General features: G+C 38.1%; 1 protein-coding gene and 2 long non-coding RNA genes across 14 annotated transcripts; 1 reads left to right on the top strand and 2 right to left on the bottom strand.

Moving 5' to 3' along the window:
* Nucleotides 1-50190: 50190 nt before the first annotated feature.
* CDH6 (cadherin 6) lies at nt 50191-143675 on the top strand. Of its 12 annotated transcripts, none has more exons than XR_006221432.1 (14): nt 51302-51494; nt 51579-51694; nt 72472-72828; nt 97199-97493; nt 100697-100816; nt 102803-102970; nt 105078-105265; nt 107340-107593; nt 112782-112918; nt 115428-115549; nt 116600-116717; nt 116849-117100; nt 122230-123070; nt 143432-143675. XR_006221432.1 is itself a non-coding variant. In XM_042997204.1 (13 exons), exons 3-13 carry the CDS (start codon nt 72601-72603, stop codon nt 122718-122720), a joined length of 2373 nt encoding a protein of 790 aa, XP_042853138.1. In that variant the 5' UTR covers nt 50191-50492; nt 51579-51694; nt 72472-72600; the 3' UTR covers nt 122721-123945. The 12 variants fall into 12 exon arrangements, 8 of the variants coding, with proteins under 8 accessions (XP_042853138.1, XP_042853153.1, XP_042853139.1 ...); XR_006221426.1 differs by having other exon boundaries at nt 122230-123630; XR_006221429.1 differs by lacking the exon at nt 143432-143675 and adding an exon at nt 141118-141200 and having other exon boundaries at nt 122230-123630.
* LOC122241359 lies at nt 71514-84388 on the bottom strand. The gene is made up of 3 exons (XR_006221451.1): nt 84318-84388; nt 75439-75473; nt 71514-71589 (listed from the first exon to the last, which is right to left on the bottom strand). It is a non-coding gene; the product is annotated as an uncharacterized LOC122241359 (long non-coding RNA).
* Nucleotides 93583-98964, bottom strand: LOC122241356. Its single transcript, XR_006221444.1, has 3 exons — nt 98904-98964; nt 97450-97558; nt 93583-93717 (listed from the first exon to the last, which is right to left on the bottom strand). It is a non-coding gene; the product is annotated as an uncharacterized LOC122241356 (long non-coding RNA).
* Nucleotides 143676-144179: the final 504 nt, after the last annotated feature.

The following is a 144179-nucleotide window of genomic DNA, read 5'->3' as shown; positions in this document are numbered from 1 at the left end:
AGCCTACATTTTGTTTTTAGAGCACCGTGCAATGGAAATCTCTCTGTGAACTTGCAGCTTACGCAAACAGCTGGTTTGGGATGCTGCTGACCCTGGGTGCAATCACTGTGGTAATTAGATTTAATTTTCCTAACCCAACAGTGTCTGGCTCCATCATGTCTACATCTCCTATGTAGAAAACCATAACTCTCATTTAATAATACTTTGGCATGCTTAAGATCTGTGCAGTTAATATTAAAAATTACTTTTTTGCAACTGTAAATATAGCCATTCCAACTGCAAAGGGTAAAAAAGAGTTTAATTTAGAGGTTATCCCACTTCAGGAACTTTCCTGAAAGATCTTAAACCGTTAAGCAGACCTTGAATATCATTACACACTCTTCTTCTGCAAATCTTTTGTACCCTTGTATTAACTCATTTAGAAAGATGGAATCAGCCATAAGTCATCAGCAAGCCTGAAGGGTTGGGTTTCGAGTGTTTCTGCAAGCCCAGGGATGCACACCTTCGTGCTACATCTTGGGGTTACTCACTCCGACAAAGTACCAGAGATCACAGGACTATGTAAAAAACCTGTCTTCCTGGAAGGAGAGAAGGAAAGACACGTCTGAATCTGTGTCTGCTTCCGTCTGGAGAACGCCTGTTTATGTTGTGTAGAAAAGCCATCGGTATTGTTATCTCAGGAGACCCGGTTTGTTTTATATGTGTGCATGTTATGCATGCTATAACACGAAGCTGGCCAACTGATAGCGATGAGGTACTGTGTCCCTGGGAATTATAATTGCTCGGTCGGTAAAAAAAGAAAAAAAGAACATCCGACCGTAGCTGATAATAGCACAAGGTGCATTTTGGCAGTATAAAGGAGGAAACAGACAGAGTCACACAAGTTCTGAGTATGTTTTAACCCCCAAAAATAAGAAAGGAAAGGAAAGGAAAGCCTGGGGCTGAGGGAGTGTTACCGGGAGCGAATTGCTCAGGACTTCAAACACAGGGAGTCATTCTGTCAAGGGGAGGGGGCGGGCGGGGGCAGGCACTGGGCCTCTCTAACAAAGTCCTCCTCTCTTTGCTCCCTCCCACTTCATTCACTTGCAAATCAGTGTGTGCCCACAAGAGCCAGCTCTCGGGAGCCCGTAACCTTCCCATCCCAAGAGCTGCAGTTTCAGCCGCGGCAGCAAGAAAGGCAGAGCCCGCGACTGCAGAAGCAGCGGAGGCAGGAGCAGCCTGGGCGGGTCGCAGGGTCTCCCCGGGCGCAGGAAGGCAAGCAGAGGTGGGTTCGGTCTCTGTTGGCGGTGGTGGTGGTGGTGCAAGCCTTTTCTTTTTTTTTAATTCTGTAGCGTTGATGGAAGCCAATCAGAGAGAGAGTCCTCTCTGCCCGATGGGTGCCGCACGCCGGAGTTGGGAGGGATGCTCAGCCTGCGAGCCCGGGTCGGGGCAGGCGCGCGGGTCCGGCTGCGCGGGCGGCGCTGCTGCCGCTGCCCAGGACAGGCGCGGGTTTCCGGGGAGTCTGGGCGCCGCTCCTCCGCCTTCTGGTAAGACCGATCCACCCTGGGGCTGGGTGGGAGCGTAAGTAACGGGCCGCCGGGAAGAACTCGCTGCCTTCCTCTCCGCGGGCAGAGGCTGCCAGGAGAGCTCCGGCATTTGCAAAGTTGGCTGGTCAATTACCAAGGGCGCTGGTGCGTGCAGGACCCGCAGAACCGTTGGGGGCTTGATTTATTTCCACCTGCCCACATCACAAGGGTCTGTGCGGGGACTGCTTTGGCTGAGTTACATTTCTTGCCTGGGGGGTAAAGCAGAAAATCAGGTAGCTTGAAAACTCCTGAATGCTCCCAATAAGGAAAACTTAAGCTAAATAGATGGTATGGCTCAGAGAAGGAGCCAAAGAAAACTGTTAGCTTGCACGTTCTGGGAAATGCCTGCCGGCTCACATAGGGAAAGAAATGCTTGGGTTGCAAGGAAAGTCCAACACTGGACTCCGAAAATGGAGCACACTGTCCAGGGAAAAGTCATGTGGACGACGCAGCTCGATGGTGCTCTTCCACGGCTGGCCAGGCACAAATCTGGGGGATAACGCCTCCCCCGGACTGGTTGGAGAGCAGACCAAGTATGCCGGGTTGTAGGTGTCCGATGCAGGAAAAGTGGAGCCCCCAATGCGTTAATCCCCGAATTTAGTAAGAGCGAATGTTGCTGTGTTGTGTTACTGCAGCAGTTGAGAGCCGGGTTTACTTCTGTAGTTAAATATTCTTCTGCCAAGAGTTATCGGAGATCTCGAGATGGAGGCTGCTGGAGAGGTCAGCGTGGTGCTGAGAAGTGTTTTCACTGCTGCAATAAAATCCATATTTTATGGGGAGTTATATGCAGGTCCTTGTTAGTCCAAAGGGCTGTTCACCTGAGTTAACTACTGAGAAAATTCAAGTACCAAGAAGTTTAATCATCTGGAATAGCCCCACATTTCCCTCTCCCTCCATTTTTTTGGTAAAGCTATATTAATTATAATATGTACACTATAGAAGTATGTCAGCCCCTGTCTCCGCCAATCTTCACTTTCACTTACTGAAGCACATAATGTGGGAAAGAAGAGATTTTTTCCTTCAAACATAGCTGGAGTGGCTGGTATGTAGATGTATGGCTGCTCTAGAGGGGTGCACATGCAAAATATGGGCTTTCTGATTGTTTATTATCCAGGGGATAATAAACTCTTCTCTGTATCGGAAAAGGAACACAGAGATATACCTAGAAAATGTACAACTCTTCTAAGAATGAACAACAAATATGCTTATACAAACAGTAGCCAAGGATTGCTTTTCTTTTCTTTTTTTTTTTTTTTCTTTTCTTGCTGATACCTTTACCTGAAAAGAAAGCCTTTACGATTCTACTTTAGGAGGAAAAAAAAAAAAATTTCTTCCAGTTTAGCTTGAGCATCATCCTTTGTGTAATAGCACTCGCATGGCTCTGTGTTTGCTATTTTAGAGATCCGGAAAACAAGTTGTGTGAAGAAAGGGGGGTATGATCAAGCAGATGTCTTCATCATGTCAAAAGGAAGAGGGCAAAGTTTATACCAGAGGCCAGATTTTCAATGCAGAGCTCAGAAACTTAAAAGAAATCCAATATGTACTCGAAAATACAATTGCATAGGACTGTATCTCACCCCCTTTTGTTTTTGGTCTGTTCTAATTAAAAAGGTATTGGGAGGAAATACAAGGCAGCTCTTTTTCTACCTACTTTGATGGTTCATGGCATACTTCTGAAGCAGAGGAAGTAACAAATTTCTTCAGGAAAACATGAGAGGCAGCAGCACAGTTCTGAAGGAAAATGGCAATGGTTTAGTTCTACTGTACTTGTCTAAAATTATCTTTTACTGCCATTATAAGTGACAGACTGGATCCTCTATAGGGACTTTTAGTCCCTTTACTATCTGGCTTTTACATCAATTTATTGCAATTATATTTCTTAATGCTAACTTTGCAAAGATAATGTATAGAAACAAAGTCATTTTCTACCAAGTAGCCTACTCTCAGAAAATGTGTACCTTACCTCCTCCACCCACCACTTCCATCAGCTCTGCAAGTAAAAACTCACTTTAAGGCACTCTTCATTTTTTAAGAAAGAAGTCTCTCTCACAATATTTTGTGAGAAACTTGAAACAGTGAAACAGTGAAACTTGAAACAGTGAAAATTTCTAGAAAGCACAACTACAATTCCAGGACATCAAAAGACACTTCATTCTGGCAAATGTGTCAATAAGTTGGAACAACAAATTCTTGAATATCTAATATATATGGTATATACACACATATGTATAATATACATAGGGATTTTTAAAAATGATAAAATATGACAAATATTTTTAATAAAACCACATATCCTCCTTAGGAAGTGAAATGTGTGGTCCCCCCTTCTGGCCCTTACTTGCTTTGCAGTCATAATGCCAACTTACCAAGGCTGCATCCTTTGAACTATCAAAACTTTTTTTAGTTGGAAGGGACCTCTAGTGGGTCACTCCATGCATTTCTCCCTGTAGTTCAGCTGCATCTGGATTTTGTTATCTAAGGTAATAAGTGCATAACAGCTTTCCAAGTACCACCTTGACATTTATGCCAGGTCAAAATCATTATTATTGCTCTCATGAGTGTGGTTCCTCTAATTTAAGGAACTCAGGAGTATTTGCACAGTGAGCTGGGCATGCAGACTTTCAGTAACTTTTCTATGGTTCCAAATAAAAGCATTAGCCAATTAATAAAGAATTCACTACCATCAATATAAGATTTTCCTTATTTCTGACCTTGCCAAGACTGTACTTCCTTCATTCAAATTTACCCAATAATAATAACGGCATTATAGTTATGACTCAAAACTTCCATGAAAAGCACCCCCACCACTAAAGAAATATTTGCTGAAAAAAATTTAATTAACCTTTTAGAGATCCATAAACATTCACAAGTATATTAAACTAAAGGCTTATAATATAAAGTCCCTATTCAAATAAGCATATATTAAATGTCCAAATGCTGTCTGGATGCATGCATCACCCTAATTTTGTGAGGTGTTTTCATTTTTCTCTTTGATGTATCACAACACATTTTAGGTAACCTGCTCCTTAAAAAAGTCTGCCTGGGACTTAAAGTAAGTTCTCTAGGGGTGAATCAGCTTCTTCTGCTGACAGTCTGCAGGTTGCAACTTCCAATTTAAAAATCTGTTCTAAAGTTTGAAATGTGTTCCAAATGAGATAACATCCGGCAGAAGCCAGTTGCCTTGTGCTGCTTGCTTAGTCACGGCAAACCATTCTTTGGGGTTGATCAGAATTAGGGTCTCGCTTATAAAAATAACGAACAGTGACTCAGTCTGAATTGCATTTTTTAATAGTGTTTCAGCTAGCTAGTGTCTACTGAGCTCACCTTATTTGCTTCACAAAAAGGTGAAAATGTAGATAATCAAACATTCTCTGGTACAAATTTTTTTTTTCTGAATAATGATTCTAAATACAAAGACTCAAGAACATCATGCTAATAGGGAAATTGCTAAAAGAAAAAAAGTAAAACTCTCACACAGAGAGAGAGAGAGCACACCCAGTTGTGACACTGTTCCGATAATATTAGAGAAGAAATATAGAAATGTAGGGCTTGGGTTGGTTTTTTTTTTCCTCCTCAGTCTTTTATTTCTCTTTTTGTTCTCCATTGGGATTTTTATTTTACTTTGAAGACAGATGAGGTTGGGGCACTTCCCTAGATCTAATATTTTTGTTTAAGCTTTCCTCTTATGAAGATTAACTGGCCTACATTTTAAAAGTGCTATTCCTAAGGAATGCTCCCTTTTTCAAAGCAGTCATATGAGAAACTGCAGGTTATCCCTAATTAGATGTAGAGCCAAGTGTATACAGTCTTTGTAACGCCATCACTTACAAAGTAGGAAGAGAAGAGGGGGAAATTCATACAAATAACTATTCAAAAAGGTGGTGCACCTTCATTTACTACAAAAGTAAAATGGACTAAAAGCTCTTTGAGCCAAAATGGCTGGGTCAGAGGGGACCAGATACAACCAGTATCTAGTTGTTTAAGACTGTACTACCTAGGAAATTTTTAACTCTTCCAACAAAGATAACTCACTGAAGAAAGAAGGCTCTGAGCACACACGCATAAATGTAAACTAGACACATATGCAGAGGGCGCTGTGTCCCTCATCCCCACAGATTAGAGGTTATTTTACCTTGTTTCATCTGTTTAATACCTTTATACTAACACTGTTAGGTGCTTATTTCCTCTATTAATCAGATCATCTTGCTGAGATTTATGAGAGGAAGAGTTTAATTAAAGCCAGAATGGTACTATTAAACTTGATGTGCAGTATAAATGGGCAGCATGGGTCCCAAGCTTCTCCTACCATATGCAGTGCTATCTTGTGGAAGACAGTATCTTATGAATATGAGAAATATAAAGCTAGCCACCACCGGGAATAATCTGTCTTCATATTTCATCACTTGAAATCACTGTGCTTTTTCTTTCTATAATTTCCTAAATTGGTACATCTGCCCAAAAGATGTTTAGGAGACTCAATAAGTTATAGGAATGGAAAGCAACAAGAGAAAAATAAATTGAGGAGGTGTATAAGCAAAGGAAAAGAAATGAAGAGATGAATTTTTACATAAAAGGGAAACATAAGAATAGAAATAGAATCAAAATTGCTGTTTTTACATAATGTGCATTTTCTACTTTATAAATATTGCTACTATTAAATACAATCTTATAAACACAACATCATTAACATGTTTATAAACACTACACTTCTCTACAATGGAATGTAAATTTGAAGATGATCCTTTAAAAAAATCACTATCTAAAGGAAATGATCCTGCATGGATCATAAAATAACCAAAGAAATACGTTTTTTAAAAAGTGGTCTAAAATCTCAGGAGAATCAAAGAAAGAGGTTTTCTTACTGCTTTGAAGAATAGTGACTCTTCTACATCTATTATCTTTATTGTTCTGCAAACTAAATAGATCTACTGTGTGATCTTCTAGCACATGCAAACCAAAATATGTAATAGTGAGACACCTCAAATATAAGTCACCCATTTCAATTCTATATGTGGGAAAGCATGATGAAAGACTGAACTAGCAAGACAGTCCTCTCCACCCCTACGCATGCCTGTTAGTGTGTGTGTGTGTGTGTGTGTGTGTGTGTGTATACACACACACACACATATACATGTATATATTTATATACATATATATGTATATATGACAGCCAAGATTAAAAAAAAAAACACTAACCATTAGGCTCAGATTTTTTATACATTAAAAAATTAATGATAAAGTAAATGATAATAAAACTTTACTGAACTTTTCTACATGTTACATGCTGTTCTAAGCATTTTACATGTATTCTGTATAGTAATGATAATACACCAAGTAAAAAGGAAAATGCTATACTTATATCCTTTTTATTTGGCCCTTTTTTGGTTCGAATTTCCAGGGAATTTCTGCTTGAGCTAAGCACCTAATGAATGTGCTGTTTACTAACACTTGTGCTATCTTAGAATTTAAAGTCTGACTCTCTGAGAAATACATAGCAGCAGAGGGCATGGGAATGATTTGATTATTTTGACCAAAGCAATGCAGATTTTAAGGCTGGGAAAAATTCTTGCAGGTTACTCATTTTTGAAAAACTACTTGCAAGCATGCATTACAGCTTATAATTGTAGTAAAAAGTGTCGTGTGAGCCATTTGAGTGTAATGGTACTTTTTATAAGAGAATAAATGATCTCTTACCTTCAGAGATAGCCTCATGTTGGAGGAGTATTTGAGGAAGGAAGCTAAAAATGACAACTATTCATTTCCTTGACAGGGGCATCCCACCTGTGCAGCACCTTTGAAAGCATGAGTCCTTTCTCAGTGCATTGGATATTCTCACACTGTACATAGTATTTAGGACTATGGGTAGAGTTGAGTGAGGTCATAGTATTTCCCCTCCTTATATGATGAGTAAAAATAATGTTTTTCTTCTTTGATGACCACAATTTTGTTATTTAATTACCATCATAGTTCAATATTTGTTTTGAATGATTTCTCTCCCCAGTAAAATTTCACACCAAAAAAAAAAAAAAAAGTTGGGGGTGGGGAAGGAAGACATCCTATTAGCTATATAGTAATATTATATATGGTTGATATTGATGAGCCATTTTCATTAAACCTTATTCTTTCTATTGCCAGTATTCAAAAAGTCATGTAGTTAATCCAGCTTTCATGGACAATGTGATAATTACAAGTAAAATCAGAGAATGTGAGATACTGGAGCTTAGAAATGACTTTACCCAATATCCATCATTTACATTTGAGATACTTGATGACCAGGGAGGTTAGTGAGTTTTCTCTATCTCTCCTTTCTGTAACTTCTAGCTGTTGGGCAGTGTTGCTTTTTATCATCTCCACTTAATTATGGCATTAAAAACTGAAGAGGAACTTTAAATCTATAAATTGTTACTTATAAATATGCTGTGAAGGAGCAGACATGGAAACTTACAGATAAAATGAGGATTTAGGCTTTAGAAATTTCATGTGTTTGTACCATTTTGTAAAGTTCCCAATGTAAAGAAGAATTAAAACTTTCCTTCGAACTTTTGACCACTATTTGGGGGACACATTATAAAATTTAGGTTTTTATTTTATTGTAATGGCCTGATGGTTGTTTTGAGTGAGCTTTATCTAAGTCAGTGATTCCCCAGGCTATCCAAAGTGTCCATCTTTGGAAAAAAAAAATTATTGGTCAGTGATTGGATATAAAAAATTATGACAACCTATTGGGTTTTTCATAAATCTCAATTTATTTAAGTACCCAGTGACCTTCCTCCTTCTTTAGAGTTAACATGTCAATTCTTTCACAAAAGTGTATGGATAGATTATGTTGTTTTTTACCCTTATCAAAATTAAAATCTGGCAAGCAACCCAAAGTCAACCCTACCTCCTTAAAAAAAAAGAAACCGTTAATGTTCCATAAAATCCAAAAGTCTGAGGAGACTGGGTTAGATAATGAATAACATCATGTTGAAAAATGATTGACCTACTTCTCTTCCTTATTTGGATGAATAAAAAGTAAAGGGGAATTATAATGATATTTAAGAGTCAAATAGCCAAAAAGACAAACTAAACAAAAGTCATTCAATCAAAAGGTATCCTTGGATCCCTTAATTAAACCTTATAGAGATTAATACAAATGTTTGGAATACTAATACAGTCTTTATATTAACAAGTCCTCCAAAGGCATGCTTTGCCAAGCTCTCTGCCAGAATGTGTCATCAACAATGAATTTGCCCACTTGATTACATAGTGGATTCTTCAGCGGAAAACAAAGTTTTAAATTTACATCTAACTTGATGACTTAATGAAAACCCAGCTCAACTGAACCATTCACATTATAAAAGAGGTATCTTTTTTTTCCATAAAAGTGAACTTTACATAATTGTGGACAAATACAAATTTTCTAAGATGCTGCATTGTATTTTAAGGTTTGCATTTTTATTTCGAAAAGCAATTGCCTTCTAGCTTATAGTGTAGATTTCAGTCATGAAAATGAGCTTATCATATTTTTAGCTGCAAAGCTTAAACCTCTTTTGCAGGATTAAAAAAAGAGAGTTTCATTAATCTACTATCATCCATTTTACAAAATGTTTGAAACTGCTCAATTTCACATTCAGCTAAAATATTCTAAGCTCTCCTTAGCAACAGGTTCTAATTTAACACAGATCAAAATGGTGTGGTCAGACTAAGTAATCACCAATGTAAAATGATAAAATCCACCAAGACTGGAATATTACTACTGAATCCTAATTGGAACCAAGTCAAGCTACTATATCTCCCAACAATTATTCTCATATTAAACTACTTGTTTAAAAAGTATCTAGTTGAGATTTTTGTCAGTGTTTCATAAATTAATTCCATGTTGGAGGCCTTGTGATAAATATCAGTGCCACAATTTCACTCTCTTCCTGACTCCTATCTGTCTTTTTACCAAAAAGAAAATATTTGGGGCAAGTCCTAACTAAGACAGCAGAATCAAGGGGTCACTTACTGATTGGTATCATCAAGAGGAGTGGTCCCAAACCTCCAGGTCCAGAAAGTACTAACTCTGCAATAAGTTCTGAATTCAGAGAAAGTATATTTACCTGCAGGTAAATTGCCTTTGAAATAAGTGCAGGCATGCCAAATACAGATCTCATATTTAAAAATTTTGTCTCATGATACTTCCTTTTCTTCCTCAAGTTTGCTTTTAATTCTCAGATGCCACACTCCAAAATATCTTTCCAAATAGCACCATGGTTTGTTTTTCTTAAAAACGTTCCCATTGAATTTAAATGTGTGTATATTTTGTGTTCTAAAAAACACTGGAATCAAATTAAAGAAATGACCACAATAGAGGGAGGGACACTGCAAGATGTCTGGTGATCAGGTGAATAACCACTTTCTCACCAAACAGAATGCTAAATAAGACAGTAACTTTATTGAAAATATGAAGGCAAAAGCTACATAGAGCAAAATGCTCTAAAGTGACTGAGTTTAATGTAATGTAGTCAAAGATTTTTATACAGTGGACAGAGAGAGGAGAAATATTTGAAACCCTATGCTGGATTAATTGGGCTCTTAAGAACAAGAAGTTTGCTTTGCACCCTGAATGTTCTGAACATTTATAGAGCATGTTTGCTTCCCAATTTGTCACTAAATTAAAATGGATTTTTAAAAGGCTTATTTTTTTTCTTTTTTTATCTATATGACAATCTTTTCATCATGTCTGGTTAGAGAAACTAATCACAGAAAACAAGAGCCAAACTTTGCCTTGCTTTGTAACTGAGAAATATACACTAATATCCATAATGTTATTAAGAAAGACTTTAAAGCAAGGAGAGCAATTTAGGCTGAGTGTTAAACTCAGCAATCCAAAGAAACAGCCATGAGGCTCCAACTGCTCAAAAGATGCCCTGCTTGTCAAATACTTTCCAATTTAGTTTTTACCTGAATGACAAGTACTCCTAAAAACAATGCCAAGACTTTTAGAAAACTCCTTACTTGATTCCCTGCATGGCAAAAGCACACCTGATCCACATATAAGATGGCTTATGGAATAAATAAATCCAGGTTGAGGAGAAAGGAGAAACAATTTTAAAATATCACTTCTCCATCTCCAGATCACAGTTTTAAGGTGAAAGCATCACTAGCAAATATAAGCACATAGTGAGGGCTCAATAAATGCTTACTAGGTAAAATTCTCATACAAGCTACAAGATTCTCTTCAATAAATATTTTCCCAATTTATTTCCTTTTCAAGTCCATTCACAGCAGTGAAAAAATCTAACTTTTCTATCCCACGCTAATCATTTTTAATAATTCTGACTCCTTTAAAAGGAGCTGATTTCAAAGGAAACCCTATCCATGGTGTCCTGAGAGCTAGAGGGACTAAGCATGAAAATAGAGCTGCCCAGCTTCAAAATCGGGCCACCAGACCTCTTCTTCCTTCAGGCAGACTTTTTATTAAACTTGGTATGAAACAATGTTGCCTGGAGCCTGATTAACAATTTATGCCTTCCTAAGCAGATTAGCAAGAAGTCTGTCATTTTGATTTTTTAATTCTTAATTTATGTTTGGAAACAGGAAGTACCTCTGAGTTTACATTTTCAATGTATTTTCTTTTTAAGAATCCAAGCATAAAGTAAACATTGTTCTGAGATTTTTTCTTTTACAGTTTTAATATCCATGTATATTACTATACATGTTCTATGATAAATAAAGCAATTGCTTTTTTGCTGAGTGACTTTTTTCACCTCCCATTCAAATAACCCTACATATTCTTTTAAAAATATCATGAAATACAAAAATAAGAAAGATGACTGGGAAAACTGAGTAGGATAACAATAAAAACTAACACTTAGAGAACACTTACAATACTCAAGGCACTGTTCTAAATGTCTTATAGGAATGTAATGTTCATAACAATGCTCTGAAGTAAATTCTGTCAATCCTCCTGATTTTAAGACTAGAAAACAGAGCAGTTAAGCAATTTGCCCAACGTCACACAGCTAGTAGAGTTGACCCTTAAATAACACAAAAGTTAAGGGCACCATCCTCCATATAGCTGAAAATCTGTGTATAGCTTTCAAGTCCCCCAAAACTTAACTAATAGTCTACTGTTGACCTAATAACATAAACAGTCAATAACACATATTTTGTATGTTGTATGTATTACGTACTGTATTCTTGCAATAAAGTAAGCTAGAGAAAAGAAAATGTTATTAAGAAAATTATAAAGAAAATACAATTACAGTGCTGTACAGTATCAAAAAAATCCACATATAAGTGGACCCGCACAATTCAAACCCATGTTGTTCAACAGTCAACTGTACCTGTCAGAGATAAGTTTGATGGCCCATACTCTTGACTGCTGAACTCTTATGCCTTTTATGCTTAATATGTATGCACTCAAAAAGATAATGGACAGATATAGATTCAAATGTATGTATCTCAAATCCAAAAATAATGTCAAAAGTGTAAGTATATACAATATATACAGTATATGTAACGTACACATTTCTCAGGATTCAGAAATACTACTAGAAAGAAAATAAGAAAACACATCTTTCCTTTTCATCCCTCAATGAATGTATCAGTATATTTGCATAACAATTAATGATCAATTAACATTGGCCCAAAGCAGCAGATACCAGCCTCACGAAAGCCTTTTAGTTTTAGGCCTGGCTATTCATGTTGAGTCAATCTTGCAATCACTTAATGCTTGTCCCAAAGGGCCTAGCAAGAGTATTGGGAGGTTCAGATTCATCTTTCATTTATTTATTCCTTCTGTAATATTTACTGAAGGCCTCCCGTGTCCAGTGCAGGAAAGAGAGACAGTGGATGACCAGACAAACATGCACTGGCAATTTGGGGGAAATTGATTTATTTCTTCATACTCTAAAGCACATAAATCTTATATGGACTAAAGATTCAGGAGTACAAAATAAAACTGTAACTTTACTAACCAACAATTAGGTAAATCTCTATTTACAATGTTGAGATAGTAATAGAACCCCTGAGCATGAAGCCAGAACTTAAAAACAAAGTAAAGGAAGACAGCATCATTTGATGCATGGTCTATTAATGGTAGGCCAATAATACCAGCTTTGTAGATAATGAATAGGACATCCAGAGTTGACTATGTTTTGTCTTCTCTCCATAGTTGCATCTTACATGAATATAGAAATTATCCTTTAATTTCAGGTTACATTATGATTTGTAGAGTCTCTATTTATTTTTTAGGCTTGGCTTTTGACTTTCCACCCCAGCTCAGAAACAACCACACATCCAAAACCGTTCACTACCAAAAGCTTATTAGTTTTATTCTTGATAATACAACTCTGAATACATTCACAGTAGCAACCCTTACAATATTACCAAAGAGTTTGCTGTACAGCATAAAGCCTTATATATATTGACCAGTAGAAATACATTCAGCAAGAAGTCACTTTACCCCCAAGAAGACAGCTGAAATTAAGGTTTAGGTGAGGGGATTTCAAATCAATTGAAGCATTTAATGAACACTTTTGTACAAGGCATTGTGTCGGGTGCCATAGATAACACCATGGTTTGATGTCAGGTCAGTTCCAATATGTATTTAATATTAAATAGGACTGCTCGAAACTACCATTTTAGAAACGTATTTAATGAACAGATAGGTGTTCTGTCAGGATTGAGTCTTCAGTCATGGAACAGATTAGGATCTACCTTTGCTAAATGGCTGACACCCGAACTCAGTACTAATATTGAGCTGGTGTGCACCGGAAGAGCTATTCTGGTTGCTTACCTCTGGTATCCCCATCCATCTTCACCTGGCCAAACCAAATCTCACTGGATCTTTAGGGAAAAGTCTATTTCTCCAAGAAGCTTCCTCTGACCTTCACTCACCTGTCCTGCTTTTGGCTTAGATTTCTCACTACATGACTGTATAACAGACCTTAATCTCAGTGCAACTGTAAACACATCTGTCCAAAAGTCTCTGCATGATAATCTAGGCCTCACCAATAAAATCACATGTAAGCACCTGGAAAACAAAGTCTCTGGGACTTATTTTACCACTAAGGCCTAGCACTGTTTTTGACATACAGCAAGAACACATTATTCCAGACTACCTTTATATGTTTTTACATTATTCATGTTGGATGTTTGTTTTCGTTACTTATAATCAGATTTCCTTTGTTCACAACACAAGAAAGTCAGTGCAAGCCTTCCAGACTGTCCAGGCCAAAGGGATACATCCAACAGAAGAGTGATATCCCTAGGACAACCTTGGTGACTTTGGCCAAATATCTGAAATAGAGTTACAAACCCTGTAACTGGCAGGTCTCCTAATACAATACTTGAGGGTTTTATTGTTATTATTATTATTATTTAGGATGTCTTCTTATCTAAAAGTTGACTTTTGCCTGGTTACTCTACACCAAGAAAGACATAGAATTGTTTACAGTTTTTATTTATGTGTTCAGGCTGAAAACTGTGGCTGTATATTTTCTCTCTTTTGTGTAGACTAGTATGATAAACCTTGATTATCTTTTGGTTTATAATCCACCCACAGTAGTACATCACACTGAATCTACAAAACAGTCTGTGGAACATTCTTGTGTAATTTTCAGTGAGGAAAATAATTTTTCCCTTAAATTCTCACCCTGGCAATGTTTCTTAAGGTTCTATAGGAAGTTTAATACCAGATTCTACATACCTTGTTATAACCTTGAACATAGCTGTACAAAATAGACTGAATTTAATTCAACTGATTATGTAGTCCTGTTTCATTCCTTAAGTGGCAGTCAATGCATGGAATAGAATCTTCATGAATATTGCCTGGCAATGAAATATGCAGTTCAACCCAGCTCTATCTGAGCATGCCAAATGTTTTGTAAGGTTGTGAGATGAAGTGGAAGAGGTTTGGATGATGTTCTTTATACTTCCCCTTTTAATGTGATATCCATCAGCCTGAAGTCTAAGGTACATGGAGAATTTTAAACTTACTAATCAATACTATACAGTAGTTTGTTTCATATAAGTGATTTTCTAGACTAGAATAAGTATGGTGATATAGGCTATCGAATTTTTCTTTTTTTAATGTTTATTTATTTATTTTTGAGAGAGAGAGTGCAAGCAGAGGGAGGGGCAGAGAAAAACGGAGAGAGAGAATCCCAAGCAGGCTCCACACTGTCAGCACAGAGCCTGACTTGGGACTCGAACTCATGAACCATGAGATGATGACCTGAGCCGAAATCAAGAGTCGGAACTTAAGCCACTGAGCCACCCAGATGCCCCTCTTGTCAATTTTTTCTATTACACCTCACTACTGTGGAATATTGTAACTTCCAAGGAAAAGTAGTAGAAACTCAGGATTTACCAAAACTAAAACAGTGAGTCCCAAGATTCTTCTCTGCCTCTTGACTATTCTCTTGATTAATACTTTCTTATCAGTAACATCACTCATCAACACAAGTAATCTAAACTGCCTAGGGTCAGTCCTCTCTCATACTTCACATCTTCAACTTCAGAATGGTAAGTAGAGAATTAAAGGATTTTCAGGAGTGATTAGCTAGTGGGGGTGGAGGGGAAGCCAATAACTAAGCCTATTAACAGAGGAAAGGTGATCAGAAAAGCAAGCTATAGTAATTCACGTTCAGCATCCTAAAGATCTGATTACTCTTTCTCACTAAGTGTTTTCAGCCTGTGTATTAGGATGCTTTGGGCTACGGGTAAGAGTAAATCCCATTTCAAACTGCATTAAGAAATAAATAAAATTACATTTTACATGAGAGACAGTCCATAGGAAGGCAGGTTTAAGTAGTGTCAAAAATTCAGGATCTTTCTGTCCCTCCATCCTCCCATCTTCGGCATCAAAATCACTCAACCAGGGATTTCTCTCAGACTTTAAGGTTGCCAGTGGCAAGGGGGGCCACATACTTCCTTATTCTTGTCTGGCAGAAGAGAGAGAAACCTCTCTCACAGTCAAGAAGTAAGAGCAATGCCCTTCAGTCGGATAGTCCTATTAAGCCAGTTTGGGTCATACAACCACTCTTACTACATTATTAATTGCTTAGAAATCCTATTTGCTAATTGGCTCTTTAGACTTAAGATCCATTCTTGAGATCAGCTTCCTTGATTCCTGTACTGTATTATACAAGTAAGGGCTTCAATGGAATTGAGTTTCATAAATGATAGAGGTAATAAAGAACAAGACCAAAATCCACCTAGTCCACCAAGTGAGGGTTACCTGCAAAATGGCAATTAGAGTGATACTTACAGCATTTGAATGACCTCTATTCCTATTTCATTTTACTCTGTGCACAAAGCAGGGTTTTGGTGTATTTGTTTTGGGAATAGACTGACTAGAAAGTCATCACTGTCCAAAAAGAAAACATTTTTTTCATCTAGCCATTGGAGGCTTAACTAGCTGGAAAGAAAATATAATTTCATTTTGTTCCCATAGTCTCATTTAGAAAATAATCTTAAGAGATTCAAAGGACACCATACCATGTGAGCACTTTTCTTGCTCTCAGGGGGGTTTGGCTTGGGCTTTAACTTTCCTAACATGTTCTGAAGTGTTTTCTTAAGCAACATTTTTGCCTTTAGCACTGTCCTAACCACTGGAGCTTTAAGAAAACTTTTGAAAATGTTGTTTAAAAATAGAATCACAAAACATTTTCTCCTTTATTGCTAAAAATAACCTGAATCTTTCCTTAAGAACCCCCCTTTTTTTTATTTTAGGTTTTATCTGAAAGGCAAATAAGCTGAAATGCAGATGTTTATCTAAATCCAACTTAAAACAGTAAGAAATAATTGTAAAACATAAAATGAAAACCCAACAGAGTTCTGCCCCTGTTGTCTGGGTAATTTTAGGCCAAAGTAGGGTTCTGAGATTTTTTTTTTTTAAATGCATTAATGTGGATGCGATGTATGCCACACAACAGGATGTTCCTAAAACATCCTGTAATAAAGTCTAAGGTCTAAAAGCTTATATATTTTTCCCTAATCTTATTTGTATTCCCTTAGAGCTGACCTTGCCACAGTGTGAGTTCACCTCTCTGCAAATATTTAACTATAACAAAAATCTCTTTTATTCATTTATTTTTTTCTGGCCTAACAATTTGGGGGCAGAATTAAGGAACGAAGACCATACAAGCTTAATATTTAATCAAGAGATGAGTAATTGGTGACATTTTGAGGAAAGAGAGCATCTTGATCATTAAACTCCTAAACTGTCCTACTTTTGCATGACAAAGGGAGTCCCAGGTTGACTGTTTTGACGCAACAGGCAGGAGACCCTGTCGGACATTTCGTTTAGTGCAGTTTCCTCCAATAAAATGAGGATAATGGTAGTTTCAATTTCATAAGGGTGTTATGAGGAGTTACCAAGATAATGCCGCAAAGAACTTAAGCAGAGTACAGAGCTTGTGGGAAACAGCCCCCAAATGCTAAGTGTTTCTTTTGCTGTTACTATTGTTATCATTATTTCTTCAAATTTTCAGTCAAGTTGAGGTTTTGGGGGTATCTTTAACATGCTGCTGGCTTTTTTTTTTTTTTTTTTTTTCTAATTTCACTAACTGAAATGAAGCACATTTTTTTATGTCACAAATGTAACGTGCCACTGAGGGCAATATGCCCATAATTCTTCTCACTGAACCCTGTTTTGGCTGACACAGTGAATGTGCCAAATATGGCTTAACTTCAGAATTTCCTCAGAGCCTCTTCAGCACCGTTCCCCAGAAAATCTGCAACCTGAGCGGGGCTCATCTGGGCTTGCAAAGGTGTGAACTGACTGTGGTCAAGATGAAGTAAAAATGATCAATGCGAATTCTCTGGAGCACTCTGTTGTCCTGGCCTGTGGATGGCCCTTTAACCTGTTTGCCAGCCTCCCCTCATCCACGTGGTAGTGACCGGAGAAATACAAGGGCCTGAGCAACACAAGGCGCTCACGTGAGTGCACACACACATACACCCAGTTCCACTACCAAAAACGCCGCAAATAAAATGGGGTAAAGAGGTTCCAGTGCAGGATGGCAAGATGGAGAAAAGCAAGGGCCTGAGCAACACACGGTGCTCACGTGAGAATACAGACACATCAGCTCCGCTACCAAAAACCTCAAATAAAATGGGGCAAGGAGGTTCCAGTTCAAGATGGCGGCGGTGACTGGAGAAAAGCGAAAAGCAAGGGCCGCAGCAACACACGCAAATAAAATGGGGTAAGGAGGTTCCAGTGCAAGATGGCGGCCTACGAGGGTGCTAAGCCCGCCTCCTCCCACAAATACACCCAATCTACGGCAGCAAACGGAACAGCTTCCGGTGGAAGACACTCAAACACCGGCTGCGTGACTCCTAGGGGAGCAGGCGCCCTGGGAGCAGGCAAGACAGGCCCGGCACACCCTCGCGAAAAGGCCATCCCCGGCGCAGGCCCGGCGGCAGGTCAGGAGGGCACTCAAAACCCGGCGCCTCTCCCTGCGGAGCAAGAGGTGTGAACCCCACGCGGCTCCTCCGCGCTCTGAAGCCCCGCATCTGAGAAAGGAGCCCCAGGCCATCCAGCGTGAAGGCCGGCGGGGCCCCCGACCCGAGGCTGAACCGACGTGAGAAGCCACCCCCCCCCCCCCTTGAAGGACTCCCGCGCACAGACTCACCAGCCCCAGGGTCCAGCGGGGAAGCAGCCGGGCAGGGGCGCGGGGTCTGCGACGGTGCGGGAGAAGCCCCTCTGCTCGTCCCGCAGCTGCAGCGGGAGGACCGGCTTCGGCTCCGACGGACACGTGGGGGCTGAGGAATCCTCCACAGACGGTGACTGGCGGCCGCCCTCCCCGAGCTCCCTCTGTGGCGCTCCCCGGTGGGCGCCACCATCACGCCTTCCTCCTGCCAGGCTCCAGAGCCCCGACGTGCCCGCGAAGGGAGCTTTTACGCACAGCTGACCCTGGTGGCCAGAGGGGTCGCATTCCTGGGTCCCACACCGGGGAGAGAGACTTCTTAGCGGGCCGCGTCGCTAGGCGCTGCACACACCTCAGCGTGAAGCACACCTCCACCTTGGCGTGGAAAAAGTCCTAGGTGTTGGCCTGGGGGCAGGCTAAGGTCTGGGACACATCCAGGCGCCTAGGACGCGCCGTCAGGGAGCGGAGGCGGGGCGCGCCATCTTTGCTCGCTCCGCCCTCTGCCTGGGCGCCGCGAGCCCCCGCCGGAGCTTGTACGCTCATCCCCAGCAGTGTTTGCACCTGGCGCTGGCGGCGGCCAGGCCTTAGGCTTGCGGGCTCGGGACCATATATATATATATATATATATATATATATATATATATATATATATACATACATATGCGCATATATATATATGCGTGTGTGTATATATATACAGTATATATGTATACATGTGTATATATGTATATATATATACAGTATGTATATATATATGCATGAACCTTTTTCATGCAAAGTTACTTTTATGTGTAGAAATATGATTATATAACCACAAAAGTTCGCCGAGTTGACTTGTGTCGTAATGATAAAGTTAAATCTGTTCAGAACAAAATTATTAGACTTTCAGAAAAAAATATTAATTTCCATTTTTAATTCATATACATAATTTTTGCAAAGCATATGTGATCAATATAAGACGTTCCAGCATGAAAAACACATTACATTAAAATATGTGGGGGAGGTTAAATGGAAATGAGTTCAAAAGAGGAATGGTATAAAATTTCTGACTATTAAAATGATCTTACATATTTTTTAATGAGACTATCGAATTGTTACTGTATTAAGATTCCATTGAAAAATATTTTTAAGTGATTTCAGTTTGTTTTAATGTTAATATTTACAATTGGCCAGGAATTGCATTATTTTTAACAACTTAGAGTAAAATATTTTAGTTGTTAATGGAAGAAATACATAGATTTTTCAGTATTACTTTCATTGACATGCAACCAAAAAGTCTGAGGTACCCTATGGTAGACCATGGAAGACTAGATTGTACATACTCCACCACTTGTTCATACCAACTTAGCTGACATGCTTTTGCTCTGAGGCTCTGGTTCTTCCCTAAATTCATCAGTTGGCTCACCTCCATAGCCGACTTTAGACTTCCCAGAAACATAGTCCAGGTAACTCTGCACCAAGCCCAGGCTAATTCCTTTGCAGTCCTTCCCCTAACACAAGTGCAGAAAACATCAGATCACAGGTCCCTCCTGGCAGGTTTCCAATTTTAAGGTCTCCTGAAAATGTATTGATCAAAACTAAGAACAGACGAAGACACAAAGAGAGCCAGATGAGTCAAATTCTCTATTTCTCTAACTCTATAATGATACGGTTTCACTAATAGTACATTCAATTTACATTACTAAACACAATACTTAAAATTGTAGTTTTCAACTTAATGAATTCAAATGTAAGTGATTTTACACTTTTTCTTCCTAAAAATGAGAGGCTCCATGCAGGATCTTAGTATTGGAGACTGTATCAGATACCACTCAGATCTCCTCAGCTTCGCCTGTCTCTCCTTCCAGCCACTGCCATGACAACCAGTTCTTCACAGGTTCTGACCCACTTCTTGCAGGTGCAACCTGACGGTGCTTTGTGTCAGTCCTGTGCCATGCACACCCCTCCGTCCCACTCTGGGGCTTCTATGTTGATGGCACAGAGTGAGACACCACAGGAACCTGTTTTACGCTAAAACCATATACAACCCAGAAGTGCTGGCAATTTGTCCGATGAGGTGAAACTTTAACAAATGGGAGGTGCGGACCTGTGGAGAAGTATTTCTCCCTTTCTTCCCCAGGAGAGATGGTCTTGAGATGCATTTCGTAGGGTTTCTAGGATGATTTCATGAAGTGGTAGCCAACTTGATAACAATTTCTTGTACTGATTCTCCTCCTTTCTGGCTTTGCTGTCCCAAAATTCTGCTCTCTGGGAAACATTTCCCAATATGGTATCTGCGTATGAAAAATAGGGAGATGAGTTACAATTTTAAAAATCAATGCTACCAGTTGATTGAATCTGTTTTTCTAGCCCAACTAGGCACCCCTGAAAGCCCCCCCTTTGCTATTCCTACCTCGTATTCTTTCGATATTCATTCATATCCACTCATTCATGTATTCATTCATATTTTCAGCAAGTATTGACTGCTTGCTTACTGTATGCTAATTACAGCAGACACAATGATGAACATAATTCCTGTTACCTTCACTGAGAACCTTATGTCTCCAGGAAAATTCTCAAACAGGGCTGGTAGGGGACACTTTGAATGCATCTTCCTTAAATCTAAAACCACAGATGTAAGCTACTTCACTGGCTGGACAATGGATGGTAGGAAAGGTCACTAGAACGCAAACAGTGAAAGCACAGAACAAAGATTGCAATATACCATTGGGAAATCTCCCAAACAGTGCATGTCTCAGACATTAGGAGGTGGGACAGTATACATTTTACTGCAAGAATGAAAGAGTAAAATTTGAGACCACATCTCCAGACCACACACAAGAGAACAGCTGTTGGTGTACCCACCCTGTGTGGAGCTTAGGCAGAAAACAGAGGGGCTGCTTAGTTCTTGGGTGAAGGGCTCTGGAGAGAGGGTGGCGGGTTGGGGGGTAAAGGGAAACAGCAGGCTGTGAAGTGAAAGAAGCCCAGCCTGAGCAGTAAGCTGCTGCTTAAACAGGCTTACGCAGAATGTGATTGTATGTCTTTTTAACAGCCTCTAAAAGTCTCTTTTTAAAGCCTTTTCGGAAGTAGTTTCCTCTTTTCCTGTTGTACTGTCAGTTGGCAGATGCCTCTGGGAAAGGGGGATCTGCTTTCCAAAAGGCTCTTAAAGAATGTTGGTTAAAAATTACTTTTAAAGCTATCTGCTGGAGAGCGTCTTGCCCTCTTCCTCTTGCCTGCCCTAGCACCTTTCATTTTCCCCAGCCCTAACTGATGTGCCAGCTACTCCCTCAGAAACCTCTCTCGTTCTCTGACACTCGTGCTGACATGACATCCCTTCCTGGCAGACAACTGCCAATTCTCATTGGAAAATGATTGCTAAACATTTCTGGGCTCTGGAACAGCACGAGGGGGTAGGGCCCATCTTCAAAGTACCATGGCTGACCAGAGGGGGTGCCTTGAGGACCAGAAAGGTGCACAGAAGGAATCTGTGCCTTAACAAACAAACAAAAAAAAAAAAAAAAAAAAAAAAACTGAACAAGAGGCATGGAAAAAAGCCAAATGCACTGGGCAGTGCTGATGATTTGAGAAAGAGGTGATGGGGCATGTCAAACAACTAAACCATTCTTGTTTTTAACGTTTTTCAGGATAAATTCCACAGGCCATTTTCATACATCCTAAGGGGAACAAAATATCATCCATATATTTTTAAAAGGCATTAATTAAGTTTAGCTCTGACACCCAAGAGTAATGGTCCCTGACCTGAGCCCTGACCTCCAACTAGGGAATTTCAGATGAGGCTAATGGTTGTTGCACAATCAGATCTGTGTCATGTATTGAATATAGGTCAAAGGATGACTACTCCCTGCAGAAAACAAAAATAACCTTTCTAAGACACCATTTCATATTAGCATAGGCCCATATGCTCAGGATCAGAAAGAAATTGTGTTGTATCTAAAAGAAATCACACTGGAAGAAAATCACATTTGAAGCTAATGCATTTGGCAATGGAACTATATTCTGTAAGCCTTTATTTACTGATTGCAGATAAATCTTGACCTGAAATTAATGAAAGATGTGAGCATGTCCTAGTGAAGTTTTGGGAACTCATATGAACTGCCAACTTGAAATGATTTTATACTATGACTTTACTCTTGCTAGCTTCAAAATGTCTAGCTCCAAAAATTTGAAATTTTGATGTAAAAAGCATTACAGTTCATATTAACTCATTCATGAAATCTAGTAGAAATGAATCAAGTCACACACATGAATTATTAGCTTTAACTGTTTTTTATCTAGCTGCTACAATTGAAATTATAGTCCCACTGCCAAGGAGAGATCTTACCCAATTTGGGATAAATTGGCTAAAAGGAGAACTGTAAACTCCTTTTGACTATAATTCTCTCTTAATACTCTTTTGAATGATGTATATGATTAATATATTTTAACTATAATTAAAAGAAAAATTCTTTAGTAAGCACCAATTAGTGATGCTTTCTTTATATAATACTTTACTTTTTTACAGAAAATAATGAATTTTTAAATCCTGTAAATACAGTATCTCATAGAATTAGATACTACAGTTATTGAATTATAATAAACTTCTGTGGGTGTGAACATCATTCAACCCATGCTTCAATATAATTCCTACACTGGATCCCTGAAATCATGTAAAACATTTTGTTAGTAAAAACATGTCTTTAAGAAGGTGGTGAAATGATAGGTTTGGGGGAACCATCAATATTTAGGTAATAGAAAAATGTGAAACTAAATAGCTTGGGGCCAATTCATTTCTACCATGTAAAATAATGCTGATTGGAGCAAATCAATGCTTTGACGACATAGTCTAATATAACTCTAATAAAGTTAGGTAAATTGAGAATTCTATATATGGTGTGCAGAAGACACATTACTCATTCCAAAACAGTGATTTTAATGTTTCATGTCTAACCTAAAGAGTGTTGCCATAATTAAGCAGATTCAGGGTGGTGACCAAGTCAGCATCTTATCTGGATTCTCACCAGCCATGTGACCTTGACTAAATCAATCACTATCATTTTCCATCTATATCCTACCTCTTTATATTGTAAGGATTGAATGAGAAGTATTATAAAACCATCACACAATTCTTGGCTCACAGTAGGTACTCAATAAATCTTGGCCATTTTGATTAGTATTATTATTTGATTATTATTTTTATTATTATTGAATATTATTCTATGCAAGTAAAAAAATGTGATTTCTGAATCCTCCAAGTCTCACACACACATAAACACACACACACAAAGAAATCACTCAGTGACCTTTATAAAATCAAACCGTGGTCATCCAATCTGATAGAGGAGGGAGACGCTTCACATGAGAACCAGAAGACAGATGACCTAAAACCAGTTTTCCCTGATAAGGACTACCAGATAGTCTACTATATTATTTAAATCACTTATTTATGCAGACATTCAGTACATTTTTAGAAGTTACAATATATCATCTGACTTTTTTTTTAAACTTTAGGTTTTTCGTTTTTGTTTTTTTTAAATAAATGAGACAGTTTCTGGGCTTAAGACAAGTTTCTAGTGCTGGGATGCCTGGGTGGCTCAGTCGGTTTAGCCGGTCATTGATCTCATGGTTTGTGAGTTCCAGCCCCTGCACTGTAGTGCAGAGCCTGCTTGGGATTCTCTCTCTCTCTTTCTCTCTCTCTCTCTCTCTTTCTCAAAGAAAAAAAAAAGGCAGTTTCTAGTGCTTTATTTTGTTGATTCAGTTACACAAAACCCTTACAGTAAATCTCCTGGGAAAAAAATATGTTGTTGCTCTAATACAGGGTTGACAATGTGTAGTTCAGTTCAAATCCAGCCACTGCCAGTTTTTGCATGGCCTGCAAGCTAAGAATGTTTTTCACATTTTTAAATGGTTGAAAACAAATCTATAGAATAGTAGTTCATAACAAATATATAAAATTCAAATTATAGTGCCCATAAGTAAAATTTTATTGGAACAAATCATTTGCATATTATCTATGGCTGCTTTCACACTACAATAGTCAGAGTTGAGTAGTTACAGTAGAGACCATGTATGGCCCACAAAGCCTAAAATCTTTACTATCTGGCCCTTTAGAGAAAAAGTCTGCCAACTCCTCTCGAGCATAGCAAGCCCTGCTACCAAAAAAAAAAAAAAAAAAAAAAAAAAAAAATTGTTGAAGCAACATCCAACTTAGGAACAGGTTTTAGACCAAAAATTCACTTGGAAGTCAGTTGGCCATCAGAATTAAATAATAAATGGCAATTTGATTACTGGACTAGCCGACAAATGCTAATTAACTTATAATTTATTTTTACTGTAGTACTAAGATCTTGAGCTATGAAATTTGGAAATAGGTGGCCATAAGTTGCAAAGAAGAAGAGGATCTTTTCCTGATTGAAAGGCTGTAGCTAGGGGCGCCTGGGTGGCTCAGTCGGTTGAGCAGCCGACTTTGGCTCAGGTCATGATCTCGCGGTCCGTGAGTTCGAGCCCTGCATCGGGCTCTGTGCTGACAGCTCAGAGCCTGGAGCCTGTTTCAGATTCTGTGTCTCCTTCTCTCTGACCCTCTCCCGTTCATGCTCTGTCTCTCTCTGTCTCAAAAATAAATAAACTTAAAAAAAAAAAAAGAAAGTCTGTAGCTAGAGACCTAAAGCTCTTCCCACTGAGTGCTGTCACCCTCTTTGAGAAGAAGGACCTTATATTAGGTATTTTTATATTCCTCACAGTATTTAGTGAAGAGCATTTTTTTAATGTTTATATATTTGTTTTGAGAAAGAGAGAGGGTGTACGTGTGGGGAACGGGCAGAGAGAGAAGGAGAGAGAGAGTCCCAAGCAGGCTCCACGCTGTCAGGGCAGAGCCTGACTCAGGGCTCCATCTCACTAACCAAGAGATCATGACCTGAGCTGAAATCAAGAGTCACTTAACTGACTGACCCACACAGACACCTAGCCAAGAGCATGTATAAGTGCACACCATATACTTGGTAAATGAGATGAGATCCATTAATTCTATGTTAATGTAGGTAATTAGTAAGGCCTCAGTTTTTCCATATAGTCCCTCTTTGTCTCATTATTAGGCACAATTTTCATAAATTTGGATCTTTTTTTAAAAACATGGTCATTTTAACTTTAAAACCTAGACCAATTTTTCAATGTTTTTATTTCAAACCACTGTGAGAAATGCAGTTTATAATGCAACCTAATGCACATATTCATATATTTTTATAATTTAAAGAAGAGTTTCACCAAAAAAAGAGAAGCTTTCTGCTTGCAAAGCTGTCTGTTCTATTATATTCTACTCCACTTAATTATTTTTAAATTCTCATCAGACTTACTAAAATTGGTTTCATGACTGACTAATGGGTCAGAATCCACAGTTTGAAAAGCTGAGTCTACAGTATTTCAAAATAAATAGCTGAATATTCTCAAATGAATTGAATGAATCAGTTCTTTCAGGACTGTTCATTGAGCACCTTAATAAATGCCTGGCCCAGACACATGCCACACACTGGGATGTTATGATCAATAAGACCTCCTTCTTCACCTCAAAGGGCTGAATGTTTGGGTTAGGAAAGTAACCGGTAAAGAGTAAATGATTTGAAGGTTGAACATTGCTCAGCTCAGCCAGGATATATACAGATTACAGTATCAAGTTCCCGGCAGCAAGTAGAGAAATCCACATCCCAGGCCCAGCTTTGCTTCTATTTAGCTAATATTTCAATTAACTGGATTTAGGACATGGTTTCCTGTTCTGCTATTTAGGTAGATCTAATCACTCCCCCAAAATTTAAACCAGCTTTTGAGAGCAGAAAAACTTTAAGATATGTTTGGCTTAAATATAGACATAATTTGAGTGTAAGTATAGATGATACTGGAATAGGCATTTAGAAGTGTGTTTGCATCAGTAGAGAAGGCATTTGTTTTTCCCACTGCCATTAAAGTCTTTTAAGTTCATTTTCATAACAGAATTACTAAAAATAATAATATTATTATAATACATTTGAAATTGCAGAGCATTTATAATTGTGGAAATACCAACTTGAAATATACCTGCAATATCTTTTGTAACCATTACTATCTTAAGTTTAATTGTAATATATTATCCAATGATGCAATTAGGATTTTATAAGCAGAGAAACCCACAAAAACAACAAAAAAGGTACACAATACCCAATTGTTGCATTTGAAATTACAGCTAAAAGAAAACTATGTGCGAAAGAGGTTTATCTCACGTGTCTTAAAGATTTATAGTTAATTAAAGAAAAACATGGGTAGGCAATTCCAAATGTACTGAAGTTTCATCCATTTAACAAAGAACCTATTTCACTGATATAAATTGTAGATATGAGAAGACACAGAAGTGGGTTTTTTGTTTGTTTTAAAGACATTATACCCACTACCTTTTATTTGCTAGAAAATCCCTAAGCATGTGCTTCCCATTCTTCCCCATCTTACTTAAGTCCCAGGAGTAAGCAAGGGGCCCCTTTACATTAGCCCCACATTCAGTCTGAGTTCAGTCATATCTGTGTCCCAGATATACCCAGAATCCTTCTCCTTTCCTCTCTCTCCACTATCAGACCCAAATCCAAACCACCATTTCCTTTTGCCCAAACTACCACAAGAACCACCAAACTTGTCTAGCTGAATCCTCTCTTCTGCTTCTGTGAAATCAGGCTCTCCGTAAAGAAAGAGTCTGTAAAATGTAAACCAGAACATTTTATTCATGCTTCAAAAGCCCCAGTGGTTCCCACTGCACTTACCTGCCCTCGTTTTCTTTTTGTTTTCTTATCTGCCCTCATTTTCTATCACCCCTTTTCTTGCACCATACTTCAGTCACATTTAATTTCTTTTTCTTTCCCAAATGTGATGGTTAATTTTATGTGTCAACTTGGCTGAGCCAAATATTACTCTGGATGTTGTATGAAACTGTTGTTTAGATGAGCTTAACTTTTAAATTGGTGGACTTTGAGTAAAGCAGATTACTTCCACCAGGTGAGTGGGCCTCATCCAATCAACCGAAGGCCTTAAGAGAGCAAAAATTAATATTTTTATTAATAAAATAATATTGTTTTATTATAATAAATAATTGTTTATTTAATATAAATATTTATATATTATAAATATATATTATATATTTATTTAATATATTAAATATATATATAAATATATATATATAAATATATAAACCTACTCCCAGCTGATGACCTTTGGACATGAACTGCAACTATTTCCAGAGTCTCCAGCCTGCCAGCCATACCCCATCCGATTTTGGATTCACTAGTCCCCCACAATTGCATGATCCAAGTCCTTAAAATCAATAAATCAATCTAGAGATGATGATTGATAGATACATAGATAGATAATAGATAGATAGATAGATAACAGAAAGAGAGAGAGAGAGAGATCCTGTTGGCTCTTTTCTTCTGGAGAATCCTGACTAATACACCAAACACCAAATTTTTTCTCATTATAACACCTTCAACACCTATAATACTAGAGCACCCTTTCTCACTAGAACACCTTTGTTCTTGCTATTCTGTCTCTGGAACTCCCTTCCCAGGCTCAACACATAACTGCCTCCTTCATATCATTCGTATCTCAGCTTAAAGTAGATCTCCGAGATATTCCATTTTATCACCTCGTTTTATTTCCTTGTTGGAACTCAACCTGAAATAATCCTTATGCACTTGTTTGCTTGTGTAGTGTCTATTTCCCCCCGACTGATTCTAAGTTCCATGAAGCAAAACACCTGTTATATCTTGTTCCCTGTTGGGTCGCCAGCACCTAGAACAATGCCTGGGACACAGTAAGTATTTATTGAATAAATGAGTGAACAAATTAATAAAGAAAGCATGTTTGCTAGAGTTCAAATTGTTTTCTAGGCACTGTACATGAAGCATCGGGATCTTTTAGTTCAGGAGGTCATTCTGCATCTAGAATCCACATCATGAAGTAGAAAGCTACTTAAATATCTCATGAAAAAGTTGTAGTTCCTCTGTTAATTTCCACACATAATTGCAATACTTAAATCTTAAATGGGAAAACTCAAATATATGCCAAAATTCTCCTAAATCTCTCTCTCTTTTTTGGCATAGTTTAGTCTAATAAATTTAATTAAGTCAAGGCAACATGATTCTTCCTTTGTAAACTTCCACAATTAAAAACGGTTCTTTATATTTCTTATGGCAAACCATCCCTATTGAAGAACAAAAGGGTCTTGTCAGAGTGTGCACCTAGTACCAAAGGTTGAAACTACTAACCAGTTTCTTTTTTTTTCTTTTTTGAATTAATGAAATAGTATTGCCTATATTGTCAAAATCAAAGCAAATACTGATTTTTTCCTAACATGAGAACTCAGGAAGCAGGACCAACTCCAACAGATATGCTAAGTCATTTTAAAAGTGTTTAGAATATTTTAACTTTATAAACATACTCCACTATACTCCTTGGATCTCATATTTTGTAGTTAATGCAGTTGACTAATGCGAGAGTGGCCAAATTCTCTATTCATTCATCTACTCATTCATCTGTTCATTCATTTCATTATAAAGCATTACTAAGCACCAGGTATGGAGCTAGGTGACAAGTATACATTGGTGAATAAAATAGACATAGTCCCTGACCTTAAGAAACTTACACTGTAATAGAGAAAGGAAGGAAGAAAGTGTAAGCAAATAAATAACCCAAAAATACACGTTATTTACAAACTCTAATATGTGCTATGAAGGAGACAGACTTGGATGGGAAGATAGAGCATAACTGGGGAACATACACTCTGATGGGCAAATCATGAAAGTTGTCTTTGAAAGTCCCTTTGATATTTCATTACCCAGCCTGAAGGATGAAGAGAAGGGATGCCAAGAGAAAATAGGGTGGGCAGATGAAGATGGAGAGAGGATACCAGGAAGAGGGGGTAGTATGCGTAAGGACTCAAGGGAGCAACATGTTTCATCCAGTTTAAGAACTGAAGGGATCTTTTTCCATGGGACATCATCCTTAAAATCTTCAAGATTTTTTTCTTTCCTTTAGTCTTTTGCTAAGATCTTATGCTGCTTTGCCTATCTCACCCTATCCTGCACATAAGGTGTGCATGGTTGGTGGGGAGGGGGGACATTTAAATGAAAACCACGTAGTTCGTCATGCAAATTGAATCTCTTCAACAAAATTCAATTTACTAGGTGTCTTCGTTGTTCATTACGCAAGCACAGCCTGGTGTGCTTTGACGAAGCGCTTTGTCAATGGCAACAATTCAGTTTGTCCCCAGCCACTCTTCACTCACTAGTCAAGCACTCCAGCTCACTGCCAGAACTCTTTAGAAAGTAAACACTTCTAACTGGATGGATTGAATCAATAGTTCTCTTCCTTACATACCAATAGTGTTGATTGTGAAAAGTAAAGTCAGAACCCTATTATTGGTCTTGCACTCAGACCACATACGTTTCAGAATGTCTGAAATCAACTTTAATTCTATTCTGAAAGAATTAGGTATAACAGCTCCAAGTGGTAGAATCTTAGAATTAAGTGAGAATAGTCCTCCAGTTTTTTAAAGATTTTTTTAATGTTTATTTATTTTTGAGAGGGAGAGAGAAAGAAAGGGAGAGAGTGAGAGAGAGTCAGAGCATTAGCGGGGGAGGGGCAGAGAGAGGGAGACACAGAATCCCAAGCAGGCTCCAGGCTCTGAGCTGTCAGCACAGAGCCCGACGGGTCACTCCAACTCATGAGCCATGAGATCATGACCTGAGCCATAGTCGGACACTTAACTGACTGAGCCACCCAGGAGCCCCAGTCCTCAAGTTTTTTAGAAAATTCATTTCACTGATTAATACTGTAACTTTTTAAATATATTTTGAATATATTTTATTGACCTTTATCAAACATTTTATTACACACACTTGAAAGAAGGCTGTCATCAAAGATTGATGACTCATGGAAAGAATTGGAGGAAATCAGAAAACTCAGTCTAGTATAGTAACAGAACTTGATAACTGTGTACCACCTTGCACTCGATTTCTTTTAGTCCTCATTTTTTCATCTGTAAAACAGAATGAATGCAATATCTCTTATGAAAAGTATAAGTTAACAGATTCAGGCATGTTAGTCAACAGGAATATTTTTGAGATGTTTGGGGGAGGGTTGTTAAGGAAAAGCAGTGTGATGTAGTAGGAAAAGCTTGAGTTGTAGAGGATTAAACAATAAACAGTTAAATTTCCAATGTGGCCATTACTAGTTTGAGTATTTGAGACAAATATTTCCCCAAGTTCCTTTAACTTCATTTTTTTCACGTGTAAAAATAGGGACAGAAACTACTAGATCTGTTGTGTGGATTATATAAGAAACTATATGCAAAACCATCAGGGATGCTTGCTCTCAAAATGTAAGCTCTCAGTATGTTACTGTGTCTTTCTTTTTACCTATTAACATTTTCAATAAAACTATGAAATACCTTTCTCATTGTATTTTTAGGAATAGGAAAGACTTCCCAAATCAGATTTCCTGTAAACTCCTTACAGGAGAAATAGTCTTTAAATGACCCAAATAACTTTTTTGGGGGGATAGAAATAGCCACTACAACTTTTTTTTGAATAGAATATCCAAAACATTTAGAGATGTTTTAATAGTTGAAATACACAGTTTCTATGTGTTTCATAATGAAATACATAGCTTCTAACATATGATATACATTGATATACATACATAACAATGATATACATTGACCAAACTCTGACACCAAGTGAATATTCTTTAAAACCAGTTTTCCTTACTCTGAGAATGTAATCCCGCCATCTTGTAAAAGTGATTGATATGGATATAAAAGTTAGCCCTGTACATAAATAAAACAGAAAAAATTAGATATAAGTATGTTAAGTCCCTTATTTTCTTTTTGTCATACATATCAAAGCTTACGCATTTTTATTTTGCCTGGGATAATATTACAGAAAGTTTTTTAATTAATTTTTTTTCCAAAAGAGTACATTCAGTTGAGCTTAACATGAAAGTGTTTTCTTCTGAGGACTCAGACATGAGTACAATAAGACTCATTTCTTGGGTGCCAAGTTCAATGCTAAGACTTTAGTACACTTTGTCTTACTTACTCCTGTCAATATTTATAAGATAGAAATATTTAGATTCATTGTATAGATGAGAAAATTGAGATGCAAAGAAGTTAAGAAACTCACTTAAGGTGGGACAATTAGTGATGGTGTTATAACCTAAACCAAAGTCTACTTAATTCCACATAGCCTCTATTCATTAATCGCATATGGCAAAAATAAAATTAAGCCATTCTAAATTGACATCATGTTCTGTTTTTAGTATTGTGTGCATTATCTTGATTAATGCCATGATCATTACATATCTGAGAGACTATATCGTCTTGCAAAGTCTTCATTTTTTGAGATAAAATCCTTTGTTCTTCTGCAACACCTTCCACTCACTCTCTCATAAACACACACACACACACACTTTCTTTTTCCCAATCTCTTCACTCCTTCAATCTATACAGTGTCTTTCAGTACCTGAAAAAAATATCCCCCATTTTCTCTCCCAGTTGACTTTCCTGCAGGCTCATTGATACCATCTTTATCTTTTGAGTAGCGGAGATTTGTTTAGAAGCCCTTTTGAAAATGAACCAGATTTTTAAGGACATAGTTTCATAGTACGGGATAAAAATTGCTCTTAAGGCTTCCTTGATGTATTTTCATCTCCCTTTCTTTAACTGCTTTGTTCACATTGCTCTGACTTAGTATTTATTTCTCCTTGAAGAATTTGTTGTCACAAAAATTAATTACTTTGCTGCTAATAAAATTAGGATTTCAGAAAAACGGAAGCTTTGTAACATTATCCCTCCTTCTGGGAAACATACTTGTGCTCTCTAATGTGGAACTTAGGAGTTTTATAAATCCAGCACTTTGTTTAAATAGTTTAATGAGATTCTTATTTTATTCTTTTTTGTAATTATTTGTAGAATGTGCAGCTCTCAGTGATTTAATTCTTAAAAAACTAATTAGTGTGCTATGGAATGATTTGTCTTTCGTTAATTTCCATTAACATTACATTTTGGTTTTGGTGGTGTATGTTGCGTTGGGTTCCCTGTGGGCACCACTGGATGAAATGCATATTTAACTGTGTCCAATATAATGATTACTAATGACTGATGAGTCAAAAGAAAAAAAGGAGAGATATTTTGATGATCCTTTCATTTAGAAGGCTGAAATTTGAAATCCTATAAAGGAGTTAAAAATGCTTTTTTCTGAAACAATTGTGTTTTAAAGTTATAGTCTATTGTTAAGAAATACTTAAGTGCTGCAATTAGAGGGATCTACCCATAATGGTGGTAGCAGTAGTAGTGATGAAAAATAATGAAAGAACAAATGCCAACACTTATCAATTGCTTCTGTGGGCCAGACATCACCAGATTATCTCATTTAATCTTCTCAATGACCTGTTCGACATGTATGATTATTATCTTCATTTCACAAATAAGACAACTTAAACTTTGAGAGGTTCAGTAAATTATCTAAAGTCACATAGATAAACTAGAGGTTGAGTGAAAGTTTCCAGACACAAACTTTTAACCACTTTCACTGGTATTTTTATTTTTTAATTTTATTTAAATCCAAGTTAGTTAGCATGTAGCATAATAATGGTTTCAGGAGTAGAATTTAGTGACTCATCACCTACATATAACACCCAGTGCTCATTCACTCGTAGTTTTCAATATTTATGAATATAAAAAGTAATCTCATGATATTTATACTTCAGTGTAGTCCTCTGTATTGTATAGCTCATAATTTTAAGGCAGTGGTTCTCAGTGGGGGTGAAGATGGTGGGTTTTGCCTCCAGGGAATGGTCGACAATGTCTGGAGGCATCGGGGCTGTGACAACTGGGAGGTACTGCTGGCATCTAGTGAATAGAAGCCAGAGATACTGCTAAGCATCCTACCTTTCACAGGACAGCCCCACAACAAAGGATTACCTGCCCCAAAAGTCGACAGTCCTGAGGTCGTGAAACCCTGTTTTAAGGAACTGTCCAGTGAAGGGTTTTCTGGTAATCATGTCTTTATATGGCTTGATTTCTGTCCTAACTGCTCTGTTTTAATGCATAAATGACTCTGGACCTTGTATTTATAGGAGAGACTGATAAAACAAAAGCAGAAGGCTCATATTATCCCTTAGAGCCATGGGGAGTGGAAGTAATGCATCCTTTGAGCCTGATGATACCGTTATTGCTATTGACACAACATGAGAGCCCATTCTAGACATATACTGTCCCAACCATGTTATATATTCAGATGCTCATGACGATATTGCATGGTAGGTATGATTTTCTCCATATTGTGCATAAGGAACTGTACAGAGGTTAACTTTCCAGGATTCACATCTCAGATACTGACACTGTTCACCATATCCCAGTATATTAGCAAGAGAAATGTTAACTTGTGAGTTGTGCTGTAATCCTTTATTTTACTAAGGTGGTGTTTTCCATCAAATAAAGTTTAACATTTTTCAGCTTAGAGACAATCGAGTAGCCCTCCAGATACGAGAGTTTGAGAAGAAATATTCTCATTTCACAAAAAAATACAGTCTGCTATCTCAAAAACAGCATCTAAAAATAGAGTATCAGGGTGCCTAGGTGGCTCAGTCAATTAAGCATAGGACTCTTGACTTCAGCTCAGGTCATGATCTCACAGTTCATGGGTTTTGAGCCCCACAGCTGGCTCCACCCTTACAGTGTGAAGCCCTCTTAGGATTCTCTCTCTCCTCTCTCTCTGCCCTTCCCCCACTCATGTTCGTGCGCTTGCACTCTCTCTCTCTCTCTCTCTCTCAAAATAAGTAAAGAAACTTAAAAAAAATAAAAAGTATTTATTTAGAATGGAGTATGAGCAATCATCTCTTCTAATCAGATACTTCCCTTCTTGGAAAAAGAAACCAAGGCAACAGAGAGGTTGTGCAACTTGATTGTGTTAACACAGCAAGCTAGGGGAGTCTGTGACCAGAGCCCAGTTCTGGTCCCTACTCTAGTCCCTTTTTGCTTTTTCCTGCACTATGTCCACCTCCTTTGACCTGCTTCCCATGCAGCGGGGCTGGTGGTACGAAAGCTGTTGGTGTGTCCTCCTCTTGAACTGGTGAAATGCTTTTACAAACTAGGGACATGAACTCATTATCTTCATTATTTTCATAAATTGTTTAGGACCGCAAATATGTTGTGGAAAATTAGTCTCTTTGAAGAAGAAAGACGAGAACGGTGAAATCCCACAATCCTCATTATTATGCAGTCAGATCACTCTGCAAAACTAATTAAGGATTTTGCAGTATTTTATGATCCTCAGAATCAAATGTGAAGAAATATGATCTCATGACTTTCCTAAGAAAACAATGAGTCTGTTCAAACCACATAATCTCAAAGTCTGAGAAGTCCTCGTCCCTGGAAACCATGCCCCTTCTCCCAACAGAATGTGTTACCTGCAGACACAGCTCCCTTAAAGCAGGACTCCCCAGACTTCAGAATTTGCAATCTGTCTCTGTAGGTGGTGTGCCAGCTCAGACAAGAGTGGAGGTTTCTTTGTGCCCTTTCCATCCTCCACCCCTTTCTTAAACTAAATTTAGCAGGAGATGAGGAAAAAGAAATATGAAGGGGGACACCCACCACCCATCAAATCACATTTCCCAAACCTCCCTCATTCTCTACATCACTCCATGGTGACTGTGGAAGATAATCTATTGGGGTTTGGGCAGAAGACATTTGAACTACTCTATTAATTATTTTTGTCACGTATACTTTCAATTTATATTTTTGTTTGCTCAATACCATATATAGTATATTAGTACAGAAGTATATGTATATACGTTTCGAGGTTACATGCTTTACAATTTTTTGGAAGTCACTGTTCTACATGTTCTGAAACAGGAGCATTTTCTGACGCTTTCCCAAGGTTCTCGAATGTAGGCCTCCTCCCTGTCCTGATAGAGCATCAGAAACCAACACCCTTGTTCCTTCACCTTCTGCTAAACCTCTCAGACCAAGGCTTCCTCCAGAATTTACATCTCTGTGGCCACCAACCCCAATTTTATTTTTCTAAAAGAGCAAGTATAGATTCCTATCCCAGCCACAACATGTGGACTTCTCAGACACTCCCTGCCTATCAACTGTCCTACCTCCATGATCCATCCACCTCCTAGTTAAGGGACTAAAGCTGAGCCACTCTCCATCTGGACAAGCAAAGCTTGAGACCCCTGGAAAAGATAAGAACCCTGTATTAGTTGCCTATTGCTGCAGTAACAAATATTACCACAACTCAGTGGCTTAAAACAATACAAGTTTATTATGTCACAGTTTCATAGGTCAGGAGTCACTGGACTAAAATCGTTTCCGTAAGACTGGATTTCTTTTGAAGACTCTAGGGGAGGATTTGTTTCCTTGCCTCTTCTAACTTCCAGAGGTCACCGGCACTCCTTGGCTCAGAGCCCCTTCCTCCAGCTTGAAAGCCCTCAGTGTAACATCCTCACAACTCTCTTTCTCTCTGACTTGTGCCTTACTGGCACATCTCCTCTAACCCTCTTGCCTCCCTCTTCTAAGGACACTTGTGATTACACTAGACCCACCCAGATAATCTATCTCATGATCCTTAATCACATCTGTAAACTCTCTTTGCCATATAAGGAATATATTTACAGGTTCTTAGGATTGGAGAGTGAAATCTTTGGGGGCCATTATTCTGCCAACCACAGATAGGCAGGATCCTCTGGCAGGATTCGTGAGTTAAATCAGCTGAAGAAGGAAGCTGCATTCACCTTAATTCCAAACTTGGAAGAATGGAAAAAAAGTATAATCCCAGAGTTAAAGAAGATTCTCATCCCAGTTTTCCCAATAACAAAGCTTTATGATGTTAGGCATGTTATTTAATCTCCTTGTAATTGCTTTTTTGCCTGTAACATGGAGAAAATATACCTTGAATGGAACATAGAAATGCAAAACTACCTAATGATAGACCTCTAGCAGGTGTTAAGGTTAGTTGACCCATTCTGATGCACAACTCCAATCTCATGTAATACTAAGTAGCAATTGTATGGTATTTCCAAACCATCTTTCTTAATGTACACAACAACCCATGAGTTCTACCCCATCTCCAAACTGGAGTCCAATGAAGGTTCAGGGACTTACTCAGTGAAAAAGGTAGCAGCAGCAAAGCAGGGACTGCAAACCAACCATTTTGACTCCAAGTCCTGCGTTTTTCTATTCTATATAGCATCCTTCTTATTTTCTACTTCTGGTCACCATACTGGTTAAAAATTAAATATTTGGCCAAAATAGATTGGTGTCTGGGAAGTGAGGCATATTGCCCACTATCTTTGTGAAGTTTGCGGAAAAGCAAAACAGATGAGAAACTGTAGGCTCAGGAAAATATTTTCTCTCTGGAGCTGTTAGGCATTTGTAACAAGTTGTTAAGGCAGCTTGGCTCTTGTGAGTGTATGGCTGGTGCCAATTTGGAAGCTTTTATAGGTCTCTCGTTCCCCTGATATTATTGGCTAAACCAGTAAGTGTGGTTAATTTTCAATGTAAAAAAGAATCATAACTCTGAAAATACTTGTGAGAATTAAAGAAACTCCAGAGTTTCACCTGAGGATTTCTTAGTAAAAGAATCAACTATAAGAAAGAAATCTAATTGCCTGCCATCTTAGTAACTGCATAATTATTTCCCGATACTTAATGCTACAGAAAATAAAGAGAAGTTTCTATTTGTTTTTGTTCCTACTTGGGATTATTAAGGTGCAACGTAACCATGGCCTGATGCTTTTTGCCCTTGGTGATGTAAGATGCTGTGCTATCCATTCTCCCGGCCTGGTGATTAACAGGCCCTTGACTTGGATCCTGTTATGACAATTAGGATTGAGTGGTGTCATCTGTTTCATAATTAAATTCTATCTTCCATATCCTTTGAACACTGTATTGGAGTTTAATTGGCTGATGCTATCTCTGCTGCCACTGTGGCTTGTCTGCACAACAAAGTCAAGATAACAATGATCCTACTCATTGCAGGATACCCCAGTTGAAAAGAAATTGCTTTCTCTTTCACACGTAAATGACGTCCCAATTTAGAAGCTGTAGTTAAGAAGGCTAGGGCCTCTGTATCCTTCCAAGTATTCATTCATTTAGGATCTCCATTACAAATTAAAAGATCAACTCAGTATACATAGGGAGCAAGTCCTGTCTGACCATTTGATAACTTCTCCAAGAAGACCCAGAGAATGCACAAAGGGATGATGGATATTGTGCACAAGACTGTGCACAGGCTTGTCTGTGTAGCCATCACAGACAGAAAAAAATCTCCCCAAAGCCTGGCTCATTCCCGCTCACTTGCCAAGGAAACATTTTCTCTGAGTATTAAACTCTTTACATTAAACACCATCAGAATACACTTCCAAGTTATTTTTTAAGACTACAGAAGCATTAGGCTTCCTCAACAGGCATGTCTCTTGTTTCATTTTCAAGAAAGCAACAGAAGGTGTTTAAGACCATGAGGTAATGTACTTATGAAAAACAAGAGAAGAAACTTATAGGCAAATCAAAAAGAAACACATGCTCCATGAGAAATGGAAACTATGTTATAAAATAAAAGGTTTTAAAAACCATCTGCAGGGTAATCCTGACTATGTTCCCAAGTAGCACAACAAATCCATTCAGTCAGGTCAAAATCAAGATCATGCTGATGGTATATTTGAGATGCATACAAAAGTGCCTTAACAATATAGTTAGCATACCATTCAGGTAAAAAAAGTTATATTTTAATTAATAAAACTGTGGGGGATTTCACAAACTGTGAATGAAAAGATTGCTGTGAATATTGGTACAAAATACTTAAAGCCACGTTAAGACTAACAAACTTCAAAATTTAAGATCTACGCGTATACAGAATATGCTGGAAGCATGATATGCTCTTTGTAATCTACTTCTAATCACATGATTATATTTTAATTATAGTTTTCATTTGTTGAAAGTATATTCTATTGCAATATGTTCCTTTTCTTCTGGGTAACAGTCTCTATTGCCTTATTTTCATCTGTAGATGACTCAGCCTATAGTGATTTAAGGGCCAACTGTTCAAAATTTTTCAACAGTTTACTCATGGTGCAATTAAAATTAACATACATGCATAAAATTGATACTTTAAGCAAATCTTTGTGTATCTATACAGTGGTTTAGAAATAAGGAGAGAGAGGGGCACCTGGGTGGCTCACTCAGTGGAACATCCAACTTCAGCTTAGGTCATGATCTCACAGTTCATGGGTTCAAGCCCCACATTGGGCTTTGTGCTGACAGCACGGAGTCTGCTTCAGATTCTCTGTCTCCCTCTCACTCTGCTCCTCTGCCACTCATGTGCACATGAACTTCTCTCTCAAAAATAAACATGAAAAAAATTTTTTTAAAGAAGGAGAGAGAGTTGCCTCTTTCTCTGGAGGCTGCTGGATTGCATCTTCTTGGGTTTTGGGAACTTCTTTTCTTTTCAATATCTTTAGTAGTTGGCTATTCCTTTGGACCAGAATTCCCATGAATCATATTTTAAAAGATCCCCAGTTCATTTTGAATATTACACGTGTGCTTCCTTTGTAGCTGAACTACTGACATAGAGAGACAAAGGGGCATTATCATGTCCAGTTGTAGAACTCTGCCTTAAAAGGAAAAAATATTCATCCAGGAAGGAGTGGTAGTAAGCCTTCTATAATTATATATATTTTTTAATCACCCTGATTTGTTTCTCTTGTGCTACAGGAATTCTTTTGTATCTTCCCATTCTTGACCTCTATGTCAAATGACTTTTTCACACTTCACAACTTAGACATTACCATTTAACTTCTACTTCTGGTCTCATACTACTTTGTTTCCAACTCTTTAATTAGAAATGGTTAATTTGACTTCTTGTCTTAAGGCAAGGAGAAAATGAGTCTTAAACAGTACTAAGCTCCCATAAATATTTCACTTTATGCTAATTCCTGTGCTTCCAGCTGAACTGTTTGAAGTTCTCAAAAAAGTGTTTCTGTTCCCCTCAATTAAATACATAACTGGAAAACAGTAAAATAATTATCAGTTCTATTACCTGGCACTTCTTTTCCAAACCTTAACTATGGTCATTTAAATTTTTCCTTCCACCATGAATGTAACCCAAGCCCAGCATGTTGGACACCGAGTGCCCCGGCTGAAAAACTAAGACCAGGGCTTTGGAGAAATCTTGGAGCTCCCTCAAGTGGACACATGTTTAATGCACCCTTATCCTCAGGAAAACATTTTTGGCTGCACCTTCTATCCAGGACAGAAACATTTAACTATCCCAGATTAGAAGCAGAAGAGGTGTCCTCTTTAAGGTTGAAATATTCCAAAAATAAACAAAAGTTTGAACTAGTTTGCCAAGTAAATGAACATGAGTGGCCAATAAAGAAATATCAAGTCAGGCTTTTTGACTGTTGATTTTGCTGATGGGAGTGTCAGTTGGAATGAATAAATACATTCTACTCACTCAGATAAAATGCCAGCTGTTGAGGAAATTATAAAAGTAACATTTATATAGCATTTATACTATTTGCCAGGCACTAAGAGCTTGACATATATTAGTGCATTTAATTCTCACAGCATCCCTCTGAAGTAAGTACTTTAATAATCTCCATTGTACAGATGAGGAAACAGAGGCACAAAGAGGTTAAAGAACCTTTCATAGGTCACAGACAGCATGCAAATTAGGCAATCCAAAGTCCACTATGCCATACTCTTAACATGAAATGAACGGATGAATATACACCTACATATACATGCACGTGTAATGTTTATATACATACACATGCACACATATATACATACACACATATTACACATCCACACATACATATGCATGCTGCACACACATATTGATATATACATGTACACAAACATACAGAGAGACTATATATTTTGAGGAGTATATTTTATACCAGAAAAGTTATCTTATAAAGTATAAAAGCTCAGAAAGGAGAAATGTGTTATAAAACTACCAAACTTATCCTATTTCCTTGTTATTACTTATTGTTACTCATTACAGTTTCTGGTCATCTCACCTCCTAGTGGCCTTTCTCTATTAAGACTGTTGGGAGTTTGCTTCCTCCTATGGCCATGGCACTTGCTGTTTCCTCTGTAAGAAAGTTCCACCAGTTTTTCCCATGAGTGGCTCATCATGATTCCAGTTTCTTCACAAAGAGACCCTCCTTGACCCTACATGAAACAGACCCCCCACCCCCGTAACTCAGTATCCTTTTACCCAGTCCATTTTGTCTCTAACGGTCTTATCAATGATCCAAAATATATTACTTACCTATCATTCATTTGTTTATAGTCTGTCTCCTCCGCCAGAATGTAAACCCCACAAGGCAGGACTTTGTGTCTGGGGCATAAAAGGAACTCAAAAATAATTCTCAATAAATGATTGGGTTATTAAATTTTCAATTCTGATGACTTTTAAGTAAATGGAAAGTTATGGTGATAGTCAATATCTCAAAATTTCTTTTTCGTAACGCTATTCCTTTTACAGTGTGTGCTTAATAAGTATTTTGATATAATATTAGATTTTAAAGTCTAGAAATTTATAAGACTCTATCCTAATAATAATTGCAATTAAGGGTATATTTTTATTCTTTATTAATATCTTACCTTGTCTGATGTTGTAACAAAAACTTATGACACATTATTTCTAAATATATGCAAAGATTATACTAAAATAATACCAGAAAAGGAAATATGTGACTTTGTACATTTCTATACACTGGGATAAAATTCAAAGGCTGTGTCTGTATTTTTTAATGGATTATGAGTCTTATCACGTATATTGAATGTATATGTGTCTGCTAATTAAGTCACATCTTTAAATTTAGCAAAACTATTACAGGTTGAGAATGGGAATGTGTCCATAGAACAAAGACAACAAATGAAAGTTACTAGGAGCTAAGATGCTATTTTCCTAATGTCTGCCATTCAGAATCTTATCTAGAAGGAAAGGGAAAGTGAATGGGGAATCACATTCCAATCCACCACTATTTTCCATGTCTACTTGGGGATCCCACTGTAAATCACTTAACAATGGCATTGCTTCGTTTCTACTTCTTTGTTTCACTTCTTCTGTGACAACCCTTCCCAAAAACCGGCCATGTATTTGGTCAGAGTTTAGAGAGATAAACGTGTCTTCTTTTCTAGGCTCCAGGCCTACTTTCTTAATATAATGACAATTACCCCAAATTTATACACATACATGCACATATCTATAATACATACATATACGCATACATATACATAATGCATATAGAATCACACATATGTGTATAGATCTGCACACATACATATTCTCTTTATACTTATAACTTATATATAGTTATATATATAAGTATATATAGTATACTTATAACTATATATAGTTACAGTTACATATACTCTATAGTTTTGAAGTTACATAACAATTATTTTCTTGCCCTATTAGAAAGTTAGAAAACTTCCACTTTTTCAGCCAATACATTATATCAGAGACAACAACAACAAAAGAATAATTTTGTGATTTGAGTTGCTTCTTTGCGCCCATATATTTATAAAGAAATATTGTCCTGAGGTTTCATTTCAGAGCCGACAGTTTTATTGCTATCTGCCATCATGGTACATTTAGAGTTTTCCTCTATTTGATTTCTACTATTCTCCCTTATTCTTCTGTCTCTGGTTTGCTGTAATGACAGTGAAAACTAACTGCTCATACAATTTCTCTGCAAACAGCTACTGGACTAAGTGAAGGAAAATAACACATTTTATGCATGACTGATTGCATAAACCCTTCATTTTGGAGAAACAAGCCTCAAATGAGTAATTTATTTATAGAAATGAAAACCAAACAAATAATTTCTTGTTTTCAAGGAACAAATGAAAGACAATCTCATTGCCAAATATATTTTCTTTTTTTTAATCCAAAACAAAATGCCAATAACTGAAGATCCTATAACACAAGCAAGAAGTTATAGTGAGCTTCTAAAAAAATTAAGAAAATTGTATAATTTAAATTTAATATAAATACCTGTTTTTCAATTTTGTATTCCTTTGATCAGAAGAAGGGATCTGTGGACCTTCTGGGACATTAGTTCACCTTATTTGTATTAATTTATGCCTATTGTTTGTACTACAGGATAGATATTTGCAGTTTTATTTGCTTTTAATTGCTAAGAATTTTTTTTTCCATTCATGTTTTGAACAAAAGAAAACATTTGCCAGGCTCTTGCATAAGAAGCACATGTCTAAAAATACATAAGAATTTATCATGAAGTATAAATTTTATTAATGGTTCAAATATAAATAGCAAGTTTGTGCTTTGGCAAATGATTTTTCTTTTCTATTTTCAATTGGCCAAATGTAAGTAATTTTCTTTAATCACAGGAAAATTAATGGGAAAAATTGAGACATCACTAAATAATGATAGTGCTCACACCAATTACCCTCAATGTATTTTATAGTTTACTAATAACCACCTCAATCAAGGTGTCTTTCACTGAAACAAATCACTCAACTTTATTTCAGTTATAGTTTATAATGACCCATTGAAGTATAATATACTCCCCTAATTAAGAAGTGATGTGAACGCAATGTGAATGAGGCTGATGTGAAGCAGGGGGGAAAGAGGCCTATTTCTATCTGATCTACTTAGTATTCAGGGGTACACAGCCTTTCCCGAGCTCAGCCGTGTGGTGAACTCATTGCCACATATTCTGTCCTACCGCAAACATCATTATATCCTCTCCCAATTTTTTCAGCTAGCCTTGTTGTTTTTCATGTATGCCTTTTGGGGATAAAGAGGAAGGCTCTGCTTGGAAGGAACCCCCCCTCCCTTCTCCCCCTGTCTCCTAGTGTCATTTTGTCCTCTATACTTGAATGTGCTGGCTATAAACCTGTTTTGATAAGCAGAATTTGAAAATCTGGCCTCTTGTGCTGGGATTTCACGTCAATATTTGTGCCCAATATCTGAACGGAGAAGAGGGTCCCAATGCACCGTTCTCTCCCCTAACTGTCTTTCATCATAGTTAGTACCTTATTCAATGTGATTTCAGATGCATGAGGAGTACTGTGGAATCATGCTGATAAGATGATAAAGAGCAAAATTTATCTCATTTCAGAAGGAAATCCACTTAGATTTGTATGTTTAAGAATACATTGCCATTTAGCTATCTTATATTTTTAAACACGCAGAAAAATGACTGTTTGGCAAGGTAGCATGTTTAAGAACAAATGAACCCAGTTTGTTTATTTAAATCTTGTCTTGTTCCAGAGAGGATTTAAGACAGCTGAACAAAGTAGGTAAGCATATCGAATAACGTTTAATAAGTGGTTAGCAATCAGAAACATGTTGGAAAGGAATGAATCAGGCACAGGGTTTAGGGTCTATGTTATCACAAGGCAAAAAAGATCCCTGGGTAGGCTCCCAAGAATGTTATCTGACCTGAGCAAATCCGTGCCCCCAAAAAGGATGGTGTCAGCAGATGGTGATAGCCACATGATTTCCCACACTTGATCATCACCCCAGAATATAATGGCATTAACATTGAATCATGTTCTCCACTCACTATTCATTTATTGTCCCGAGAGATCATACTTCAAACTGTTCACCTCAGGGTCAAGGGCAGGCTGGAGGCAGAGAGATCCCAGTCTCTTTCTTACATGTGGATGTTTATTTCTTCCAAACAGTAATAAATTGAACCTCTTTTTTATATTTAATCTCCAACCCTGAACTCGGCATTTTTGATACGTTGGTCCTGGTCAACCTTACCCATATAATTAAAAATTGACTTCTCATTCCAGAGACAGAGGTAAGAGAATGGATTCAACCGTTTTTTCCCCAGTATTTCTTTGCATGTGAAATATGTTCCACACCTGCATCCTTCTCTTCCATGCAATGTTCTTCCTCTCACATTTTCTCTGGGAGACAAAGCAGAGGAAGCCACAAGATTAAATGGGCGCTTAAGTCACAAGATACCAAGTCCATTTCTGACCCTCGTACTGCTCGCTGTGCAAACATGAGCAGCTTAGGCAACTTCTTGGAAACCCCCGAGTCTTAGTTTCCTCATCAGTCAATGCAGATGGTCATGTCTACCCCACAGGATGGTTGCAAGAGTTAAAAATTCCAAAGATTTTTCCATTTCCTCTCGCAATGCCTGGTGCAGAGAAGGTGCTAATTCTTTCCTTTTCTCGAGGTTCTTCCTCTCCCTGAACACTTGAAGGGGGAAAAAAGAGATACTCTGAAATTAGGACCACCTAAATATTTACTCAAATATTCCTGTCTTTGATTTTTTAAATAAGTAATAAATTGATTTTTTAATGGAGGCTTCATTACATAGGCATAATTGATTGAGTCATTGGCCATTGGAGATTTTTCAAATTATCTTAAACTTTAAGTTTAGAGATTTTTCAGTCTAGGATGTAGCTGTCAGGTAGTAGTCGCTGGGTTTAAGATAGTCAAGTTCTATTGTGGATTAATAATTCAAAAAGAAACAATCAAAAGGGAAAATTATCTTGCTATTGTAGAACACTGTGCTTTCAGGCTGAGAACTGAAATGAACTCCTTGCAAAGTACTATTTTAAAGAAAGGCCATACAGAGGAGTGGCCTTCAATCCCTCTCTGTTCCCATACTCTCCAACCCCAACACGGTTTGGCTTGCACCCAAATTCAGAGCAAGCTATCTCGGTTCAGTTGTCCTTCTGAAAGCAGAAAGAACTCTTTCTAAATTCTGCTTCTATTTCTCTTTTGTTTTTACCGTCACATATCAAAACAATTCCTGTAATTGTTTCTTGGCAATAAGTAACAACGAAGTGAAAGAATTATACGTCTTGGGGCTCCTGGGTGGCTCAGTTGGTTAAGCATCCTACTCTGGCTTAGGTCTTTATTTGGCTGTCCATAGGTTCGAGCTCCTGGTCACCACCCGTGTGGGGCTCTGTGCAGACAGCTCAGAGCCTAGAGCCTGCTTCAGATTCTTTGTCTCCCTCTCTCTCTCTCTCTGCCGCTCCCCTGCTAGAACTCTGTCTCTCTCTTTCTCTCTCAAAAATAAATAATCATAAAAAAGAGAAAGAAAGAAAGAAAGAAAGAAAGAAAGAAAGAAAGAAAGAGAAAGAAAGAATTACAGTGAAACAGTGACTTCTGAAGTAATGACAGACACAAGATTTAAATCTTTGAAAGTGCCTCACAGTCCTCTGAAGGAGCTCACTGAGGTTTTCTATCATCTTATATTTCTCTTTTGGTTGAACAGAATTGACTCAAGCATAAATAACCAAAACAAACAAAAAGATTTCTTGTTTTATTCATTTATTTAATTACCATCCTAATATTTCGATTGCTAATATGTAATATCTTAGCTGCACTAAAGGTAAAATAAACTATAGAAGGATCTAGGAAACTATCCAATCTTTCATAATACTGTTTCAATGTAAAAAAAATCATTCTAATTGAGAGAAAAGTGACATAAAAATTTGAAACAGAGCCTACTTCAAAGTTTGGAGCTACTTATATTGGTTCATGTTTCTACAGGGATAAAGTAGAATTCAGCGTTGGTATGTAAAGCATCTTTACTTTCATTAGCATGACAGAATCCCTTAGAACAGCACTGTCCACTAGAAATATAATAAAAGCCACATATGTAATTTTACATTTTCTAATAGCCATATTTTAAAAAGTAAAAAGAAACAGTAAGATTAATTTTAATAATATATTTTATTTAACCCAACAGATCCAAAGTATTATCATTTCAGCATTCAATCAATATTTTTTAAATTACTAGCGATGTATTTTACCCTTTTATTTTCCCTGCCAAGTCTTCAAAATCTGGCATGTATTTTATCCACATCTCAATTCAGACTAGCGACATCTCAGGTGCTCGATGGAACCATGTAACAAGTGGCTACTATATGGGTCATCACAGCTCTAGAAATGTTTGCCTGTTCTCTGTGCTATGACTATATCAGTTTTTCCCTAAAAAGTTAAAAGTTAGTCTGGGGCGCCTGGGTGGCTCAGTCGGTTGAGCATCTGACCCTTGATTTGGGTTCAGGTCATGCTCCCAGGGTTGTGGGATCAAGCCCTACATTGGGTTCCATGCTGAGTGTGCACCCTGCTTGGGATTCTCTCTCTCTCTCTCTCTCTCTCTCTCTCTCTGCCTCTCTCTCTGCCCCTCCCTGCTCATGCTCTCTCTCTCAAAAAAAAAAAAAAAAAGATTTGAATTTCGAGTCATAAATTTATTTCTCTATCTACATTTAGGAAAAAAATTGACACACTTAAGTAGCCAAATGCCCAAATGCAATTTTGACTGATGGTTAGAAGATCCATGCTGGTTCTATCCTTTATAAAATAATGGGGTATGATATTTCCAGTTAGGTCATCTATTTCAACATTCCATAGATGTGTGGTTCTAGAAACCATAACTGTTCCTCTTTGGGGCATCACAATGACAGATACCTAATGAAATCTGCTAAATGTGGAAATTTGGGGAAAACAAATAGAATCAGAATTTTATAGCTTCAAAGATCCCTAGAGGATATCATCTCCAGCCCTCTTATTTTACAGTTGAAGAAACTGAGGCCTAGAAAAATGAAGAAACTTGCCAATGGCCACAGAACTTATTAGAAACACAAAAGAAATAGAAACTAGATTTCTTGACTGGAAGTTTAGATTTATTTCTTTGAATAATGAGAATTGACTTACTCATTGCTCCCATACTTTAGGTGATTACCAAATCCATATTTCTTTTTCTTAATTTTTTCTAAATTCATTTTTGAGAGTCAGAGAGTGAGTGAGGGAGGGGCACAGAGAGAAGGAGACACAGAATCCAAAGCAGGCTCCAGGCTCTGAGCTGTCAGCACAGAGCCTGACACAGGACTCGAACTCACTAACTGCAAGATCATGACCTGAGCTGAAGTCAGATGCTTAACCAACTGAGACACCCAGGTGCCCCCCAAATCCATATTTCTAATCTCTATTTCGGAAGAAGATTATTTCTCCATTTATATTCAGAATTTTTGTATAAAATTTAGCTCATCAGAAATCATTGATATAAAGATGTGCAGTGGTATAAAAAAGCATTTCCTAGAAGTATATGGAAACAAATATTTATAAATAAATGGCTAATAAACTCGCCTTTGGAAGCAAGGTGAACTTAGGGTCTGCTCTGATTGTAACAAAATGTGGGACTTGCAGGTGCTGCTTCTCTTATCCACATGGGCAGTTTAAAGGTGGCGCCTGTGATGAAAAGTGAAAAATCTGACAAGGCAAATGCATAGTATTCATTTTAAAACTCACTTGCATAAAAGATACATATTAGAAGAGTCACAGAGGAATCTATAGCTCTTTGGCGTTGGGATGAAACATGCATTCCTGTTTCACTGGAAATTCACTTTATCAAGGGACGATCTGCCCTCTCTCTAGTCCAGGGGAAAAAAAAGCACATGATTTTCACACAGACAATTCTTCAAATGGTCTTTTAGATAAATGAATAGAATTTCACTTTCTCTTTTTATTCACATCAATTCATTACTTGTGATTTTTTTCTGCAAAAGGGGAACTGAATTGGAGCAGCAGGTCTCAAAGTATGGGCTGATGAACACTCAGTCCTCTGGGGTAAAAAAAAAAGCGGGGGGCAGATGTAGAAGTTTGGGAAATTTGTGCTCTTGGTATTTCTGTCCTGAGCTCCAGCACATACTTTAGCATCATAGAGTTTAAGAAAAGTTCTGTTAAAAAGAAAGAAAGAAAAAAAACTCTTCTTTGTTTAATCCAGATTTACCCAAGTGATTTGATCATAGAGAATTTTTTTCTTCCTCTGTAGCATCACTAAACATCCCATGGAACTAGATTCCTGTGGAACACACTTGGAGGAAATTTCCTGTAGGAAATGCTAGCTTTGTGTATTCTTCCTTCCAGCTGGGGAAAGAGGGAGAAGCAAACACAGTGTGCCAGACCACAAACATTGGCTCATGGAGGGCAAGTGAGGGAATATTTTCACCAACATCAGCGCCTGAGGCATCTTGACCTTCACTTAGAGACAAAGTGCGGTAGGGCACAGCCAGATCATTTAGGTCACTTTTAGAGCAGAAAATACAATGCTAAATAAATGAGACCTCCACCTTATATCCCACGAAACTCCAGCAAGAATTCCTCTTTCCCCCCTCCCTCATGAAAACCTCCATCTTCTCAGACAGCCCACCAATTGCCAAGAAGAAAACACAGCAATTTTTGTTTACTAATATGAAACTATTTCTCCCACAATTATAAGTCATAATGCTAGGATTCGTTCTCATCATTCTCCATGCTCATCTGGCAACATAGAGGGAAACGTAGAGAGCCTGTGACGATAGTGTCACTCTAACCTCTGTTTAACAGAGTCGAACAGTATGAAATGGTTTTCCATTCCTCCAGTTGCTACATTCTCACATGCTCTGTTGAATCTCTTTTCCCCACCCTATTTATCTTGGGCAAATTCCATAACTTTCTGGTTGCCTTGCTGTTTTATAGGCCAGGCTAGTTCTGTCCAGTTGAATGTTCCAATGGCAGGTCTGAGCTCAACCTCTCTCGCTGCCTCCATCGCATTTAGGCTGCAGTGCCCAGAACATGGAGGGGAGACAACCTATTTCCCTCCTCCTCATTACCACCAATCTTCTGGTTCTCGATCCTCATCATCAAGTGCAGAGATGAAAGAGATGGACAAAGCAAGAGTCTCTTATCTTTCTGGCCATGGTGTCCCTTGACCATCAACACTGGCTGTGTGGCAGACATTTGAGATAAAGCTCTCCCATGAGAAAGAAACAAGTGTGAGTGTTTCAGGCATCCAACAAGGGCCCCCCAACTGCAGTTTCCTAGGGTGAGAGATCCTCTCTGGCTCAAACTTTTCCAACCTTTGTGTTTAGATTTCTTTGTGGTCTCTTGCTGTTTGGATCTCCTCATCCAGAGAGCATTCTTATTGAATAGAATAGAGGCATAAAGTCCTGTGGTCAGACTTTCTTTTTAAGTGTGCCATTGACTCGTGGGACAATCATGCTTTAAAGGGGTTTATAATTAGTTGAGGTAATGCCAGCTGCTGTAACGGATAAATCGGAAATTGTCAGTGGTTTTACCCAAAGGACATTTATTCCTTTTTGAAATAAAGCCCAAAGAGAGTGTCCTTGGACTGACGATGATGTCTTCTGATAGCCTGGCTCCTTCTATCTTATAGCTCTGCCCTGCTATAAAGCCCTGGAATTCTCAACGTTCAGCCTCAAAGGAAAGAGGACACAGAAGATTGCACAAGAGGTTTTCACAGGCTAGGGCTGCAAGTAGTATATAATGCTTTCTTCACAATCCACTGAAAGATCCCAGTCACATGCTCACTACTAGATGCAAGGCAGGCTGGAAACTACAATATAGCCCTGTACCTAGGAGGAAAAAGGAAATGTGTTTTGGCGATATCACAGTCTCTGCTATAGGGCTGTTCCACTCTCCTTTTACTTCTTTTACCACCTTCCATGGCAAGACTGTCACTTAAGAAAATACCTGGGATCCTCTTACCCCCTATTATAGAGCACCAACTCCCCCCCGCCCAAATAATCAGACAGAATCCCACAACACAGTGACATCTTATTTCCCTGTTGGCCCAGTGGCATGCAAAGCCCAATAACCAGGTGGCAGTCCCAACATTCAATTAAATGGACCTATTGTTATGTCCCTTAGTGGAGGCGATTTTTTTTTTTTTTTTTTTGCATCATGAGATCTTTAAACCAGCAAAGCCCAAGTCTGTGAGATTGAGAAATAAAATATTTATAAGTGAAATTTAGATGTAATAATGAGAGCTGCCATTCTACTCCAGGAATTCTATTTATGGAGAAACTGCACCATATGCTATTCACTAGATTAGAGCATAATGGAGGACAGTGATGCGGTCTCACAATGATGTCTCCCAATTGCATCTGTAACTGAGTTTTCAGTTGGCCAACTCACTCTTCTTTAAGGCCAGCTGATTCAGGATAATTGGGTAAATGGTAACATCAGAAAATCCCATGGGCATTCACCCATTGCTTGACTTTTTTTTAGGAATTCCTTTTATAGGAATAAAAGAAGTTTCTTATTCAGAGCAATATTGGGTGGCTTATTATGATGACAGCAAATGTGGCAATGTTAAGTCCATGGATGGCAGTAGCAGCAGAATCATGGCATGCAGGGGAAGCAAATCTATACCCAGTGTAAGTGCCTACTCCAGGAGGGAAGAGATCTGATAGAATTGACCTGCAGCCAAGTTGTTTCCAAGTCCTCCTTACAGAGCGGTAAGAACTGTTTTGGATTTTATACCATGCTCGTGCTCAAACCTGGAGCTCTGCTACATCACTTTAAAACAAACCAATATTTTATCCACTCTCTGTTCACCATAATCAAGTATAAAATACATTCCACTTTCCTCTTGACTTCCATTAAACCCCCATCGTGACCAGTATACCACAGTGGCATCTGGGCCCCAGGATTAACTTCATCTCAAAGCCAGTGTCCACATGCCCACTACAATTCAGTTACTGAGTATATAGTTGGAACAGTAGTTGGAACAGATAAACTCAAGAACTAAATCTCTACATTAGCTCCCTGATTCCTGGAATGGGAGCATTGTAATAGAAGGAGTCAAGTGGAAGTCAAAGGAGATCCCTCTGTCTAACAGAGTAAACCAAAAGCAATACCATCCCAGTGGAATTTCAGAGAGAGGCCACCGCTAACAGTGTGAAGACTTTGGGATCTCTCTCTTTCCTTGTACACAGTAACTCTGGTAAATAGTTACAAGACCCTTAGGGAAGGCTGGGTTCTATAAAAAGTCTGATCTCAAAGATTTCAAGCTTCTTCTTCATTCACAGTTACTAGGTCTAGGAATTGCCTCAAGTCTTAGAATTTTGTTAAAGGCTTGGTCTCTATATGGGGTGAGTCTGCTTGCCAAATCTGGAGTCTATCAGCTCTACAGATCAAGGAAGACCTTAGCAGACTATTTTAGTCCTAAGATCTCTACGATCCAGTAGCTGCCACCAAAGATTTCCACAGGTCACCACTCTGGCCGAAGTGTGTATTATGATGCCATGCCCACCTTGTCTCTTGAAGCCATATACTGCACCTTGCCTCTACCATCCTGGCAGCATACAATCACCACGGCAACTAAGAAGTCCATTTCAATAGTGGCATCACCACATTCATCACCAGCCTACAGAGAACAACCCCATGGCCCCTTGCAAGAATGCTGGTATATTTTCTCAGTAAATGAAGGAAAGGAGTATTCTCTGGGACACGTAGAGGTAGCTTGAAGGCTGTCTAGTTAAGGTGGGTGAATAGTAACAAAGTATATCCACTTCAACTTCCTATCTCCCTAAATCTTTCAGTTCCTTCTATTATATTATACCAATGAATCTCTGGCCTCTGAACTTCTTTCAACACTGGCAATGGCTGAAGCCACTTTTGAGTTAACCAACCAAACACACAGAACCAAGAATACCTGGTAAGTGCACACATGCTCAATCTAAACTTGTGTTCCTCCTTACCTGCTATAAAACCCTTAGAATCCATTCAAGCACATATTCCTCAAAATCTTACAGTTCTTTTCTGTGAGAGACTTCTTCTCTTGGATCTGGTTTTGTAATTGGCCCCATGGAGGCCCAATGAGGTCCACTGCTGGATACAGGTCTAGAGGCAGTGATGCCTGGTAAGGTGGGGACATGAGGAGAGCTGTCATCCCCTTGCAGGGTAACTATCCAGATTTGGGGTTACTAGGCTGTCTTTAAGCAAGATTATATCAGTCTAACAGACAGAGGAGGTGCTGCTTTTTCTAGTCAGGAAGGCACAGGGATCAACTGGGGTTTTGGAATATTCAGGTCATCTGAATCTTCAGTGTCTCAGAAGATTTTAGTGAAAATAGCTCTTTCAGTTTCTTTGCAGCCCCCTCCTCCGTAAGATCCAGGCCTGAGTCCCTAAGGGGACAAATCCAAATGGCAGCATCATGCTGTGCTCAGAATTGTCCTTCCCATGTGATGGCTGAGGCTTCATTACAGGTTCAAGCTTGTCTACTTGACACTTCCCTCCCTGAGGACAATTTCTCTCCCGGGAGGCATCATGGTGCCTCATGCTCACAGACTCTGGGCAGACTGACCCCCAAGAGTCTGCCAGGCACATCTAGACCAGTTGCAATCCCAGAGGTAACTACAGCTCATGCTCAAACCTGGAACTCTGCTATACAACTTTAAAACAAACCAGTATCTTATCCACTCTCTGTTCAACATAATCAAAGGCATCTCATGAAAATGTGCAAAGGAAATGTTTGCTTCAGATTGCATTTACAGGGTTGGCACCAAGCCTATAAATATCGCTTTTCGAGGAAAAAGCTCACAATGTGAATTTGATACAGTCTTAAAGTTCATTTCTTTTTATGACAGTTTCAGACTGATTTTGTGCAGACTTGTTTTTATGGTCAAATCAAACTCTAAGTGCCCAATTACCTGCCAGAGAAGTTAAATGTGTTGCAGTGACTTAATTTTGATGACATGCTTCTATATTTTTAAATTTAGTTATCATGGGGAGTTTGCTTATTTTACCTAATTGAATTAAGCCAGATTTGTGTATAGTAAGGAAGAAGACTCTCCTTAACCCAGTTAAAACTCAGTTACCAAGATAGCATGGGCAACAAGGATGTGGGTTCAACTCCCATCAGGTGCTGAATTCATAAATGGCACGAAGGCCAGCCTCACCAGGCGGAGAAAATAAAAGGGGATCAGAGTGAGGATTTCAAGGGGAGATTACTGGCAGGCTCTGTCATAACCGAATCGCCACCCTCCTTTGTAGGAGGGTCTGCTACCTTCCCATTCTAAACCTAATCAAGAGAGACTTCAGTATTAAGAGAGACATCCACGGGACCACCCAGATTGTTGTGAGAGGTGCCCCTGCAGCTGGGCGACACAAAGGGGGCCAGTTCCTGGCTCACGCTGGACACAGGGAGAGCAGGCTGTCAACTGGGGTCTGAGAGAGGGACTACCTCACTATTTGGGCAAGAGACCTGGGGCATTCCAAGGAGTGTGTAGGGATATGTATGTGAGTGTTTCCTGGGAACACATGTAGGCCAAAGGGAAAAGAACCAGTGGAGGAGGGGTGGTCATCAGGCTCTATACAATAGAGCCTCCTGGGGGAGCAAGGTGACCTCAGCATGAAGAATATAAAAGTGTCCAGATGCCGTGAATAGTCCTCTTAGGCCATCCTGAGTAGACCATATAAGCCTGGAGCAAGGGGGCTGTAGAAGAGGGGCCAGAAGTAAGAAATCTCTTAGTAGCCCATCAAAGTGCCCCAAGGTAGGAAAGTCCATTTTAATAATATACTTGAGCCACACGGAAACATCAGCTTGAACAATTTGACAGGCCTAGAAAGCATAAAGTACTGTCCCATTACCTTACCCTTCCTCCCTGCTAACAACTTCAATGTTGACAGGAGGCAGGCACTGAAGCTAATGAATTGGGGCCTCAGGACTGGGAGAGTGGGAACAGCAAAACCCTGTCCCTTTCTCCACCACATACTTCTAGCAGGAAGCAAGCCCCAGCTGAGAAGGGAAGATTTACAGTAAGACAAGTTTGTTTTGATCATCACACATGTATGACACAGAATTGAGACAATAAATAGCCCATCTATGAAGTAATAAAGGCCAAATATGTCATGGGCCCCAACAAGTATATATTACTTTCATTGCATAAAATGTAAACAAACAGTGGGAGATAAGTTTAGATTTGATTTCCATCCTTTCCCCAATTATTAGGGGACCATCGCAGAGTTTGCTCTTAATCTCCCTCTTTTTCCCTCTCTCTCTTCTTCCCTCTATCTACCTTATGGGCCTTTGACCAGGATGAAATGTTAACAAGTACCACAATTATCTCTTTAATTTCTTCAACCTATGTTTCCCAGCACAAAGGGTTGCAAAGGCTGATGGTGAACAGAGGACAGACTCTATGGGGTTTTATTTTTAAGTTGGATAATTGTTTTCAACATTGGGGCATATGTATCCCTTTGAATTAATATTTTTGTATCCTTTGGGTAAATACCTAGTAGTGCAATTGCTGGATAGTAAGGTAGTTCTATTTTTAACCTTTTGAGGAACCTCCATACTATTTTCCAGAGGGGCTGCACCAGTTTGCATTCCCATCAACAATGCAAGAGGGTTCCCCTTTCTCCATATCCTCACCAACACCTGTTTTTTCTTGTGTTGTCAATTTTAGACATTTTGACAGGTATGAGGTGATATCTCATTGTACTTTTGACTTGTACTTCCCTGATGCCCAGTGATGTTGAGCATCTTTTAATATATCTGTTGGCCATCTGTATGTCTTCTTTGTAAAAATGTCTTTTCATGTTTTCTGCCCATTTTTTAACTGGATTATTTGTTCTTTGGATGTTCAGTTTTATAAGTTCTTTATATATTTTGGATACTAACCCTTTGTCAGATATGTCATGTGCAAATATCCTCTCCCACTCCATAGGTGGCCTTTTAGTTTTGTTGACAACAGCCAATTTACGGAATGAGCCCAAATGTCCATTAACAGATGAATGGATAAAGAAGATGTGATACACACACACACACACACACACACACACACACACACACACACAGAGGAATATTACTCAGCCATAAAAAAGAATGAAATCTTGCCATTTGCAACAACATGGATGGAGCTAGAGAATATAACGCTAAGTGGTCAGAGAAAGACAAATACCATATGATTTCACTCACATGTGGAATTTAAGAAACAAAACAGATGAACATGGGGGGGAAAGGAAAGGCAAACCAAGAAACAGACTCACTCACATGTGGGCCAAACGGGTGATGGGCATTAAGGAGGGCACTTGTGATGAGTACTGGGTGTTGTATGTAAGTGATGAATCACTAAATTCTACACCTGAAACTAATATTACACTGTATGATAACTAACTGGAATTTAAATAAAAACTTGAAAAAGAGAAAAAAGACTTAGATAGTTGTTTAACCTATCAGAGTGACAGAAGGCTGAGAACTAATACAACTATTTTATTATTTATATCATGAAATTATTTATTTATGCAACATTATTGTTATTTATTTGTTTATTTATTGTATTGATTTATTATTATCTTGAATTTTTACTTACAAGAAATGTTATTTAGCCTCAGCTGAGACCCAGTTGTCTACATAGCAAGTCACCCAAAGCATGTTATTATCTTCCTCCCCACTTAATCTGCAAAATTACCCGCAAGTTTTCCCAAGACTTATAGAATGAAATTCAACCCCTACTGAGCATATACCATAATCTTTAAGCAACCCTCCTGATTCTAAGGCTATCTTAACATTTTCTTAAAGGACACCAACATAGGGATGGGGAAGGGCCAACATAAAGTGGCATATGTTTTACCATTTAATACATTTTACTTAATTTTTTTCACTAAGAAATAAATTTTTTTTCTCTCAATCCCCTTCCCCTTCCCCATTGCACCCTATTTCTCAGCCAAATCAGCCAACATTTTTAATTAAAATGGCAAGGATAATCCATAAGAGAATACCTACCCTGACTATGTTTCATTTTGGAATGAGATGGAGTGGTCAGAGAAAGAAAGCTCTGCCTACCATCAGCACAAGGGCACTAGGAAGCAGAGTTAATGGAAATCTGAATTGTCTGGTTTTTCTGCAGTGGGCCCCAAGCTGGCCATTCTTATGCCCCACAGGTACCAGAGGCCAGGCAAAGCCACAGTGTGAAGGTAACACCAGAGCATCAGATTTACAAGATTTGAGGGGCAAAAATGAGTAATAAAACAATTTAGATCTATTATTGAGTAGAATACAAAATATGCTGAAATGTTTAAAATTGAAGGCTTTAATAAATTTCACCCATTCGGTCCTGCTCTCATACCTCTGAGGGATCTTTATTCAGTACATTTCCGCAGAAAAGTTTGAGGGGCAGTGAGCCACCATATCTGAAAGTTATGATGGAAAAGAAAAACATCTCCAAAGCTTTCACTCCCTCAGACCTTCACCAAAATATGACCTAGTAATAGCTATCATGTATCTACTCCCTCTGTACACCCTGTCATTCAATCTCCACATTAATACCCCGGGACCTAAGTATGACCATCCTCAGTTTAAAAGTGAAAAGGCTAAAACGTTAAAAGGCTACCTAACAGGTCCAAAGTCATATAAGTAAATAAAAATTTCAACTTATACCTGGCTGATTCCAAAGCCCAATCTCTTAGCTGGAATGCTGTGGCTACTTCTATCCGGTGACATATTGGTTTTCTATTCCCACACCAACTGGAGAGGATTGCCTCAGACAGCCAGGGATGCTGTGGCAGGTGGCTTGGTGTCTCACAGGGCAATAGCAATAACAGTCTTTCATCAAACAGATAAAGTGCCAAAGTCATTTCTCTTTAGTTATAAGCAGTAGGAAATGTCGTGCATGCAGACAGCAATCTGTTGAGCTATGAAAAGTGGCGATTCATTCTATTTTTTAGAAAGTTTTCACAAAAACAAATATTCTTCAGTTGGTGGGAGCATTTCAAGACATGGAAAATTTCAAAGCACTTGTTTGTAGAATTTATGACCTAAGTTTCATGATACCTCCTATCTTGTTCTTAGGAGGTTTTCAGATTTATACAGCGTGGCTTACTCTAATTGTATTAGAAAATTTAAAGATCCTATAAAACTGACCTGCAGCCTAAACAGATATAACCAGGGAAGACAGATACAACCGGAGAAAGAGCTGTGAAAGAGTATTTTGCTAAAATCTTATTCTAGAGATTTTTCCATATGGTACTATGTAGTTTAGTTTTTTAAAAAACTAAAAGGCTGTCTTACATAAACAAAGGTGCCAAGTCAACATAAGGAAATTGTTTTAAAGGTTTGAATTAAATATGCATGTTATATATTTCTTCTTTTAAGCAATTACACTATTCACTCTGGCCTGGGAGGCTTTCTTCTTAATGATATTAAAACGAGGAAAAAGATTCATTGGCATGAATATGATATTTAACTGTTCAAATTAAAAGCAGACCTCAAAGCAGTCTTTCAAAGAAAGTATTTGAAATAACTTTTCTGTGAACTAAGCTGGTAATGACTTGGGGGGAAAAAGCCACCTCTCTGTCCTTTTTCCACTCCTATCCAACTACTCTGGGCCAAGGTATTCCCTGCTAATCATACATATTTTATTTTCATCCAACTTACCTGGCACCTTAATTTAAAAAAGAATCCCATAGTAAAGTACTTACTCAACACGATGAAAGTTCCCTTGCTTGTGCAATTTCTATTTCATGACAGCCTTCGCTTTATACAGTTCTTTTCATCTCCTTACTTTAAGGACTTGGTTTAGACTATAATTATTCTTGAGACTCCGGGTTAACACAACCATTAAATCTTGGATAGGTGGATGATAAATTGGAGGCTAACAAGTTGTACTGATCTTTTTCTGAGAATTCTTCTTGTTTGAACTCAACTACCATAAAGCAACATGAAGAAATATCTACATTCTGGAAAGCAACACACACACACACACACACACAAACACACACACCCCACACAGGCACGCACACATGGGCATGCACACCATTATACTGCCCTTCAAAATTTAGATACTATGAAAGATTGTGGATTGTCTCTTGAAAATAATTTCTATTGGCCTTTTGGGGGGTTATTTGGGGGAAAATTTTCTAAATCAGTACATCATAGTTTACAAATTTCACATTTGGTGGCTTTAACCATTTTTAAAAAGATCTTCATCTTCCCCTCCATCTCTCCAATGGAAAATCATTGAATCGGTGTTCCTTTAGAATAAAGATAACATGGGGATGCCTAGGTGGCTCAGTCAGTTAAGTGCCTGACTCTTGATTTTGGCTCGGGTCATGATCTCATGGTTGGTGAGACTGAGCCCTGTATAGGGCTCTGTGCTGACAGCACGGAGACTGCTTGGGATTCTCTCTCTCCTCACTCTCTGCCCCTCCTCCTGCTGGTGCTCACATGCAGAGTGTGCTCATGCTCTCTCTCTCTCTCAAAATAAAGATTTAAACAAATAAATATAACATGGAATTTAAAGGGCTTTTCTAGTCTATAAATAAAAATCCTTAAGTAAGATTATTTTCATCTTCATTTTCAAAAATGACACTTCAGAACTTTATCAAAAATTCCAGAGCAAGCAAAATAGAGTGTACCCAATTCTCTCTTTTCTCATATAGCTGAAAGTGCATTTTATAGATATTTCAGTCCATACCCATCAAAAAAAAAATTCTGGGACAAAAATCCGGTATTGGGGGCCTTTAGTGCTGATCCTTTGCATCTTAATTAATGGTTGCCCATGACCTGGTACACCAAGTATTGCACTTCTGGCATTATTTGTAGTTGGCTGAGATTCAATTAATTGAAATTTTTTGCTGTTGCTAAAGAAAATGTGAAACAGAGTATTTATAACTACGGATACCTGATTTTTATTTACAGTCATCTGAAGTATCAGTGACAGAGTTGCAACATCTTCTAAGGTTAGGATGTCAGAAACACTTGACTCTCAAAGATGCCTTTGCAGTGTTTAAATATATATCTATACATATATATTAGGTACATATAATATTTTCTTCATAGGAAAAAATACTCATTTTACAAAGAAATTCTGTGTTTTGGAAAAAATAATCAGTCACATTAAAGCCCATTAATCAATTGCTAATCAAATAATTCCTGATCCTTCAAATGTAACTACAGCTGAGTTTGACAGTAGTTTATAGGACTAAATTATATTTTGGCTTAGTTTTAATATCCTGGGAAACTCACTTCATAATTGGTAGGTGTGCAAACATGCTGGCACTTCAGGTTCTTATTTTATTAGGAAAAATTCATTAGGAAATTCTATTTCCCCTGCCAGCTGAAATTACAGAGCAAGTCAGTGGCATGCTTAAGTATCAAACATGCTTTTTTCTAGATATAAAGTTTTCTTCTTTAAAAGAGGGATGTCGGAGGGCGCCTGGGTGGCTCAGTCAGTTAAGCATCCGACTTTGGCTTAGGTCATGATGTTGCTGTTCATGGTTTTGAGCCCTGCACTGGGCTCTGTGCTGACAGCTCAGAGCCTGGAGCCTGCTTCAGATTCTGTGTCTCCCTCTCTGCCCATTTCTCTCTCTCTCTCTCTCTCTCTCTCTCTCTCTCTCTCAAAAATAAACATTAAAAAAATTTTTTAAAGAGGGTTATCTGGGTGGCTCAGTCAGTTGAGCATCGGACTTCAATTCAAGTCATGATCTTGTGGTTCCTGGGTTTGAGCCCCGCATCGGGGTCTGTGCTGACAGCTCATAACCTGCAGCCCACCTGGATTCTGTATCTCCCTCTCTCTCTCTCTTCCCCTCCCCTGCTCATGCTCTGTCTGTCTCTCTCAAAAATAAATAAATATTTTTAAAATTTTTTAAAGAAAAATAATATATAGAAGAAAACACTTTTTGTTTTGTTTTTTAAGTAGGCTGCCTTTTATGATATTTTGACTTCATGTTTTTTACTAATACTAAGTGGCCCAAAGACTGCAGATTGTTCATATGTACTATTCTTGCACTGCATAAGATCAGTTCTTTGTAAGCAATGAATGAGCTTACCAAAAAGGATACTACTCATATTCAGTGCCTGTTTACACGGCAACATGGTGAGTGTTCTACATACTGTATCATATGTAATTTTTATAACAATCCCGTTGAGGCTTAATTTAACTGTCTTGATGGGCCTGGCCATGCCCATCAGTGGAACCTCAAGTAGGACACCCAAGGGAGACCTGCTCCTAAGTCACTGTCGCTTCCCAAACCAGCACAGGTTGTGGCTTCTTACAGGATTTGAGAAATTTGGTGATCAGTTTCAACACTAGTGGAGTAAACTACAATAGGACTGTGTGGGTTATGCTATGTAAGAGAATAGGCTTCTTAATTATGGTAGAGATCATTAATGGGATATGTGCATTTTCTTTCTCCAGAAGATTTCTAAGTTAATTTGGGTACTTTTTCTTCCAATTTTTCATAAAGCTACTGAGATAGGGTATATCCAAGAAACATTGATTTCATTTTGCTTTTCTAGTAAATTATCAAATGTTTACCAATATCAATCTTTACTAACATAGCCAATCATGGTTTATATTCATACATGAGAAAAATTAGGATTCTAAAAAAAAAAATAAAGTCAAAAAGTTGGTGGCATATTAAAATGAGAACTAAAAATTCAACATCATCAAATTTTTTTTTGTCTACACATTATGCTTTTTCTATTAAAAAGCATTTTTCTGTAGCTTTAAACAATTAAAAGTCCATATTAGATGCCAACTGAACATTCCAATCTTCTACCATGGAATAAATAAATAGATGAATGAGCACTACAAAGTGCTTGATTTGATGACTGCAGAACATCAAGTAACAACGCACAATTATTTTGAACAACAACTTCCAGTGGGAATTAGCTTTCCGCTGGCCGTCATTGTGTTCCGGTGCCCCATTGTTTATAATTACACATGTACACTGTAACAGCACAGTCCTTAAATTAGAAATTGAACTTCTTTGACAACTGCAGTAAAACTTGACAAAAGATGAACGTGATTTTTTTTTGTTTCCCTTCCTTTTCTTTCACTTATTTAAACATGTATTAATTAACTTGTTCTGGCAAGTGTTTAGTAAACATTGAACAAGGGCATTTCTTTAGTGGTATAATTAAAATTCCCTCTTAAAATGTTTTGCATGATATTTTATGCACAATTTGACTCAAGTAAACAGAGGTTCTAATTAAAGTTTTTAAATGAAGGCAATCAAAATTGATAAAACATCCAGCAACCCATTGAAGCACATTGTCTTCCTGTCTGTGAAGGTTTAATTTGATGGTCAGTTAACATTAGCCTGGATTAGTTAAGATGCCACTACCTGCACAGACCTCCTTCAACTTTAGTACGTTTCAGGGAATAAATCTTTAAATGTTGCAGTACCCCTTTACGTTGTTATACAGTATTTATTCAATTAAATGTCTTCTAAGTTATTACACCAGGATATTATGAGAAGCATCTAATTTAGGTTATGAATCCTCTGCAGATAAAATGTTACATAAAACACATTGAATGAATGAAGCTATCCAAACATCAAGTGGGGGTTCGATTATTTTTTCCCATTAAAACTTGGTATAAAGAGCTACACAGCTATAAATAGTGCTACCCTTTTGGGTGAGAATAGCATGTAGTTTTCAGTGCTAACCGGCAAATGTCCAAAGCACATAAAAACATCTAGATCATTATCCCTTTTGCTTGCTCACTCGCTCTCTCTCGCCCCCCACCTTGTGTGTGTGTGTGTGTGTGTAGTCGGAAAGATGAAGAAAGATGGAAAAGAACTCATTTTGCCTAGAACGCATTGATTGACCTGAAGTGAAAGATATTTTAAGGGAAGCTTCAAACTCCCCATCTGTAAATTATTCATACATTTTCCTTTTAGTGATGCTGTAAACAACTCCAAAAAGCAAAGTTATGAATACAAGAATTGTTGGTAATTAATACATGACTTAGTGGCTCTCAAGATCACAGATGTCTCTAATGATCTTTTTTAATTTTTTTAACATTTATTCATCTTTGAGAGAGAGAGACAGACAGACAGACAAAGCATGAGTGGGGGAGGGGCAGAGAGAGAGGGAGACACAGAATCCAAAGCAGGCTCCAGGCTCTGAGCTGTCAGCACAGAGCTTGACGTGGGGGCTCCAACCAATGAACGGTGAGATCATGACCTGAACTGAAAGTCTGGTACTCAACCGACTGAACCACCCGGGCGCCCCATCTGATGATCTTTTTAAATTATTGAGTATGAAAACAGATTCCTTGGGATCATTTCTTCAGACATCCAGGTTCTGTACCTTAGCTGTCCAGAAGTGGGAGCAGGAAGTCATTCTCTCTGGCGCTGCATGTAGAATCAGAGCCTGCTCCGTGGCTTTTGTAAAAGACAAAGCGAAATGCAACCCTGACTCCAGGGGGCCTCTGACTAATGCTGGGGTTTACTTAGCAAGCCTGCTCGGCTGTCACACTAAGCTACCTTTCCAATCTGCCTTTTATTATTTTAGTAATAAATGTGATAGCTTAGTCTCCTTCTAACACTTCTTTGTTTCAAGGTTCATTTATTTTGAGAGCGACTGCAGGCAGGGGAAGGGCAGAGAGAGAGGGAGAGAGAGAATCCAAAGCAGGCTCCATGCTGGGGGGGCAGAAGAGAACCCAACAAGGGGCTCCATCTCATGAAACATAAAGTCATGGCCTTAGGGGAAACTAAGAGTCTGATGCTTAGGGGCGCCTGGGTGGCTCAGTTTGTTAAGCAAACTCTTGATTTTGGCTCAGGTCATGATCTCATAGTTTGTGAGTTCAAGATTTGCATCAGACTGCGCTGACAGTGTAGAGCCTGCTTGGGATCCTTTCTCTCTGCCCCTTCCCTCCCCGCCGACCCCCTCCCACACACATGCACTCTCTGTCTCTGTCTCTCTCAAAAATAAATAAATAAATAATTTTTTTAAAGAGTCTGAGTCCGACGCTTAACTGACTGAGCCACCCAGCTGCCCCACACTTCTTCATTTTATTTCTTAATTTCTTTGGAAATTTCTTTGAAAGAGAAACCAGGTTTTATTTATCAAGTCCCTCCACCAAGACCCCAAAGTTTACTATTCCCAATCTGAAGATGAGAAAACTGAAGCACATCATGTCAAGCCACTTGACAACTCCTCAAGACTAATGAGTATTGATGCTGGGATACAAATGGGTGAACTGGCTGGATTGTGCTTCCAACCACGATGCTATGCTCTCCCTGGTAATAGCACTCCAGCCCTAATTTCATACATAAGCTCAGAGAGATAGAGAAGCTTGTCTGAGATGAAATGGGAAGAGAAAGACAGAAACAAAGTGGGACCTAAAACCCAGCTCTCCTAAACACCACCACAACAACTTTTGATAGTCGTCGTACTTAGATTTATTGTACATATCCATGACTTCTCCAGCATTCAAGAGACTTGGACCTTTTCTTAATGATTCCAGGTCATCGTTATGAATATTCATTGCTAGATTTGCAACATCGTAGTACCCTCAAGTGCTGCTAAGAATTCATATGTTCATCCTCACGCCCATGAGTCATCCTGTCATTAATTCAGGCACTGAGTCATTCTTACACTCAGTCGCCTGTGCATTCATCCATACACACACTTATTTTACAAATGCTTATCCGCTGTCACTCTGCACAGGCACTGTTCTTGGCATAGGAACACAGAGCATCACTACTTCCCCAGACCGGCCCCTGACTCCATCCTTTGTCTTTAGTTCTTCTGCTGGCCATTTGTAGCCATTCTCTCTGCCCCCCTCAGCCATCGCCTCCTACTAAAATTGGTACTCCAGCCTCCAGCGCTCCTTAGACCAATCTCTTTAATTTGCTGGGGATTTAGAAACCTGGTGATAAATTTGTTCAAATTTTGTCTGAAATGAGGGTAAGTAAAACCTAGATGCTGTCTCCATGAGCAAACTACAAATGAGACAATGAATGTTATAGTTAAGAAGGAGCCTCTAGATTAGCTGGGTTTTAGCCAGCTTCTGCCAACCACTGGCTGTGCATCCTTGGGCAAAGGATCCAGTCCCTCGAAACCTGTGTTTCTCATCTCTGAAGCAGAGGGTAAGGATGATAGTCTCCATCTCAAAGGATTCTTGTTTAAGAATTACATCTTGGGGCGCCTGGGTGGCTCAGTCGGTTGGGCGTCCGACTTCAGCTCAGGTCACGATCTCGCGGTCCGTGAGTTCGAGCCCCGCGTCGGGCTCTGGGCTGATGGCTCGGAGCCTGGAGCCTGCTTCCAATTCTGTGTCTCCCTCTCTCTCTGCCCCTCCCCCATTCATGCTCTGTCTCTCTCTGTCTCAAAAATAAATAAACGTTAAAAAAAAATTTAAAAAAAAATGTTTTTAAAGAATTACATCTTTAGGGGCACCTGGGTGGCTCAGTCGGTTGAGCATCCAACTCTGGCCCAGGTCATGATCTTGCAGTCCGTGAGTTTGATCCCTGTGTCAGGCTCTGCGCTGACAGCTCAGAGCCTGGAGCCTGCTTCAGATTCTGTGTCTGTCTCTGTCTCTGCACCTCCCCCGCTCACACTCCATCTCTCTCTCTCTCTCTGTGTCTCTCTCTCTCAAAAATAAATAAACATTAAAAAAAAGACTTACATGTTTATAGAGCATTTATTCCATTACCTGGCACAGAGCAAACCTTTGCTGTTCTTATTTAGCTTATGTACTTAGTGATGACTATTTTTACCTCTAGGAACCTGTATGGCTGTTACAATTTTAGGGAAGTCATGAAGACTCCATTCTAAAGTCACAACCATACTGAGCACTTATCATGAGCTGTGACTCCTCAAGGTGTGTTCAGAGCAAGGACTCTGGTGCCAAGGTCAGGATCTGGCTTTATTACACACCCATGGCATCACTTTGGACAAGTTACTCAACTTCTCCAAGCTTTAGTTTCTCATCAGCAGAAATTATAAGATTATCCACCTCACAGAATGGGCATGAGGGCTAAATTAAAACATGTCTATGGTAGCATAGTACCTTCACATAATAAGGTCAGGGATGGAACACAGCAGATTTAACTAGTATTACTACTTATTAGACTTCATGTAATTGATGAAAGGCTTAGATATAATATCAGGAAAAATTAAATACAACATCTCCACTCCTCATGACACTTTGCAGCAGTATGAGCCTTTAGAATCATCTGTGATGTGGCAAGTTTCGTAACTACTTAATGATAAACCCAACCATGTGACTCCTGCTTTTACAATTCAATAAATTTAAATCTGCCCTGAACTCCTTACACCTACTAAGAAACCCTTGTCTCCAGCCGGCCCCAGCTCCCAGCCAATACTCTCAGCCTGCCCTCTCATTGAGCTATTGAAAAAGAAGAGCAAACTCATTGAAATCATTCACACTAATGTACAAGTGGGTTTTGACATCTTGCAGTCTTATTCAAGCTTCATTGTCTTAAATGGCTATGCATCCAGAAGAATTAATGTAGCTCCCAAAGAGCCTAACTTACAAGCAAGGAGTAATATGAAATCAAGTCTTTCATACATTTCTGCAACCTAGACATATAGTTTGCTACAGAAGTTGTTTAAAATTCATGCTATGAATATCTAATTAAAGGTGTAAAATGCTTTCTCTTTTCCTTTGTTTGCCTGAGTAAATCTTTTGGGAAAAGACAACATCTACAAGCCCAGACACCCTCAGGAGCCAGGCAACATGCATAAAGGAATGAAACAAGCAATTGAACAGCGTCATTAAGGATTGGTGGGAAAGCACCTGCCATGCTTGGGAAGGGAGCTCCGTCCACTCCAGAAATAAAAATGTCACCAGAACTCCTGATATCAACTTAATCCAGAAATGAGCATGCACTGATCTTTAAAGATTGGTGGCTGATTTTGGTTTAACTGTTCAATTGCAAACAAGAAATACACAAGAGGCAAAACTCTGCTCCTGGTATAGCCTATGTGTGTCCTCTGCTGAGATTTTTTTTTTCACAGCTTAGGTAATTATGGCCATCTTACTGTTAACACCTCACATGAATTCATTCATTTTATCCTCACAGGCATCCTATGGGGTAGGTACTGTTAAAATTGTCCCATGTTATAGTTAAAGAAATTGAGACACGTGTTGATCCCCAGCCAGTGTTGAGTAGGGCTGAGCTTCTAATCCAGATGTGTGGTGTGCCAGAGTCCGTTCCTAACCATACCCTGATAACTTTCTCTCATGATAAAATAGGTTGGAATTCTTTCCCCATGTGGAAAAAGAACTTCGTCTTTATCCTCTGATTCGTGCTTTTGGGGGTTTCTTGTCCCAAATGAGTATTTCACATCAACAAATATTCCTTGAGCCTCAACTACACATGAAACACCATTTTATGTGCTGTAACACATTCGATTTTATCTTCATTAATGCAATGTGTGGAATGTGATTTTAGAACGAGGGTAATACTGTTAAAATAGCTTCATCTGGAAATACATCAGTTTGCAAACAGATTGGCATATTATCCACAAATATAAACATTTACAAAAAAAAAAAACAGGCATCATTTGATGGCTGTTGCCATGATGATTCATTGGCACAAGAGAAATGCTACGTGATGAGAGGTGCCAAAGCTGTTTGACACATTTCAGTGGAGTTCATTACACACATGAAACAGAACCAATTTTACTCAACAGTGACTTTGACATTTACAGAAAAATGAAATGGAAGTTTAGAAATGAAGACCTCATGTGAAATCTCTACCAAAAATTTTAAATTGGTTCTATCCTTATGCCACCACTTCTAGAGGATCAGCCATGTACTGTAGACTTTTTATGCACAGCAGGAGGCAACTTATTCAAAACAAAGTTTCTTGGGAGAGCGGATAATTGATCTTGAAAAAACTTAATTGGTTGTAAAGCTCCTCTCTCAGAATAAAGAACATGGATGTTTTTAAAGATTTACTTGAAGAAAGGCACGGGTACCTTTGGCTGCCCTCTGTTTGGTTTATCCTGATATCACAGTTCTGTTTCTTAAATTTGCTAGGTTTTAATGGAGTAAATACCATCTTCACCCCCACTGCACCCAAAGGCTTTGTGGGACTAGAGCAATTTCAGGCTCAGAGTTGGAATACAATAGAGTCAGGAGAAATGTTAAGTAGTTGTAAATAACCAGTTGTTTTCTACTTCATTAATGATCTAAGGTGAGAAAATGTACCAGAACTTAGTGAGGGATTTATAATACATATGCCAAAGCATTGCTAATGGGTTCTGCCAATGGGTTAGGATGACTCATGTATAGACAATATTTTCAGAAGTGTTTTTTGTAAGCAGCATCAATGCAAAATACCATGCTACAGCATTTATATGCAACACTATTTATTCAAAGAAACGGTTTCCGGGGCGCCTGGGTGGCTCAGTCGGTTAAGCTCCGACTTCAGCTCAGGTCACGATCTCACGGTCAGTGAGTTCGAGCCCCGCGTCGGGCTCTGGGCTGATGGCTCAGAGCCTGGAGCCTGCTTCCGATTCTGTGTCTCCCTCTCTCTCTGCCCCTCCCCCGTTCATGCTCTGTCTCTCTCTGTCTCAAAAATAAATAAAAAAACGTTAAAAAAAAATTAAAAAAAAAAAACAAAGAAACGGTTTCCTACCAGATTTTAAAATATTCTCTCACTATGGTAAATGGTTAAAGTATATTAAGAATGTTGTTTTATTGAATGCTTCCTATGTTTTTAGTGCCCAGGTTAAGGCTCTGCATACCAAAGAATGAACGTGCTTGGTTTAATTTGTAAGCCTAGGTAGCATTATAGTAATATTGCACTGATTAGAATTAATCAACAATAATAGAACAAATGTATGCTGAGTCTGAATTCTAAAACTTTAAAGTAATTATACTGCTTTTAAACCTGTTTAATATTTACTTATTTGTTTGTAAATAGCATAATAAAATCAGTATCTCAAAACCAGATAACACAGTTGAGACATTCAGACTGTTATCAAACATAAGTCACCAGAGAAGCAATTCAATCAATAGAGAAGTTTTTAATTAGCATATTAATGATTTGCAAATAGAAGGTGATTCCAAAGGACTCTAGGGAACTTGAAGACACTGTAGTTTATCTTCTCATTCTATATATCCCTATGAAATATTTTTACATTATTAATTTCCAATAATCTAGGGAAAAAGGTTTTGTAAATCAAAGGAAAACTTTAGCCGAGCTTGTGCATTAATTATCACATATTCTAAACTGGTAGCTCGTGAATTAATGAGTTCCAGGCTCCTCCTAAATGGCTTTCATTAAATAAAAGCTGGACTTGGCTACGTACTCGCGTGAAGATTGAATGTATATGCATACTGGCTGCCAGGCAAATTAAGTTACAACATATGCAATTATCAATGCTGTGTGGGCCTTGCCCCACTATCCATAAACATCTTTTTTTAATTTTTTTTTATCTTTGAGAGAGAAAGCAGGGAGAGGGACAGAGGGAGGGAGAGAGAGAGATGGAGGGAGGGAGGGAGGGAGGGAGGGAGGAAGGGAGGGAGGTTGAGAGAGAGAGAGAGAGAGAGAGAGAGAATCTTAAGCAGGTTCCATGCTCAGCATGGAGCCAGACGTGAAGCTCGATCGCACAACCCTGGGATCATGACTTGAGCTGAAATCAAGAGTCAGACAGGCCACTGACTGAGCCACCCAGGTGCCCCTATCCATAAACATCTTAATTACCTTCGACACATCGCTAAGAAAGGGCTTCTGCAATGACTCAAACTATTTTTCCGGATCAACCACTTTCACATATCACATTTCAGAGCGTACAAATGATGGCCTATAAGAAACAGAAAATCCCCCCAAAAAACCCAGATCCCAGCAAAAAGAAAATAAAAAGTAGAGACGCAGTCTATCAAGTAATCTTTTAAGTCCATTGCTAAGCTGCCATTAAGCTGCAATTAGGCAGCTCAAGTCTTGTTTTTATAGAGTTTTTGATATTTCTAACTGATTTGCTCTTAGTGCCATGAGGGGATGGGGGCAAAAAGGTACAACCTCTACGTTGTTTTGCATTGTTTGCTCTCTCGCGCTCTAACCTTCTGATTCTTTCCTGACTGAATACCATGCCTGCCTCCTATTTTAAAATTCAGTGTCTATGCATGCCCTAACTCTTTATCTTTTTGGTTTACTTCTTGACATCTACAAAACGAGCCTGCATAGCTGATTACTACTTGCCATGTGGTACTCCTGTATTTTGACTGCTTACAAGTCAGCAACTTTCCCATATTTCTCAAAGTTGTGCTACACTGGGCTTTTCCCTCCTTGACCTATGGCAATTCCGCATCCTAAGAATCCTGTTTTTTGAATCTAAGAGTATGCTTGGAATATGTTTTTATTTCATATTTTTTAATTAAGTAAAATCTAAAATATATACATATCACTCATTTAAACTTTATCATATTCTTATCCAGTATAACGTTAGAATAAAAATAGCACATAAATTACACAAAGACATGTTTGTCCGGTATCATTTTTACAAGGGCAAAATTACTACGTTGAAACTGGGTTCTGATTTTTTCCACCTGAATAAAGATGACTTTCAAAACCTTAACACAACAAAATGGAAAGGAAGGGCACCTGGATGGCTCAGTCGGTTGAGCGTCAGACTTAGGTGCTCTCTCTGTCTCTCTCAAAAATGAACATTAAAAAAAATTTTAATGGAAAGTGGGAAAAAAAGCACAGATTCCATGAATGAGTCCATCCTCCAGTGAACTTTCCTTTTTGCCCACATTCTTCATGCAGTCAGTGGGCATAAAGCTCCCACCCTCTCTGTTTTTATACTATTACTATGAAATCCTGAATTGAAGTCTACACAGAGGAAAATGATTAGCAAATGGTGTGCTTTTGATTTTTAAAGACGTTCTATTTTTTTAATTTTAAAATAATTTGACTAAAAAAAAGAATTTGACTTGCTCGGAAGTGCTTCTAGAAAAATTAAAAAATATTCAAGCATAAGAGGGAACCATGCTATCTTTTGCAGACTTTTGCAGTGTGCTATAGATGGATTCTTAATATGCAATGCATCATGGTAACAATAACAATAGTAATAACAACAGTAATAATAATAATAGCAGTTGATACTTATTAAGACCTTATTAAGCGCCACGCACTGTTAGAAGTGCTTTGCATGGAATGACTTAATCCTTACAACACACTATGAGGTAGTTACTGTAATTATCCCCATTTACAAAGAAGAAACTAAGGTACAGATGAGATTAAGCATTTTCCCAAGTTCACAGCAACTAATGGACAGGGTCTGGATTTAAACCCAGGCAATCTGGCTCCAGCATTGATAATCTTAACCACCATGCAATCTTGCCTATTACAAAGTATTAAATGAGAATGCTAAGTTATATATTCAACAGTTCAGTTCGTTGGAGTTTTTTTAAACTATGAATTTCACACAGAAGTCTATCCCTCTAAAAAGCTAACACTAAATATGAGCGGATCATAGTAATTTTAGTAATTTTGCATATTGAGTTTTTAACAAGGGCACACCCTGCCAAGTTGATACCAAAAGAGCTGGGTTATAGCAAAACTAGATGTTCTAGCATACTTGCAAACACTGCTTAAATTTGCATCACTTTAAAAGCTCATTACCAACTAAGCAAAAAAAAAAAAAAAGAAAGAAAGAAAAATACTTGACATTTTGGTATCTGTGATATTAAAAAGAACTAATATTTAATATTCAAGTGGCAACAGCTTGTAGAGTTTCCACACAACACCCACAGGGATCGATTTTTCTTTAAAATGGCCTTTAGGAGTCTGCCTTTTAAACAGCTGACACCTCCATTCTCTGTATCCCTCTTTCCTGCCAGCACCATGGGGCACACACTTGAGTGCAGCAACAGACGTGTAATTCTTCACTGCAGGATTTGTCTATGCAAATAATGGAGAATATGAGAAATTAAGAAAAATGCAATTTCCACTGAATCAACCTCAGTGTAATCTCTCCTGCTAAAAATGAATAGATGTCTTTAGAGGGCTTTTCTCCATATGCTCCCTCAATCCCCTTTATATACTATCCGCGAGAAGAACAGAATCGTCATTACCTAACCGAGCATCAGTTATTCCACACCTGTACCAAGGCCACATAATGACAAGTATACGATTGCCTGGCATTTTTCCAGCATGACTAATTGTCACAGTATTAATTCACTCACCTGTGGAATTTTCAACTTCCCCAGCCTGCTGTCAAGAAGATGCATAGTAATGGAATAAAGGTTTAAAAATGCTGAACACTATAAAATATCTCACTTATATTCCAATAGAAAGCTTTCCACTAAACCATGTGTTTGGTGGCTATAATTACTCATTGCTGGGGTAAAAAAAAAAAAATCAAAACACTGGTCATCTATAAATTTACCTGTTACAATAATAGGAGACACAGAGAAAATTCTGTTCTTATTACCTAAAACGTGTTTCTTTATCTGTATTTCTTTCGTGAATGAACCAGTTTAATTACTGTTATGTTCTACATTACAAAGCGCTGCATATGTTTGGTTAGTATAATTTAAGAAATTTTCCCATCTCAAACAGTACAGTGAAAGAGTCATTTGTTAGATTCTTTTTCGAGAAATATGGAAAAGTTTAGGATGGAGATATGGGCATGTATTATTTTAATTACATGAAATATAAACCACTTTGTAACATCTTTGCCAGGCAATCTGGCCCAAGGATTTTTTTTAATGTGAGGTTACGTTCTTGAAAGTTAATATTTGTCCTGGAAAATTATTACTCACAAGTATAATAGCTGACTTTTCTGGAGATCCTGTAGCCGACAACTCTCACTGTGATATTGAGATATACCTGATGCATCTGTTAAAATTACATAGGCATTGTGACCAATTTATATATATAGGCTTGATTGCTTATGATATATGTAAAATTTAGAGATGAAAACCCAGGATTTCCTAAAGAAATTTAAATAGAATTGCTCATTTAATTCCTACATTCTATTATATACAAATTCTGAAACATTATCCTATAATGTTATTAGGTCGTATGAGGAAAAACAGCTTCCTGGTCAAGTCTGAGAAATCCTTTATTAAATGTAGGCTGGCATCGCTGTTGCAAAATTTCACTCCAGAAACTTCAATGTGCTAGTATGCATTTTGAAAAGAAGATGTGTGGTCTTTTCCAACCTTCCTTGACCCAGGCCAGTCTACCACAACCCATGGCTGGAGCCAAGAGTCTGAAGAGCAGACTCTGCCTTGACTTATGCAGACACATCACAGGTACTCAGTACATTTTAGTGAAAATTCAACAGTATCCACTTTCAGCTGAATTGAAACTGTCTGTGATATTCTTTGCCTCAGACTTGTTCATGAGGATATATATGCAAATGGAATCAGAAACACAAACTCGTTTCTCCTAACCAGATCTCAGCCCACATACTAGCGAGGAAAAGAGAGTAGTGAAATAATCCACTCTGGCATGTTGACCTACAGCAATGCTATTACTTAAAATAGGATTTTTAAGCGCTAGAAAAGGAGAAAGGAAAACAGCAGCTTCCTACTCGGCACATGCCTTCCATTTAGCATATCTGAAAGAACATTTTCCTCATTTCAAAATTGATAGCCAACTTATTTTTGTTGTTTTGCTATTGAAATTTCCGCCCTCTCTCTCCAGAGCTTATTTGCTCTAACACTGAATTTTAAGCATCTCTAAAAATGTTTGATATGTTATTATTCTTTCCAGACATCCTCTGAGAGCCAAGCAAAGAACATTAAGGAAGAAAGGAGGGATGACACTGGACAGAGTGCAGTGAACAAAGACACTTGAAGGAGCAGGGCACCCACTGCCCAGAGACTGGACTGTGTCATCAGAATGAGAACTTACCGGTACTTCTTGCTACTCTTTTGGGTTGGTCAGCCCTACCCAACTTTCTCAACTCCGTTATCTAAGAGGACTAGTGGTTTCCCAGCAAAGAAAAGGGCCCTGGAGCTCTCTGGAAACAGCAAAAATGAGCTGAACCGTTCGAAAAGAAGCTGGATGTGGAATCAGTTCTTTCTCCTGGAGGAATACACGGGATCCGATTATCAGTATGTGGGCAAGGTAGGATTCCATTGGGCACTTTGACATTCTGGTTTTAAAGCCTGAAGAAGTTACTCCTAATAAATAGACGGGGAGGATGTGAACCATTCCCCCAATACAGTAAGAATTGTTGCTTATCTGGTGAGACTTTTTTTTTTCACTTGAGTAGTTTCGGGAAGAAGACTGTAGCAAGAAGCTGAGAAATGTTAGCAGTGCAACAAAGAAAGAAATGCTTCTGCTGAAAACGAAACGCCCACAACCATCCACATAGGATTATCATAAATCCTTTAATTTTTACTTTAGCTTGAAAAATGTGGTCCAGCTATTCTATAAAGTAGGATGTATTAAAAACAGGAATAGAGCGATTAAGCTGTAAGGGAAGGAAGGTTCCTTTTTCTGATTCTGAAAGCAAACATTCTGAGCGTTAGTCCTTTGGCCAGGTTCAAATTAACTACTTCTTAACACTGCACCCGACAGTGCCATCCATTCTCTGACCAGATGGAGCCCTTTGTCCGCAAAATCCACCATATTGCCTTAGATTTGGTCGCTGTTATTGTTGCTGCTATGGCTGGTTTTGTCTTGTTTCAACTGGCCAGAGTCAGGCATTTCAAAAGATAGTGCTTTAATTGTGGCAAGGTTCACAAAAAAGAAACATGGTTATGTAAAGGTGCTATTTCCAAATATCATCTGACCATTTTATTGACTCTAGAAAGTAGAGTGAGGAGGGCATCACTTATTATAGCCCTTGGAGGTTACTGGAGCTGAGTCAGGGAAACAGCTCAGTTATACTGTCATCGTGAGTTTCACTGAAATGTTATCATCAGCTACATTCTTGTTGCAGAATATCTGCATGCGGCAGAGATGGGGGGACAAATAGACACATATTTGTATTTTGTAGCTTCTGCGTTTCATAATATGGTACTGATAAGAAAAATAATTGTCACATATCCTTTATATGAACAGAGAATGAACATAACAGAAATGATAAAATGTCTTTGTTTATGATTACAGCTATGATTTTGAAACAATCATATTAGGATATCATGCAAACAGCATAAATTTTGCAGATTCCAAGGGCTCCGCATTCACATTTCAATCTGTTATCAAATATCCCCTAAATAACAGTGTGCAAATATTCTCTTTAAGTATTTACCATTATAAATGAAGGAAAGCCATCCATGGCTTGGTCTGAGGTAACCAGGCATTGTTCCAATGAATGAATTATTAATGTGGAATAAAGTAGGAGAGGAAGTATTCAGTGGAGGGGTGAACATCAACACAGATCCCCAAGGGTTTAGCCTTGAATTTGATGTGAAACTCACACGCTGTGTGACTGCTGAAAAAAGACAGTCCACTTATTTGTACTTCTCTCCATTTCCTTGTGAAATTTGACTAGCACTATATTAACAGAGTAATGGTTGTAAATAATAATAATAATCTTACCACCTTTAAAGCACTTTCTGCAATACAAATAACATTATTGTCATAGAAGATTAAAATTTCTTAATAACTGATCCCCCCTTTTTCCTTTATGCTTTTTTCTTCTAAAATTGTGAGGCCATTTTATATCAAAAATACCTCGTGTTCTTAAAGAAAGGCTGGGATATTTCAGGATCCTGGAAACAGAAATGGATAAAACCATGTAGGAATCAATTTTACCATGAGAATTCTGAGAGGTAATATTGCCACGGGGAAAAGTTTCGAGCTGTGGACTCCAAGTGGATCTGAGGCTGCATGGCTGCACTGCCACATGTGTGGCCAAGGCAGGTTATTAACCTTCCCGGGCTTTAGTTTCTTCATCTGGAAAATGCAGGCAGTGAAGCCTGCCGCATGGACTTACATGAGACAGGAACTAGTGGCTGGCACATAGTAGGTGCATAAAGACAGTATTATTACTGGCAAGCAGATCAGTTATAAACACTCTACTAAATCTATCTGTAATGCACAAATATTGATTTTTATATCATTGCAGAAGTAAAATGAGGTAATTAAGGGATCTCCCAATGGATGGAAAAGGTAGAAGATGGAGGCAAAATCCCTTCCCAATCATAGCTTCAACTTAACGAGTTGGATGTAGGTATTTTATTGGCAGCTAGACCTATTTCCCTACCTTACCATCATCCCTACCCCACCCCCACCTCCTTGAAGTTATAACATATAAGAAGATGTCTACTGGGGGGTGGGGGGAAGCAAGGGCAATAATTGAAGTTGTCATGATTCCCAGCATTGCTGCATCAGATGTGTTTAAGACTGTAAATAGGGCATTTCCCCAAATCTATCTTTGGGGTTATGCTTCATCAACAGGCAAAAGGATTTGAGTATAATGTGTTTTATCACAATTATATTCTTATAGGCCAAAATAATTTTTTAAGGGAAAAAAATGTTTGTTCCTTCTGTGGCAACAAGTTGGTACACATTTTTTTTTTTTTTGAGAGAGAGACAGAGTGGGGAGGGGCAGAGGGAGAAGAGAGAATCTTAAGCAGGCTCCACACTCAGCGTGGAGCCTGACAGTGTGGATCCCACAACCCTGGGATCATGACCTGAGCTGAAATCAAGAGTCAGATGCCCAACTGAGGAGCCACCCAGGAGCCCCTGGTCCACTTTTAAATAGATATGGAACAAAACACATACCTGATGTGATGATCTGGATCCACAAGGTCAAGAAACTTTTGGAAAAAGAAAAAAAAAAAAGATTAAACTATAGCAGAGGTTCCAAAACATTCTTGGTTTGCAGTGCCCTTGATATTTCGATAATTGTTTTTACAGTGCCCTTAGGACACAAGAAATAGAGCCAAACAACTTAACAGGTATTTATGTTCTAACAAATAAGTAGTTATTTGAAAAAAATACACAGCAATCGGCAGAAAAACCAATATTTTAATTTTATTCATAAATAACCAGTTACTTACAGCATGTGGGCATCTCCCAGGCACTGTGCAACTTCTAAGATCAGACGCTGCCCCTCAGTTCCTTTTCCACATTGATTTTGCATTGTACTCTCTTATTATCACAAGTTCGATGGGAAAATATAAATATATGACATCATCGAAAGGAATGGAGCACCACCTACTGTTGAAACTGTTAACTTCTCTGGCCTAGTAATTCACAAGGAGACTCACAGAGCCCAAGTGTTGCTAGTATTTCCCTCGAAATGTTAAAATACTTCCTGGCACCACAGTGGGTTCCCTGCTACACCCCAGGATGCCTCAGCATGCACTGTGGACAGCACTGGACTGTAGGTAGGCTGGCACTTACAGGTGTACAAAGGCCAATAGAACCTTAAATCTTGCTATTAGCCTAATGAAATAACATTACTTAGAGTCCATCCTCTGGGCCTGAAATGAAAAAGATTGGTCTGTACTTGTAAAGGACAGAAGTGTTAACGAAGAAAAAGTAATGCAGCTGAGCAAGTAGCACTTAAAGTAGAAGAGTTTTTTACTCTACAAGCATCTGTTTATATTTGTATTCATGTTCGTTGTTTCCATTACTTTGTGGTAAGTCTGTAGGGACAACGGTGAGGACGGTGAGGACGGTGAGTGAGGGAAATGCGAGAATGGGCGGGAGCAGAGGGCTGTCCGGTGTGGAAGGAGAAAAGAGGGCGAGTCACATGAGCACAAGAGAAGACAGAATCCTGAGGCTCTGGTAACAATGAGGTGAATAGATAAGATCACATTCAAAACTTGGACCTCTCTCCTCTAAGCTGTCTGAATGCTCCCCAGCATTTCACTGTGTCCTGTGGCCAGTAAGATTAATGCAGAAGCATGGACACGGCAGGGCTAGGGAGAGAGGCACTTACTGGGAATAAAAGTGGGGAAGGCCAATTAGAGCTGAAATATTGACAATCTGGATTCTGATTTATGAGAAAAGTCTCCACACCTCTACTCACCTAAAAATGGTGGTGGAAGGTGTGGGCAACAGGGAGGGAAGATGTTGTCTGTATTGGGTAAGAGTTTGTGAGCTCAAGATACAGATATACATACAGATACAGATAAAGAACACGATTTCTTTTCTAAAATACATGACCATCTGGGGGCAGCTTGTAGCAGAGTTAGCATAAACACCATCAGTGTCACCTGGGAGCTTGTTAGAAATGCAGACTCTTGGGGCCCCACCTGAGATCTATTGAATCGTAATCTACATTTCAACAAGATCCCCGGTGAATTGTATGCATATTAACATTTGAAAAGTGCTGCTTTTAAAAATGCCTTGGCCAGGGTCTCACCTACCCCGAAATTCTGACTGAGTTGGTTTTTAATTGTTTATGATTCTAATATGTGGCGGAATTTGACAACCACTGCTTCAGTTCGCAGCATTATCACTGGCAATGACTATAACAAAACGTGGCAAGTTCAGTGATAAAATGGGCCTCTAGAAAGTACTATGGAACTATGAAGGAGAGGGGTCAACTGGGCGTGGGGCTCAGTAGAGCTTTCTAAAGGAGGTGATAATATTGGAAGCACTCTTAAAGGAACAGCAGGTGTGAGCTCATACCTCAGAGGGAGAATTAGCAGGACTTCCCAATTAATTAGATGCAGAAGCCAAAAGAGAGAAAGGCAGAAGTTCAGACAGAGATTTCAAGACTGGACAGTCAGGAGAGTGAAAATGTCACCAATGCTGGCAAAATGGAAAGTGATACATGTTTTCATGTCAAGGGGGAACAGGAAGAGTATTTGCTTTTATATGATATCCATCTGGGTTATCTTTGGCTTATGTAAACTTAATAGAAAAATAAGGGGGAAACATTGTAATTCCACATTTTCAGAAAACCCCACACCCCTCCTGCCAGCTTTATATAATGTAGCAATTCCTTGGTGATGATTCACATATAGTCTAAGATTAGGTTCAATAAGAAAAGAAGAACATAGTAGAGATAGATTCGATTTTGAAGATGCGGCCAATCATTAATACAAAGATGAATATATTTCAAGCTCAGACCTTTGCACAGTTTTAGGCAAAAGATTTGCACCTGATCATTAAACAGTCCACAACAATGTTTCATTCCCTGTCTCCTCCATTTTGTTCCTCACAGTGTTCTCTATCCTCTCCTTCCACATAGTGTATACATAAGATGAAGCTCCATTAGAAGCTTCTATTTTTAGTAGCATACCAGGAGATCTCTTTTTATGAAACTTGACAAGCTGTGTATTTTCATAGATATTTTCTGATGTTACCTTTTTGGAAGTTGATGATGGTTTTCTCTTGTGGAGTTTCCCCCCACCAAAAATAGATATGCTGTGCTTTTTTAAACACCATGAAAATTTGGGTTCTATTTGAGGTTCTAATGTACAGGTCTTCCTAACATGCCTTTCTCTTGAGTCCTTAAAATTAATGTCTACCCAATTCAGCAAAGCCACTAGTCTCAGGATAATTAGACAGTAATGTTTTAACAGCCCATAAAAATAAAAGTGTCAGCCATATACACCTTTAAAATTAGGAATGAACAATTATTTATTCCTCTAATTACATGATCCAAATTCAGTAAACATGAAGCAATATTATACTCATTCTGAAAGACCATTTAAAAGATGCTATCATTAAAATATTGCTTTCTTGTATTCCAATTTTTTTCTGAAAAGATCATAAATTGAAGAGCAGAAACCTCCTCGCGCTAATTTGACAGGTGATTCAGAGAAGCCATTTAACGACTGCCGCTTGAAACAGCAGCATCAGATTAAAGCATCGTCACAGCTAACATTTACTGAGCCTTACTTTGTTCCAGACACTCTGCTCACTGCTTCAGATGTATTAACTCCTTGGAAGCTCACAACAACCCTACAGACTAGATGCGATTTAGATCCCTGTCTTACAGATGAGTAAACCAAGGCTCAGAGCACTCAAGTATTTGCCTGCTAGGCTTGGCGGTCAGCGTCTGTCTGACCTCGTAACAGCTCAGTTATTTTCCTTCCCCTGTACATCCACTACTTCACAGAGCCATTGCAAGGCGCAAATGAGAAAACATTCCCAGAACACGCTTTGGCATTCGGTGATTGCGTCTGGCTCAATACCACAAATATCTGCTGAGAACCTGCTGTGTGAAACCCAAGGGTAGAGAGGGAAAAAAAATGTTAAGACTAGTTTCAAAGAGCTACACAAATATGTTTGCATTATTATAATGCACAATGCTTTTACTTTTCCTTGATTTTAATTTTCAGAATACATCAGTGATATTCAAAATAGTTACGTGTGAGCATTTTAAAATTAGATATGCAATTAGCAGTCTTTTTGGTCATTGTGATGAAAATGTGTCTTTTCTTTTTATTTCCCTTGATAACCTTCTCTAAACTTCTATTCTGGTTCAATGACCTGCAATAATCTTTTCTCCCTGAGTCAGGACAAGTGCCTTGGGCACATCTTTCTTCTTCATCATTTAAATTTAATGTTCAGCCATTTAACATTTTTATATTTCAATTGGTTAGTGTATTTAAGAGACCGTGCACTCGCTGGTTGAATGTACTTTTTAAAAATGTTTCAAAAGTAACTTCCCAACTGCCAATATTGGCAGTAATCCTCATTGTGTTTCCCTGTCACCAACTGATTTCCCTTTCTTAATGACAAAAGCTTCAGTTTGCTATTTGATGCTAAGATGTCCTGTGTAACAGCAGTTCTCTTTCTGAATCTTAAACTCTCCACACAGTCCCTCGTGTGGAGAACAGCACAGTTAGAATGTCTGACCTTGGTCATAAACCCAAAGGCAACTGTTCAATTGCCTGGCTCACGCAAGCAGAGTAAAATATAGAAAGGCAAAGAAGGACCCAATCCCAAATCCTCCAACTTCCACGTCATTATGTCTGTGGAATCCTGTGTCCTCCTGCTGGCAATTCAATTTGTTGAACGAAATGGAGGGATCAAGGTGAATACAAGAGAGTTAAGGATTCAGGTCCTTTTTGTTCCCACTGAGCTATTTTACCTCCACACTCCACAAGTCGAACAGATCCTGAGGTTGTTAGAAGGTTATAGAGATGCTACATGTTCATTATAACAAATCCCCTCCAATCTATATTATAGACATGGCTAAGTATTTGTTTACTCATTACCTTACTTGTTTGTACTATTATTAAACAATATAAACACTTGATTTGCAGCAGAATTCTTTGTTTTTTGTCATATTATGGGTCCACCATAGCAGATGGAAATATGAATATGCAAAACGCCAACACCGCAGTTTACATTTCTTTTCAAATCAAAATCCTTAATTATCATTTTGACTGAATTTTATTCCAAAAATCAGATCAATATTCTTGACTTATTGGTAATCAACAGTAAAAAGATACTTAAACCACTGATTTTTTTTCATTTCCATTGATTTGAATGACAGAACTGGCACATTCATTTAAATATGAGAAGCCAAGGACATATATATTGTAAGCAGAATTATAAGTTTAACTTTTAGAAGGCCTTCCATCTCTTGTCAAAATTAAAAGATGCCTTCCTTATGTTGTCTCTTTTATCAAAAATAAACAAGTTTTTGACAGGGGTTCTGCCTTTGATAACCTTCATGAAATTTAGAGATTATGTATGGATGTTAATGTGTCATTGGAATCTCAAGAAGTCATCTCTTTGTGTATAGATTTGGCCACTACTAGCAAATTCCACTTTCCTATAAGCTTTTACGTTGTCAATTATTAAAATGACAACATAATACAATCCTCATAAGTAGGCTAAAATATATCAATATTCTTTGCAAACCTAGCTTTCTGTCTGGAATTAAAGAGGAGGTTGAAAGAAAGTACAGAATTCCCCGTAAGACAAAGAGGTTTTTTTCTTATTGCTATTACTGATAAATAAATAGAAGGAATAGATACTCTCAAAGGTCAATGTGAGGAATCAAATTTGAAATTATGTGATGTGAAATAAAAAGAAAAGCAGCATGCCAAAATATTTCACCAGGAATATAGTTATAATTGCTTCCAGCTTTCCATTCACAAAGAATACACACACACACACACACACACACACACACACACAAAGAGGCATTTTAGAAGATTAAAATGTATACATGTGTGAAATATATGAATAAATATTTTAGGTGAATTAGTATGTTTTAGAAGACCTGAGGGCAGTGATGGGGGCATAACAAAAAGCCTGAAATATCACTCTGCATGTGGGATTTAATGCTGACTAGAGGGAACAGAGATTGGAGTTAAGAAGGCAATTGAAGAAGTTATCTCGGCTTTGACATTTTTGAATAGATTTGGAGAGAAATGCTTTTCATTCATTCAACAATTATGCACTAGAGAGTGTAAAGTTAATAGCAAAGGAGGCTGCCTGTGTCTGAGCCCCAGCTCCACGGTGACCACCTGGGTAATACAGGGCAAGTTATTTAACCTCCCTGTCCCCCATTTCTTCAACTGTTACATGAAGGAGTAAGAAAGTTATTGAGGTGAGGATTAAATAAATTAATACACAGAAAGGGCTTAGAACGGGGTCTGGCACATCCTACTCACAAAGGGAAGACCATGGAAGAAGGAAAGGCACGCTGCAATCCAGTGAGCCTTCAAAGAACAGGAACAGTGAAGAAAAGGAAGAACCAAAGGTGCCCAGGGGATTATCCCGCTAATGTGCAGTCTCCTTCTGTGAAGTCAAGTATTATGGGCCAGGAGATGGTGCCAAGCAGCTAAGGCAGCTGCAGAAATGACTCATCACCAACAGTTCAGAGAACTACGCATACATAAAAATACGAAGTCTTCTTTATTATCCCAACCTAACTAAAAATAAAATGTGCACTACAAGTCCCGTTATTTGACGATCCTGGTAACTTCTGTAGACCCTCCTATTAAGGCGATTTATTATTTCATTTGAAAACATCATCACTTTACACCACAATTTGGAGTTAATATTATTTAAATTGCTGCGAAATGTTAAGACTCTGATCGGGTGTCGTTATTTTTTCCAATACAAACTTTAATGCATCCAGCAATGCAAAAAATGACTACTGCACTTAAAGAATGCTCAAGTTTTAAGTTGGTAGTCATAATTAAGTTGTTAGGTTGGAGTTAATATCATAATCTCCTTATAGTATTGAACCAAAGTTTTACTGAGGGAAACATCACTCTTGATTTAATTTCTTACCCTGAATGCTTCACCTTTTTAAGAGCAAAATAATTAATTCTTTGTTTAAAGTTCAACTTTGACCTTCAGTATATTGAGTAGTGTTTTATATTGAGTCCCAGGACTCCTCTTTCAATTAGTACTTTAGATATTTAATTTAAATCTTCACATACTTGTATCTTGGTAAAATCTTCAAGACCCTAGCCTACATGTTTTATTCATCTTTGTGTCCTTAAAAGTGCCTGGGACAGATTTGCACCATAGAAACAGACAAATATTACTTGAATTAAGCTGCAATGACGGAAGAGATAAAAACCTGCCATGTAATTTAAAAGTGTTTCCCAGTTTATAGGTGTGCATGGTTTGATATGGATATCACTGATAGTGCTTTCTGTCATTGGGTTGACAACTGAAAATCTAAAGTCTTTAAAGTTCAAGGATATATTAGGTAGTAAACATATAAACCAAATTTAGTATGTCTTTCCATGGAAGCTACCTCTGGAAATTTCACATCAAAATGACACAAATATTTTATGATATAATAGGAAAAAAGTTCAAGGTACCTTAGTGCAAGCCAGAGAAACTGAAGACAACACAGTTGTATGTGCATAAACAAGAAAGATAAAAAGGGAAGATACAGCAAATAATAATATAGCATAAAAGTTGGTTCTTTTAAGACCTTTACAAATGAAAACCAGACATCATTCAGGGTCTCAGTAGAAGAAAGTTTGAAACAGAATGGGGAAAAGCAAGAGTTGACCAATAGAAAGCACATTTTTCTTAAAATTCCTAGGAAACTACATTGTGCAGACAATTCAAGTGCCTGGTAAAAAAGAAGTCATTTAAGACCTGAAAATGTTGATTGCAACAATTCACATAAAAATCAACTATGGAGAAAAATGTGAAAATACAGGGAGAGAAAAATTCTATATAATGACTAATTTTTTTTTTTTTTTTACCAACTATACATTCTCCTAATCAACATATTTTGAGTTCTTGGAGGAAAAACAATCATTTCTGGAAAGTAATCTCATCTTAACTCTTTCTACTATTTATATGAGTATCATTCAGAAGAGAAACAGGAAAGAGAAGATGCAAAAAAAAAGTCTGCTTTTACATAGAGTTATGCAAAATTTTAGCATGTTTTATTATTTTCTTTCCACAAATTGTGAAGCGTAAGATTCTGGCTCATTTCCTTACTTAATCTATAGCCTAAGGCTTCTTGCCTCTTTCTCCCCCCCACTTAGGGTAAATACCCTCTGGAAAGCAAACTTTCCCTTTAGAAATCAAGTAAAGCAGAATGGACTATAAAAAATTACCTCCCTAGGGGCGCCTGGGTGGCTCAGTCAGTTAGGCGTCTGACTTCGGCTCAGGTCATGATCTCACAGTTTGCGAGTTTGAGCCCCATGTCAGGTTCTGTGCGGACAGCTTGGAGCCTGGAGCCTGTTTCGGATTCTGTGTCTCCCTCTTTCTTTGTCCCTCCCCCGCTCGCTCTCACACTCCCTCTCTCTCTCAAAAATAAATAAACATTAAAAAAAATTACCTTCCTACCCTAGTGTATCTTTTTTTCTCCACTTCTACTGAAATAATTGACGTACATCACTAAGTTTCAGGTGTAAGGCATGATGGTTTGATTTACATATACTGTGAAATGATTAGGTTCAGCATCCACCTTCTTATATGGATACAGTAAAAAGAAAAGAAAAAAATTCTCCTTGTAACGAGTTGATTTGTATCTTGAGTGTTCTGTCCAGCTTCCCAACCATGCGTATTATGTAAAAAGAATAAAAAGGGAGGAGCTATTTAACTTGTGCAAAGGCTATGATTTTGGTGATCACCTATCCACCCGCTTCTTAAAGGAAAACAGTTTTAAAACCAAATCAAGAAAATTAAGTGACTTGGCCAATTTGAGTGGTAGTATTATATTGCATTTTATCTCCCTTTCAACAGTCTACACGTCACTTTCTTGAGTTTTAAAATGATAATGCAGTAGTTGGAACCTTACTATGATGGCAAACCATCAAGTAATTTCTAAAGAAAGGGGAAAGACAGAATAGAAGACACAACACAAAGAAATCACTCCTTGGCAGGCAGAAAATTTGTAATGAGAGAAAGAGCAATGATAATGTTTTCTTATTTTTTTAGCAGGTGCTATGGTTTATGAAGTGCTTCAGCATACGAGCACCCTTTGAATGACCGCATAAGCACATTTCCAGTTAGGCAGGATTAAATCCTTTTGGGTATGACAAAACAGTCCCAGAGGGTTTAAGAGACCAGTGTCACTATCAGCAGAGTGCCAAAGCTGGGGCTGGAGTCCAGCCTTTTTGATGTGATTGAGACTAATACTCTTCCCTTATACATTATGAAGATACTGGGGTAGCAGAAAGTATTTCAGACATGTAGGCAAATAAAACAATCACATAAATGCTTAGGAGTTGGAGCTCTATGAGCACAGCACTAACCGTGAAACAGTTTCCCCAGTGTGGCCATCCAGACAGTACACATTTCTCTTTCTTGATTGCTTCATTGTTCCCTTAAAGCAAGAAGAAGAAAGAAAGAAAGAAAGAAAGAAAGAAAGAAAGAAAGAAAGAAAGAAAGAAAGAAAGAAAGAAAGAAAGAAAAAGAAAAAGAGTTCAAATCATAACTTATAAGCTTGTTCCCATCCAAGAAAAATAATAAACAAATGAGCTCATAATTTCCTCTCCTAGAATCACTCACCTGAGTTATATGAGCAGGTTATGGAATTCAGTTTAGTCTTTTGTTTATTGAGTACATACAGGATTCTTGAGAGTTAAGAATTTGAACAGAAAAATAGTCCCTCTCTCAAGCAAACTATCTGTTTTATAAAGATATAACTTTAACTTTTTAGATCCTAGGAGTCAATATAAGAATATTATATCCAACATATTTTTTACCTTTGAAGAAAAACACATTTTGGGAAAAGTCCATTAGCTACTGAGAAACATAATTTTAAAAATTTCTGCCATTTGAGTCATCATGTCTCAAATGCCTGCATTTATGTATTAATATTTTCCTCCAAAGTGTATGTGTTGGAGTGAGAGGGAAAATAAGAGAGGGGCACTAGGAACGTGTGTGTGTGTGTGTGTGTGTGTGTGTGCGTGCATGCGCATGTGTCCTTAGATTTGGCAATTACTAAAGAGATTGCACCGTAAGGCAAAAAGGTAGGATTGTAACTGGTGAGTTGCGGTGCCTTACTAAATCAATTTTTGACTGGGTATCTGGCTCTCAGCTTGATTTACCACTGGCTTTTTGAAAATGAAAATGTTAGACTAAGCAGGAGCTGAGACTAATGTCCCAGTCTGCCAAAGACCTTGGACACCCAGAGCCAAGCCAAAGGCAGTAAACAATGCCTTTTTGGGGAAATAACTTCATGCAGTGAATAAACCAAAAGGCATTTGTTTAATTGATAAATCCCAAATGAACAATAACACATATTACAGTTTGTATCATTTGTGCCAATAGAATTTACAAATAACTTAGCCTGGGGTCTAATATAATAAATACAATGAATCCAGAAACATTTGTAATCATCATGGGGAGTGCCGTTTGGCAGCACGCTCTGGTGTGAATTAGCACAGACACTGGAGTCAGGCAGATCTTGGTATCCTTCCTTGCCATGTCCTTAACTTTGGGTAAGTTCCTTAACCTCTCTGACCTCAGTTTCTCTGAAAAATAAATTGAGAAAATAAAGGTTAGCTCCTGGAGTTGTTATGAGAAGTAATTGTTGAGCATTCTTGCGGTACCTGACACATATTAAGTGCTCACCAAAAGTGAGTGTTCTCCACTCTTGGCTGGGATTCTTGAGGGACCGCATTCAGGTTCAACTCACCTTGAATTCTAAGGGTAAGGAACTACCGCCTTAGTTTCCTATGGCTGCAGAAACAAATTACCACATGCTTAGTGGCTTAACAGAACAAACTTATTATCTTACAATTCTGGAGGTCAGAAGCCTGAAATGGGTTTTACTGGGCTAAAATCAAGGTGTCTGCTAGGTGTCCTTCTGGGGACTCTTAGAAAAGGGTCCATTTCCCTGCCTTTTTGAGCTTGTAGAGGCTGCCTGTGTCCCTTGGTTCATAGTCTCCTCCTCCATCTTCAAAGTCAGCAGCCTATCATTTTCAAATCTCTCTCTCTATTCTCTCTGTCTCTGTCTTTCTCTGTCTCTCTGTCTCTGTCTCTCTGTCTCTCTGTCTCTCTCTCTCTCACACACACACACACACACACCACACACTGACCTGTGCTCCACCTTTCCATCTCTGACTCCAACTCTCCCCCACCTCTTTCCCTGATAAGGACCCTGGTGATTACATTAGTCTCACCTGGACAATCTAAGGTAATCTCCCTATCTAAAAATCTCTATCTTCATCACGTCTGTAAACTCCTTTTTGCCAGATAAGGTAACATAGTCACTAGTTCCAGGAATTAGGACATACACATCTTTGGGAGAGCTATTATTCTGCCTACCACAACTATTATAGCACTCAAGTTTTATTCATTTTATAGTTGCTCTGGTACTTTTGACATTAAATTCAAGGTATTGAGTGTAAAAGATAAATGTCAAGGGAATTAATAAATTTCTCCTGAGTTTAAATTTAAAATTCTTTTGCTTTTAGCACTTTGTCAGAAATTCTCCTCCATGTAACACAAGGTCTGTTTCAATGGTTATTAAACCTAACAAAAGATAAAAGATTGAATTGAGTGGGGTCGTGTGGCATCTCTGCAAATGCAGAATCTTTATGGTATTATTTGAATGTATTTTAAGCATAACAATGTACACAATGAGAAAAAATGGAAGGACAGAAAGATGATAGATGATAGATGGACGAACAAATAGGTAGAATTCAATCAGTGGTTCTCGTTCCAATTTTAGTATATGTGCTGCCGAAGCGAGCACACAATCAGTGGTTCTCAATGGAGGCAATTTGTCCCCCAGTGGACACTTGACAACATCTGGAGACATCTTTGGTTGTTGTAACTTGAAACGTCCTATAGGCATCTGGTGGGTAGGAGCCAGGAGTGCTGCTAAATACCCTATAATGCATAGTCTACGTCCCACTACAGAGAGTTACTCAACAAAAATGTCAATAGTGCAGAGGTTAAAAATCCTGAATTAGATCTTTGTTACTCAGCACTTAAAATACAGTTTGGTACAGAGTAATCCTTTAATGAATGGTTCATAGATCTGAATGTAAACATCTAGAGATAATATTTTTGTTGTGGTTAACATAAGACACTGTGGTATCAGATCATCTGGACTCGTGTTGGTTGTATGATGCCAAGAAATTACCTAACTCTTATCTTGCCTTGGTTTCCTCATCAGTTAGGAGGAAATATGAAGAGTGTCATGATATACATCTATATAATCTATGTAATGATTTCAGCACATATCCTGGCCCACAGAATGGGCTTAATAAATGGCTATTATTATTTTCCCAAATCGCAGCCAGACCAGTTGCCAAATGATGAATTATATAAGAGGATGCTTTAAAGATAAAATATGTCCACCGCTATAAAAATCAATCAAGTTATTTATATTTTATAGAGTATAATTTTTAAGGTCGTTATAAGAGAAAACATAGTATACTTGAAAAAGAACATGGGATATGGAGGCAGCTTGATCCTAGGTTTTGTCAGAGGAAAAGAGATTTTCTAGATTCCTTTGGAGCCCATTTAATGTATCAAGAGAGGGGCCTAACCAACTAGAATAAAACTCATGAATTCCATTTATAAATATAGTCACCAAAAATTATTGGTGCCAGGCTCTGTACTGCATATCACGCTTCCACTCCCATTGTCTTCTTGATTTAAGAGTGGGAATTGGCTCTTCCTCCCACCAAAACTGTTTTGGTGGGGGTATTCCTAAAGCCAAGGGAGGAATTTCACAGTCCTGGCTATTAAACATACAAACACACAGTCCTATATGTATCTGAAGTCCTTTCTTTTTTTTCCTTTTTTTTAAATTTTTTTTAAATGTTTATTTTTGAGAGACAGAGACAAAGCACAAGTGGGGGAGGGGCAGAGAGAGAGAGAGGGAGACACAGAATCCAAAGCAGGCTCCAGGCTCAGAGCTGTCAGCACAGAGCCCAATGCAGGGCTCAAACCCATGAACTGTGAGATCATGACCTGACCGAAGTCAGTGCTCAACCAACTGAGCCACCCAGGCACCCCTGAAGTCCTTTCTATGGCCTTGACATTATATCTGAAGTTCCCAGGCAGCAGTGGCAAGTTTGTGAGTTAAAGGTAAAAGCAGAGTGGTTTTTGTCCATTCCCATTTGGGGCAATCATGTGGTGAAGGAGAAGCCCCCTTTTAGCTCTCAGGAGACTTCCTGGGTTTCTCCAGGGCAAGAAAGAAGTGGATGATACCATAGATGGTACCTATCAAAGACAAAGCAACCCTGTAAGCTAGGACCACAGAGCCAAGGGCAATGGAAGAGTCACAGTCAGACATCAGGGGGGTTTCTGATGGCAATGAGGCAGGCAGGATTGAGCTCCTCACCTTTGATCTTGGAGAACTGAGATCATGTTTCTACCTGCCAAAACACACACATGCCACTGAAGAAAGTAATGGATGAGATATTGTCTAGAAATCAGTGGGCCAGAGGGCAGTACAAGGACTGCCCTTGGCTCCAAAAGCCCCCAAATTTCCCTCTGACGCAGACCATGTGAGTCTCTCTCCTTTATACACCCAGGAGGTATCCTGGACTGGATCAGGGGCAAAGAGAGAAAGCAGAAGCCAGAAAGACTGAGATTTATCTAAAAGAGTTATCTAAAGAGACTCTATTATTGAATCAGGTAGACGTTATTGGATTGCACTAAATTATTGACTCGATGTTCAACCTAATATTGAGTTCCTAATACTCAATGGGATTAGAGCTTAAGGGATAAACTATAAAAAAAAAAAATAAATAAGGAAGCTGCATCTTCCCTTGCACATCTGAGTGCAGTGTGCGAAAATATGTGACCCAGCAACTCAAGGGAAGGAGTGTTTCTATTTTAGCTGACTTTATTGCTTTTATTACCCCAGGCACATTCTCAAAGCCTCCTCTGATTTTCTCCTACACTGAGCCTTGAAACCATGCCACGTGCTCATACTGGATGCTAAGTCGTTTGTCTCCCATCAGTAATGCTACCTTCTCCAAGAAGTTTTCATAAACCATCAAAGAGCTAACATGTTCCCTGACTCCACCTTGTCCAATTTACAAGTGCCTTCTATGCTATCCTCCGGCTTTTTACTCACCTTATTATTCCTAATACTTAATGACAGTGCTCAAGTGTCTAATCTCTGCTTTTATTCTGTATCTTTTACATGAGTCAGTTTTTCCAAGCCTAAACTGCAAGTTTGCATAAGGCAAGTGTGATTTTTTTTTTATGCGCCATCTCATACAGTCCTTCAGGCCCATATGTGTTTTTAAGTGGCCTTGGTTCATAAAGTTAAATTATTTTTATTATGGAACAATGTTTCTGTGAAATGGAGCATTTTCCTTTCATTATCCATTAGTTTCTGCAACAGGATGATATTTGAAATATAGCGGAATGAATCTTGAAGCTTCTTCACCCTTGACAGGTGACTTCTGTCCCAGCACTCAGTATACTTATAATGGGCAGTGTCCTCGATGTATTTATAACTTGTCTAGTTTTTTCAACAAACCCAATACAAGTTGGTTTTATTATTGTATTAAGATTTAATTGGTTATAAAATAAATATTTTTAGATACAGGGGAACAACTTGAATTCCTCCCTCCGATCACTCATATTACATCACGTGCCTAGTGTTGGTAGTAACTGCTAAGTGGTCTGACAGCTTCAGGAATGGATAATCTTGGTGCATAGAGTTACACTAAAATGAAGCAAAACAGTAGATGGAGGACACTAAGATTTATTGATTGTCTTCCATGTGTCAGAAACCTTCGATGATTATTGATATTTTGTCCAATTTTATCTTTACAACATTCATTCATTAATTCCTTAAAATCATTAATTATTGAGGAACTACAATGTGCCAGTAATGTTGGGTGCTGAGAATACAGAAATTAACCAGACAGTTTTGGTGCCTTCTTTCATGAAACTTGCAATCTAGCTGTTTGCTGATTGAAACATGAAAATAGCTGTGAAACAAGTCATCAGAAAAATAGAATTCTTTAATGGCTAAATGGGGAATACATTGAGCACGTATAGCAGAGGAATCTCAGACTAGCAGCTTAGGGAAGGCTTTCCTGAGGAAATGAAGATTATGCAGACCTGATATATGGGTGAGATCAACCAGGTGAAGTTGTTCAAAAGGACTTTATGCCAAGGGGACCATATGCAGGAGGCCTAGATATGCGAGAGACTAACACATCTTTTAGAAACTACAATAAGAAGAGTACACTGAAACAAGGAGTGTCAGGGAGAGAATGGTGACTGAGGAGACTAGGGAGGCAGAGACCATGGTGGACTTTGGAGGCCACGTTAAGGAGTGAGGATGAGCACTTTTATCCTGAGAGGAAAGAGAAAACACCAGAGGATTTAATTAGAGGAGAATGGCATCTTCAGAATTAGTGGTGCTATTGTTTAAGTTGGGCTAGTCACAGAAAGGAAAATAGATTGAGAGGAAGTAAGACTGAGTGTGTTAGGAGGGCGTCATTACAACAGACTGAGGAGAAAGGGCAGTGACCTGGACCATGGTGGTGGAAATGAAGGCAAGTAGGTGAGTCAAGGTATATGTAAGAGTTAGAACTTACAGGGGTTTGGTAGCTAATGAATGTGGATGATTGAGGCAGAGGTGAAGGTCTAGGATGACTCTCTGATGGCCTTTACAGAGATGGGACATACAGAGGAGGAGTAGATTTGGAGAGAGGGTGATAAAGTCAGTTGGGAAGTACTGAGCATAAGTTGTCCAAGAGACTTGCACCTTTGTCTCTCTATCTCAAGAAACTGGCCCCGGGGTATAGATAATCTCAAATAGATTTGGGCATCAAGGCCACAGAGGTAATAGTTGAACACAGAAAAATAGAGAGATGATCTCATCTGGAGAGAATATGTGAAATGGAATGACAAGGACCTGAGACACAGGCCTGAGGGTTACCAACTTTTAAAGGGCAAGTAGAGGAGGAATAACTGGCAAAGTTAATTGTTCTGAGTTCTATCTTATAGATGACAGAATGAAATTAAGAAAATTTAATTAATTTAGTTAATTAACAGGAAAGTCAGAATTCAGACCCAAATCTTTCCACCTTCTGAATACTCAGGTTTATGATGTGAGAATAATTTATTGAAGCATTTCTGAGTTAGGCCTCCGGCGAAGCATTTTACATACATTATTTCATTAATTTTCAGGGCAACATTCCTATAAACTAAGTATCATGATTCCTATCATAGAGGTGAGGTAACTGAGACTTGCAGAGATTAACTAAATTCTCCCAAGTTACACAACTAGTACACAGCATGCATTTCCACCCGTTTCTTTTATTTTTTTTAATTAAGATTTTTTGTTTTTTTATGTAATCTCTACACCCGACATGGGGCTTGAACTCACAACCCCAAGATCCAGAGTTCCATGCTCCACCGACGGAGCCAGCTGGGCATCCCTACGCCCATGTGTTTCCCTTGCCCAAGTCCATGCTGTTAACTATTACAATTATACTAGTTAAGGCAATGGTAATCAACGTTCATCACTCATCGGAATTACCTGGAGGTCTTCTTTTTTTTTTACATTTATTCATCTTTGAGAGGCAGAGAAAGAGCGTGAGTGGGGGAGGAGCAGAGAGAGGGAGACACAGAATCAGAAGTAGGCTCCAGGCTCTGAGCTGTCAGCACAGAGCACAATGCGGGACTCGAACTCACTGACTGTAAGATCATGACCTGAGCCGAAGTCAGATGCTTACCTGACTGAGCCACCCAGGCACCCCCGCCCCTGGAAGGCTTCTTAAAACACAAATTGTGGGGGGCACCCGGGTGGCTCAGTCAGTTGAGCACCTGACTTCAATTCAGGTCATGATCTCACAATTTGTGAGTTGGAGCCCCGCATCAGGCTCAGAGCCTGCCTAGGATTCTCATTCTCTCTCTCTCTCATTCTCTCTCTCATTCTCTCTCTCTCTCTCTCTCTCTCTCTCTCTCAGAATAAACAAATAAACTTTAAAATAAAATTTGAAAGATATTGTTTACCTAACCCTATAATCTCTAAAACAGAATCTACTTCTAATCCCTTCTATGTACTTCAAGCAAGGTTGAATTTCTTCCTGGTATGAACTCTACTCAACAACCTCTTCACAGCCTTCACAATATCAAGATATTCATTAGCATTATGTATAATGCATTATGTAGAGAGATGTATGCATATATACATATATACACACACACACATATATATACATATATATATACACATATATATGTATATATATATATTGAATTCAGTTCAGCCTCAGTTTGTCCTAACTTGATCATAGACTTATTTTCCTAATCTAAAATAATATTCAATCTATTTAGTAAAAGGTTGTTCTCTCTCTCTCCACCATAACTCCAGTTTCTCCACCTCAGTCCCCTTCAGACACCTTTTCACAACTGTTCTGATTGCCCTGTGACATCTCCAGTTGTCAACCTTTACATTTCTCAAATGGCCACATCACATTTGCACTACACTCTAGATATTAGCCATAATCTAATTTTTTATTTCAGAAAAAAAAATCACATAATTCCTTTTCTAGACCCCTTTCAGGCTGTTGCAGATACTCAGTGACTCAGTGACAGACTGAAAATCTGAAACTGAAATCTGCACAATTAGTGTTATACTTTTGAATTGGAGTCAAGGGGCACCTGGGTGGCTCAGTCAGTTAAGCATCCGACTTCAGCTCAGGTCATGATCTCACAGTTTGTGAGCTCGAGCCCTGCTTTGGGCTCTCTGCTGTCAGCACAGAGCCTGCTTGGGATCCTCTGTCCCCCCTTCTCTCTGCCCCTCCCCTGCTAGTTCTCTCTCTCTAAATAAATAAATAAACTTAAAAAAAATGAATTGGAGTCAAAATCAAGTTCAGAGCTGGCACGTGTAGCAGGTAAAAAGAGGCCGGCACTGCTTTGGTGTTACCCTCTGTGGACCTGTGTCTGCAACCCCAAATCCCTGTATTTATTTGTCAAGGTGCTGCACTTTAATAATAAATCAATGGAAAAACAAAGGCCCTGAGCTCCTTCTGGAACAAAATGCTACAGGTACAGTAGTAAAAAGTCCTGCCAGCCCCAGATGAGATGTGACTTTCTGGGGAAAGTGGATAATTTTTACTTGATGGTGAATCGTTAAAAGTGAGCCAGATGATTAAACTTAATGGAACAGCCACATTAAACTGAAATTAGTAAAAACATGCCTCGGGCAGCCTACAACCTTTTATTTGTTGTTGTTTAACTTCTGCCTTTTACAGTGGCCATGATGAATGACATCACAAAAGAAAAAATCCAATTAAAATCTAAGTGCTCAATAAACCCCTAATGTCTGGTTGCCACCATCACTTTCACTAGCACTGATGTCTCATGTTTCCTCTTTTCCCCAAGAAGAGAGAAAAGAACTGGCCCCGGGGGAGGTGCGTGGAAGGAGGGGCAAGCGGGGAAAGAGCACACAAAGGCTTCCGGAGGTTTCTGCTCCGTGTACTGTATCAGACACAGGCACTGCACCTCGAGGGGGATGAGGCTAAATTGTTTTATTATCAGACAAGGCCTGAGTAAAGAGATGCATTTTCCCACCAGTTTTCAAATGTTGATAAATCAGAATCGGGATCTGCAGAGCAATCCTGTTCATACTCTTCGTTGGCGTCTCTGCTGCCCTTTTATATCGTCTCGGGTGTTTGTTCCATAAGTCATCGGAATGGTCTCTCCTGACAGCTAAAAATAAGTTTCTGATTACTTTTACCTGAATAAATCTTGTGACCAGATGTGGTCTTCACCTACTAAGTGTGCAACAATTACATATCGAGAGTGATGAAAGAACCAGCCGAGGGGCGTCTACAATCTAGTGGGATGCAGAATACAATGTATCACATGGGAAGACAGCGACTGCCACCGGTAGAAGAATACTAGCTTTTGATGACAGATTTTACCTTAGAGATACTATGGGTTTATAAAATTGGGTTTTCAAAGTCCTCACAGCAAAGTTCTCAAAGTCAAAATAAGAGCCAAAACATGCTTATTTTGAATGAGGAGCTTAGGAATGGTATCTTAAAATGTGCTCTTACTCCATGTCCCCATAGGAATTAACGTAGTATTTGTACGTAGTCTCTAATCAGATCTTCATGATAGCCTGGTCCTGTGGTTCTATTATCCTCATTTTATTGATAAGGATCTTGGCCCAGCGAGGTTAATTGATGCTGCCATGATCTTACACTTGGTGAGCGAGAGAGAATGAGCACAACTCCTATTTGGAATTCTGGTGCGGTCCCCCCCCCCCCCCCCCCCCCAGTGCCGGGTTTGCTAACCATGGCTGCCCAGAAGCCAGATCCAATGGGCGGTGATGTTGGTTTCATTACTCATGAGTTAATGAAATAGCCTTTTAAAAGCTCTCTTCAGTCATTAGGATTTGACGATGGAGAGTTAAACTTTCCCCAGTGGCTCTTTCTGTGTAATCACGGTTTCAACGTTTCCTTAGCATATCACATTACACAAATCATGGAGTCCTCTTTTGTTTTACATTTCTTATTGCGTTTGTCTCACTTCTAAGCAATTTCCTCCCCGTTCCCATTCATCTTCCATTATTTCTGCCAAATTGCTTTCAAGGCTACTAATTGTATGAATAATATTCTCTTCCTCAAACTCTGCTGTTAACTAGCATTAGCTGTGTGGCTTTGGACAGTTTCCCTATCTCTAAAAACAAGGAGGTTGCACTGAATAACCTGTAGGGCCTCTTCTTGTGTTCAAGTTCTAATCTTCCGACTCTTTCACACAAGGTGTATGATTTTGGAAACACTACATAAACCGGAGTGTTAATTTTCTTGATTCTGCTATGATGGATTCAATTAGTTCATGCTTCCCAAAGTGTGTCTCTTAGAAAATTGTTCTCGGGAATGCCAACACCCACAAAGGATTCTTTGCACAAGAACGTTCGGGAAAGCTAGTTTTTTTTTTTTTTTTTTTTTTTTTTTAGTGATTATTTATTTATTTTGAGAGAGACATAGAAAGTCAACAGAGGAGGGGCAGAGAGAGAAGGGAGACAGACCCTGATGCAGGTTCAAGCCCACGAACCATGAGATCATGACCTAAGCCGAAATCAAAAGTCAGATGCTCACCTGACTGAGCCACCCAGGAGCCCCCGGGAAAGCTAGATTAAATACAGTCAAGTACAGTTTTAAACTGGAGGCAGTGACAGCCTTTAATACATTAATGTACACTGGGTGACTCCTAAGAAAAAGGCAGAAAAACGAAGTAATCCCCAAACATATGGGGCCGCAGAACCCCTTCTCAGCATTTTAGATAATTGATATTCCATGGGATATCATTTTTTAGAAAGGCTGGGTTCGCTTATTTTAAAAGTCCCTTTTGCCTTGAGAGTTTGTTTTCAAATGTGGTTATAGACACTATTCTGAGCATTTTGTATAGTATTCATCAACAGGACACAGAGTTGGCTTACCTGTTGCTGTTGTTGCCATAACTGTTGTAACATAGCCTATACTATGTTTAGACAGAGTTGAAATAAGGTAGAGCTTAGCTACCTTACCAATAAACTATCTTGTCTGTATGCAGCTAATACTTATAACTGGTCTTTTCAAATAGATCTCCTCAATTTTAATTTTTGAAAATTTATGAATAGAGTTAGCTTATCTGAAGACCTAGGAAAAATACCTTCTGAACTTTTACTAAGGTGGGAAAAAGGGACCCAAAGACACAACAGAAACTCAAAGCTCTGGAAATCATCTCTGGGATAGGCAACACAGGCGAGTTCTCCAAGTTAGAATGATTATCTTTCACTTCAATGGTATATTAGCGCTCATTTAATTCAACCTTTTACCTGACCCATTTCACTGACAGTTAATCTTTTTTTAATGTTTATTTATTTATTTTGAGAGAGACAGAGAGAGTGTGAGTGGGGGAGGGGCAGAGAGTGAGGGAGAGAGAATCCCAAGCAGGCTCCTCACTGCCAGGGCAGAGTCCGATCAATCTCACAAGCCATGAGATCATGACCTGAACTGAAATCAGGAGTCAGATGCTTAATCGACTGAGCCACCCAGGTGCCCCTCACTGATGGTTAATCTTATCAGAGCCTCTGCCTGATTACCTTCAGGAGAAGGGAACCCACTATTTTATAAAGCAGATTATTCCATTTTAGTCTGGCTCCACTTTTTAGAAGATCCTCTCCTATATTAAATGAAAATCTGACTATTAAATGTTCTTGTTCTAAGTGCCCTTGTAAATTATCTAGTAAAGGGATTTTCAAGGCATTGTTCATGGCAACACTTAAGATGTTTCTCAAATGCTTTGAGTTGAATTTCATAAGTAATTAAATAAATATCACATCTTCCCAGAAAAGTGATTATAAACTCCATCATATGAAACTCAGTGAGATTGAGTAGCTTCCCTAAATTCACCAAGATAGCAAAGTATAGAGTCAGAATGTACCCCGGTCTCTCTGTTTCAAAAACCAAAATCCTTAGGGCTCCTGGGTGGCTCAGTGGATTAAGCGTCCAACTCTTGCTTTCAGCTCAGGTCATGATCTCACAGTTCATGAGACTGAGGCCCAAGCTGGGCTGTGCGCTGACAGTGGGGAGCCTGTTCGGAATTCTCTCTCTCCTTCTCTCTTTGCTCCTCCCCCACTCACACTTTCTCTGTCGCTCTCAAAATAAATAAACTTAAAAAAAAAAAAGATTCTCTCTCTCTCTCCCTCCCCCTCTGCCCCTCTCCCCTGCGCACATGCTCTTTCTCTCTCTAAAAAAAAACAAAAACAAAATTATTTTCTCCATAGCATGTCACTTCTCTAGTATGTCCAGATACATAAAAGTGAACAGTAGAGTGTATTTGTAGAATCTGAATGCTATGGTGAAAATAGGAAAGTAGTGAAAAGAGTTTCATTCCAACCAGGTTAATACGTCCTTAGGCATTTTGCTATTACTCTGGACTTCAGTGTTCCCTTCTTCAAAACAAGGATTACTACATTTTCTACAAGCTCTGTTCCAGTTCTAGAAATTTCTATGATTATAAGGAAACATATTCATTAATGAATGGCATTACTATTGAGGATTTAAGTAAACAATAAGAAAAAAAAAAAAACCCTCAAACCTGCCTCCCTCAGAAAGGAATGAATAAAAGTTAACAAGACAAACAGTTTAGAATCACATGCTTGACTTTTACTTTCTTTAATTTTTTTTTTCTACACTAGTTACATTCAGACCAGGATAGAGGAGATGGATCACTTAAATATATCCTTTCAGGAGATGGAGCAGGAGATCTCTTCATTATCAATGAAAACACAGGAGACATACAGGCCACCAAGAGGCTGGACAGGGAAGAAAAACCTGTTTACATCCTTCGAGCTCAAGCTATAAACAGAAGGACAGGGAGACCCGTGGAGCCCGAATCTGAATTCATCATCAAGATCCATGACATCAACGACAATGAACCAATATTTACCAAGGATGTTTACACGGCCACTGTTCCCGAAATGTCTGATGTTGGTGAGTGAGATGTGATTTCAACCACATGATGTCTCTCCTCTAGTACGTCAACTGAATAAAGAATCCTAGGAGTGAAATTTACTGAGGTGAATGAATGTAGATGCTAAATTCTAAAACTATCATATTTCAAACAATCCCTTTATGTTTCCAAATATTACTCTAGTCTCATTTTATTATAAGAAAACAGCATTTCCTCTAATGATGAAGGGATGAAAAAATGTCAGGCAAGAACAGGAGGAAGAAAGAGATATCATCTCATCTACTTCCTGCCTCCCCAGGTGCCCACCCTGGTCCTCAGGCTGAGAGACAGCAGCCCTCTCCACCTCTCTTAGCACATATTGGTACTTGGCTTGAGGTTAGGATCTCTCCAGTGTGAAACAAAAGCCTGAGTTTACATTCCAGACTGGAGAGTATGACAGTTGCTTTAAGTAAATATGTGTTTGGGAAAGAGACTCAAAGAAAATTAAAAAAAAAAAATCCATAATTATGCAGGGGTTGTTTAGGGGATGTATCCTTTACTAAGTGATGGAAATTAAGAGATTTTCATGACATTAATATGATGAATTAATATTTTGTGCACAATTCTACTACCAATTTTAAAGTTAATATGTATGCTTCTAATTTGCTTAAATTGGGAGGTCAACACAATTTAAATTTTAAAAAATCCTACTGACATCACTCTTAGCCGTATTAAAATACTTAATGGGAAACAGTGACAAATTTTAAGCTACCTGAATAAAGGGTTATTTTTATTTTCATTCGGTGTCAAATTCAAAAGGGCTAAATTACTTAATAATAACTCTTCTATAATTCTATGAGTCAGATATCAGAGGCATTTTAGGTCACAGTTCCAAGACTTAGAAAAACCTAATCCATGGAAATGATTGTAAACCATCTAAATCTTTCTCATCAAGAAGCTGCTCGTCTCATTACTTAAAACCACTTTGTTTCATCAGAAAAATCACAAACCATCAGCCAAGCAAAAGAGAGGGATTAAAACTCTTTTAAGAGGAAGATTTGTTAGGAAAAAAATATTTTTCCTCTATGTGGTAAAAGTAAGGAAAAATTAATAAGCAATAGTCTCAACATCAGCACCACCCAGCAAAACAGTTTCCAGAAAACAAAATTTGATGTGCAAGGTGTCACCCCCACAACTATAGAGGGTGCCATTCACTTTTGAACTATGTTAGAATTAACTATGTATTATAAATATCTGGGGGCAGCTGGACATAACATGTCTTAAGAAAGGGAAGTCTCTTTCTAATTTGCACACAGGTACAGTTATATTCATATTAACCATTATCATAAATGAACACGTCATTATTATCATATAAAAAGGCATCTTAATCCTACATTACAAAGTGGGATAGCAGCATGGTGGTATAAATGGGCTTTGGGTGTCAAACAGACCTGAATTTGAAACTCTACTAATAAGCAGCATCTTGATGTCTCTGATCCTTCAGTTTCATATCTACAAAAAATAAATAATAAATGTCAACAGCTAAGGATTACCATGAGGATGAAATGAGAAAACAAGGGCAGAGCCCCCAGTACGATATCTGACAACTAACAGGTGCTCAAAACATCTAGATAATCATATTATAAAAGCATTCAAATTTTATATTGATGTCAAGTAAGAATGTGGGTGTTAGTTAACTACTATTAGCTCTTGCTCCGAGGTCATATAATGCTTTGTCCCCACCTTCATTCCCAAATTACAAGGATGGGTGTTCGATCTCATGCACCAACATGTTACATCCAGAGCATCCACCACAGTACAATATATTTGTTCAACAAACGGGATTGGTTAGATATTACAAAAGCAATGTAAAACTTCTAATACTCCCTGAATGTAACTTCCCTGTCCTTCCCATGGACAGGAGAACTCCAACAGTATGCTTACTGTTTATCTGATATGAATATCAAAAGTCAGCCATAAGATGATCTTCATCAGAGTAAGGTCTTACCCTTTTTTGGAAGTCACAGATCTCTTTGAGAATCCAATAAAATCTATGGATCTTCTCTTCAGTGAAATAAACATGTAAGCATACACATAAAAATCTGTGTGGAATTTCACGGGGGTCAGGAATATTTTGAAGGTTATTCGGTGACTGCAGTCCTTAAAACAAGAATGCTGATCTAAAACATCATTGCCTTCTCTGTGCATGTAATTATAATAATTTTTTTGGAGTTACAGGTTCCAGATGTGAATTTTCTAGTATTCTAATAATTCTTTAATCCAACACTACCTCTTTTAAGTTTCAAGATCTTTCAAACTCTTAGAATTATCAGATAGATTTATCATTTAGGATGCTTTTATTGAACAGAAAACCCAACTCAAATTAGTTTAAACAAATAAAAGTATTTAGTGACTTAAGTCATACTTAGGTCAAAAATAAAATGGGCTTTTGAGATGGTTTGATTTGGGTTCAATTATTTCTCTGAAATTTTCTGTCATATTCAGCGTTGTCCTCAGGCTGGCATCTCTGAGGTCACAAAATAGCTGCTGCATTGACAGGCCCTACATCAGCACATTACAGTCCAGGAGAAAGAGCACTCATGACACAGAATCCCCAAGAAAATCTCAAGTGGCCTCATGATTGGACAACCCCGAAACTAATCACTGTAGATAAAGCAATGCAAGATGCTGATTGACTTAGGTCTGGATAACTTCAAAGAATGACTATAACAAGAGTCCAATCAAATCTCATCTTTGGACATTAGTTGAAATTGGTTCCACCCAAGGTCATGGTTATCCTATGCTTCTCTTTAACCTAACCCTTACAACATTTATAAATGTTGATCACACTCTTTCAGAATGAGAAGCCAAAGGCTTTTAAAGAAATTTTTAATGTTTATTTATATTGGAGAGAGAGAGAAAGAAACTGAGTGCAAGCAGAGGAGGGGCAGAGAGAGAGGGAGACAGAACCTGAAGCAGACTCCAAGCTGTCAGCACAGAGCCTGATGTGGGGATTTGAACTCACCAGCGGTGAGATCCTGACCTGAACCAGTCGGACGCCTAACCCACTGAACCACCCAGGCGTCCCGATAAATCCAAGGCTTTTTAACCCTAGTATCATCCTGAAATTCTCAACTCCTTTGTCAAGATACTTTTGTACAGAAGATCACGCTTTCTCTGTGTGTGCGTCAAGGATCCACATGGGTCCTTGATTTCTTTTCAATTCATGTTTCTGTCATTACAGGCACATTTGTTGTCCAAGTCACCGCAACTGATGCTGATGATCCAACTTATGGCAACAGTGCTAAAGTTGTGTATAGTATCCTACAGGGGCAGCCCTATTTTTCAGTTGAATCAGAAACAGGTAAGAATTCCTTTTTGATCTTCTTTTTACAATCCATAATTTTAATTGATTTAATAAAAACAATTTATTAAAAAAACAATCAGTGTAATTGAATATTCTTAGATTCATCTGCCAAATTTTACCAGCAATATGTTTGTAAACATGATATCCAGATCATTTTAATTCAGAAATCTGACAATGGATGTTTCATCCATTTTACTTATATAGGGTAAATTCAGAAAACTTATACAATGTTAGTTTTTTCTTCCAGTTTGGAGTGAACCTAAAAACAAATACCTCCTGATAGCCATTAGGGCTATTTACAAATATTCCAATTCTTCTTTTACTAGTTCTTTGGCATCTCTCTACCCTGCTCTAAAGGTAGATATAGCCATGAGATTTGTTTGGGCCGGTATATGTGGCAATGATTCAAGTCACTTCCAAGCCGAACTTTTGGACCTGGTGCACAATCCACATTCCTTTCCTCCTGCCACAGTGATCATGGATGGAAACAAATGTTGGCCTTGGTCTCCAGCCTGGATGTCTGTTACTATCAGTAGAGCTTCTTGCTGGCCTCCTCAGAGCATGAGCAAAAAATTAACGTTAGCTGTGTTAAGCCAGTAAGATTTTATTATGACAATGTCTAGCTCGTGCTGATAGCATCCTAATAAACAAAGTGGATTCCTTAATGGAATTCTTTTTTTAACACCTCATTTTTCTGCATTTTATCCACAAAGTAGCATACTATCTTCTGATGAATTGTTTCTTAGGAAATATTGTCTGTGCTGTACGGTAAATTCTACACATATTTTTGCTATCATAATAGGAGTTGAATTCCTTTTCTACATTTCCCAAGCATCCATTATTGTTAGTAGAAATCAAAACTTTTCTAGGTTACCACATCCAGTTGGAAATTGATGTGTTAAGAGGTGCAACGAACTTGGAAAGAATCCCAAGGAGAAAGAAAGTGTTGAGTTGAAAAACAATGAGGGTAAAAAATTAGAAATATTCAACGTAAAGGACAAAGGCTAAGGTGATCTCCTCTATTTAAATAGAGAAGTCCTGTTATTGGAGAACAGACACAGCTGCACTTTCACTGAAGCCAGGACTATAGGAATAAAACTGACCTGTTGTCTGAGGTGTTCGTGTTAAAAATAAAAGAAAAAAAAGATATTTTCAGCTTCATTAGTTGTTAAGCACTGGAATGTGCTACGAGAGAAGGCTATAAAGCCTTTAAAGCCTTGAAAGCCTTTAAAGCCTATAAAGATTTTTGAAAGAATGTTGTTAATTTAAGCATAAAGCCTACACAGAGATTAGGCAAACTTTTAGAAGTTCTTTCAACTACTTATTTTATAACTACTGAACAACAGAGATAAAATTAACCTAACATAAGAATGAATGTTGGTCGCTGCTGGGACCAGTTGAACTAATGCTCACATCAGCTTTAGGAAAACTTAAGTTCTCTAGGATCATACAGGATGATAATTATGGGAGAACTGAGCTGTGTTTTCTTCAGACCATAGTTTGTGGCTTAGAAAATCCTCTGAACGTTCATTATGGGAGGTATATTTGATGAGCAATTAGCTGATTCAGTAAAGTAAAGCTCAAGAGTCAGTTCAAGGAAATGATTTCCTTAGCAATTTCCTCATAGTACACTTAAATGTCTTTTATCAAGCAGCTATGGTAGTGTAACACTGTACCACATGCCAAGTTATATTTTGCTATGTTATCTTATAACACATGATATTTATACTACCTACAATCTATACTATTACAGATATGACTTGTACTTATTCTTGTATCATAGGTGTTTTTAAAATATATCTATCTCCCCTATGTGGTTATAATTTCCTTCAGGATAAAGGCTATCTATAATCATCTTTATGTCACCTATTACATCCGTATAGTGTTTGAGTATTGTGGATGACATCTACGTTTGCATAAATAAATGATTTGATAAAGTATTTTTAATACATCCCTTTCCACTTCTGAATTTCGCATCCATAGGTATCATCAAGACAGCTTTGCTCAACATGGATCGAGAAAACAGAGAGCAGTACCAAGTGGTGATTCAAGCCAAGGATATGGGTGGCCAGATGGGGGGATTATCTGGGACCACCACGGTGAACATCACGCTAACTGATGTCAACGACAACCCTCCCCGGTTTCCCCAGAGTAGGAACATTTGATTGAATGAATTTCTTCAGTGCACTTTTATAAAACTCTAACTTTAAGAATGATATTTATTTTCCATTGTTATTATCAATATTAATGAACTTATGAATAACCATACTTTTAGTAGTTGAATGATTTATAATATGGTGATAGTTGTAAAGGTAACACCATTGTTTTATTTTTCCTTATTAAAAAGACTACCACAGACATAAATTTGCTTGCGCAGAACATATGTATACAAGAATGCTCCTATTTGTAAGAAAAAAAATTAACTTTATGTTTTGTGAATTTAATCAGTCATTTAATCTCTTTTAAATCCCCACAAAGCTTTATAAGGGAGGATTTATCATTTAACTGTTTCTAAAAATACAACTGGGGAAATAACCATGTACTTAATCCATTTGTAATCATAAATAGTTTTCTATATTATGGTTAATTGAGATACCAAAAAAATCATCACTATAATCATTAACTCTCATGGCTAGATAGGAAAAAAAGAAGGAAAAACAACATTCTTAAATGCCTACTTTGTATCAAGCAATATACTAGAGCCCTTCATACAGAGCTCTTGAAAGAGGGTACTGGTTTTAATGTAATTTTTCTTCCAAGAACAAAATTCTTTTCTGACCACGATCTAAGAAAACTACCTAAATCCTGTCTTCCAGGAGAAAATAGCTGCCCACCATTAAAAAGAAAGCCCACCTTACCCAATCATGGCATATCTTTCCCAATGCTGGTCACCTCACATGGGCTTCTTTTATAATAGAGATACACATGGATCAACCAGAACTGTTACATTTTCTTTAATTTTTTTCAAGTATTTACTCATAGCTAAATGCAAAAAAAAAAAAAAAAAAAAAAAAAAACTAATTTCTGATGTAACGGGTAGAAGATAGGTTTTACTGGCCCTAGATTTTTTTCCCACAGACGCCTGAAATGACAATATCAGAATTAGCAATACTTCGCCCCAAAACCTCCTTTTCAATATGGGAATTCCCCGGGGAAGGATAACAAAAGGATTCGTCAGCACTTAAATACCACAGGGACACTACCTCACTTTGCTTTCTCCGTGGATAGCTTGGGATCATTACTGAATACTATACCAAAGCACAGGAGAGAAGAATAACTCTAGAGGAAAAACTTGGCTTGTTTATCATTTTGCCAAGGATGAGCCCAACACTTAATGGGCTATGATTGAATATGACTGAATGGCTATATTTTAGTGATATTTAGTGATATTTAGTCATAGTCTGTTTTTTTCCAAAATAATTTGCACAGATGGTTGGCAAAATGTAATGGGTGAGAGTAAAATGAGTTTTGTTCTGACACTTTTTTGTCGTTATTGTCCTAAGTACATGCTAGTCTGGCGGATCTAAATTGAAAGCCACATGCAGTCTCCTTAAACTAATTTTGCAACATGAGGACATCGGAAAAGTGTACATTTATGAAATATAGGTTTTAAATCAACAACACAAATACAAGAATGGGAGAAACCTACGCATAGAAAAAGTACTGTAATGAAATTTAAAAGAAAGATTACTTAAAGAAACAATTAGGAGCTTTCTCTCTCAATGTGTCCATCTGTATCCCTAACCGCAGCCAGACCAGCTCCATGTATGGGTGAGAGTGTCTACTTGGATACATTCTCCAGATCGCTGTCATTTATTTTCACCTTCAGTTATTATTAGCAAAGACACAAAGAACCCTTTTAAGAAATACCTCATAATTGGCTTAAAGTCATAGTTCAGGTTAAATTCTTTTCCGTTCTTTCTGCTAGATTAGTTAACAGGGGCTTGAAACCTTCTGCACCCTTCTCTAGCAGCTTAGTCTTTCTCGCCATCATACCATGAACCTGGAGACCTATTTACAGGACAAGAAAAGTGTTCTCCATTTGCAAAGAGACGGGTCATGACAGAAGAAATATTCTTAGCAATCATGAAAGTAAGGATTAAGGAGAATAGAGCGCCATTAATTATTGCAAGGAAAGTACAAACCTGCCTGCATCCCTAGTAATGTCTGAAAGAACTGTTAGAAAATGCGGTTTGTCTTTATTGTGATAGAGTATCCTTCATCTGTGTTTGACTTATATCTGTCTGGTGATTAATAGGTACATACCAGTTTAAAACCCCTGAATCTTCTCCACCGGGTACACCAATTGGCAGGATCAAAGCCAGCGACGCTGACATGGGAGAAAACGCCGAAATTGAGTACAGCATTACAGAGGGAGAAGGGCTGGACATGTTCGATGTCGTCACCGACCAAGAAACTCAGGAAGGAGTTATTACTGTCAAAAAGGTAATGCCGTTTGTTAAGTACCATACAAACGAGCACATTCACTTCTCTCTAGTCCTCAAGTGACCGAGACAATTATATCTCACATGAACATTCCTCTAGATTCTTGTTTTACTAATTATTTTTTTTAATGCCAAGTCTAATGGTTGGCTTTTAGAGGTCCTCAATAATCTGATTCATTCATTCATTTCATACTTTTAATAAATTTTTATTAAGAACCTCCTAATAAGTAAATAAATGATAGAAATAAATGGTGTACATTAAAGTACATAAAGTAAATATAGTCAATGAATAATAGACAGTGTTAGGCACTCTTCTAGATGCTGGAGGTGCAATGGTACATTCAACAGAATGGTGTCTGCTCTCACGGAACTGCCAATCTAAGGGAGAAAAGAGACAAGGAAGCAAATAAACAAAACAAATGTGTAACGAAATTCTGATACATGCTTTGAAGGAAAAGAGTAATGCAAGCAGTGATAAAGGTAGCCTGAATTAAAGACAGGATATAAAAAGACCACAGAAATAAATTAAATAACACAAATCTCCCATGAGCTGTTTAGCTACTTTTTGGAACACGATAATAAATTTTTTATATTTCTGAATTCCAATGTTTGTCCTATGTACTTATTCACTATTTACCCCCCCCCCCAAATTGTCTAGCATCACAGAGCAGTACACAGAAGTGTGGCAAAAATTTAAAACCAATAAATTGTGTGCTTCAAAGCTAAAAATTGTTATTTTTGGTGAGTTTTTTTAATAACTGCATTTTTATCATGTATGATATAACATTTTCTCTCTCCTTTAGCATACTTGCTGGTAAAAATAAGCACAGGTAGATGTAAATAACAAGAAAATCCTTTCCTCTTAAGCTTTGAATTACATGTCTTAATACCTGGAAACACAATAAAACATGTTTAAGCGACATCCAGACCAATGTTTTATACTATAATATAATTAGGAAGCCCATTAGTGTGCATTAACCTTTTTAATTTTCTTAGTGCCTTATCAGATTCAAACTGAAATTTTGCCTAGCCGACTAAATCACTTTCACTAATGTCTTGATTAATTGTGTTTCTAGTGAGCCTTGTCATATCATCATCTAAAACTAAAAGTCAGCAATAAGCATTTGGGTTCACTATGTCTCCAGAAGCAGAGATACTTTTTCTAAAGACCTCTGACAACAATGATCATTACTTTCGTTGGCAAGTAATTAGCCCAATGCCCTTATCAGGATATCACTTGGAATATTTTATCAACTCATGCACATGCAAAAAAAAAAAAACATATTAAATCTATTTTATCTGAATGAGGAAGAGGAAGTCATGATGCAAACCTGTGGTTCTCAATTCTGGCTGCACATTAGAATCACTGGGGGAGGTATTTAAAAGTATAGATTCCCACCCCCACCTCAGATATTTTGGTTTAATGATCCAGGGTGGGGTCCAGATACTGGCAAATTTTTTTTTAAAGTTTTTTTTTAATGTTTATTCATTTTTTAGAGACAGAGACAGAGCGTGAGGGGGGTGGAGGGGAAGAGATAGAGGGATACACAGACTCCGAAGCAGGCTCCAGACTCTGAGGTGTCAGCACAGAGCCTGACATGGGGCTCAAACTCACAAACCGCGAGATCATGACCTGAGCTGAAGTTGGAAGCCTAACTGACTGAGCCACCCAGGTGCCCCAATACTAGCAAATTTTAAACACTCATTAAGTATTCAATCAAAGTCAGATTTGCCAATTTGCCCCTAACATGGCTCCCTCTAGTCAAATACAAGAATTTTCTTTACAGGGGGTCCTTTTTTATACAAGACTCCTGCTTCCAGGTTCTCTTCCCTGTCCGTTATACCTTGCACCCTTGCACCCACTTTCAAGGCAATAGTGGGCATGGTTTCAGCCCACAATTTTCATCAGGATGGTGTGGCATCTCATGCCTTTGCCCAATATCACACTGTGTGGTGATGTCTCTAAGCAATATAACCACATTCACTACCCATGATTTGCACTAAAAATGCCTTATGTCTCGTCTTTCTGTGTCTTGGCTGCTTTAAATATGTCTCTTCTCCCCACCCACCCCAAGGTCTTGGACTTTGAAAAGAAGAAAGTGTACACCCTCAAAGTGGAAGCCTCCAATCCTCATGTTGAACCCCGCTTTCTCTACCTGGGTCCATTCAAAGATGCAGCTACGGTCAGAATCATGGTGGAAGATGTGGATGAGCCTCCTGTCTTCAGCAAATTGGCCTACATCCTACAAATAAGAGAAGATGCTCAGATAAACACAACCATAGGCTCAGTCACAGCCCAAGATCCTGATGCTGCCAGGAATCCTGTCAAGTAAGCACACTTCTGAGACATGTCTTTTTCATAAACTTCAGTCGATTGCTATTCAAGTATCACCTGCAAGTTAGAAAATTAATGCTTTCTTCCAATTAGATATTTGTATCTTCCTGAAAAACGACTCTAAACAGCATCTTTACTCTCCTTGCTCAACAATTGTTTTAGCAGCAGCATAAGCCTAAAAAAAACCCACAAAATTTGGGGGGGAAACACAAAATGATCTATAGGAGCTTACTGCTTACATGAAAATGGTATAAGGTAATAGAACAGAATGGCCTGGAATTTTTCTTGAAGGTCTTACATTTGTCAAACTGTGGCATGGAGAAAGCATTGTGATTTTTAATAAACAAGACACCGGGCCAATAGTCTGTTTTTCAAGTGTGGAAGAATCTATCCTCTAACACTTAGAGGCAGAATTATGCTCCATTTGGACGCGTAATTTTTTTCATTTTTAGACATGGATAAAAATAAGAATCATTTCATGATATATGTCTGCGAAATCCTGGGGAAATTAATAGAGCTGAGTCCTAATTTATACTATGTAAGCAAGCTCTATTTTCCGTATACATTCCTAATACCTTAGCTGTAAATCATGCTGCAAGAAAACCTCATTGCTCTTTGAAATCACAGATGGTTCAGTATTCTAGAATTTTATCATGAAGGCACTGGAGTCAACAACTTCCAGGCTTTAGTCAGTAGCTTACTTGACTAGATGAGAAAACTGCTAAATCAGAATATCATTGTGTAAATTATCCCCTGTAAAAAAAAAAAAAAAGTAAGTAGACTAGAGGAACTCTTGCCAGTGAGCCCACAGATATATTCTGATCAGGGTACCTGCCTTATGCCAGGCATGTTCTAGGCTTTAGAGATACAACAGAGAACAACATCAAGTCCTAATCTCACTAAGCTTACATTTTAATTGGGGAAGACAGAAATAGGCAAACAACAAATATGTAATATTTCAAGTGAAATACATTGTAAGCAGTAAAATAAGGCAGAGTATGGAAACAAAGAGTATTTGGGATACTATTTTAGATAGCATGGTCAGGCTTGCCCTTGATAGGAAATCATTTGAGTAAAGATTTGATTGAAATGAAAGGATGAACCATGGTGAATCTGGGAGGAGAATGTCCAAAGAAGAGGGGGAAATGAGGGTAAGGTCTGATACCAGAGCTTGCTTGGCATGAAGAGGAGTAGCAAGGAAGCTTACAAAGCTAGAAGAAAGTGATCAAGGTGGGGAGTGGTTGGGAAGGTCTGAGGAAACAGGAGGTTTGGTAGGTGGTAAGTGTGGCAGGTCTTAGGGACATCTGAAGGTATTGGTAAAGACTGAGTTCTATTCTGATTGAGGTAGGAAACCACTGCAAAGCTTTGAATAGGAGTATTACCTAATCTAAACCTAATTTTTAAAGAGGATCACACTGACTGCTGCATGAAAAATATTACTGCAGATAAAAGATTTTGAGGTTCTAAGGCATTTTCTGACTTTTCAACCATGAGCCCTTTGTTCAAATGAAACCTGATAGCAAGTCCCACATCTAAAACACAAAAATGCACTGACTTACTTTCAGGGAATAGTTTTAAATCATTGGGAAAATAGACTCTGTTGTTTTGTCATCCTACTTGAATATCTATAGACTCCTTGAATTGGACTATGGTCAACCCAAAGTAGCCACATGTAAGCTCCATGGATCAAGTGTTCTATATACATTTCATATTATTAATAAGGAAAATGAATGATGGCCTTTGCTTGTATACCACAGATAATTTTAAGTACTTTCACAACTATTCTGTCACTTGGAGTTTGTCCTGTGTAAGGAAAAAAATCTCAGCAAGTCAATGTCAAGACTAATTTAAAAATGTTAATGCTGGAAGTTTATATAAATACGAGCTTTGTTACCTCTTTGATCATTCAACATGTTTTTAATTGAAAGAGATAATGTCTCCTGGGAATTTAGGCTGCATTTTTATGTCTATTTCACTTTTTATAATGAATACCATTTTAACTCACTGCATTATTTTATGTTTTATTAAAGGAAGTAGTAGCTAGCTTGTCAGACTGGGTTGGCTGTCAGCTAATTTTAAAGTTTTCTATGCCAGCCTTTTCTTGGTACATATGGATTTCATATATAGATATAGATTTAAGGATAAAAATACCAATAAGGATAAAGTAAGGATATATTGGTATATAAATGCATATTCCAATAAGTCCTTTTATAGGATAAAATTGATTCTTATATTGGGAAAGTATATCCACACATAGTTTTTGGTTATCCAAGATGTAAATATTGAACAACTAGGTGCTAGACAATGTTAAGTACACAATTAATACTAGAGATCTCCTCCCCCAAACATTGATTTATCATTATGCAGATACAAGTTTTTAATTATTTAATTACATAAAATAATTTTCTTCCAATAACTGTATCAGAAATGCCCCTTGACTTCCATGAAAGGGTATTATAAAATGTCACTCTGAATAGATATTATGAAAAATTTACCTGCAAACATACTTCCTTTCCTGACCTAAAATCTCCCTGACTTGAGAGGATATATTAGAAGACAAATTATTGAATCACAGAATATAATAAATTTGGGGGGGGAGAGCTACCTAGCAAAATAATCTGCTATAATCATGTTAAGATTGATTACCTTGTTCCTTATCTGTTATGACTACAATTAATATGACTGGACAGTAAATATACTAGATATGAATTGAAATTACTTTGGAAAAAAAACAACAAACAAATAAGGGTTCATGTGCAAACATCATTCCTAAATAATGTAGAAATCTGAGGTTTCCTATGACTTTTTAAATCTCCCAATTAAGGGGGAAACTCATATACAGTTTTGGTATTTAAATAGTTACTTTCTCTTTGGTATTTAAATAGTTACTGCCTCCAACTAACAATTCTTCACCCTGTACCCTTTATTTCAAAGACTTGACTGGAAAATATTGCTTGTAAAACTTAAAAGTATAGCAGGAAGAAAACAAATAACAAGAAAAGATTACTGCTGTATATAATTGTAAGAGCTTATAAGGACAATAAGCAGTGCATCTTAAGCTCAATTTTTTCATGAAGGAAAAAACATAGGCAAAAAATGTAGGCAATGATTAAAGTTCTTAAAGAGTCTATGAATACTGAAATTTCCTTTTTGGGAAATTAATTATGTGCTATAAATATTTGTCATTCTCAAATTAAAAATGAAGGCAGGTGATCAAGTTCAATGCTGTTGCCTAAATCCTTAATAAACATTGATTCATGACATAAATTGCAAAAATAAGAGCTGTTTCATCTGTAAGAGATGAACACTTAATAATAAAATATTAGGTTTATATAAACTAAAATTAAAATTCTGAGGTGGCCTGAGATACAGATATAGAGATAGAGATAGAGATATAGAAAGGTATATAGCTTTTTTGAACTTCATTAATTCTCTTTAATATCAGGTTTAAATAGCCTACAATAATCAAATATCTACTTTATTTAGACCCCTAATAGATGACAAAAATATATTTTATTAAGATAATTCACCAGTTCTATATTAAAGCAAAATAATCAATTGAAATAGAAACTACAAGTTAGTAACAAGAGTTTATTTTTCTTGGAGCATTCATAATAATTCTACATGTGTATGAGTAGCTAGGTCATTTACTTAATTGTATTTCTACTGAGCCAACATTCAGAATCTAGCTGAAATGGGCAATTCTTTCCCCTAATGACCTTAATATATAAACTCTCTTCTGAGTTTTCTCTTTAATATCCCATACATAAAACAGAGTACATACATATTTCCCCATATATAGCTATTCCCAAAACTAGTAATAAATTTATAAAGAAGATAACATTTCTCAAAATTTACTAGTCTTCCGTCAATTTCGGTGTTGAGAAAACTCTGTCCTTTAATTTCTAAGATACCTCTTGGTTTTCGTTGAATTCTCTTAACTCCTTAAATAGTTATCAAGTTCCTACTTGGCTCTGGAACTGTTCTGGGCACTGTGAGTCTTCATTCTCCCATCATCTTTTTTTTTTATGTTTATTTATTTTTGAGAGAGAGAGACAGAGCATGAGTGGGGAAGGGGGAGAGAGGGAGGAAGACACAGAATCCAAAGCAGGCTCCAGGCTCCGAGCTGTCAGCACAGAGCCCGATGCAGGGCTCGAACCCACAAACTGTGAGATCATGACCTGAGCTGAAGTCAGACGTGTAACCGACTGAGCCACCCGAGTGCCCCCTTCCATCATCTTTTAAGTGATTCTGTCCTTAATATTTTTCTCCCTTCACTGGACCTTCTCTTCCTAGACAATTGAACAGGAAATCTAAGTTGTCAATCTAGCTCTTTTGCTTCCCAAACTTTCCTTGGGCATCTCAGCTTCAATACCAAAACTGGAACTTATGATCTTCCCCAAATCCTGTTCTTCTCTTGTACCAGCTGGGACAGCACCAGCCAACCATTCTCCTCAATTCAACCAGCAATCTTTATTAAACATGATTTGGATTAAAATCCACTGGTATATTCACATTGTTCTTAGGACAAATCCCAAATCCTTGCCGTGGCCAGCCCATTCTTCTGCAGTCCAGCCTCTGATTCTCTCTCCAATTTCATCTTTCTCCCTTTCCTACCTCACTAACTGCAGCCACACTAGCCATTTTTTGCTTCTTTCAACATAATGATTTTAAAATAAAATGGATAATAGAAAACTAGACAAATAGCCCTACTTATGTACATGAACACACACATATACATTAAAGTTCTAAGATTCGAGTTAAAATGTATTAATATACAAACTAGATACAAATTACATATAAAAAAAACTTCATTGTTGATTTTCAAACTCATGCAACTTGTCTAATGGGTTTACATTAGGATCTCAGTTGTAAAGAATTAATTTTCCAGAATGTTTTACTTAATATTAAGTTATAGATATTCAGAAATGTGCTACAAGGTAGAAAAAATTCATGTAACAGACATTCTTGGAATAGTTTCAGGGTGTGAGAATAACAAATACAACAAGGACCTTTCTAGCATTGTATGGGGACAGATGGTACACTTGTGGTGAGCACAGCATAACATATAGACTTGCCAAATCATTATGTTGTATACCTGAAACTAATGTAACAGTGTGTGTCAACTATCATTCGATAAAAAGAAAAGAAAACCATTCTAAACTCTGCTCTGCATTTTTAGGTATTCTGTTGATCGACACACAGATATGGACAGAATATTCAACATTGATTCTGGAAATGGTTCAATTTTTACGTCGAAACTTCTTGACCGAGAAACATTGCTGTGGCACAACATTACAGTAATAGCAACAGAGATCAGTAAGTCTAACCTCACAGGGCAACTGTCCCCAATTGATGGAGTGAGTGTCCCAGCAAGGGCTGGTGAAGCAATGCTGAAATTAGTCACCATGTACTGATATCCTATTCGATACCTATTGAGGGAAAGAGCCCTGTAATGATTTGTAGTGATGTTTCTTCTAGGCATGTGCTCATTCATTCACAAATGCAGAGGCAACTGTGGATGTTATGTAGTTCAGAAATAATAACATGAGAATGTACCTCTCAGATGAGGTTGAATTGGTACATATGGGATTCAATTCCAAAAAGCTTTATAAATCAGAACATTACAGAAGCAGCTGAAAAAATGAACTCATGGTTAGGATTGGTGGGGAGGAGAATCAAGTACATTAAAAACTGTAGGCATTACTTAGAAATATCTCAGATATCTATCTCCTGGCTTTCTACAGAATTTCTATTTCAAAATCATTACAGAAGTAAGAGATATAAGTTTTAGCTTTTCCATTGTACACCAAAGTGAGCAATCCAAACCACCAAGTAATCAATAAAATGTTTACAGTGAATTTTATGGAAGTCACCATGAAATTAAAGGCAAAGAAAAATAATGCCAAATGAATGCTTCAAATAAAATGATTATACACAGTGAAAATTGTGTAATGTAAACACAATGTGTAGGCCTAAGTACATGAAGGAAAAAGTATTTTTAAAATAACATTTAAATGTTTAAAAATAGGCTTCTAAATTATAGCTCATTTTTTAGTTTTTGTTTTTGATTTTAAAAGTTCAAACATTTTTAGCTCAGTTGGGTATCTGGTGTGAAATATTCCATGTCTAGTGGTATATTACAGTAGTTTTCTTTGTCAACGTAACTCATGAGATTTGAAATGGCTGAAGGATATTGAATAGAATAATAAATAACTAATATGGGCAAAATGAAGCATTGCCTTGTGATAATGTTAAGAACTCTTAATTAAAAATTTGTTAGGTAGGAATATGCTCTTCAGAATTTATGTGGAGGGACTAATGCAGATACCAATGGCAGAGCATACTTAAAGCTTTAAAATTACAAAATTATTTTTCGCACTGAAAAGGACCACTTTTTATAACATCATGAAATTTTATTTTTTACTGAAGTAGTCATTTCATGCATATTTTAAGCTTTGTGCCTAATTTTTTTTTTTTAAGATTTAATGTTTCTGTGATATATTTGAAAGTACTTACTAGTGATAAAGACCTTTTAAGACTTCATCTTTGGCAATCCTAACTTTGGAAGACTAATGTGGGAAACATTTTAGATGCAAAGGAACTTAAGAATCTTATTGTCTAAACTTCTTAACTATCTTTGATGCAACAGAAGCCCAGAGCTTATGTGAAACCAGCCCACTCCCATTCCAGGGCCTTGGCATTTACTGTTCCCTCCCTCTGGAGAGCTGGAAATATTCACATAGCTTAATTCTTTTTATTCGTGTCTCTGTACAAATGGCATCTCATGAGATGAGACAGAGTGGTTATCCCATGCAAAGTATCACCTCCATCTCTCTCCAATCCCTTTCCCTGTTTAATTTCTCCATAGCATGTACCATTTCACAGTTTGTCTGCCCCCATTAGAATAAAACTTAGCATGCAGGATTTTTGTGCTGTTCCCCATGTGTCCCAGCACCCCAACTAGTGGCTGGCACATATGAAAAATTAGATGATCACTAAATATTTATGAAGCGAACAAACAGATACATAAGTGAAGTGAATGAAGAGGGCTGAGTTCAGAGGTTCTAACTCCTGATTCTTAGACCAGGAATCTGTCTTCCACAGTACCCCAGATACTTCACTTGTCCCTGGTTGTCAAACATGGGTGCTGCTCTCTCACTATCCTAGGTGAACGGTCTGGGCTTGGAGTCAGACAGACCCAAGTTTAAATCAAGGCTCTACTTCTCACTCATTATCTCTGTGAAGATGGACAAATTACCTAACATATCTGTGCATCAGTTTCCTCATCTATACAATAAGGGCAAAAACTGTATTTACAGAAAAGGTTGTAAGGATTAAATAAGATAATATAGCAAAATGCCAAGCACTATGTCTAGCTCTTATTCAGCACAAAAAACTAAGATGAAAACATCCTCTGGTTTCCTTGATCCCCCCCGCCCCCAGCCCCCTGTCTCTTTCTTTTGTCCAAATGTTTTCCCATCTCCCTGCTTCTTTGGCTTCCCTTAAAATCTGCCTCTCAACTGCCTTTCCTGGATAAAGTTTTTCTTTATTTTTGTGTTATTCTGGGGGTTGCTATACAGTTGCCCTATATCAACACAAGTAGCTTTATCTCCTAGGTATTTCCAGCAGGTGTATCCAACTCCAGAAGCATTCTCTTTTGTGACTAATTCTTTTTTGTGACTAAGTTGGTACACAGTGCCGTGTGGTACTCAGAGCAGCCTTGGGGAATCTGTGTATGAATGAGAAAGGAGTGAGTGACTGTTGTCTAAAGGGGGTTGACAATCGACATATAAATGCCTATTCCCTTCTTTTTGGCATGTTGCAGATAATCCAAAGCAAAGCAGCCGAGTCCCTCTATATATTAAAGTTCTAGATGTCAATGACAATGCCCCGGAATTTGCTGAATTCTATGAAACCTTTGTCTGTGAAAAGGCAAAAGCAGATCAGGTGAGTTTCATAAGAAAGTAAATTAATTTAGTCAGATTAATTTAGATCTTCTAATAACTCAGACGATACACAGAGCTGAGGGCCAGGTTTGAATTAAGTATGAAGTAAATGCTAACAAAATTAATACTATAAATAAGAACAGAATGAATGTTTAACTTGCATAAGAGAACAAGCAGTTTTTAAGAACTGGAAGTTCATCATTCTCAAAGACTGATGTGGATTCAAATCAGTCCTGAGTTTTCATTAAAATAGATTAGTCACTGCTTTATTTGAAAAATCTTAATTGGTGAGCAGATACTTTTAATTACCATGTGTACAGAGAGGAAAGCAATAACTACGACATATTTTACAATTGCCTATAATTCATAGTTCCACTTACTTATATTGCCCATCTGTACAAGTAATACACATTCGTGAATGTTTTCCTGTTTTACACATTTGTCCCCACCTGAAATAGGTCTTTTCTACCAATGGTATAAAATTATGTTACAGTTTGTCGAAACAGCGGTACACTGTTAAAATACATGTTAGGGCAGGAAGTTGAAGTTGTGTTTTATGTACAAACTTTCTTTTTAGTTTTTATGCAAGTTGATGGTTTATGTATATGTCAAGACTGCATTTCTAAACAGGCTGTTGTACAGAGTGCCCAAAATTTTTTAGTTGAAATGCTGTGGTAGATCACTGTGATATTTTATAGTTTTGTATCACTCTAGGGCAGTGTTTGCCAACCCAAGTGATTTTGCCCCCAGGGGACATTTTTTGATTGTCACAAAGAGGAGGGTGTCACTGGTATGTAGTGGGAGGAAACCAGGCTTGCTATTAAACATCCTACATACAGTGCCCAGGATAGCCCCAAAACAAAGTGTTATTTTGGGCTCTATTTCCAACCCATCATTTCATTGCATAGAGTGGACTCACTGTAAATTTTCTAGAGACTATCGTTTTTAAATTAAAATCAGAAATCATTTAGTTAAGCAATTTACTGCAACACTGTAAGGAATGCTTTTGAGTTACCAAAACTTTATAGCAGCTTTATGGTTTTGATTTTAGTTGATTCAGACCCTACGAGCCATTGACAAAGACGACCCTTATAGCGGGCACCAATTCTCATTCTCTTTGGCCCCTGAAGCAACCAGTGGCTCAAACTTTACCATTCAAGACAACAAAGGTAAAGGAGCCCAAGTTACTTTCTCTGTCTATATATGTATATCTTTATCTCTATCTATCTATTGTCATCACAATTGTTGCAATCCATGACGTGGTATGCACGTTAACATTGACTTTGCTTTCTGGTTCCAGATAACACAGCAGGAATCTTAACTAGGAAAAATGGCTATAATAGACACGAGATGAGCACCTATCTCCTGCCTGTGGTCATTTCAGACAACGACTACCCAGTCCAAAGCAGCACTGGGACAGTAACTGTCCGGGTCTGTGCATGTGACCACCATGGGAACATGCAGTCCTGCCATGCGGAGGCCCTCGTCCACCCCACGGGACTGAGCACAGGGGCTCTCATTGCCATCCTTCTGTGCATCGTGACCCTACTAGGTAAACTGCTTCTCCCTGCATCCTATCTCCCCATGAGAGGCACACACTGTTACTGTGACACTCTAGATTTATCCGCCTCCCCCATTAAGGCATACAGCCCGCTCTAGGTGAGTAGAGTTACATGCTGAGAATCTGTGTTGTTCAACCATGAACTAGTTTTTGTTTGAACATAGCTTTGGAGAATGAACAGATATGAAACTTGCCTATGTCTTTACCTACTCAGGGAATCATTCACCAAAGAAATCTCTTGTCTGTCAGACTGGGAATGAATCCCAGGCAGGATTTGAGGGCACTATATAAATAGGCCCTTTTCATTTCATTTGTTGTTTAATATCTAACCTGGCAAACACTGTTAAAATATAAAGAGTGAGAGTCATCCAGTATGGAAGGTGTGATGATGGCCCTTTGTATGAAGGTAAAGTTTAAAGATCAGTGGGAAAGTGGAAAGAGAAATGTGATGACTTTTTCTCTCTCAAACAGGAAATAAAGAAGTGATTAAATTTTCTTCAACCCAGCCAACTTGCTTTGATCTACCCATTTAAATAACTACCTTCTTAGCATTGCTCCCTGAATGCCACATACACAATGTCTATTATTTCTCAGACTCTCAAAAATAAATAACTTCTATGACTGAGGAAGTAAATCTGGGACCTAAAAGAAATGAATGCAATCAAGGTGAAAATCAAGGTTTAGCAATGATTCAAAATGAAAGTTTCATCCCCAACAAATGAATTAAGCTCACAGGTTGAGCTCAAAACACTTTACAGACCGTTGCCTGTTGTGAACTAAGAAATCAAATATTAGTTAACTCAGTCCTTCCAAAAATCAAAGCAAGCTCACTTACACAAAGGGAAGAAAGGGAAGAAGTTAAGTGTCAACCTGGATTGCGGGGAGGGGGGGGGTACTTTTTCAAAAAAAACCTGACAATTTGGTGACTTTGAGAGAAGGAAAGAAGAAAGAGTAAAGACCTAAATTTTTCCAAGAAGAGAATGCCTAGGGATCCCTGCTCAAGAACTTCACATTTCGTATCATTTTGCTAATTATAACAGAAGTCTTGAAACTTAACTACAGAGCTGTGATTCTCTTTGTCAACGAAGATTCGGGGGAAGTATTTTAAGATATGAGGATAAATAAAAGCTGACAGTATGCAAAGACAAATCAGTGTTTCTAATGGTGTGAGTCTATAACAGTTGTTTTGGAAGAGAAGGATATGAATATTCTTTTTGATTAAAAAAAGTTATTTTTAGAAGGGCTGAATTGGCAGGGCTGTACTCAGGGAGAATTCCATAGACATTTTGTGATCTGTAGAAAGAGAGCTGATTCTCATCTCATAGAAGTGATTTCTCCTTACCTTCATCATCTACCCATTTTCTCCTCCCCACTTTTTTCCTCACCAACTCCCTCTATTCTCCCTTTTCATTTCCTTCTCCAATGAATTCACTGTCTCCTTGTTACTCCTAACTTGTTTCAGTGCTTCCTACAGCTGGTCTATTCTCTTTGGAATTCTGTACCCAATAAGACAGGAAATAAATGGGATTTAACCCTTCGTAGGCTAACACCATGGGCTATACACTGGGCAAGAGGCTTCACAACTGTTTTTCTCATTTACCCCTCAGAACCATCTGGTATGTATTTATCTGCATCTCAAATTAGAGTACTGAGGCTCTAAGATGTGCAGTCATGTAGCCGACTCATACAGCTAACAGGTGGTGGGACAAAGTACAAAACGCCGGTCTTCTCCCCCTGAGCCTCAGGGCTTCCACATTGCTCTCTACTTTCTTTGTGAGCTCACAGAATGTAAGGTAATTTCCAGGCTGAAAGAGCCCGAACTGAAAACGAGACCATTGAAGAAGGTGGAAACAAACCTCAGGTTTTGTAAGAGAAGGGAAGCCACAACGATAGAGGAGGAAACCTACAGTCAATAAAGTGGATCATGTGGCATCTCTTATTTTATTTACAAAAATAAAACAACAGGGCACCTGGGTGGCTCAGTTGGCTAAGCTTCCTACTTCAGCTCAGGTCACGATCTCATGGTTCGTGAGTTCAAGCCTCACATCGGGCTCTCTGCTGTCAGCACAGAGCCTGCTTCGGATCCTCTGTCTGTCTGTCTGTCTCTCTCTCTCTCTCTCTCTCTCTCTGTACTTCTCCTGCGCTCTTGCTCTCTCTCACTCTCTCTCAAAAATAAATAAACATAAAAAATAAAAATAAAAAAATAAAACGACACTGAAAACAACTACTACATCTCGTGTCTCTGTGGTGCTTTACAGTCTGCACAACTGTTACATTTATTAACTCATTCCTGACGACAGCACTAGCCACTGTGTTAGTGCCTCTCTTTTACAGAAGGAAACACACTTAAAAAGGTGAAATCATTTAAGTGAGCCTAGGCAGGCTGATTTCAAGTGCCTTGCTACCTTCTAGCTTTATGATGGGATTTGAACACAGGTCGGTCCAAGCATTCCCCACTCAAAATCTCACCACTATCCTCTGGCCTCAGAGGATTGAGAAAAGGGAAGAGGTCAGTCACTGGGAAGAAAGCTATTACTTTCTCAGAATGTATTTTTTTTTTTGCTCCACATGCTTAGAACTCACATCTTCAGTTTATAAAAGTTAGCTTTGAGAAAGATCTCCTTTCCAAAATTTCTGTTCAGATGTACATTGGGCTAAGAAGAAAAGCACAGGCAGTCGTAGCTGTAGGAGAATTAGGCAGTGAATGAATGCCTCTGATTCACCAAATGTGCCCTCTCTCTTCCAGGCAATCGCACTTCTGGGTGTGCATAGGACTAAAATAAAAGATACAGATAACCTAAGCCGGGGAAGAATTAGGAAGAGATAAATGCCTGCTATCTTGCCTTAAATGGTGGCACAAACCATTGTACATACAGGTTTAATTCTTTCCAAGACAGTTGTCTTGATTCTATTCTCTAACCCCAGAGGCCATCCTCAGTTACAGTCCTTTGTTTTGCAAACCCTTGGCATTGGTCACACGGGAATCCGGAAAAAAGCGTAGACTATGAGCATGCCCTGCAATTTTCCACCCTCCTGCACCTCAGGGTAAAGTGAAGATATACAGAAGCCTCCAGGCTCCACGTGACAGGCCGTGCCCTCCTCCTCTCCTCTCCTGGGCCCCCTCAGGTGCAGCCATAGCGTCTCCAGGCTGTTTCTCAAATACTCTAGGCACCTTTGCACCCCAGCCTTTCTTCCAGCTCTGTCCCCCTCACCCGACAGCTCCTCAGATAATTAATTCCCCAAATCTTTGCTCAAATGTCACTCCTCTTAAACACACGGCCCCTCAATCATACACAGAAGTGTTCCTCATCCTCCTTTCTCTGATCAACTTTTTGTTTCCACTGCACATATCACCTTCTAATGATTTCCTTATTTATTAGACACATTATTTGTTTTTCAAGATCTCCATCCACCACCACAGCCACCTCTGCCCACCTCATTAGGACGGGGCTCTTGATCAATGTTTTTCATTGATAGTGTCTAGAACTATAGCTGGCACAAAGTAGGCACTACATAAATAGTTAGTAAAACGCCCTGAATGGCTGGGATGAATGAGGCAGGAGGATGCTGTCTGGCAGCAAACGACAATGTGTACAATTACACAATCGCACGCTTGAAAATGGCAACACTGGATATCCTTCAGAAAAAGTCTATAATCAAAGCACGCTTTAACGCGTGGTGATTAATAAGAGTGTTGGCTTTTTAGTTTGACCTGGATTTCAATTGTTTGTACATGTGACACCTCTAAACCTCAACTTCCTCTGTGTAAAATGGGGTTATAATGATGGTACTTACTTTGTAGGGCTGCTGTGATGATCAAATGAGATTCAGTATGTAAAGCACTTAGCACAGTGTTTGGCACATAGAACGCTCTCAGTAGATAACCAGTTATTATTAATGCTATTAACACCTGAAATTTTAATATATAGAGACATCCGAATGCATGTATCCGTCATTCTGCGTGTAGGTATCCATATCCACCAAAAGCCATTATTCTGTAATTCTTACTACAGTAATTCAATTTCTATGACTCATAAAATCTGGACCATGTTATGGATGAGAAAATAAAAACACATTACTAGTACTTCTTGCAGTAAACAGCCCTGGACAAACCCAGTTTCGTAATGCAGTTTCTGCCCCGGATGGCTGTTTTCTCTCTAAGCTGTCTCTGTGTTTTTATTTTCCCACCCATATGTCCATTTGGAGATGTGTCTCTACAGGTAGCCAACTGCGAAGAAACATCAGGAGTTATTTGAACACAATCCTTGCTTTGCCTCTAATTGGAGTTCAGAGGAAAAATCAAAAGGACAAACATTCCAGGCATCACACTTAACAGAATACTAAGTCTGAAAGATTTTTTTTTTTAAGTTCCCTCTTAAATGTGTTTATTTTATTTAGCTCAAACAGAAATAAGCTGGTGTGTGTCTTATCACCCGCCCCCTTTCAAACCGGCTGGTGTTGAAGTCCAGAATGGCTTTCTGAATTGTATCTGGGTCTCTCCAGGTATTATCTGTAATAATATTTCTTATATGTAGAAAGGTATGCAGACATTCACATGTCTACTTGGGGTTTTAAACCAATTTTACACTTTTCTGAGGAAAAAAAAAAAGAAGAAGAAGAAGAAAAAGAAGGCAGAGTGCAAAAGTTATTTTAGACGTGTAGTTATGCAAACCCTTCAACACATCCCGAAGGTGCCAGCCTTGTGCTTATAAGCAGTTTCAGAGCATTTCAGGTGTTCAGCATAATTTGCACTCTGATTGCTGCGCTCTCGCTGTGTTTGAGCTTTTTTTTATTATTATTATTATTATTATTATTTTATTTTTTCCTTACCTTCAGACTAGCTCCCCGTTTCAAAGCGAAAGGGAGCTACTGACAAAAATATGAAGGTGTTTTATCCTCTACTTAAATTGTAACTTTCTTTCAAATATTCTCCTCCGCTTTTGGGGGGTCCCCGGTTTGATCACGCGTGGAGGCAAGCGCAACCTTCAAGGAATAAAAGTTGAGTCTGCAGTTTCCCGGAGAAGTTTTGAAACTTCACGTTGGAGCGCAGCGCTGCTTGCTGACATTAATTGGGCGGCAAATTAACTTCCCCTTCCCTTCTGCTTTGTCTCTGCTTCCAGTGACGGTGGTGCTGTTCGCAGCTTTGAGGCGGCAGCGGAAAAAAGAACCTTTGATCATTTCCAAAGAGGACATCAGAGACAACATTGTCAGTTACAACGACGAGGGTGGCGGAGAGGAGGACACCCAGGCCTTTGATATCGGCACCCTGAGGAACCCCGAAGCCATAGAGGACAGCAAATTACGCAGGGACATCGTGCCCGAGGCCCTCTTTCTGCCCCGACGGACTCCAGCAGCTCGAGACAACACCGACGTCCGGGATTTCATTAACCAAAGGTTGAAGGAGAACGACACGGACCCCACCGCGCCGCCCTACGACTCCTTGGCCACCTACGCCTACGAGGGCACCGGCTCGGTGGCCGACTCGCTGAGCTCGCTGGACTCGGTGACCACGGAGGGAGACCAAGACTACGACTACCTTAGCGACTGGGGCCCGCGGTTCAAAAAGCTGGCAGACATGTACGGAGGCGTGGACAGTGACAAAGACTCCTAATGCGTCGCCTTTGTCACCTCGCAGTCCGCCGCCCAAGGACCTGCAGTGGCGACGCCCGCCTCCGCGTCCACTGCTCCACGAAGGCTTCTCGGTGGTGCCCGTGCCCGACGTCGACGGCTGCAGTCCGGGGGGACCCAACGCGAGGGACTTTTTTCTAGTACACTTTTATGAGCTTCCAAGAGGCAAAGGTTTATTTTTTAGCGCATCCAGTTATCCATGTCGGTCAGCCCCCCAGGCCCCGTGCTGGAGGAGAGAACCAGGAGTGAGATTTTCCCTTGCTCTCCTAGGGCGGGTTGGGAACACGCTCAGTGTCACTGGCCCGGCCTCCCTACCACACTCCATTGACTCAGGTCAGCTGACTGCTCTGGCTGTACATTTCACACGCTAATGGGATGAGGGACTGTGCTTTAACGATAAAAATATAGTTTTAGTGGGAAGAAATGAGGCAGGAACAACTGTGAGGTTGGTCCTGGTATATCCGCTCGCAAGGAGATGATGGACTGTGTATATTGGGTGTGTTTTATGGGTGTGTCCCAAAGTATTTAAAATGGCATTTGCCTGTCCTATGTGTTCTTCAAGAACTTTTTTTGGCACCAGTGACCATTCAAAGCATCAAATCCACCAATGTTTTAAGATTCTGGGTCCTCTTTAGGACTAGAAACAAATCAAATGGTAATATTAAAAAACAACAAACAAAACGTAATGATATCTCATTCCTGGCCACTAACTCATAATTGTTTCATATATTAAACACACAAAAGTTTGCCCTTGCACCGTATAAAGAGAAAGGGAAAATAGCTAATGATGTCAACAAAGGAAATATTTAGCATATTTTAAAGCTCGGGCCACCAAATGTACTACAGATCACTTAAAATTACTTCGACCATCAGTATCAGTAAACTAATCACAAGTAAGTCTAATTGTTTCAAATTCTCAAAGAAACTTTTCTGAGACAAATTTTAACTCCTTGTCTGTAGTTGTTGTCAGTATTATTCTAATATACTTGAAAGTAGCCGTGTGAAGTACAATTCATATTCTTGATGCTTCGTACACAATTAAGTTACATTAGTAAAGGTAGATTAGAAAAACTCAAATCCTGCCCTCAGAGTTTAACGGGGAAATGGGAGCCAGCCACACTTGAACCTGATAACTTGTCCTTCACATCTGGAAACATCTATATATTTATATGATGTGATATAGATGTATTGTTGAGATCACAGTGAAAAACTACACATTACATGTTTGGAATATGCTTACGAAGGGAAAAATTTGATTCCCTTCAACGAGAGTGTTTAAGATGGTATTAAAATGATAGTTGACATTCAAAAGCATTAATATTTTTCCATTGTTTTTAACTTCGTTGCTATGGCAACCCTGCCATCCTTGTCTTTGAACCAATGATAAAAGTAATGGTCTCAAACTACAACAGAAAAGTAATGTACAATCCATCCAATCTATTATTTCTCTAATTATGCAATTAGCATCATAGTTATTATCCAGAGGACCCAACTGAACTGAACTAATCCTTTTGGCAGGTTCAAATCATTTATTTCATATGGCTGTTCTAATGATTTGTATCATTAGAATCTTACATTGTGCAGTCATCAGAAAATTCCAAAGTACTGTAATGAAAACATTGTTGTTTCAAAAACTTAGAAAAGAAAAAAACCCAGGCTCTGTATATATCTATATATCTATATATCTATATATATTATGTACTTAAGAATATGCTGACTTCAATTATTAGTCTTAGGGATTTATTTTCAATTAATGTTAATTTTCTACAGATAATCTTAATGTCATTTCCATTTGGAGATACTGTCATATTAGCACATACTTTCTATTTGGAACACACTGTTGTTTAGTTAAGTTTTAAATAAGCGTGTTACCCAGGAAGTAAAGACGGCACCCTTAAAATAAGAGAAATGTAGTCTTTTGGGTTACCCAATTAGAGTGAAAAGTTTTTTAACCATATTATTCCTTGTGTTTCCTGAATGGCTTCCTATTTTGTAATGGACTTCCCTGTATACTAACAAGTATTTCATGTTTTCAGGGTTTTCCTTTGCTAGTTCTTCACACACACACACACACACACACACACACACACACACAGAGGAATGCAAACAAAATACTATGGGAGAGTTTCACTGTAATGAATATCATAGTCACAGTTAAGTGTTGAAAAAGATAGCTTAGTAAAGTTAATTAGTAAGAACTAGTTATTCATAGCAATAGAATACCACCTTAATCACATGACTTACTGTAAAATTAAAGAACTCTCTGTCCTTATGTTTCATGTCATGTAATAAATTGTATCAAGAAAGATAGTCCTGTAAAAAAGAAAGTTATCATCAGAAGTCTTCCTTTTGAACTTTTGGGTTAATTGGAATGTCTGAGGGTTGACGCTAGCAACTTCCAATGTTTAACGGTAAGGTTTATTCTCTCCTCATAAGTGAAAGTAAGTAGTTCTGTAGTGGAATGTTTGAGATGTAATTGGCAGGTATATTATCCCACCTTGAAGATGGTACAGTGAACCAAGAACAAGTGAATATGACTAAATATTGAAATAACTGCTTAATCTCTTACCATAAAACCTGATGATGAAGTGACTCTCTAAGAAATTGGATAATTTAAGACTAGAGCTGAATATTTTAGTATTAGGGTCCTGTAAGTGTTCTCTGAAAATTAATACTCTCTGATGTCATGGAAATAATGAGAGCCATACTTCCATCATTCTGTGTGTGTCTCTCTTCCTTCCCACCAGGATACCGGGTCAAGGATCCCAGTGAACATAAATGATTACTGGAGGAAAAAAAAATTAGTTTTCAGCTCAGTTTTCAGAAAGTCTCTTTCCTGATAGTAGATGTTAGTGAAAGAAAGATGGCAGGAAAATGGGAAGAGGTAAAATTTAATATTTGCTTTGGTCACTGAGAAACTACAATTCATTCATTATAAGCAGATGACTTTTATGGATTGCTTTAAGGACATTGAGGCCCGTCTGAAAAATTTTTCCCCTCCATTCAAAGGGAAGAGTTTCTTCAAACCACTAAGATGTTCCCTAAAATAAGCTGGAATTTTTAAAATGTTAAGCTGCTGTGCATAAGTTTACAACCCCATCACTTCATGGCCACTTTCTGCTGAAAGGCCTAAACATTTGTCCCAAAATAAAAAATGAAATCAAATGGGGGAAGAGACAGTTCCATGGAATCATAAGTGAGGGATTCTAGGCACAGTGAATAAATGTTTTTTTACAGAGCTTTTTAGCCTTATAGTTCAGTTGCATAAAAGGAGTTTCAGATACAAATTGACTCCATTTTCAAATGGAACAAAACCTGGTGATTCAATTTTAACTCATTAAAAAAAAAAAAAATTGGCTTAGTGTTCATTTTCAGCTCCAAAAAGTTGTACAAAAATTTCTTAAAAGTTGAATCTCTATCTTGGAAGCATCCAAATTTTGTGAATCCAAGTTAACTTTAGAATGTTTCCATTACTTTCATTTTTAAGTACGTCAATATTAGATGTCCTGATTTGCTAAGCGAACCTTACATCAAATGCTTTGCCTTGAAATCAGTATTTCACTGAAGATAATAATATATAAACTATGAGTTAAGAATTCCTCAATTCTATAAACTTGAGGACCACAAAAGTATATAGATGAAAGGGAAGAACAGAGTTGATTCTTGGGCCCAAACTAAATATTTACATCAGACACACCTAAATTAATTTTCCCTAGGAACCAAACCACCGAATAAATTATCTTACCCTACTCCCTAGTTTTGAAGCAATATAATTACTTTGGAAGAACGCTCTAGAAAGTCATGATTCCCCACTATTTTGAAAGGTATCCTCTAAAAAGGATCATTTTAGAGTAATTTTATTCTTTATGTTTTTCTCTAGATGAAGTCTTTTTTTTGAATTGTGACAGGGCCAATGCTTGACACAGCCAAGCATTTATATTTAACACTAAAACCCAGCCTCCTTTATCAGGTTATAAGAGTAGAAAGATTAAGACTTAGTACATGGATCTTCAGGAAGATGAACTATTTTCTCAAGTCTAACAAACAGCTTTCTTTTCCAGAGAATACAGAATTACAGAATGGTCTCCTTAAAAGTTCAGTGACTATTAGGTTTGCAGCATTTTTAATCTCCCTTTGGCATCTTTATGGAATAGTTTTCTAAAGGGGTAATTCTCTCTACTAAAAAATATCAGACCCTGACCGTATTCAGTGTGCAGAGGAATACCCTCTTATAAAGGAAATACGTTGACTCGCACACTTGTTAAAAGTTAATAAAGAAATAGCTCATTTTTAAAGCCAGAAGTTTATGGTCTCTGCATCGTCAATTTAATTTAAGCATTACTGAGACAACCTTTAATCTACTCCGCATTTTGTAATACCTTATTTATGATGCATTTTCATTTTTTAATTTGGGGGGAATGTTAGTCCGATAGATGAAAGTGTCAAAAGGAGGTCAAATGGAAACAAAGCCTATTACCCACTGTATTTCAGACAGGACCGAGGCACTTAGCCTGAGAGCCACTGGGTTATTAGATTAATTTCAAAAGAGCTTTTACAAGTTGCTTAATTCCATTTTTTTTTTAAACCCATGGACCACAAACTCAAATTTCTCTTCAAATGGGGTTAATCTGACAAATGAGGCATGGACCCAGCGTTGTGGAAAAAGCATTCCGCTATAATGAGATCTTGGTCTTTCTTGCAAGACAGTGTTATTTATGTAAATATGTCTAGAGGCACCTTCTATAAGCTTTTAGTTTTCTATGATCTATTAGTTTAGTGTTTATTAAGGAATCAAATGTATAGAACTACTAGACATTCAGGGCGAATGCTGTGTAGCAAACCAACTTGTCTGCTCGAAAGAAACATAGGAACGCTTCAAAACCACCATATTGTTTTGTTTGTGATTATTTTCATTGCTTTGAAAGTAAACTGCCTAAGAATAGGCCTTATAATAAATACTACGTGCGTCCTCAGTAGTACCAAGCTAAGGCGATTTGGCATTCTCCTACTGTGATTTGTGATTTTAAATCCAGAAAATAAAAGCTTTTTGGTATTGATTGTTTTTAATTAAAAATACTCCCAAGTATAAATTGAAGCTGATGCCACCCTTGAAGATTTGCTGGCTGGGATGCTCAGTCAGATGGCTTTTCTCAGTATCATTGGTCTCTGGCAATGAGAACACCTGATGGAAACAACCCCTGCTCAGCTTTCATCCACATTTCTAGCTGGGGATATTTTCATAACTTCACAGTTTACATGAGAAAGTTTCCTGTGTTGGAAGGAGAGGTAAGACAATGACCTTACAGCTCAGTGTGGCCGCGCCTTTTGTTGTAGTCAAATGGCAAAAACACGCTCCTTGAAATGGCTTCTTTTATTTTCCTTTGTTTTCTTAGACGTATACATTTGAAAAGAATGCAATTTAAAAAGTGATTTCTCACAGAGTAAATATGCCTTTTGCAAATCAATTTTTGTAACAAGTTATTTATATGATATTACTTAATAAACTGTTTTTTTCTAACTTGTTTTTTTTCAATTCTCTCAACCTATTGTTTTTAATCAGAGATCTCAAAACAATGTACATGCTGTTACACACTTTATATCTTTCTAAATCTGCTGTTTGAACCTCTCAAATAGTTAAGTAAAGCCAACTTGTTATACGATAATTAGCTTGTAAACAATAGTTTCTCCCAGCCAGCATTATACATCATTGGTACTGCCCTGCAGACTCCTTACTGCTGGGGCATCAAGAATTCTACTGTTATTTATGGAATTGCTGTATTAAGAAGAAAGCTGTTTATCCTCCTGGTAATTGCTTTAGATAAAAAAAGACAGTTCTATATTTTTGCCCATCCCAACTCTCCATCCTTTATTTCACTCCCATAGAAAAGAAATGTCTATGGATCTCTGATTTAAAAAAGAGCAAGAAAAAGCAAGAGCCAGACCAGAGGGAAATAAGGATAAAATCCTTCCACCATTCTGATACTATGAGTAAATAAAATGTTATTAGCGTATTCAGAGCTATAATATTTCATATGCTGGTTCTTTTTTAAGCTGCCTCCTATTTCTACAGATGCTGTTTCATAATTTTTTCAGCTGAGAGAATTCATAGCTTTGCAAAGGAGATTTTCATTTATTCATTCATTTGTTCAGTAGTAGGCAGTCCACTGTGTGCTATGAAATATTCGACAGTAAGCCAAATAAATATATTTTCCCTTCTCTCCAGAAGCTCATGGTCCAGGAGGAAGGGCTGCCATAAACTCAAAAGTATAGTATCCACCTGAAGGTGGCAGGAAGGTGTCTTCAGAGAGGTAGAGATACAAGTGTTCACTGGAAGGAGAAACTGTTTCTGCCTGGCTGGAGGAGTGTGTGGGAGGTTTAGGAATTAGTAGTACTGAGATAAACGGAGATAAGAAACCAAAACGAATAGCAGGGGAAAGAAAGAAAAGAGGGATGTTTAAGCAATGCCATTGATCTCAGCTGAGACTCCCTGAAGGAGACCATGCTGGGAAAATTCACATGGTGCCAGCACACGGAGGATCATTAATACCATAGCAGCTGGTCTTGTGATTTTTTGTGATTTTTTTTGCCATGTGGTTTAACGTTATTGGTGGGAAATAGAAACCCATGGAAAGGAATGATGGTATTAGAAACACACATTTTTGAAGGGCATGTATGTTGCACAGTAGTATGCACGGTGTACTAGAGCTAAGCCTCTCCCCTGTGCCCCCAGATCTTCATGACCCCAAGGCAAGCGGGGTCTGCAGGATCTGGGAAACTACCTTGACCTAAAGGTAACATAGGCAGGAAGGGCAGTGTGCTGTCGCAAGGACCCAGTTCAGGAAGCAGATTCCTGCAAACGTTTAGACAGTCTAAGCCATTTCCCATCACCAAAACAAACCACTTCCCATAATAGTTACTAGTATGTATTAGAGTAATTCACTCTAGCTGCTGTAACAGACAAAATCCAAAGTCTCCATAAAGTTTGTCTCACTCTTACGGTGTTCGGGGTGGTGGTGAGCCTTTCTCCTTCTTGTAGGTATGCCATTTGGAGCATCCTGCCCCTAACGTTTAAAGTGGCCAGGGAGGAAAGTTTGCTGAATGATCATATGAGATGTCTCTAGGGGGGCAGGGCCTAGACATGGCCTATATCGTTTCTACTCATATCTCATTGGCCAGAACTCAGTCATACGGCCCCAAACTAATTGGACAGAGGCTGGGAGATGTAGACAGGCAAAGACTTGTGTTCCTGGTGATAACACTCTGGTGAGTGTAACTTACATGTAAGATATACTTAATATGTATCTGCCACTTATAGGTTCAATGTCTGTCAATCTTGCAATATCATTCCCAATTCCCTCCAGTTTCAGTCATCATAATAAGCCACATCCCATAATAATCATGGGGTTGTTATCAAAAGCACTAATAGGAAATCATCCACAAATTGAAACTTCATTTTGAAAACCTCTTTATTATTTTAAATGTTTGTTTGTTTGTTTATTTATTTATTTATTTATTTATTTATTTATTTTGAGAGAAACAGAGAGCAAGGGAGGGGCAGAGAGAGGACAAAGAGAGAAGTCCAAGCAGGCTCCATGCTGTCAGCACAAGAGCAGGACATGGGGCTCAATTTCATGAACCATGAGATCATGACCTGGGCCAAAATCAAGAATCAGATGCTTAACTGACTGAGCCACCCAGTTGCCCCTGGAAACCCCTCCAAAAGCTATTAGTCTGCTATTGCTGACTTCAGTGCCCATAGTGGATATTTCTAATTAATTGACTCATAGATCTCCCAGATGTAGCCTTAGAATCCCTAACAGGAATGCCCTAGTGGCCATCAACAATAGAATAATATGGACCTATTTGCTATCTCCAACCTAAGAGATTAAGTTCTCCAGTGGAAGACATATTTTTCTTTTTTCTTTCTTTTTTTTAAAATGTTTTTAATTTATTTTTGAGAGAGAGGGAGACAGAGAGAGAGAGAGAGGCAAAGAGAGAGAGAGAGAGAATGGGAGCAGGGAAGCAGCAGAGAGAGAGGGGGAGACACAGAATCTGAAGCAGGCTCAAGGTTCCAAGCTGTCAGCACAGAGCCCAATGCGGGGCTCAAACTCACAAACCATGGGATCATGACCTGAGCCAAAGTCGGATGCTTAACCGAATGAGCCACCCAGGCACTCCAAGACTTATATTCTTTCATTTTAAGTTTTGTTGACTACCCACCACTGACATTTGGGAAGAGCATTCTGATCCTCAGATTGTGAAAAATTTGGAATAATTAAGGAAGCTAAAAGGCTCAGCCTGCCATTATAATTAGCCTACATCTTTATTTCATAAATCTGAACCAACAAGCATGTATCTCTTTGTTGATTAATTTCAGCTTGGGGAGGGGGGTGCATCTCCCCTCAGCAATACTCCTGAACCTCTGCATTCATTCTGCAAAAGTCACATGAGAACCTGTGATAGGCCTAGCACCAACGAAGGTGATAGGGATACAGGGGTAAAAAGATAAGAGACACTCCCTGCTCTACACATACCCTTCTCTCAAGGACTGCCATGGTTGTAATCTCGCATTATTAATCTTGGTTTGCCTGACTAAACATTTTGTGTACTGAATGACATCCTGATTCTTTAGATCACTTTTCTAGGTCTCATATTCCTGAATTCAATACTTTTCTAAATATGCTATGAATAGATATGGCTCTTTAAAAGAAGTAGATTGTCTCCTACTTCTGTCTATGATATACTTATTCCTTTTCTTAAATGTCTTTCTTGACATATTAGATCATCTTTATTGCTTCCTGAGCCATTTAGTCTCAAAAACTAAACTTTTAATGGCAAATATGTCTTGTTTGCACATTGGTAAGAAAATGTCTCCTTATAGTCAGTAAAGGATAGGTTTTATTAAAGCTTTTAACTTTGCTTAGCTGCCTGATAATAGTGCCTTACTTTTATATAGCACTTTAGAAAAAACTATTATATACATGACTTAATATAACTCCCACAAAAACCCTGCACAATAGGCTATACTATTCCCATTACACAAACAAACAAAGTGGGGTCATTTGTCCTGAGGTCCCATCACAGGAATTAGAACTAAAATCACTTCTTTTAACCCAGGTGCTGCAAGACTACCACTGAACCCTACATTTTCTTCTTTGTATGCGTAGTCCCATCTCATCTGTGTGAGAGAAATATTTATTGGGAGGGAAAAAGGATTCTTTTCTCCTTTCTACAAATTCAGATGAGGTTGGACTCTGCTGAGGGCTGCAGCCTCAAAGACATTCCTATCTGTAAGATCAGTCTAAATGCTCTATGAAAAAAAAAAAAAAAAAGCCTGAAAAGCAAAAATCTGCCTATTGACCCCAGTTATCCAACTGATTTCAATGATAAAATTAGAACAGTGTTCCCAAAGAAAAGTATTCCCAAGAAACATAAACTTCCACCCAAGACAGCAAAAGCTTTAGTTGTTTATGTGATAATAATCTTGACAATATCGATAGTTCAGACATCAAATTGTGGTAAGCCCTCTGCTGGGTAGCAATGCCCTATAACAGGAGAGGGAAAAGGCAAGGAATGAGGACATCCTGTTGCTCCTTAAGCAATTCAGATTTCATAACTGAATCAGGAGCTGTGGAGGAAGGAGGGAGACTTGCTCTGTCCACAAGCACCCATTAACTCCTGGCACCCTACCCAGTAACATGGTGGCTGTGAAATCCCCAGAAAACCCAGCTGCCCAGTGAGGTGGTGTCTGTGTGGCAAAGCAGGAGCTACAAATCTTTGCTCATAAACTACAAGTAATGCATTTTCCACATTTTTCTATAACTGAGCTTAATTTCTGTTTTGGACCTTAATCCTGTGAGCAACAGGAAGTCAACATTAGTCATTTGGGGTTTCTTTCCACAAGCCCTCCCTCATATTATAGTGAATTTCTAAGAGTCTAAGATGACATAAAGAGTTGGGGTAGCCAGAAGAGGAGGCAGTCAGAGCTTAAAGCTAACCTGCTCAGGGAGCTGGGAAGTGTGAATGGATTCCAGGAAAAACACAAAACAAAACAAAACAAAACAAAACAAAACAAAACAAAACAAAACAAAACACAGCGTAATTCTCTTAGCCCTCCCTGTCTGTTCTCCCACCCTTCACAAAATGGGAAGGCTAAAGTTTATTGATCAGAAGTGTCTTTATGTTATTGTCATTATTTCTCATTCTCAGAAGGTCAGGATCAAAAGCTTAAGAAAGACACCTGATTCTCTCCTGACTTACGACTTCAGCAGAGATTCAGAAAGAGCTGAATGTTACCTCAGAATGTCAATGTCTCAAATTTAATGCTAATTTATAATGGTGTTTTCTTTTCCTTTACTGTCTCAAACATTACAAAAATTATTCCTTTATAGTATTAAAATATATTAAATAGTATGGTAAGATTGAACCAGTCTTCAATGATTTCTGAACATCTATGTGATGAGAACGTTAGTATCTACTTTATAAGTAAAATATATTTTTTTCTTTATCATAAATCAAGAAGATCACAACAAAGTGTTTTTGGATTTGTGAATACATTTACATGAAAAATCTTGCAAAGTTACAAAAATTAAATCACAATTGAATACGTATTTAACAAATAATTTATGTTGGAAACAAAAAACATGATACATCCAGACTGTTTAGTTCCTTTTGGATCCAAAGTAATATATCTACCTTAAAAGAATTTGGCAAAATGACACCAAAATTCAAATAACAGCTCTCAGGTGAGAAAGGTTGAGAGACAGACTGATTCCAGCACTAAGACCGAGCATTAAGACTTGAGCTGGGAACACTAGTGCCTACAGCAAAGTCCAGTCCAGCTCCAGAAACAGTGAGGGCGATTTGATGTACTCCACAGGCCACAGGACATTCCAAACGTTGGAAACTCCATCTTCATTTTATTAAACATATTTAAATGTACCCATACTTCACCTTAGAGACATTAATCAGGTTGCAATTTACTAGTTTATGTAATATTGTCATATACGCCATTAGACTTCTATTGAGATATTTTTTTTTGCAACTTTCCTTCTGTATTTTGAAGGCCCCTTTTTAAAATTTAGGCTTTTTTGGACTGTAGCTCATCTGAGAGCAAATGGGTACTGTGTGTATTATGCCTAATACGTTCAAAGACATCCTAAAGTGAAGACAGGATTTGGGAATCTGCATTTACGGCAAGTTTCCCAGTGATTTTTACACACACCAGAATTCAAGACAGATGTGAAGCTATTGAAGCAGTAAAGGCGAAGGCATACTTGAGGAACTGGGGGTAGATTAGTTTGACTAGCAAAGAAGGCTCTGGAAGGGATGAGGAGAGATGTAAGTTCTACTACTCTTGCACATGCCTTCCAATTTTCCTTTACCTACTGGACGTAAAGCTTTTTGGCAAATGATAAAGGAAGTAACACAGGTGCCCTCCATAGAAAAGTGTGCAAGTTTCCAGTTAAAAAAGCAGGAGTAGTTTATACATATCTATTTAAAACTTCAGGTAAACTCTCCACTCCCCCACCGTTTTTCTTTTTTTTTTTTTTTTTTTTTTTTTCAGAACTTTTCTGGCTACTTTCCCTGCATGTGTCAGTCAATAGGTAAATAATTGAAATCCCTCTAGAGTTGATTCACCTAAGCATTTGCTTCTATTTCTCTCTTCTTAAAGTCAGCTGTTATTCTATGAGCCTCAGCTGGGAAGCGCCTCCTCTCCCAGGGCCCAATCAGAGTACCACTTCAATTAGCTTAATTGGAAGAAGACACAACCAAACTTCCAATTAAAGTTCTAAAGGAGCTATTAGAACAGCTATTTTTGTCTTTTCAGAGAAAGCTCTCCTAATAGTCACTTTTTAAAAGGTAAAAATCCTTAAAGGAGAAAAGGTGAGCATAATCAGATCAATTACTGCTCTTAGTCATTCCTGGAACTAAAGTTGGGTCTTTTCACTTAGGTAATTTGGAAGTAAGCCACCTATTCATTATTTTATTAATTTTAATTATTATTAAACTAATATATGTATGTTGTCTACAATGCCCAATAGTTCTATAAATAAAGCTTACAGCAAAACTTACCCACTCAATACCATTCCCTTACCCAGAGGTAACCCCCTTCAACTTCTCCAGATAGCTCTTCTAGGGTTTACTTCCACATTTCTAAATAATGCTCATATTAGGTTGAATCATAAGAAATGGTCATTTAGTGGCTAAAAAGTGGTTAGTATCAACAACTTCAGATAGTTCAAAGTAAAGATATTATTTCTTGGGTTTCCAGTTTTGAAAATTGTTCATTGACTTCCTGCTATGGAGAGTAAAATATGTAGATTTACTGCAACACCCTCAATGCGTACACACATGCGGTCTCACGCGTGCACGCATACACACAGATGCTCACTTCACCATCCATCCAATATAGTTACAGCACAGCTGGTAATTAAGAGTTTACATTTACCCTATGTGTATATGCTCACAGTTGAGCCTTATACTGTACTATAACTTAACTTTCTCATTCAACTTAATTTTTTCCTGAAAATCATAATTACCTCTCTTTAAATAATTTGCTTAGCTTTGTACACACCTATCATAATTCAGTCACAAACTTCCTGACACAATTCTTAAATTCCTTTCAACCATGTAATCTCTAGTACTTTTCTGTTGCTTGCAATATCACTCCAGAAATTCTCCATCTCTCTGATGTCATGAATAATTTTTTAAAACATTTTCTTCTGCTCTCCGCTGCTTATCTCTATGTTTTTATAAATTTCTCTTCAGTGTTTGCTTTGGTCTTTTTCTTCCACATGAAAAATCTTCCTCAAATGTCTAGTGGTTGCTAGCTGTCTTTTCATACTTAATAGTGAGGTCCTGAAAAGCTAAGGAGAAGCTCTCTGTGTCCATTGGTGGGCCTCACCACAATGGAGGAAACTGATGATTTCACTGGAGCATTTGTAAATCTTTTGTCTTGGGTCAATTTCCACTGAGAGGATACCTCCAATCTCCTCCCTGGGGGTCCAAGCCTGGTTGCCAATATTAGGAGAGCTTTACATGGGAGAAGGAATTGGGAGGATCCCAGTGTTCATAATATAGATTTTCACTTAACCATCTTGAGGTACAGCTCTTCCTGCTGCCCTCAACTGTACCTGCTGTTCCTAAGCAGGGAAACAGAAGTGAAGAAAAGTCACCTGGATATGCAGGGTAGGAAGAGGATCTGGGGTCTACGTGCTCCTGATACAGATTCACGGTCAATCTGTTTTCAGCCACTCCCCACACTCAGACAATCAGAGGTTCCTGGCACCCCTAATTCCTGACATTATTATGGATTATTATGAATCAGCTTGCTTCTTACTGGATCCCCTCCCCATGCTTGAAATTAGGCTTCAACTACTCCATTCTGCAAAGTAAGTTGCCATCATTTATCTTCCTTTCATTTCTTAAAGTTTTTTGTTTTAATGTGTTTTTCCTATGTTCATTAAATCAGTGAATATGAATGAATATTTATTGTGATAGATATCTGGGACTACAACTTCGAACATAACAAAAATTTGGGGTTTACAGTATAGCAGAAAAAAGATAAATAAGCGGGCATAATCAAATGCTGTCATAGAAGTATGGGGGGTATGGATACTATAAACCGTGGCTTCTGAGAGGAATAAATGATTATCCTAAACAGTGAAAGAGAGTCAAGCATGAAATGAGATGAAGAACAGCCAAATGAAATGAACAGTCTATGAGAAGACTCAAAATTGACACAGACCACGGTACATTTAGATAACTTTAAAAGTTGGGTGATTGGAGTATCGTGCAAGGGAGAAGCATGTTGAGATATGAAAGGCAAGGAGAGTGGCGACAAGGTCATAAAGAGCAGTATAAGACCGTTTAAAGAGTTTGTACTTTATTCTAAGATGGAACCCATGATAAGACTTAGAAAAGGGGAGTAGTAAGATTTTCTTTTGAAAGATATTTCTGGCTCTAGTGTGGAGAAAGTCTTGGGAGATGGAATTATAAGCAAGCAGACACAAGAGAAAGCTAGTGTGGTCATTTAGACAGGAAGTGAAAATATCTGGTACTAACCCAGTGGTAACAATAATTTCATGTTTATGTCCATGAACTCAGGAGATATTTAGAATGATTTTGCTGACTGATTGGATTGTGGGCCATCCCTACATGTTTCTGGACTGAGTATGTATGTGGCTTGTAACACCATCAGAGACAAGGTCCCATAAAAGGAAAGGATTTGAAGAAAGGCAATCTGTTCAATTTAAGCATGCTAAGTTTAAGGTATTCACATGACATTCAAGAGAAGTCAAGCAGCAGTTGAATATATAGATCTGAAGTTTAAGAAAAGCAATCTGGGATACGGATGTAACCTAGAGAGCCAGCTGTATATAGATAACAATTTCAAGATATAGGAACGGATGAGATTGTGCAGGGAAAGTCTATAGAGTGTTAAGGGAAGAAGGACAACACAAAACCTGTCAGAACACCAGCAATTAAAGGATAAACAAAACCAAAAAGAACCTGCTATGTAGGCTGAGAAATATTTTCTCAAGAACGAGGAGGAAATCAGGGGAGTTGGTGTTTCCAATTTAGGGAAAGGGTTATAATAAAGATGGAAAGGTCAACAGTATAAAATGTTACCCAGGGGTTATCTAAAATAAGAACTGACAAGTTACCAATGGACATAGAGAAAAAGAAGTAGTAGATGACCTTGGATACAGTGACTGCCATGGAGATGGGACATTAGCCTGGTTGTTGGGTAAGGATGTGAGGTCCTGAACTTTGCCAACTCTCCAGAAATTAGGCAGTGAGAGAGTATAATGGTGAGGATGTGAGGTACTGAGAAGATGACAAATTTGGCGTTAGGAGCTTCTGGAGTTTCTGCAGAGAATAGGAGAAAGAGATGACTACAAAGAGAAGGCTTTCCAGGTAGCATTAAGGTCTGAGTTGTTTAAGACCATGAATTTGTAGGAGCTCCAGTCTCTATAGTCTGACATGATTAAAATTTGAGCCATCTCCTTTTTTCCAATAGCCTAAAATATGTAATGTGATATAAAGCAATTCATCTTTCCATCAAACTTGTAAGTTACGTAGAAAATTTAGGGAAATAGTAATACTGTGTTTTATAGAACAATTCAGTGACATATTTAGCAGTGTTAAAGTTTCAATCTCTTGACAATCTACTTCATGGTTTGAAAGATCATGTTTCTTCATAGAAAAAGCCTTTAAATGAATCTCTTAAACAACCTATTTGATTATTCTTTTTCCCTTAGTTTCAAAAACTATTCATTAGGTCCTTAGAGAATGAGCAGTTTCCTAAAAATGTCAAGATCCCCCCTTCTAATCTTGGGATCCCAATGCTGCACTGCACTGACTCCTTTTGTTTTAAATCTATATGATTATCTTGGAAAACAGACGACCTGTATAATCAAGTCAGGCTTATCTCATTTCACCTGGAATTTTTTTAAAGCATTGGTGCTCAGATTCTCTATCCTCACTCAAATTTGGTTTACGTCTACTTCCATCAGAAAAGAGTCTTTTTAAGACTTTCCTTTGTTATTGGCGAGTAATATATAATGTATCTTTGGGGGGGGGGGCAAGGTTATTAAAGATATACCCTGTCATATTATTATGGTACATAAGGAATACTTTTTGACACCATTTATAATACATAATCAGTCCTTTTTATTGCTGCTTCATTGGTAAAGCCCTTTAGGAAATGGTATGCACGGTCAATACTATATGTTATACATCTTTGTTACCCATCAATGTATCAGCCGCATTATGTACACAGTAGACTCCCAATGAATATTTATTGAATACCTGAATGAGTGAATTTTTATATCTCTGAAGAAGAAGAGTTACTCTTTAATATCTACTCTTCAGGAATATCAAGCTCTGTCTAAAAGTAATCAGGTGTGACAACTGTAATATTTTCCTAAGCTTTTGTGCCTTAAATTTTACATGCTTTCACACTCACATTCATTTCCAATAGTTAGTGCATAAAGTATCTTTTTCATGTTTGCAATGATCCCACACAGTCAAGATGCTCAGTGTTGAGCTATCACATACATTGACCTTGAAATCCCTGGGTACAGTGTTGGATGGTGACTCTGGAAAAGACATTAATTTTTTTTTAATGTTGAATATTGCAGCTGGGCCTCTTAATAAAGGGAAAAGAGGTTGAATACCTGGGGGACAAGTGTTATACACACACTGAAAGGCAACGCTCATCTCTTCTGAATACATGATAATGGAGAGGAGAATGGTGCTGAGCAAGCAGAACGTTCAGGATATTAGTGTGGACCATGGAAAAATGCTGCACAGTCAAAGCTGACAGAAAAAAAGTCTCATCTAGCAGCTTCGAAAACACTTTTTTGAAATTTCAAAAGTAGGGTTTTTTTTTTTTAAGATTTGGGATTAATGTTGTTTCTGAATTTGGGTCCCTTTGTGAAAAGAAAACATTGTTTTCTGAAGATCACTACTTATGTCTATGGGTCTATTGTTGGGGAGTGTGACAAGGAGAAATAATTGAGGCACAACGCTAGAGAGTTCAGGCCAGGAAAAAAGATTTTCTTAATCACTGGTTTAGATAAAAATAATGGTTTTCCAAACAAGCGTTAATGAAATGGATAACTTCTTACATGCAAAAAGTATTTTGTTCTAAGTTTACTCTCCACATCCCAAACATCCAAGACATTTAATGTGGGTTTTGCTTTTGGCAAACTCTTGTACTAACTTCTCTTTGTTTCTGTATCCATTTATTCAATTGCTTCTAAAAGCATTTGTCAGGCACCTGCTCCATGCAAAGTTCTTTAGAAAGCTATGTCAGAGATAAAAAGAGAGTAGGATTCTTGTTTATCCTGAAAGTGTTGTTAAATATTTTCATGCTGGGAATGGCTCAGCATTGTTCATTAAAAATGGTTGTATATACTCTCACCAGTTAGAAGAAAAAATTACTTGATACCTCTAGCTATTTTACCTGTAACAGATTCTTTTCTAACTAGTCTGTTATGTGGCTTAAGTTAACAAACTCACAAAGAGAAATTAATAGGCTACCTTTCCATTTGTAGAATTGGGTACATTGAATCATGCTTCTAAGTATTTCAAAGTCTTCTACTTTGCATTATTTTGCATAGATTGAGGAAAGAAAAAAGGTTTACAAAAAGTATTTTTCCCATCCATAGTAAGATTTTTAAAATAGACTAATAATCCAAATCACTAGTGTCCCTCCTTTCTCGTTTGAATTATTAATTCTTTTCATAGAATTAGAGGGAATATTATGATGAAAAAAACAAATATTTAAGCATTTCTTATTGGTGTAAAATTGTATTTGATGAAACTAAATATCACCTGGGAGTACAATCATTTGATACATTTTTTCATTGCTAACTTGTCTCTATATTTTCTATGAAAGAGAGTTTTATATATTTTTTAGATAATTTTCAAATTTGGAGGAAAACAGTACATCTTAAGTGTGTTAATAGAGCAGTGTTTTTATTATAACTTTCATAGTATTCATTTGATTAAACAAAATTATGTTACCAACAAATCTGCGTCAAATATTTTTCTCAAGTATCAAAATAACTTGTAATTAAGGAGGATACTTAATTATCAGAGTTCATCATCCTTTGAGAATGCATGTTATATCTGTAAAACCAAGTTTGATAATAAAACATATGAACAAAAATATATGATATAAAACCCTGCATTTTTAAATTGGTTTGACATTTTTTGAATTGTCTATTGTGAATTACTCACTAGAAATAGAAAAAAAAATGATTTTAAAACGTTAATAAGCTGGATGGATAAACAAACAGGCAAACCAATGAATATACGACAGTGTTCTTGTAGACACCTGTTGAGACATGTGCCCAGCCTTGGTTGGCTGGGGGCTGACAATCAGATCTCCAGCCATAGTTGGTTACACAAATACTTTTGGTGTCTCAAGCTTTGTTTCTGTTACTTATAGAGATACATACATAGTTTTGTTTGGATTATTTTGCATAGAGTGAGGGAAGTAAAGGGCTACTTACTTTTGTTTCTTTTAACCAAACAAAATGTTACTAATAAAACTCATGAAAGTGGTAGTTGTGGTGCAAATAAGAGACAATGGTCAGATCCCAGAAGACTCTGCTCAAAAAGGAATATGCTGATAGCAGAGGGAAGTCCATCCTGTCTTCCCACCTCCAACATGGCTGAGGAGCAGAAGCTGGCTAAGGCAGATCAGTCCAAAGCACCATAGGTGGCACAAAGACCCTATGCTACCAACCTACCAAAGCAATAATAACTCAATTAGGGGGCCTACCCACGCCTCAATGTCCCCTCAGTATGAAGGAAACCAGCCAAGAACTTCGCATCACATCTCTTTTCATTCCATTCTTTAGCCACTGACACTTCAGGCCAAAGAACCATCCTGGAGTAAAAATGCAGGGGACGGCTTCAGCAGCTCTTATGCTAAGTACTCTGCTCCAAGGTGCTTGTGAAGACGGCCTTCAAGAGAAGGTGCTCCATTTTGTCCATCAAGGTGGGCCATGCCTTGTTGGGCCTGAGTTACCAGCCCTCTCCATTCCCACATAACCGCTTGCCAGGGCGAGTACAGGCTCCACATGAACCCGCTTAAGGCCATTTCAGCAGCGCCTAATAGACTGGAACCACCATCCCTTTGTGTTAACCTTTCACAACTCTCTCTAAACTTAAACTAGCACTATGTGAAAAGCCTTGCTCTTCCCTATCATTAGACATTCATCAGGTAAAGCCTGTAAATCCCAATGTCTCTATAAAAGCAAATTGCAGTGAGAAGAGACAGAGGAGTGATTAGACCATCTTTCTCAACACCTTTGAGTTGCCTACACAAATTCCCCATCTCCGCCTCAAAGCTGGTCATACCCTAAGACAACAATAGAGATGGAGTAGTTATACTCTCAGATCTGGACTAGACCCTGTCGGATGGACATCTGCATGACCCTGGTCTAAACCCAGGGTCTCTCTGCCTGTTGTGAAAGTGGCTGTCAGGATCTGTCAGTGAAGAAGGGGTAAGATCCCCTGTTAAAGCACCCAATTAGCTAATGAAGAGGACCCTGTGAGAGAAGTGTCCATATCTAACTCATAAAACACTTTTTGGAAGGGATGATGTTCGAATTGAGTTTTAAGGATGAATAGCAATTTTCCAGAAAGAATTGGCAGTAGTCGTCCAAGCACAGAGTGGTGCAAAAATATGCTTCACTGTAGCAAAGGCAAGTAATTTAGTATGACTACAGCCAATGATAAGTGTGGGAGAAATTCAAGCTGGTAATACTATGCCAGGAGTTTGAATTTTATTCTGAAGGCTAGAGGAGGTCCTTAAAGGAGTTGAAGTAGAAAAGGCAGATAATCAGATTAGGGATTCAGAAACCTCAAAACAAGAGCAAGGTAGAGCATTGAGTATAGCCCTGAGTTAGGAGGTTACTATACTAATTTAATCAAGAAGTGATGAAGGCTAAGAGAATAGATCATAAAAGTTCTTGCTGCAAGAAAAAAAAGTATGGCTACGTATGGTGATGGATGTTAATTAGACTTATTGTGGTGATCATTTCCCAATATTCATAAACATTGAATCACTGTGTTACACACCTGAAGCTAATATAACATGTCAATTGTATCTCAACAAAAAAATGTAGAAAGTACTGAAGTCTTCTAAATAAGACCACTCAGTGAGAATAAAAACTAGAGGAAATATCTTGGAGGTACACATGACAGAACTTGTGGCCTAAGAGTGAGGAGGAGGAAGAAGTGGTGGCTGGAGACCGTGAGGACGATGAGCAGCAGGGAGGAAAAGAGTTAGTTCCATTTCGGTTTAGTCACTCTTTGCAAAAGCACTGCGGTATTCCCTTAACTCTTCCCATCCAGAACTTATCATCATATTTTTCTCTTAAATGTATTAAATTAGTGAAAGATGTTTGTGTATTGGTTTTCCATGGCTGTGTAAAAGTTACTACAGACTTGGTGACTTAAAACACTCCCTTATATATTAGCTCAGAGTTCTGTCAGGTCAGAAGTCTGGCATGGCATGCCTAGGTTCCCTGCTCAGGATCTCCCAAAGCTGAAATTAGGTGTCAGCTGGACTGGGCTCTTACATGGAAGCTCTGGGGAAGAATCTTCCAAGTTTATTCAGGTTACTGGCAGAATCCAGTTCCTGTGTGGGCACCTGACATTTATTTTCATTCTCCTCAACTGATGTTGAGCCGCTGACAGAAGCTGACTCCATGCACACCATGGAAATGCAGCAGAACATGGGGGCTAAAAGTACAGGCTCTAGGAGCACCTGGGTGGCTCAGTCAGTTAAGTGTCCGACTGTTGATCTCAGCTCAGGACATGGGATCGAGCTCCAGGTTGGGCTACACGCTGAGTGTGAAGCCCGCTTGGGATTCTCTCTCCCTGTCTCTCAAAAATAAATAAATAAGCATTTTCAAAAGCACAAGTTCTATAACTGATGAGTACAACTGGGGTAGTAATAGTACCCTCATAAGGTTACTTTGAGGATTGCCTGGGTTGGTGTACGTAAACCATTTAAAGCAATGCCTAGCACACAGTAACCACTCAGTAAATATTGGCCATTGTTATTGTTGATATTGTTGTTTGTGGTATTATTATTCCCATTGTATGCCTCCAAGATGATTCCTGCAAAGTTAATGGATTTTTTTCCCTTTCAATCCCATCTAGGTGCGCAGTGCCTCAGTATGGTCTGTGGAAGTGATGGTTTCCAGGAAGGGATAACTGGTAAATGCCTTGGAGCTGCAGCACCTGCTATTGGAAAACTGCAGAGTGTACGTGGACTGTTGAGTTTGAGTTCACTTTTGACATCCTCCTGGAACTGGGACCACATGGCCCTATATTTAGAAGCAATCCTTCATTGTTTGAGGTTGTATCTGTCTCCTGGTTTCATTAAAGATGGACTCTTCTGTTAGATCTGTGTTCCTTTCAGTTGATATTAGAAAGTGGTGCTTAATACAATTATCTTTATGCTGCCATCTTCAAGCAGCTCTTAATATTTTTAAATGCAGGAATATTTTTATATAAGTGAGAGAATGGTGTGTTCCTCTCTTTCTCCACAGAAGCTTAAATATGAAGACATTATAAGAAGGATTTAAGAGTTAATGCAGTGTTCATAAAAGGATGGTTTAAACCTCAAAATCAGTTCCTAGGGGAGATTATTAAATCTTATTCCAATTTTGTACTTGTGACTAAATATGTTTTTTATTTAGAAAATGTTTTTGCATTAGAAAGGGAAATGTATTTATAATATAATATAAAATCTTGGTAAATACATTTAATGTTATTTAAAACTTCTGTGAAATTTCAACTGACTATAAATAGATATATTTTTTTATATTTCCATATAAGTATCTATGTATGTGTCTGTATATATATGTGCACATGTATATGTATATATGAATACAGATATTCAAAA

Source organism: Panthera tigris, chromosome A1 (genome assembly GCF_018350195.1).
Source record: "Panthera tigris isolate Pti1 chromosome A1, P.tigris_Pti1_mat1.1, whole genome shotgun sequence".
Taxonomy (NCBI): Eukaryota; Metazoa; Chordata; class Mammalia; order Carnivora; family Felidae; genus Panthera; species Panthera tigris.
This window is presented reverse-complemented; position numbering and strand designations above follow the sequence as displayed.

Bases quoted from the DNA above. Each gene is read 5' to 3' on its own strand.
- CDH6 (XM_042997219.1), top strand. From the start codon at position 72,601: ATGAGAACTTACCGGTACTTCTTGCTACTCTTTTGGGTTGGTCAGCCC. The intron at 115,550-116,599 runs GTGAGTTTCATA...TTTTGATTTTAG, and splicing joins AAAAGGCAAAAGCAGATCAG to TTGATTCAGACCCTACGAGC. The intron at 116,718-116,848 runs GTAAAGGAGCCC...TTCTGGTTCCAG, and splicing joins TACCATTCAAGACAACAAAG to ATAACACAGCAGGAATCTTA.